Here is a 144,179-nt window from a genome sequence, read left to right as displayed (position 1 = left end):
CCTCAACAGCGACATCGACACATCCATGCAAACCTTCATCATGGAGCTCATGATGTTTACTTTGTATCATAGCTATTTCCAAGTCAACAACCAATGGTATCTTCAACTGTCCGGAATGGCTATGGGAAACTGTGCCGCCCCAACATATGCCAATATTTACATGGAGAACTTTGAGAAGCGTCACATTTATGCCAACTCCAACTTCCATGAAAAAATCAGCATGTACGTTCGATACATCGACGACCTGTTTTTTATATGGACTGACACCAAAGATTCTCTCACCAGAGCTCTAACTGAACTCAACACCAAAGACCCACGTATCAAACTCACATGGCTTATAAGCGACACTGAGATATCATTCCTTGATGTGCATATCAAAATCACTGAACATGGATTCAGTACTGATCTACATCGGAAAAGCACCGATCGTAACAACACGTTACATTTCAAAAGTTTCCATCAGGAATCACTCAAGAGACACTTGCCTTTTTCCCAAATGTTACGTCTCAGACGCATCGTGTCTGATAATCAAATTTTTCATCACAGAATCCAGGAAATGCATCAAAGGTTCCTTGACAGAGGATATCCTGACCACATCCTTATGGAAGCTCAAAATAGAGTGATGGACATCTCCAGACAAGATAGTCTCCTTAAGAAACCGACACAAACTCAAGACCGTATGGTCTTAGTGTCTAAGTATTCCACTGCCAGTTACAAGTACAAAAAAATCATTCTCAAACATTGGCCAATTTTACAAATGGAGCCCGATTTCCAGGACATCTTCCAAACTCCTCCCTTGTTTTCCTACACCCCAAGCAAGAATCTCAAAGAAATTCTCTCTAACCCAACACCTACCATTACTGTCTACAAAGGAACCCAACCTTGTCTTAATTGCAGCAATTGCAATAGTATCATCAGAGGTAACACCATCCAACATCCCATGAAAGGATATTCCATCAAGCTACAAGTCAACGCAACATGTGATTCCAAGAATTCAGTTTACGCTCTCAAATGCCCTTGTGGAAAAATCTATATCGGCAAAACAGAAAGAAAAATAAATACACGCCTGAACGAACATAAGTCAAACATCCGCACCAAACAAGAGAAATCTAATGTTGCCATACATTTTCATGAGTGTCACATACCATCGCACAACTTCGATTCACAGTACTGGAACTCATTAACATTAAGGAAGGCATTGACAATCGCAAGCTGTTGCTCAAAAGAGAACTTGAATGGATCTATCGCTTACAGACTTTAAAGCCATATGGGCTTAATGACCGCGTGGAATACAGTTGTTACCTATGACCCTTATAAGCCTATTATTCCTGCTTGGCTGTTGACTCATTGCTCTTTACTTGTATCTTTACTTGTATTTATTCTTTTTCTATTTTTTACCTATCCTACCTATCTTTTCTTATACCTCACCTTTAGTCATTTCACCATTCCAAGATGGCTCTCACACTATTTCACCTTCCTTGCATAGTCCTCTTTCTATGCCTCTCTAGCTGAACTGCATTACGCTTGGCCTATTTTCATGTTTACTTGTTCACCTTTTTAGCGTTCATATAACTCCGCGTTCACTCATACGGGTGAACCTACCCAGATGCTTTCAAACCGAATGACCGGAGCTGCGAGCGCTTTCGCTACTCCGCGGAAGTAAGTCCTGTTATATTTCAGCGTCACTCTGTTTTTATTTGGGCACCCCAACCTTAACACGATCCCTTTGAGTTTTCACCTCCTTTACCTCTCCTTTAGCTCACCCCCTTTAAACCTACCCTCCACTTCCCATGACCGAGCGCCCTGCTCTCCACACCTCACTTGCATAAATTGATTATATACTCTCATATTGATCGACACTTTAATGTTAACAGTATCATTTACGAGATTTTTTCTGATCTTCATTTTTCCTAACTCGGGCTCGTTTTCATTCTTTCAGCTCTCCTTGACAAAGGGCGCATACGCCCGAAATGCATTGGAGTTCGAAATGTATAAATTGAATACGCATATATTTAACCTTCACCATTGATATGATTTGAATATCAGTGAGAACTGTGATTCTACTACTTTTGAACAATTAAAACTTTCCGTACCTTCTCAGGAATTTTTGGAATCAATTCATTTGATCCTCTTCGGAGTGCCTTACCAGGGGATGTATCTGCATGTTTATGCATACAATACTTGCTGCACGATTAACCTCACTTCTTCTTCTCAACAGGTTGGTTGTCCAATCCTCCTCCCTCTCCTATTGTTTATCAGTGGCCCGTTGGTGCTGTTTCCCTCCTCGCTCCTCTTTCGTGAGTCTGGATGGCGTCCTTCCCTCGTATGGCCACCCACCCTCCCTCCCTATGTTTGATCTACAGCTTCTGTAAGTTTTTATTCCCTTTTTCTGTTTTCCCTTTCAATGATCTGTTATGTTCCCTTCTGTGGACCTTACTCTCTTCTTTTTCTTTCCCTCCTCTTTCCCTACCCTTTCCTCTTTGTTGCTCTATTTTTTCCCTACTTCTTCATTTTATGGCTATGTACATTTCTGCATTGCTCAAAGTTTGGTTTACAGGGATTATGTTGCATTGTATGCTTTTTTGTATTATCATAATATCTTTATCTTGTTACATTCAGAGTTGTTTCGTGGAATGTTAAGGGGTTAAACAATCCTATTAAAAGACAGTGAGTGCTATCTCATTTGGCTAGGTTAAAACAGACATTGCTATGCTGCAAGAGACTCATCTCTCTGACGCTGATGCTTCTAAGCTAACAAGATTGTGGGTTGGTAATGTTATCTTCTCTGCAGCTTCAGGGAAGAAGAATGGGGTGGCCATTTTAGTTCACAAAAAGTTCACAGTTTCTGTTCTTCCTAAGGAATCTGATTCTGATGGTCGTTGGGTGCTTCTTAAATTACTAATTGATAATGTACCTTTAGTTATTTTTAATGTTTATGCTCCGGTATCGGTTGACAATACTTTTTGGCCTTTTATTTCTGATAAATTGGTCTCCCTTGATGATTTTTGGTGGAGATTGTAATCAAGTTCACAATCCCATCCTTGACAGACGGTCCCCTGTTAAATTTGTCCATTCTAAAATGCATACTCAGTTTACCTCCACCATACGCTGTAGGGCCATAGTTGATATATGGAGACTTTGTCATCCCGACCTCCAGGAGTTTAGCTATTTCTCCCCTCCTCATAAAACGCAGACCCGCATTGACTATCTTTTCCTTAGTAAGCCCTTGGCTCAATGTGCCCTTGCCTCAGAGATAGGCTCTATCCTCATTTCTGACCACGCCCCGGTCATTGTTGGCTTCGACCTAATCCCTTTTTCCCCCTCATCTGGCAGATGGCGATTTAATAATTCCCTCCTTGCGGACCCTAAATACTCTGGCCAATTCAGTTCTTTTATTGAGGACTTTTTTGTTACAAATTCCACTCCTGATTCTTCTCCGACCATGATATGGGACACTTTTAAAGCAACTGCTAGAGGTTTTATAGTTAATTATGTTTCTCAGAAGAAGAAAAGATTCGAGAAACAATCCTCCCAATTCTTGGCCCAAATTAAGCAGTTAGAACATGCTTACTTCCATTCCTTTTCGGATGCTTCCTTGAAGGATCTTATCTCTGCCAAGGTTGCTTTTAATAAATTATCTACTGACGCTGCTGCCTCTTATCTTTTGAAAAGCAGTGCTCGTTATTATGGGGGTCAAAATAAAATGGGTAAACTCCTGGCTAATTATTTGAAAACCCGCCGTGATAGAACTCGGATTGCTTCTATAATAGATTCTGCTGGTACTTCTCATTTTAAAGATGAGGAGATTTTATAGGAATTTGTCACATTTTATAAGAATCTCTACACACCCGAGTCTTCTCCTCTTCCCTCTGAATTATCCACCTACTTTCAGTCGATTGCTTCTCCATCTTCCCCCCACATTGATTTTGCGTCGCTTGAAACGGATAGAACTCTTAAGGAAATTTCCCATGCAGTCTCAGTTTTAAGACGTGGTAAAGCCCCCGGACCCGATGGTTTTTCTATCGAATTTTATGATCATTTTTCAAAACTTCTTTTACCACACATGCTCGTCTTATTTAATTCGTTCATTGCTAATGGTTCTTCTCAAAGTACCTTCCAAGACGCTATGATTTGCCTCATCCCCAAAGATGATAAGGATCCCTCTTTTTGTAAGAATTATCGCCCTATTTCCCTTGTTAATACAGACTATAAGATATTTGCCAAATTACTTGCGTTACGTATTGATCCCATTTTACCCGAACTCACTGGCCCTGAACAGTCAGGCTTTGTTAAGGGTCGTTTGTCCTCTGATAACTCTAGAGTTTTCTTTAATGTACTTAGTACGGCTTCTTCTCTAAAACACCCGCTTGCAGCCATCACATTGGATGCCGAAAAGGAGTTTGATAGGGTCAGTTGGGACTTTATGTTCCACGCCCTCACTTGGATTGGCTTTTCTCCTAAATTAATTTCTCTTATTTCCCTTTTATATTCCGGACCCAGGGCCTTTATCTTTGCCAATGGGAAACTTTCTGATTATTTCTCCCTTTCCAGAGGTGTCCGGCAAGGATGTCCTTTATCCCCCCTACTGTTTATCGTGGCACTGGAACCATTTCTTACTAAAATATGACAGGATGCCCAAATCACTGGTTTTAACCCTGGCCCTAATCAAGTCAAATTGTCTGTCTATGCTGACGATATTCTTTTCTATTGTTCCAATCCCGAGTCCACCTTACCTGCCTTTTTACTTCAAGTCGACGCCTTCTCGCATGTTTCAGGCTACCGCTTTAATCGTGATAAATGTGAAGTTTTGCCCCTGAACGTCTTATGTCAACGTCACTACTTCGATCACACTGGCTTCTCCTGGCAGTCCACTAAGGTAAAATATTTAGGATTATGGTTTTCCCCTTCTATCTCTGACACCTTGAAAGCTAATTTTGAATATATTACAAAGAAATTAACTGACTCAATCACCAGATGGCATCCTCTGTGGGGCCGTTTGGACTCCATCAAAATGATGTTAGCTCCTATTGTCCTTTATTCACTTTCCATGATTCCTGTCCGAATACCTTGTCATTATTTTAAACGGTTAGATTCGCTCTTAATGAAATTTCTTTGGAGAAATAAACCCCCGCGGATCGCCTTGTCTTCTCTTAAGAAAGATAAAATGTTAGGAGGTCTTAAATTTCCAGGCTTTAAATCTTACCACCACTCTTTTATCCTCAAGCAAACCTCTCGATGGCTTTCCACAGAAGTTCCCACTTATCCTCCTGTTTGGTTATCTATGGAAAAATCTTTCGTTTCGCCATTTGATTTTTCGGAGACTCTTGCCTTTTCGGCTAATGCTTCTTTTTTTAAGTCTCCTGTCATTGCTTATACTCGCCATCTCTTACTTCCCTTTTTGCCCTCCTCTTGTCCCTCTCTTGCTTCTTTGTCCCACCAACCCATTTGGCATAAAAAGCTACTTCGCATTAGAAATCGTTCTTTTTACTGGAAATCCTGGAAATCCAGGGGTTTGTCTTGGATTTCCCAAATCCTGCTTAATAATGCTCCTCTATCTTTTGTTGATCTTCAAGCTCAATTTCTTCTCCCCAATTCCTTTCGAAAACAATATGACCTCTTACTACCTGCTCTTCGCCAATATCTTCAATCTCTTCCTTCTTCCTCTGAATCCCCCCCCCCTCCTCCTCTGCTATTATTCCGCTTTTGGGAGCTTCTCCTTCCGCCTCTCGCATATACAAATGTCTTATAACTCCTTCTGAACGAATCAAGACAAAGATTGAATTGGCCTGGGAACAAGATTTGTCATTATCTTGGCCTATCTCTTTATGGGATAAGCTGTGGCTTAAAATACACAAAACGTCCAGAGCTGCTAACACTACCCAAACTCTTTACTTCGTCTATCAGCGTTTATTACTGACCCCGCAAAAACTAGCATCATTTTCCCATGACCTTTTACCTAAGTGTTGGTCCTGTCCTTGCCAGACTGCAGATTTACTCCATATGTTGTTTCATTGTCCCTATATCGCTACCTTTTGGCAATTAGTTTGGTCCCGCATGCACGATATATTTGGTTTCACACTTCCTTTCTCCCCTCCCAATGTCCTTTTGGGCTCCTTATCGCCTGAGTTGTCTCATTCCCCTTCTCACTTTAAGTTGTTTGATTTATGTTTGGCTATAGCCTTTCACCTCATCACTTCTAACTGGAAAGACTCCACAAAAATCAGTTATTCGGCTTGGTGGAATGCTATTTGCTTTCATCATAGACTTGATACCAATTATGTATCCCCCGTTTCCTTAGCTGTAAAAAGGGATTTATTATGGATTCCTCTTACTACTTACCTCTCCAAGCTCTCTTCCCCAACCCTCGCTAATATTGTCACTCACCAAAATCCATTTGAAGATGTTCATAAACCGCCATAATTCTTCTCGTTTATTTTTGCTTCAATTTACTTAGTTTTATAATTATTTGATATTCGCTGTTTATTTATACTGTTTATTGCATTTTAATATTTCCATGCAATGATTTTTCTTTCTACAAATATGCCATACTTAGTTTCCTTTTTCCCCCCATTTTTCCCCCCCTTTGTTTCCCCATTTTCATGATTTAGAAATAGGTGTTTATTGATTCTGTTGTATTGTATCTTCCCAAATCATACTTTTGTCTTTTTCTTATGCCTTTTTTTATTGAATAAGTGTATTTATTTTATGTTTTGGTTTCAATAAACTTGAACTTAAAAAAAAAACCAAGTAAATGGTCTTTTAAAGACCTGTTAAGTACTCGGGTGCGGCTGCAATTAGATGCTCGCCAGTCCGCGAAGCTGTCTCCGCCCGGGCTGACACGCACGACGCTAGGGGCTGAAGCCCCCTGAACCCAATGGGTGTTGCACGCCTGGCCATCAGCTGGTTAACTGATTCATACGCTCCATTCAGTGGCCGTTCTTTGTATTTCGATTTGTGTAAACAGCATGGCGTGCTACAGAATTAAATTGCTGGCAATCTATCCATGCTAAATTTCTGTTCTACGATACGCATAGCTCTTCTGATTTTTTTTTACAATGCGCAAAAAAAAAAAAACACCCTCAAAAAAAGAGGTCATCCTGAGAAATCTATGCAAACTTTAATTTGCTATAGGTACATCTATTCCACCACTACTTTTATACGCTGGTAAATTTGCCCCAAAACTTTACAGTTATTTTTCCTCCACATAAAGTACTGAAAAGTAGTTTTATATGCGTTGCCATGGAGAACTGACAGAAACCCTGCATTTGTTTGACTTCTGCAGCCTGGGGCCCGACTATAAACTGTTGTGTCTCGTTCTCTGTTTTCACTTAATACTCGACTATCTCAGACTACTCAGCTATAGATCTCTTCTTTAAAACGCCCATATTTTAAAATGATGCTGACAGATGAACGACCAGCATCAAAACTAATTTTTGTGAAGTCAAATGAAGAAATTCATGTAAAAAACTGGCTGAAACAGAAACTTTGAAGAACTGAAACCCGATTAGTAACTGGAGCGGAAAGTAGGCATTTCTGAAAAGGAGTTTAAAAAGTGCAATTAAAAAAATGGAAGCATAAGCTATTTAGGGGTCGATTATTATATTGTAGGTTCTTCCTTCCAATCCTGGGGCCACATTAAGAGCTTTTTCATTGTTTGCGCCAGGCGCACCTTTCAAAGATGAATGCACACACCCTGCCTTGGAAAGAGAAGGAAACTGAAGTATGCAAGAAAGTGATGGTTGGGATACTTTAATTAATCTCAACAACTGCTAATTACTTGGGGGCTACATCCCAGTCAATCGTTTATTTGCACACAATGCCACCTCAGATTACACCAGTCATATACAAATCAGCCTTGATCCTGCTCCAGTAAGCACAGTCCAGCCCAAACTGCTAACCCAGGTCCTCTCTGAACCGAACATATGCAACCCAAGACCGTTCACCCATGGTTGGGGCTCGTCAGTCAGGTGCAGCTTGATTGCAGAAGCAAAGTGTGCATGAGGCCTACATCTGGGCATAACCGTTAAACTTAAGGCATCACACTGAAGTATACAAAAAAGTGATGGATAAAATGCTTGAAATAATCTCAGCCATTGTTAATTACTCAATTATATTTTTGCTCACATTGCCACCTCAGATTTTACATTCATGTGCAAATTAGGGATGGGTGAAGAATTCCATTCCGCCAGCGGAATTGCCCACTCTGCGTGGAGTTCCACAAAACTCAGCAGAGCAGAGTTTTTACTCTCGCGTGGCTAAATCGCACACTAGACCTCCTCCCGGCGAGATTTCTCAAAGCGGGCAGTTGCAGCAGGTTGCTACCACGTGCACTGAGAAATCTACCACTCGTGTTGAGGAAGCTGCAGCTCGAGTAGAATATCTACTCGAGCAGTATGGAAAGAAGCAGCGCCCTCTGGAGCAACGTGCAGTGTCATCTGCACTTATTTTTCTACATGAGACAAACGCCTGGTGCCAAAAATCAGTGTGAGCAGTGCAATGTACTGCACTCTGCTGCTTTCAGAACTCTGCATAGCGCAGCAGAATTTTTTGGTCACTTTGCGGAGCTCCACATAACAGAACTCCACGAACGTCGCACAGGCCTAGTGCAAATCAGCCTTGTTACTGGTTGACAGTTCAGGCCGGACAATTCCTATTGGAGTAGGGTCAAGAATGATTTGCATGTGGCTGGGTCCAAACTGAGGTGGAATTATGTGCAAAATAAGAATGGGATGCGGTCAGAGTAGTTACCAGTGACTGAGACAGTGGTGGCTGGTGACATTTGAAAGTGGTGCATGACTTTTATGTAGCGAGCGACACAAGCAAGATTAATGGACAAACGTGGGGTCCAGAATGGGTTCTTCTCCCAAGATTCTTTTTTAAAAGATTGGCAAATGGTGCATCTTTAAACAAATTGATTCAGTGATAAAGCATGGCTTATAAAGCAGTGGGAACGTATAATCTTGAAATATTAAACACATTAAAAAAGGACCAATATATTACTGAGTTAATGTGTTCAACAGTTACTGTAATGTGCAAATTGTACAGCGTGATAACTTCGGACCCTTTAAAGTGTGTGCTTGCCCAGTGTCTTGCACTGCCTGCAGCATCAACTTTGAAAGAAAATGCTCTAACCAGGTTTTGGGAAGCACCCACAGCTGCTGGCTGCAATCAGTCATGCAGAAATATGTGCAGACATGAAAATAGTGGAGGCTCCCTAAAAGGGAACATATAAAAGGGAACATATAAAATAAATGTTTGATTCCCATAGTGTGCCACCCAACCTGTATTTTGGTTTCTCTCTGGGATGCAATTACATCCAGATAATTAACACAACAACTGAGATGCACCTAAAACACATCAGTACAACTGGCTTTGTCAATTGTTGTTAGCTGTTTATGATAAATGAGTAATAACAATGATTTGTTATAAGTAATTAACACTGGAAAAGTTTCACTTCTGAAATTGTGAATCTGTGAATTAAATAATATTGAGGCCTGTGGATGGAGTTTTGGCCTTCAGTTATGTGCTCTTTATGTTAGATATGTATGCCCTTTTTCTCTGCACATCTTATCCATCTGCACATTTTCAACAGCCTCTCTTTCCTCTTCAGCACCCTCTTTTCACTGTTCCCAGAATGCAATTTCTTGCATCTCCCCAACATCACCATTTCCAAACATATACTGCACTCACTCACATATAAGCACTTTATTTCCTTTTGCCGTGAAAATATTTTGACATCTGTGTACCCTCTTCACAAACATTTTCATAGAATTTCAATTGCTACTGGAATACATGACCATTGTTCCAAGTGCTCTGCAGAGGGGCCAACCCACTGACAGGCACTTTGCTTTGCCTTCAGCCTCAGCGCCAGAGCTCTCAATAAAAGCCCCTCATAAACACCAGGCACGACTCAAAGTATGAACTATACAAGTGTAATAAAATGCTCAAATTAATACAGAAGCACAACATGAGGAAAAAGCTAACACTTTTGGGAATGCAAGATTAAGTAAAACGTGAAATAAGTTTTAAAGCGGGCAGTCGCAGCAGGTACATGTATTGCCTTAACGTTTTAAACATTCATGGTTTGTAAATCAATCCATGTTTTTGGCATTAATGTTAAGGGCATGGAGATAGGGTCAGTCTTATCGCCAACAAGCAAATAACTGTCTTTACTATAAGCACATATTGCTCTTGACTCAGATATTTGGATATTTCCTACACTGCCACCACACTGGTTTCATGAATAAGAATATGTGTGCACGTTCACAGACAATTCGGTCATATTTTAAATATGTAATTTTCACTTTTAACTATACGTTACATGCAGCTGATGTTGGTAAAAGGAGGGAAACGCTGCAGCCATCTTCTGCTAGTTCACTATATAATGTTAATTAACATCTGGGGTAGAATTTTGAGGCTATGGCAGTCATTCACGCTTCTTAATTTTGTGGGATATACCGACCACTGTCGCTCAGGAAGCATTCTGTGGCTGGCACATCCTTGTCTCTAAACTACTTTGGTTGTCATTTCACTGTAATACCCTACTCCTGTGCACAGGTTCAGTTCTTTAAACCAGCAGATTACTAATGGAGTGAGCGTCTAACTCACTGAGCTACCTACGTTTAAAAAAAGTCTTTAATTACACGATGCATAATCTGTCGTAAAGTTCAGCAAGCATTTACAAACTTCCTCCTACCACTGTTTAGCCAGGGTTACTTTGCAGCCCAGTAACTGGGAAAAAAAGAGCTGAGGAGAGAGGCATTTTCAACAATTATGTGCAGATAAGGACATTTGGCCATTTTTTTTTATTAGAACGTAAAATGTGTTCTGCGCAGGCCACCTTGCTATATATAGATTCAAACTGGAACTTGGTGTCTGCTGCATGGGAGGGCCTAAGGTATGGGGGCCTCATACTAACAGAGAGGGGAATGCAACTCTCAAACAATACAATAGAAGGGCAATTTCAGGGTAAACTAAATGCGCAGATAACAAGCATTCAGCAACTAAAGTGAGTGCCAACAAGATAGTTGAATCAACTTCGCAAGGGAACAAAAACTCTGCTTGACTTTTGGATGAATTTTGCAGGGGAACAAATAAAGCAGCTCCATTTCTGAAGTGGCCAGTGAATTGCAGCCAAGGCCTGTGGTGTCACAGTGGGCGAGGTTAGCAGGGTGAGGGTTCTCAGCACAATATACATAAAACAAGATTTCACATGATAACACTTACCATTACCGAGTCCAAGGCACTAAATCACACATGCTTGCATCCACTCCTACGTGTGACGAATGGGAAAGGGTGGGATCTATGCCTGTGAATGACAGACATCTGGAATCACGCAGGGATGGAGACTCCGATGCCCGAAACCATGCCGCTAAAAGCGTCACTGGCCTACAGCGGATACTGCCATAGACCACAATGGAAATGAAGGGCTTTTGAACAGTATAAGCCCTGTGCTGTGGGTCACAGTTCTTAAAGTTGATTTACTGCCTGGCTTCGGCCTCCTGATTCAGAGCGAGGTGGGGCAGGCACCTTGGGACAGACAGCCCAGGTTTAAACACATTTTTTTGTTTAGAGAGACGACTGTAGCTAAATACATCGATCTATTTAATATTTGTGTAGGTATGTGTAGGAATTTCCCTGGGGCGCAGCCCTAGAGCCCTAATGAGAAACCGCCCCTCCAGACATTCCACTCATCTCGTTTTTGTATATTTTTTCACAAAAAGCAGGAGCAGAAATTAACCAATCATTCACACAGGAAGGTTCAGAACCAGCTCCAATTAAAGAGAAGTCATCACATGAGCCAGCACCTTTGTTAACACCCATGGACTAGCTTAGGGGGTCAAAAGAAGAATTAAAAACTAATAATGGTTGGAATGTGGAAATAGTTATCTCAGATCCAGTGTCTTCCGGAAGTCTTCTAGTGTCAACAGAGGAATACATGACTGAAGGGAGACCATCTTAAAAAAAACACGACATAATAGTGGTTGACTCACTTCAAATCCAGGATTGAACAAAAGTCCCCGTTCAGCCTTGGACCAAGGAATAGGAAAGAGTAAATTCCGAGCACGCAACGAAATCGAAGAGCAAAAAAATGAAGTCTCCTCGAACAAGAAACAATTGTCTGAAGCGGGACGTTAGGACGTCTGTACGTGGGGACGCTCTACGCGGTGTGATATCTTTATGACTACCTGGGGTCTGACTTCTAGGAAGGGGCAGCTATAAAAGGAGGCGATTTTCAAAAGCGTGGATTAAAACGCTGAAAATTAATTAAAAAGAAACGGGTTAGTACGGGCTTTCGGAAATAAACAGAGACTTCCTAATTAAGCGTTCGATACATACGTTTTACCACTGAAAGAAAGTGTAAGTTACTTAGCCTACAAAATAAATCCTTTTCTCGTACAAGCGGAAAGCCTACCACATTATGTCTATCCTAACCACTCATTTCGGCAGAGCAGTGTGTTTTTCCAATCCCAATCGAGTCTGCTAGGTTATGAGTAATGTGGCCATTATGGGAAATGATGCAGATTGTCACAGGTAAACAGACGTCATCAACATTTTCCTGTCACAAACTTTGGCAATCTATAAATAATGCTGTTGCAGGTCTTGGGATTCCCCTCGGACACTGGCAGGAACCTGAAATGTTCCCATGCATGTAGAAAGTGTAGGGTACATATTTACTTTCTCACTGTCTGCCACCTCTGAAGTCTGTTTTGTTATTTTTAGATCTGAAACCCCATCAGTTGCAGATTTCCAGTCATTTCAGTCAAAGGCTCAATTGTGAACAGAGGTTCAGGTCGGATTACTGGTTTTCACAAAATAAGAGTCAACTGGATTAGCAAGCCTTTTAGCTATTCCCCTAAACCACAGACACAACATCATGTGGGACATACATAAAGAACGATCGCATATCTATTGCTACCCCCTACAACTGGGATTTCACTCTTGCAATTGATGCCCCTCTGCAGAGATGTGAGGGATGTATGACTAACACAACCTTGATCAAATCGCACACAGCACAAAAGGATGCTGGTTTCCTCATTCTCAGTTTAAACACCCCTAATCGGATTCCCCTAACTTTAAAAATCACGGCGCTGGCTTCCTGTAAAACAAAGAATTCAATGTAAATGTATGCTCTTAGTATGTGTAAAGCCCTGCAGGCGCAGGCCCAGCCCTTGGGATTATCTCACCAAACATTTACTACAAACCGTCTTATCAGAAGCCGATCTCCAGATTCCCAATAGAGTCTAATTCCACGTGAAAACTGAAATGGTTTGGAGTAAGGGCTAATCGCCAACGAGGATCCTCCCTTGGGAAAACATCGAGCCATTTTGCAGACACCTAAAGACCCGCCTCTTCTGACAAGCGTTTACATCCTAATACTCTTAAACTACAACTGACAACCATCACCCGCAATGCAGTCGCTCTGTAGTTTCTTCTGGTCGCATGGCCGCCCTCTAAAAGCAATAAATATAAATACCAGCCTTCTGAAAGCCTGGACTTTTACCACGAAGTTTGACGTTAGGCACAGTCTGTCAAGTCTCACTAATCTGTACGCAATGCAGAGTGAAGTAAATTCACCAAGAGCTGCACCTATGTGGAGAGCATGCAGTAGATCTCTTCCCTTCTATTTCACCATCACCACGCTCATTCTGACAAGAGGAAGGACACCCCCTTGAACATTCTATATCTACAATCACTCCTGTTCCAGTTAAGCTAATAACTGTCTAGGTATAGAATGCAATGCTTCCTTTCCACTTTGAATTGAGGCGTTTGTTGTGCATGTCAATAGTACACTTCGACAAACTGTGGGTTCCTTTAGGACAACTCTCCTGCAAGATCCCCATTAGACATTTACCGTGGCTTCCTCAACAAATCCTCACAATCATAGGTTACTCTACCCTGACCACCTAGTGCCATTGAAGGAAAGCCGCACGCACTCAACAGATTAAACTACATTCTTCCAGGTATATTGGATAGGAAATTTCTGCAGACCTTACCCATGGAGATTTGTATATCGATGGGGTTCCCAAAACTAGAGACCAATGTGTAACGACTTCTCTCTTTATCAGCATAATCTGTAAAGGGGGGAAACCTTGTACTGTGGGATCGAAGAGAACCTATCATCCAGGGAGGAACACGTGAAACACATCTCATGAAGGATATCATGGGGGAGGGAGAATGTACAAAATAAATTTCACATCTATACAGAGCACTGGAAACTCCTCTAGATATCTCCAAGTTTATTTATACTGCACAATGGTCGCGAAATCTGGGCATGAAAATAGAGTAGTAAGAGTGGTGTGCTATTTGGCAGAGGGCTGCCAAGACCTCCATCTGTACCCAATATAAAGAAAACCTTGCCATACAATGTCCTGCTGACCAGCGGACAAGAGACCTGTGCGGAGCGCTTCGCTGCCTTGTGTGTAGTCCTGGCGCTATTATAACAAATTACTGCGGCGCTTTTAATTGTATCCTCGTTTTGTATCTAATTTTATTTTATTTCTTTTCCCCTGTTTTTACGGGGCACTCCCCTTACCTGCACTCTAATAGGTATTTTCACCGTGCTTGGCGGGCCCCGGTTCCCTTGTGGTTGAAGTATCGGCAGCTTCGCTTTGTAGCGGCCATATTGGGTGAGGGTAGGACGTTGGCTGTGGGGTGCACGCTCTAGCGGATAAGGCGACCAACCTCCTCTTAAAGGAAGTCATGTCTACGCGCAGCGGTCACGCGCAGCAGGAACGCCGGATCACCGCCGGAGTCACGCCAGAGTCCAGCCCGTCTGCGCCCGTCAGCGTCCCGGAGGCGAGCGGAACGGCGGGTGGGGCTCTACCATCGCGTCTGTTAACCTCTGCGCCTGTCACGCTGCGCTACACATCGCTGAGGTCCTGTGGCTGTTACAGAGTTTTTCCCGGTCGTTATAGGGGGCAAGAGTCGATGCCCTGGGTGTGGATGGTCTCCCAGCTTTGCCCCGGCCTCTCGACCAAACAGAGAGATCGACTGTGTGAAGTATCTTTGTTTGCTTTTAAACACCAGATCAGCATGTAGACATGCGTTGGATATTTATGACCTTTTGGTGACGGAAAAGCCGCTCTGTCTGATGCTGATGGAGACTTGGCTGGGGGAATTCTCGAACCCTGATATAGCTATAGCTTTTCCCCCTGACTACAATATTTTTAGGCAGGATAGATCGAAGGGGAGGGGGGGCGGAGTGGCAGTGGTGGTGAATAAATGCGCCACATGCGCTATTCTGCCCATGGAGGGCATTACAGGGTCTGATTCCCTTGCCTTCTCTATTACATTGGCGCCTCATCAATCCTTTAAAGGCCTCTTAGTTTATAGGCCACCTGGACCGGCCGGTGCCTTTTTTGATGAGCTCCAGTTGGTAATCTCGGTGCTGGCCTTGAAAGCTGAACATTGGGTCCTGGCCGGGGATTTTAATTTCCATATGGATGAGCGATTGGACCCTGATACAACCAAATTGTTTGATATTACGGCCCCTCTTGGCTTTGTCTCTTATCTCCTTGGACCAACGCACGATAAGGGCCATACCCTAGATCAGGTCTTTTCTACGTCCCATTTGGAGGTGACGGCTCTTTTACCAGTGCTCTGGTCAGACCATAGACTGGCCAAATTTCAGATACGGGGCACTTTGAAACCATCTAGCTCCGCTCCTAAGCAGCAGAGACGTGCTCCTAGGGCATATCATCGGGTGACGCCAGACATGCTAGCGCAGGCTGCTCTGGACCATCCTTGCCCCCTCACGGGAGATCTGGAGAGGGACCTAGACTCCCTGCAAGCATGGTTATTGGATAGGCTAAATGATCTAGCCCCAGTGATGGCCCCTCGATTAACATCTAAGCGGGTCTCTGCTCCTTGGTTTACTGAAGCGCTGTCGGTCTCTCGACGGCAATGCAAGGTAGCTGAAAGAGCCTGGCGCTCACAGTACGACCCTGAGGCAAGGCATGCCTATAGGCTAGCGGTTAAAAGCTATCATCGGGATATCCTCCTGGAGAAAAAAGGCTATTTTGCAAGGAGGATTGAGGCCGCATCTAATTCCTGTAAAGAGATCTTTACAATTGTCAGGGAATTTACGGCCCCTCGATCTAACGCTACTCAGGCTGCTCCTTCTGAGTCCTGGGCTTCCGATCTTGCAAATTTCTTTACCAACAAGATAAAGCTGATCCAAGATTCCTTTCCTCGGTTGGGGGCGGCTGTACCAGCCAGTCGCGAAGATGGATCAGTTTTACAGGCCCCTTTGGGTCCAGTCTTGGTAGCTTTTCCATCTATTTCAGTTCCTGCTTCACTGGTATTTATGGGCAACCTTAAATCTGGGTCGCCTCTTGACCCATGCCCGGCCAAATTCCTGGCAAAAATGGCGGAAGTCATAAACCCGCTGGTGAACCCACTTCTGAATCTCTCTGAGTCAGGGTGTGGTTCCGCAGGCCTGGAAGCAGGCAATGGCCATCCCTTTGCTTAAGAAGCCTGGTCTCGATTCGGAAGTCCTGGCCAACTATAGGCCTATCTCTCTCCTCCCTGCGCTCACGAAGATTCTGGAGAAGCATGTGCATATTGTGCTTTCCAACTTTCTGGAATCTCATAATGTACTGCACTCTACTCAATCTGGCTTCCGCCCCAATCTGAGCACCGAGACGGCGCTTCTGGAGGTGTCTGAAGCCATCAAAGAGGCACTGGACTCGGGGGGTAAAGCCATGCTTGTCATGTTGGATCTGTCAGCGGCCTTTGACACCATCCCCCATGAGGGTCTCCTCGCCAGACTCCATGAGATCGGTCTGAGGGGGACGGTGTACAGCTGGTTTAGATAATTTCTGTCTGGCCGCCGACAAACGGTCTGGGCCTCACCTAGCTCGGCCGTGATGCCGCCACTGGGAGTCGGAGTTCCGCAGGGTTCTGTGTTGAGCCCGACTCTTTTTAACATCTTTATGACCCCTTTGGCGGCATTGGCTGAGTCCTTTGGGGCCCAGATCGTATCTTATGCCGATGACACCCAGCTCCTCTTTTTGTGTAGGAAAGGAGAGAGTATCCGTGAGCGCCTTGGGGCTGTTTTTAAATGGTTCCAGCTGAACAGCCTCAAGTGCAACTCAGATAAATCTGAGGTACTCTTCTTCGGCTGTCCTTCGGACCCGGATTGGCAGGCATGGTGGCCTGTAAACATGTTACCCCCCGTCTTGCTCGTCCCAGTTGGCTAAGAACTTGGGGGTCAAGATGGATAAGGGTCTGACGTTAAGATCTCAGATCCTCGGTCTAACGGGAACTTGCTTCGGTCTCCTCAAGATGCTCCGGAAGTTTCTGCCTCTACTTTCAGAGGAGCACAGGAAGATGACAGTGCAGGCCTTGATTGGTTCAAGACTGGATTATTCCAACGTCCTTTATCTGGGCCTGCCGGAATATCTTTTGCAGCGGATGCAAGTCGTCTAGAACTCGGCTGCGAGGGCGATTTATGGCCTGAACAGGCGAGCCAGTGCTGCCAGCCTTCTGCAGTCGCTCCATTGGCTGCCTATCCGGAAGCGGATAGTTTTCAAGGCCTTGACCTTGGTCTATAAGGCTCTTCATGCTGTGGGAGCACAATACCTCCAAAGGAGACTTGCCTTTTATCACCCGGCCCGATCTCTAAGATCTGAATCTTTGTTTCTTGCGGTGGTCCCGCGAGTAAAAAGGGCTCGTATTGGAGTCCGCTCCTTTAGGTTGCTAGCGCCACAGCTGTGGAATACTTTGCCTCTGGCTCTACGTGGTGCCACTAATCTGCTTACCTTTAGGAAGGGCCTTAAACCTGGCTTTTTGCCTCTTAGGCTGTCTATCCTGTTTCTTTGTTTTGTTGATCTGTTTTTATTGCGGAGTTGTGTTACCTTGATACAGGTTCTCAATAAAAGCGCCGGGACACTCTTTTTGAGTAGCCGAGCGCTATAAAAGACAATATATAACATAACATAACAAAACTCATACAAATGACTCCTGCACTGGTCTCTTATTCCGGCCCCATTATCACACATATTTGGGGGTTGGGGATGCTTGTTGGAGGGGTTGGGGATCTCGCAGAAGGTATTTCCGTATGTGGCAGGAATGTCCTGCGGTGGCCAATTTCTGGAAACAGGTGTTTTCTCCAAATATCACCAACATTTAATATTATGCTTAATCCCCACCCCCTCCAGGCTTTTATGGGAGCACCAAACAAGGAGGGCCTCTACCCGCTTAACCCACCTTCATGCCAATTAATTACACATTGCCTCCTTACTGCTAGATTAGTGACATGGACTTTAAGTGGATGTTGGAGTGCTTTATCTAATATGAGTTCAAAAAGAACAATTTATTTACTGTTCACTTACCATATTTTTCTTTGTGCCAAGGGATTACCATAGGTAACATGCATGAAGCTATGAAACGACATTTATATATATATATATATATATATATATATATATATGTATATATATATATATATATACACATACATACATACATACATACACACACACAAAGGCAAGATGTATGGTTTTGTGTAGTAGTGCATATAGAAAAACACAAAGCACACACGCGCAGACATCTGCAACGCATCTAGATCTTCAGTCACATGCAAATATACAAAAGGGCACCAATGTACACAGACAACCATAAATAGTCACAGACTCTCAAACATACTGCCATACACAGTTACCACAGAAATAAGTAGTCATGTGCATAAAACAATATCCATGCAGATATGTAAAAAGAAAGGAAAGTGTACGCAATTTAACAACAACAATTATTCACAATTAGTGGTGCTTAGCATTAGCTATCGTCTTCAAATATTATTGTTGAAGAATGGAAAAACCTATATTCGTATGGATTAATCGCTGGGGATCTATTCGTGAACCCCGTGGTCAGGAGCCAGGCACCCTGGCCGCTGCACCACACCTCTTCCTCTTAATGTTCCAGCTAGTCTTACAATGTATCGTATTTTTAACACCTGCTCTTTTATGGCCTCATTGATAAGTGCCAAAATAAAGATTTTGAAACTAAACATACTCAGCGCCATGTCAGGGACATTCTTAAGCATAGTTTGTGGCGCAAGCTTCCTCACTTTAGATTTTGACAGATTGATGTGCTGCTTGGACTAGAAGATGTAGCAGGCGGAGGCTACATTTTAATGCAGTCTGTAAACTAGCCAAGCCTCTTTACACGTTATAACATCCTGTACGAAATTAAAAGGATTGAGGGGTATCAACTTCTATCAAAAACAAGGTTATGAATAGAATGCCTGAAAGAATATCAGCCACAGTCACTTCGGGTTGCATCCCAATCCATCGTTTTCCACTAACCATGCCGTCTCAGTTTGGACTATCAGAATAAAAATCAGTCTGGACACTGCTCCAATGGGAATAGTCCAGCCCGTACTGCCAGACCAGGGACTCCGTGACCCAGAACACAAGCAACGCAGGACTGGATTCACCCTTATTAGGACTCATCAGCCAAGTACAGTTTGGTTCCAGTGATACAGTGAGCACTGGACCCATGTCTGGGCATCCTGATCACATTTAGGGTACCACAAAACTCTGTTTGGACCAAGCAATATGCAAATCAGTCTTGACCCAGCTTCAATGGTAACAGTCCAGCCGAAAATATCACGCCAGGCCCTCCGTGAACTGGAACACAAGAAAACCAGGGCCAGTTTCCCCCTTATTGCCCTGGCAGCTCAGGCTGGACAGCACCTATTGGAACAGGGTTAAGACTGATTTGCATGTGGCTGGGTCCAAACTGAGGTAACTTGGTGGATGAAAAAGGAGGGCTCGGGATGTGGCCAGAGCGATTGCTAGTGACTGAAATTAGTTCAAGCATTCCATCCATTACCAAGTTTTTCGTTATCTACTTCTGCCACTATTTGTAGGGAAACAGCCTTTACAACGAAACTTTTACAACGAACTACCATTACAACGCAACTTTTACAACGCAAACCATTACAACGCATAGCGCTGGGGGGCGCTCTAGGATAGGGAATAGGTTTAATGTACTATCCAACACCTTCCCTACTATCCACGGGGACTGGAGTTGGAATAGTAAATTAAACTATTCACTATCCAGCGCCCAAAAGCATTATGCGTTGTAATGGTATGCGTTGTAAAACTTGCGATGTAAAGGTACGTGTTGTAAAAGTATGCGTTGTAACGTCATACATCCCTATTTGTAATACCTTTAAACGAATAGCCCAGGAAGCCCATTAATTGCGCTAAGGAGCCAAAAAAAACGAGCAAGAATTTTTTCAGTTGTGCAAGAATTCTATCCGTTTTTGATATTTAAGAAGGTCAGATGGCTGATGCAGTGGATCTAATCTATGGAAACCGTTATGTCACATAAGACATGTGATCCGGTCAGCGGCAACTAACCAAATTTGGTTTATGTGGATTCATTCAGCCTTCTAAGTTATTTATTGATTGCAATTTCTGCATAATTGGTTTTTACGGATTGCGATAAATGCATCAAGAAAATGCCTAAATTAACTGCAGCAACCGTATATATTTTTTTCTAATCACCCAGGATTTATTGAACCATATAGAGTTCAGGTGAGAGTCTAGCTGACTAAAGTCTCCAGAGAAGAATAGCTCATAAAATGAATACAACACAGCAATCACCAAATTACAAATTAAAAATGTGCACCTTAAATTTGGTTACAGTTCAACTGTGGAGCAAAACCAACCCGGGGCACAGCATCTTTACCTCACGATAGCAATAGTTTTAGGTAGTCCGTTGTGTCTAATTCTGCATTTCAGAGACGAGAAAGCAATTTAATGTGTTGTACTAATCTTTCTGACTGATAACAACACATAGAACTGCAGTTTGAGCAAATTTAGAGCTGTACAGATTGCTCCATGAAATACCTGGAAGAACCTGTGGAGACAAAACCTGTGAACCGAGCAAATCATGAGCCAGATTTATATCAGACATCATCTGCAGACAGTATCCGCCCAATTTCAGATTTAACATGCCACTCAGAACTAGGTTCATATTGAAAGACAAGTGAAAAAGAACGTGTAGCTTACAGACCCAATATACCTGTACAGATGGCAATGTAATGACTTTGGACGCAAGGGGATAGAGTTCCATAAGTACCTTATTGCTTACAGCCTGGTTGATTTACCTGAGATGTTAGGCGGTGCCAACAGTACAGTTCCATCTTTTAGAAGGGGTTTGAGGGCGCACACTAATAGATTAGATGTTTGTTAGTTCTAACGTTTTGCCCTGGTTTTACAAAGGGAAAACAATAATACCCTGTGTTCCCTCACGCTTTTATCGATTAAGCGACTCACTCGTAACAGCAATTTGTTATCCATCACCCAACCCTCCTTGGATGGTTTAAGACTGGTCTGGTGCCTGAAAAAAACCACATAATCATTATCAATTCTTCTCAAATCACACTTAGGAGTATTTCTCAACTGTTTAGCTGAGTATAGGCAAGAGCCGATGGCTATGCCTTACCATAGGTTGATAGGCACACTTAGAGAGTCTATGCTCAAGCCAATCCACTCAAGCAACACGGACCCCAGCTCAAAGGCAAATCGAAAGCTCGGGAATGTCCTAAATGTACGACCCAGGGATAGTAGCAAGATCTCTCTGGCATGCAGAGAGTATAATAGGAAAAGCGAACTTTACAAACGGGAGCTGTAAGAAAAAGCAGCCCTGGGGAAGGATAACAAAACATTTTGGGATCTTGTAAAATGTATTAAATCTAGAAATTCCCCCACTAACCCATCTTTACAAAATAACATCTTAGGCTCAGATTGGGTCACTCATTTTGTTTCCATCTATTCTATTGAGGAAGATCTTAGTATGTTATCAGTACTACGCAACAGATTACAGAACTTCTTACCCTTTCTAATAACATTGCAGGAAGTAGAATTGGCCATCCAACACAGTAAGGGAGGGAAAGCACCAGGCCAAGATGGGGTACCTATGGATTTTTTTAATCCATGCCGGAGATTTGGAGCCCTCTTATTACCAACACATTTAATTCATCTTTAACAGCCGATATTCCCCCTTTCTAAGCCACTGCAACGGTTGTGCCAATATTTAACAAGCACTGGCATAGCCAATAGGTCTCGCCTTTGGGACCTTATAAGTGTTTAACCATGAAACAGTTGATGTTGTTGCTTCAAGGATATTGTGCTGCATAACGAAATACTTTTAAGGTTCCAAAAGTGAGACCTATTGGCTATGCCAATGCTTGTTATCTTTTGGGGCACTTACTGTGAGAGCCCAAGATGACAAGGGCACCCCATCTCTTGTCCAGTATGCCAGCTGGAGGCGTCTAAGCCGCAGCTGTAAGGATCTCCAGCTCACATTCTCTGGTTTCTAGGTGGGCCACGTTAGAAATTGTGCTGGGACGTGTTCTGAATTGTGGAATATTGTACTCACTCTACTAAATGCCGTCTGCGGCAGAATGTTGTACTGGTTATACGTATACAAGAATGTAATAAATATTATTCACAGGAATTACGATACAGTAGTGAAAAAAGTGTTTTCCACTGCTTCCACATAATTGTCACTTTGAATTCACTGCCATTGTACTATTTTATTTCTATTTGATACAATGCAGAGTCTGCCTTTGCTAGAATAGCAAATTTATTTGGGGCCCTCGCTGCTGCTAATCAACAAAATGAGGCAGCCGGAAGCCACTTATGTGTTCACAGGTCTGTCCCACTCTGAGTACACCAGAGCAGTGATGGGACTGTGAACCCAAGATCTCTGCATCTTCACAAACGCACTCTATTCACCCACAGCGTCGCTCCATCCCGCTGGTGACAAGTTGGTGGGAGACTGCAAGGGGTGGGAGGGAGCAGAGGAAGGCATGGAAGGGGCAGACTGAAAGTTAAAAACAATGCCTGTACATGGTAATACATTATTTAAACCACTTTAACTGAATCAATAAAGCCTGGTGAGAGGGGCGCTGTTGCTTGCATGACCTTAGTGCAGACAGCTCCGAAAATTCCTCTGAAAATTGGCGTCCTGTTATTTGGCCCAGCTTGCTCATGTCGGAAGCCAGCCTGGTTGGTATAGGACCCACATACAATATAAAAATGTGTGGATAACTGACTGAAGGAAATGTTTTCCACTTCCTAACTCTCAGTAACATTTTAGACAAGTCTGGCTTTGGTCTCATTGCCTATTTGACATCACGTAAAGCCCCTAGATGAAAATGATCCCCCGTTATTCAGTTTCGCCCTCATTATTGTATGTATTATTCTTTAGGCTGTGGTTTGCTTGCTTTGTTTTCAATCATGCCTGTGATCCGAGAGGAAAAAAATTGATTCACAAAAGCACCTAGAAGCAGATGTAAGATGAAAGTGTCCCCCCACCCAAGAATGGACCAATGGCATGAATCTGTATTTCTCAAGTCAAGGAGGCAAAGTCTTTGCGAGCCCAAATGTGGGTCATAACATTAAAATGTCCAAGAAATGCCTACACCCCCATGCTGCACACTACCCAGAGACTGGCATCACAGCCCGAGATGCCACCATAAACTGGGACTTCAGCTTGACTGAGTTAATTAACTTAAGTCGAGTAGACCCTAAGAGCCTCAGCCCTAACCCAAGCACCCCTGGAATCAGCGACACCGGATCAAAAGTAAGATTTTCGCAGGTAATACTGCATACCTATGTAACCAACACCACAAACTAAAATCTCTCATCACTTGCATTAATGCAACTCTATTACACGTTATTCTTTTTATTGTGATTGAGGGATAAAAGAATGAGTCTATCTCGGAGTACTAAAACTGGAAAATTAATCTGTGGCCATAACATTACAAACATATCTCTGCCCCGAGATCAACCAACCAAGCTATCCCACGAGCCAAGAGAAAATTTTGCAGAACACACAAATGGCAGCAAAAAAACAAAGAGGTTTCCAAAGCAAATACAATTCCAAAACCATCCTGACAAAGACTTAACACAACTCTGAAAAACAGTCCTTAAAAAGTCAAGTTTGCATGCAAGTTTCATTGTTGGAGAGCATTATTCCGTCCTGAGAATTCTTGGAAAACAGCAGTGTTTACAAGCGGTTGTCAGTGAAAAAGCGGTCCGTTTGTTGGTTATCATATTTCTGTAGCCTGTACTCCCAGCCAAAACCAGCCTAGGAACTCAAAGAGGTGAAAAACAAAGGAAGCTGACCAAGTCCGACCCAGACAAAACAAGATTGGGACTGAGGCACTGGCACACACAACAAGAACAGAGCACGCGCCCTCTGGATTTTTTTTTTTATGTATAAAAGCCAGATCCTTCTTCCCGTCTTGATTCTGTGCCAGTAAACACTTGCGCTAATTGGAATAAACAGAAATATTTTTGCCGTTTAATAATGCATGACATCTTAGTAAGACTGTGCTGCCTGCAGACGTTACTCTATGTACTTGATAGTAAGGAAGGGCTGGGGAGCACTTGTGTGCTGCTGGTGTAAACCCTTTGAGCACAACCCAAGGAAACCCAGACCCCATCAGTAAGAGTTCTATAGAGGCCAAGCCAGAAGCACTCGAGGGGGAGTGCCTGGCTCGAGCAGGCTTCGGTCAAAGGCTGTTCTTCGCGGGGGGGCCTCTCGGATTTGTTGTGGCAGAGAAACCTCTACAAGGGATTGTGGTGCAGAGTTGGGAAGCCCAATTGTATCTGATCATGAAACTAGTGAATGCTGACAAACCACTGTCTGATTTGTAAATCGACTCCTTTCCGACATCGAAGTCCCTTGTTTTCTGGAGTCTTTTTTAGAGGTGACAGGAGCCGGCAAGAAAGTGAAAGCACAAGCACTAGTGCATTTACGCCATCTGTTTCCAATTAACAAGCACAAGCGAGATAATTGGAAACAGATGACGAAGCTGCTCACTCCCGCAAGGTGGATGCCTTACATGCACGAGTACTCATTGGAAACAGTGCAGCACATGCACGCGTTTTCCAAAAAGTACAGACCGATTCCAAAAGGTCAGATCCTAAGCAGCGCTTGTGCGCCGATTAGGCTCGACCTAAAAAGGGGACACCTGTCCCAAAAGTGTTACCGCCCATTTCGCTTATTGACAGTGCGGTCAAAATCATTGGGAGAGTCATCTACTACTGTTTAGTTAATTGGGCTGCGGACAATGATAGTCTTTCCCCATTTCTATTTGGCTTAAGTCCAAATCTAGGTACCAACGTACAGTGTTTGAACCTGGATTTGATAATTTCTAAGTACACCAACAAAAACATCTTGCTGGGCTATCAAAGCAAAGAACTTCACCCACAACATATTTGGGAATTTACACCTTTTACTGCCTGCCATTGTTAGTTCAAGTGAAAATAAAATAGATTGACGAAATTCTGCTTAAGGAAAAATTGGTTACAATGCTAGTATTAGGAGAATTAGGCAAATAAAAACAAGCATCGACAAAGCCAATAGGTCTTAACTATACAAGATCTATTGGCATTGTTAGAGTTTTTTGCCATGTTGTACAGCTGTCCTCCTGCTGTGGAGCATGGCTGAAAGTGTAAATAAAAGTGCTATGACGCAGTCAATGATGGCTGCATCTTAGTATTTTTTTTTGTTTTTACTTTCAACCATGCTGCACAGCAGTCACATAGCTGAACATGGCTTAAAACATTGGAAAGTCAAATGGTAGAGCTAGCTGGATTTTTTTATGTTTTCTTTGCCATAATGCACAACTGCATGTCTGTATGGATTAAAGTAAAAAACAAAGTGCTATAAAGCTACCAGCGTCAACGCCCTTCAAAAAACATCTTTTAGCCATGCTGCACAGCATCTGTACAACAAGCCAAAAAATAAAAACATCGGCAAAGCCAAAAGATTTTGCACACATGCAACCTATTGTAATAGCAACGTATTATTTTTTTTATTAAAAGAAGAAAGCCAAAAGATTTTGCACACATGCAACCTATTGTAATAGCAATTTATTATTATTTTTATTTAAAGAAACCCGTGCTTTTTATTCCTGTCTATGGGTGGCTGGGAGAAGGCAGACTCTGGGCGTCAGCTCATCATCCTATGATCCTGGGCAAATCACTTAAGATTAAATTAATGTGAACTTGCATAATGCAACTGCTGCTCTTGGGCATATCCAATTAAATGAAAATGAATTGGATGATTGTGAACTTGTCTAACGTTACTGGTGCCGATTGGGAGCAGCAAGGTGAGCGAGTGAACAGTAGCCAGGAGAGCCCTCCCAGTCTATTGCATTGGGTGCGGCAGTGTCACTGAGCAGCCAAGAAGCCAAAATGAAAAGGAGTAGGTGAGAGGGAGAAGACGGATGTGGCGCTACAGCCAGCAGTGCCTTGCATGTTGCTCCACATTGAGTACTATACTGCAATTGAGTTACAAGTGCCAGTCCTGATGGATGAGCAATAATTGGCTTGGTGCTTAAGTGTTGTGTTCTGTTAGAGGTTTATAGCAGCGCCTATCCAAATGCAGCTCTGACACTGCATTGCAGGTAAACAGCAGTGCCTGCTATGGCGGCCCTACTGTTTCAGGTAGCCCCCGTAACTTGCCTCACTCAGGCTCCTTGTTATTTTCGTCTCTTTGCCTTATTTTGATAAGGCATCTGAAGATACTTAGGGCCTGATTACGAGTCTCTCTCGTGGGGGCACGGCGGGCTCCCAACCGCCCTATTATGATTAGGGCGGTCGGACTGCCATTGTGGTGTTGTGGAGCTCACGAGGCATCAATATGCATGGCGGGAGAGTCACAGTCCCCGCCAAGCATATTAGGAGTTTCCTCTCCGCCATGGTTTTCATGGCAGTTCCACCGCCATGAAAACCCTGGCATAGAGAAAACAAAGAGAGTCCTACAGGGCCCCCTTTTGCTTCTGTGCCATGGGGTGTATGCAGAGGGGAAGAATATGTGCCCTCCTCGGAGCATACACACCAGTTCCGCCACGGCATGGGCTTTTCAGTCCATGCCGAGCAGGAACTGTTTTTGGCGTTCACATTGCGGTGCCCATTTTCAGCCCCACCGCCAACGGAATGTAAAAAAAAAAAAGCCCACTAGACAGGAGGAAGCTCGTAATCTGGTGGGCAGCCCGTCTACGGGTTTGGCGGTGCTGCAGCGGGGAGGCCCCGGTGCCACACCGCCAAACCAGTAATCAGGCCCTTAGCTAGTATTGCCGAAGAACTTTCTCTTTTCCTTAGAAATGGAGTAAAACGGTATGCACACCCTCGCATCAACAGACATTGACAGGACGCAGGAGGCTGTTAATCCTGACATCTGGGGGGCAGTGAGAGGAGACCAGACCGTAAACTCCTAAATGAGCAAAAAGCACACTTGGTGGAAAGCATTTATGGCCATGTTTGGCTAAGCTCAGAAGTTAATTTCTGTGTATAATTGTGAATAAAAGCCACCGCGACCTCTTTATGTTGCACTGTCACAAGGAATACACTTCACAGCCAGTGCTCCCTTCTGTATCATCATCACTACATGGAATAAGAAGACAAAACATGAAAAACGGGCGCACTCAGAAGACAGCACCTGACATATGACCATGGTCTTTAAATGCCCAGGAAAAGTGACGAGATAAGAACAAGATTTGCAGGTCTGTTTATTGAAGAAAACAAGTTTGAGGAAGAAGTCTGTAAACACATCTTTGGCATCAGGAGAGGCAAACTCAAGCTGCACAGCCTAAAGATAATAAATCCAGAAAATGCGAGTTACAAACAACAAAGCCAATGGCAAGCCACGGGCGAAATGCATTTCCAGGTCAACTTTCTGAAACTCCCCAAGATGTCTTTAGCAAACCAGACACTGTCTGGTAGGCTGCGACCTAAAAAATGTAACTAAAGACACTTTTTGTGAAGGAGGTTTGAGAAGAATAAAGTTTATTTTATTACAAAATAAATTTTACATATACATAAAAAACATTACAACATAGGTGAGCAAGGGCAAGTAATCAAAGGAAGGGAACAAAAATAGGTGACACTTGAGTTAGGTATTTCTGTAAGAATCCTAGTACAGACTAGTCTTTTTCATGATTCGTAAAAACTCTTGTTCGTTGATCTCTCCATCACCATCTCGATCGGCTTCATCAATCATTTCCTGAAAAACATAATTTAAGTTATTTGGAAAGCAAAGATTAATTGCTGCAAAATGGAGAAACATGGCGACCAAAACAGTACGCAGTGAAATGAACATAGAATGGAAACTGCTGCTCAAAATTATTTTGAAGTATGGGATTTGGTAGCCAAGTGAATCAATTTCTAGCTCGCATGGATCAAACATTAAGATGTGATAACAGTTTAACTTTAACTATTTTGTTAAATTCATCTTAGATTTTGTTGAAGGCTACAGCAGTGCAACTTAATTCTTCGAATAGCGTTTTATCACTTTGCCCTATTTAATTCTAGGGCCCTTAATCATAGTTTATCACTACAGATTTAGTGGTGATACAGACACTCTAAAAGACACTTTACATCTAAAATTAGCATCCACTGTCTCCGCCCGCATGCCACGCATTTAGGTTGGCACTCCCAAAGCCATTGATATGGATGTTAAAACCTCAAACTGCTAACTGGATCAGGGCCTTGCTGACCTAAAGCAACAATGACAACTAGTCGTCACTCTGTGACACCATAGTACCCAAAACCCTGCACTTGCGCTGCACTCGCGCTGCTGACTGAACAGCTAGGCTTGTTATTAATATTTTTAACTTTATTGTGTTTGCGCTGGGCGCTAGCTGTAACTTTTCTTTTCCTCCGTTTTGCCGCTTAGTGGGAACTGAGGGAGCCACTTACCCGCATATAACGCTGCATACCCACACTTGTGGGTTAGAAGGGACTCGGGGGCACTGTTTATTCCTCGCGCCGATCGGAGAGCGCCATTTTGGATTGGGGGAAGCTCTCTCTGTGGGAGCGCCATCTTGCTGAGGGAGAGCCACTCGCCCTGCCAGGACCCACGTGACCTTTTGGTCAGGCTTCTTAACATGGTGGAGGGACTGGCGCGCAGCGGACGCGCCGGAGGTGCGCCAGAGGTAAGCCCGTTTGCGCCCGTTCGCGCAACGGACGCGCATAGGGCCGCTGCCTCTGGCAACCTGCTCCCTTCCCCTCGGGTTTACTCCCACTCAGACCTGTGTGCCTTGAGACCACCGCGTGACCCTGTAACACACGGTCCCTGCACTCGTGCGCCGCCCCAGCCACTCCTCTGTGGGTTGCTTAATGTGCGGTCACTCTGCAAACACCACACGGAGATCGCCTTCCTGGTTGAATCCTCCGGGTTGGATGTGTTGTTTATGACGGAGACCTGGACTCGGGAGGACTGCCTAGTAGAACTCGGCCTGGCCTGTCCCCCGGGCTTCAAAATTATCCATACTCCGCGCTCACTAAATCGTGGCGGCGGAATTGGTATTATTTTCCGCGAACAGCTGGATGTCTCTCAGCTTAAAATCGGCGAAGTTTCGGGTTTCGAGCTTATGGGTTTTTCATTCAGTAACCCAGAGAGAACGCTGCTATCTGGCGTGTTATGCTACAGACCGCCGGGCTCGGCCTCGTCGCTGCCGGAGTTCCTGGATCTAGTGTATGATCTTTCCAACACTCATTCTAATCTACTTGTCCTGGGAGATTTTAATCTCTGGCAGGGGGGCCCTTTACATGGAGCTTTTACCTCACTCTGCCAGGCTTTGGCCGATATCCACCTGCAACAACTGGTTGGCTCCCCGACTCACAGGGGTGGTCATACGCTCGACCTCATCTTTGCGGGCGCCCACTTGGCGGTGATCATTGACATCTTAGTCCAATATTGGACGGATCACGCGCTGGTGGTCTTCTCCCTATGCCTTGGGAACAATCCCCCGGAGGTTTCAGGGGTGGGACTCTCGCAAGTGGGTCGACCGTGGTCTAGACTGCTTAGTCTAGCGCCTCTACCCTCTTTGATACCTGCCAACTTTGGCCTGGGGAACTCAGTGGAAGACAGCTACTCCTCCTTCTGCCGGTCTATTACCGAGTCACTCGATAACATCGTGCCTCTTCGGAAAGCAAGAGCGAGGGCGAATCGGGCCTTTCCTTGGTTTACGGTGGAGCTACAACACCTGAAGCTGAGCTGTAAACGGGCAGAGAGAGCATGGAGAAGGGATTACTCCCCCTCGGCTAAAGTCCTGTTTAGACTCGCACTGAGAGGTTACAAGGAGCAGATCAAGCAGGCCAAGACGTCTTTTATACATACATCCTTATTACAGGCGCCTAATAAATCTCAAGCCTTGTTTAAGATTGTTAAAGACTTGTCCCACCCGGTCTGCGCGGCTAACTCCGTGCGAGCCTCTCAGGCTTTATGCGACTCGCTGGCGCTGGCCTTCGAGGAGAAGACCGCTAAGATTCTGGCTGGCCTAACACTTCCTGCAACTGAGGAGGCCTGCCTTGCGAGCCCTTCTGACAGGGGGCGGGGAGCCTCGGGCAGCCAACCCCAGAGGGTCATCGGGGTTCTGGATCTGGGCGCTCTGAGCGGCTCACCCAGTCGACCCCAACCGACGGCTATGGGAGCTCCGGGTGAGCAGTCCAGTCGACCCCAGACAAGCACTGCTGTCTCTGTTCTGGGAGCTCCGGCCAGCTCACCCAGTCGACCCCAACCGACGGATACGGGAGCTCCGGGCGAGCAGCCCAGTCGACCCCTGACAAGCACTGTTGTCTCTGATCTGGGAGCTCCGGGTAACTCACCCAGTCGACCCCAGCCAGTTGGCGTGGAAGCTCCGGTGGAGCAGCTCAGTCGACCCCAGAGAGGCACTAGTGTCTCTGATTTGGGAGCTCCGGCCTGCTCACCCAGTCGACCCCAGCCGGTTGGCGAGGGAGCTCCGGTGGAGCAGTCCAGTCGACCCCAATGGAGCACAAGTGTCGCCGATCTGGGAGCTCCGGGCAGCTTATCCAGTCGACCCCAGCCAGTCGGTGTGGGAGCTCCGGTGGGGCAGCCCAGTCGACCCCAGCCAGCCGGCGTGGGAGCTCCGGGCTGCTCCCCCAGTCGACCCCAGCCGGCCGCGGCGGCCTCTGGGGCGGGCGATCTGATCATCTCACCACCTCGGTTGGATTCCTTCCCTCTCCCGTCCTTTGAAGAATTTTGTAAAACGGCTTGTTCGGTGTCATCTGGATCTCCGCTCGATCCACTGCCCCCCAAATTTTGGAAAACTTTTCAGGAAGAACTGTTCCCGCCTCTGTTTTCAATCTGTCGCCAATCTCTGGAATCGGCTTCTGTCCCGGGCTGCTGGAAACTAGCAGTGGTGTCGCCTCTGCTAAAAAAGCCAACCCTGGATCCAGCTGTCCTTTCCAACTACAGGCCGATTTCCTTGCTTCCCTTTCCAATCAAGATCTTGGAGAAATGGGTAACTCGCTCTCTCTCCGGCTACCTGGAACATATTGGGTGGTTCGATGAGGCCCAGTTTGGCTTCCGACCTGGTCACGGGACGGAGACCGCACTTGTGACCGTGTTGGATAACCTGCGTTCGCGTGTCGACAGTGGTCGGGCAGCCTTTTTGGTGCTGCTCGACATGTCGGCCGCGTTCGACACGGTCTGCCACCGGACCTTGGTTCAGAGGCTGGAAGAGTGCGGGATTTGCGAGGGGGCCAGAGACTGGCTGATGTCATATCTCAAGGGCAGGCAACAGCTGGTGTCACTTCCGCCTTTCAGCTCGGAGCCAAGGAAAATCGGACAGGGGGTGCCACAGGGCTCGGCCATCAGCCCGCTATTGTTTAACCTGTACCTCCGTCCACTTGTCCAGCTAATAAAATCTTTTGGGGTCTCGGCATTTAATTATGCCGACGACACTCAGCTGGTGTTTTCCTTGGAAGGAAGCAATGCAATCTCGCTGAACACTTTCCATCGCTGCATGGCAGCTACAGCGGATTGGCTTCAAGCAAATTCTTTGCAATTTAATAGCTCGTAGACGGAGGTGCTCCACTGTTCCACTGATCGGATCCCGCGGGCTTTACCCACCGACTTCTGGCCCAGCACTTTTTCCGAACCGGTGTCGGCATCGGAGTCAGCCCGTAATTTAGGGGTCATGTTCGGCCCTAATTTACAACTTGACCTACATGTTAACAAAACCACGGGAACATGTATGATGCTGCTCCGTATGCTTCGCAGAGTCTTGCCTCTGCTTCCTGCTCGATCCAGGCCGGAGGTAGTCCGTGGGACTATTTTAAGTCGGCTGGATTACTGTAACGGCCTCCTTTTGGGGGCCCCAAAAAATCTGATTGGGAAACTGCAGAGGGTGCAGAATATGGCTGCTAAACTGGCCCTTTCACGTCCCAGATCCAGCTCCTCTACTCTGGCGCTTCGTGACTTGCACTGGCTCCCGGTAGAAATACGGGTCCAATTCAAAGTGGCCTGTCTGGTATTTAGAGCGGTTCACCTCTTAGGCCCCCTTCCACTACAAAACATGTTTGCATGGTATTCTGCCCCACGGCTTCTGCGGTCGTCATCGGCTCACCTTCTGGTGGTGCCCAGGTTTCAAAGAGTGAGGATGGGCGGCCGCTCATTTAGAGTGGCGGCAGCTAAATTGTGGAATTCTCTCCCACTCACTCTCAGGAGCTGCAAGGACTATCTTCCATTCAGGAAAGCCTTAAAAACTCATCTCTTTCCTAAGTAATGGCTGCGCGTCTGCTCTAGTCTTGTGCGATGGGTCCTCTGATCAAAGCGCCAGGATGCCCTCTGGGTGACAGGTCTGCGCTATAAAAGTATGCGAAATAAATAGTACCTGCAAACTCAAAGAACAGTATCTCTCAAGCAATTCAACATTGAAACCCTCAAAAAAGGTGTTAATCCCACACACTGTACTCAAAGGGTAAGAAAGATATAAAACATAACATTTATTTTCGTTTTGGAGAAGGAAGTTCCCATTTTACAAAAATTGGGCCCCAAGATATAATGAATAGCAACTAGGGGTTTCTACACACACTTGTAAAAGTGCATCCTAAAGAATCCAGCAAAGACTACGTTGTCGTACTCATCCATAAAGATCGGTCAGCAACCTTTGATACTAAAGTAGAAAATGTACCTAGCTGCAATGTAAAAAGTAATTTCAATAAAAGACATCTCACTCAACGGTCACTCTCCCCCCCCCCCCCCCCCCCCCAAACATCCTGATTATCCTACTAGGCAGTCAATATGGCCCGCTACATAACAAACTGCTTAAAAGAACACTTAGACTATAACCCCTCTATGCTCCTATGCTTCTGGCCAAAAAATATCAAGTTCCTGTGAGTGAATATTCACATACACCTGGTCAACCCATAAGCTTAATAAGTCTTCAAGTGAACAAAGCTTCAAAAGAAAATCAGCACAAAATACTGGATAACAGCAAACCGCCCCCAATTTACTCCTGAAGAAACTGAAATAATGATCTTCGAGCCAAAAAGCAATGCCCAGAATATAACCAAGCTCTACTGCTAGCGTTTGCCCTCCTCTTAACAATATCATCCAGACAATAATTAATGGCTGGTCTATTATCTCAGGGAAAATTAGTCATGCTGCTTTTTCATGTGCAGATATGAATTGAGTAATGCTTAGTATTTTGGTTTGATAAAACACATACCTCTTAAACTAAAAAACATAAAAGTGCTTCCTTTAGTTCTTTTGAGGACCCGCAGTCTTCTAAACTTCACTTCCATAACTTCATTGCAACTGCACTTGAAGTGCAGGTTGGCTACATCAGGCGGCCTACCCCTGCTGCTCGCAGCCAAAGGCCAAGAGCAGTGGAAATTGGCCAGAGTATGCAAACATTAATTTCTTTTAAAACTGACAAACATATTTAAAAAAATGTGTTCCAGGATCTTTATTAAGTGGAGTTAGTCTACATAACCCATAATATGACTAGTTGAATTTAATATAAAGGAGAAGAACGGACGTGTTTTCTTTGTCACTTAAAAAAAGAAAGGGCTGCGTTAATGGATAGTTTTGCCCATACTTTGCAACAAAAACTTAAACAGCCAAGTTAAAGACAGTTCATAGGTTAGCACCTCCACAAAGGGCCCGGCATTTCCAACCGCTTCTGCTGTGAGTCTCTGGGAGCTTTGGTGCAGTGAGCACATTTTGTTATATTATTTTAAAAGTGTAAAACGTACCTAAAATCATGTTAATTCACCAGGGCGCTGGTTCCCCGGAGAAACAGAGAAAACCTGGGTGTGAAGTAACCGGTTAGGAGTGACCACTGCTTTTTTTATAGCAGTTCCTTCCTCTAGTGTGAGCGATAATTCTTAAACATTGCATCCCCCTAATTAACAGATACACAGGTATTTAGAGGCTATAAAGGAGAGAATAGGGACTAAGTGGGCATTCGCATCGGGATTGTTTGCAAAGTCAGCACAAAAGGCTTCTTTGCAAACCTCTGCAAATTAGGGAAAAACACAGTACTTGACAAACTCCCACTGTCTAATTTTTTTAAGGCGATGTCCTAATAAACCCCGGATTTTTAATTTATTTTAAATCCAACATCATTTGGAGTGCAGGTTTCTTCTTACTCGCTCCCCTGTGCTACTCACAGTTTAGATCTACCCCCCTACCCTCTACATGTGGCACCCCAACTCCCCAAAGTTTATTGCTTCCTGTGCCCCTCCTATGTGTTATTAATTTCTTTATTTATTTTACACGCAGCTAAGTCAGGTCCTACCGCGCTGCTCTCCAAGATGGGTATCTAACCATCTTAAAATGGTAAATTAAATCATAGGGGACACCATGTCCTGGTGCATTTGCACATATATATACTGAAAAATAAACCCCTATGTGTCGGTCACCACGCTGGTGCCAGCCACTTTCCTAAAGTTTGCAGGTTCCACATTCTATGTATTTGCTTTTAAATGTGTATTTTCATCAAATAATAGGTAGTCCCCGTCACCTGCTACACATTGCACCTTGCATTTTAAGATTCTTTTTTTGTATTGTTATTCATTCATTCACACCCTTTACGTTAATATAGCCATAGCTTTACTGTATATTTGCTATAAAAGCTCAGATTATGATATAGTGTACACTTTTTTCCTTTAAATAATCACTCCACTGCAACAAAAACAAAATTTGCCATTTACAATGCCAATAGCTCCAACTCCAACAAATGCGAGACCTATTGCATTGCAAATGCTTGTTCTTTATGCGGGCAATATTTTGGGAATGGTGCTGTGGCAGTATAATCAGAAGCCTATTGTGGCAATTATGATCCACCCAGAATTTGCTCCTTTGTTATAGAGCAGGCTTCTCTAATGAGTAGCTCATGATCCACTGGTAGCTCTTGAACTATCTGTAAGTAGCTCTCCTGTGTGCAGCCCTGCCTATTACATTATCAGCTTTTGCTTGGTGGAATGAATATATCTATAAGGAGTATTTTATATGGGAAGGTACTGCCCATTTGAAATAATTTGCAAGTGCGAGCACCTACACTTTTCAGCTCCGCTGCAATACATTTAATGGGAGAGGACCAGCTGTTCTATATTCCAATTCAACATTTTGTGTATAAGTGAATTGAAAAGTGTGTATTGAAGACGAAAATGTGTGCATTTTCAGAACTCATAAGCTGATGTGAAATTGGTTGAATTTCCAAAATATTTAAAGATGATATTTGAGTGATAAATCATGCAGTGTTGGGGAGACCTGTATTGATATTAATAAATTGGTGCCAGGGCAGTGCAGCTGTGGCTTTTATGCATTACCCATGCAGTCATTCCACAAAGCACTTTTTACATTACTGTTGGCAGCCATGCCTTACGCACTGAGGTCATTACTGTTGGTAATCTTGTATAAAGTGGGCAATAATGTAATCTTGTCTGATGTGGTCACCTCACTAATTTTAATAATATGAGTAGCTCTGGATAATTTCCATTGAACATAAGTAGATATTATTAAAGAAAAAGCCTAGAGACCCCTGAAACAGAGCCTTTGAGAGTGGCCAAATGCCTCAGTTACATTTGGGCACATAAGAATGTTACTCCTCGGCTCTCTGTACTTTTTGATTAGTTTGTATGAAACGAAGGAAAAGATGTGATAACAGGTTGAGGGGTGGGTAAACGTATAATTTTGCTGAGAAGACCTACTATGGTAAGACATCGGAATTGTAATCCCTGGTTTCACCTCAAGGGGGTTGCGGGGACTAATGCACGTTTTACTTCTGAGATTATAGGGCCAGTAATCTATGAACAATACGTATCTGGAGTTGGTGTTGGGTGGCTTGATGCACGGAGACAGAGTTATGTCCCCGTCTTCCCCGTGGACTTAAAGAGAAAAGAAATACACTACTGGTGAACACTTGCTTAATAAATGCTAGTAGAAAACTCGATTTGCCTGAATTGAAGGTTTGGCTGCTAATCTCAGAACACACTACACCTGTTTACTTCGATTTTCAGGTAGGGGCTACTGCATAGGATTTCAAAGCAGTGCTTATGACGGTTATCAGCTTCAACAAACATGTTCACTGGAACTGCAAAATACATATACACGTGCATAAGGACTTCAAACAAAAGAACTTCAACCTCAATGCTCATATGAGTTAATTGAGCAAGTGTGGCAGCCTAGATGACACGCTTAGGCACTGGAATGTCCAATTTTGTCATCAACTATATAAAGGCTCCCAGAACCAAACACCTTCTATCCAGTCTTGTTTACTTTTGGTATAAACTCTGTCTTTCACACACTGCACCTTTGTGGACTCATTTAGAAAAATTTCAGAAATTGGTTTTTCATTGAAAAATCGCCTCTTAACCAATAATAAACTGCATTTTCAGACTGCGATCGGTTTGCAGAAAATAAGGACATGCAGTGGAATACATTTTGAGCTTCAATTATACTTTTTAGAAATCATGACAATCTCCCTCCCCTCTATCTCAATCCCAAAACCACCATTTGATATACAGTCCAAAAACTTACCATACCATTTTACCCATATTTTCTTCAGCCCTCGTGTAAGTAAAAAAATATAACCGAAAGAGGAGTCTCTTACATTATTAGATATCCACATTTTTGAGATTTATGAAACAGAACTTTAGTTTACAAAAGTAGAGAGTACCATTTGTATTTTAATGACTTACTTTCCGGTTGCATTTACCTCGCAAGTATTCCAAAATATACAAAAGTAAATATTTGCACTATACAAAACTAGTTGTTAAATACCCAAAGAAACAGGCATACGATGTCATTATTATTATTATTTTTTTTAAATACCTGGAGTTCTTCATCTGTCAGATTTTCTCCAAGCTCTTTGGCAACCCGCTTTAGATTTTTGAAGGAAATCTTTCCAGTCCCGTCATCATCAAACAACCGAAAAGCTTTCATAATTTCTTCTTTTGAATCCTTTTCACTCTGTAAAAACAACCCCATACAACTTAATGAAAATCTTTGTTACATCAGAAATAGTTTTAATAAATACTTGTTCCATTAGAACATTTATATTAATACAAGAAAAGGTAAAAGATTACCATTTTAAGGGACATCATCGACAGGAAATCCTCAAAGTCAATTGTGCCTGATCCCTCCTTGTCAATGTCTGCTATCATTTTCTTCAGTTCCTCTTTTTTGGGCTCAAACCCAAGAGCACGCATAGCAACCTGCAATAAAAAATACTCAATTTACAGAAAATGTAACAGAGCTCCAATTTGGGTAGACCGTAAATTATGTCAATCTCATAATTTGTATTGAATGGTCAGAGATCCAAAATAAAGGGGTATCGTTTTTTTTCTGCATCACGGAAGATGATCAATTCTGTTGCCCAGACACAATGACCGTGTCCAGTACATTGACTGGGAAAAGGGTTTAGTTACCAGAAAGAAACATTTCTTACATAGCTAAATGTAATTAAAACAGTCTGGAAATGACGGCCTCTTCTTTGAAATGAAAATTGTTTCATTATTAAAAAAACACAAAATATACCGAAGAAACAATTCTCAAAGGAGGAATTATGTCAAGGGGGCACTCAGTGTACAGAAAAAGCTCCAACATTTGACTTCTCTTTGTTAGGTCGGATATCTTGAATTTTGCAGTGTCTTAAAATAGATACATACATCATGCATACAAAATACAATACCGTTTTGAAAGGTTCTTTGCTAAAAGAAAGAGGTGTCTCTAAAGGCATAGAGTGTGAGCATAGAATATACCCAAACTGAAGTCCAGCTCCAAATCATAACTTGGGATTGATAGAATAAAACAAGAACAACTTTTGCAAATTTAGCTGTGCTTTATGCTGAGTGTTTTAACAATGCTGCCCTCAGAATAAAACAAACCTAAGGACCAGATGTTAAAAGCATTTCGACGTATTCAGCGTGCGCAACGGTTAAAATGCTTTTTCTTATACGCAAGTTCCATTTTAGGAATCCGTAATGTTTTTCAGACTCCTAAAATGGGATTCCGAGTGGATACGGATTCAGTATTTGGAAGGGGCATGTTGCAGGCATCCCTTACAAATATAAAATCAGTATCTAGTGTATCAATGTTTTGCGAGGGAAATCTAGTCATAAACAGATATTTTTTAATTTTTTACCAACACCTCAAAAGAAAGGTGGCAACCCATTCACAAGGGTGAATGTTAAAAAAGCAGTCACAGACATGGATTTACTTTCTCAACCAGGCTGAGAAGATCAAGGATAACATCCTGCATCTCTATATTTGCTAATTTCGTCCCTCAGCACAGCTCCTACAGTGTCCTCATTCCACATTCATTCTTGCGTTGCTGAAGTGCAGCATTCAGAAATTCCTTGGCCTCTTTCCACTTCAAGTTCTTGTGGGCAGATTTTTGTCCAGATGCGGGTTCAACCAAAAAAGGATTTCAGTGGGAGGCCAGGATTATCAAGGTTTTCTGCCTGCCATGAGAAAGTGTGAGAGACCGATTTGTATTGTGGGATTTCCCTAATGTGTTTTCCAAGGAGCAGGACAGTGCTTGGGGTTAGGAGACACATATTAGTTCATATTTGGTGGCCCTCTTGGGAAGCAGAAATCTAATGTGAAATCCACTGTAAATAACTGGGCTGTCATCAATTCCTTCTTCTCGAATGTTAACCTGCAAGCACTGTTTCTTACCAAAACCTGTTATTGGAAGACTGTTCACCTATACTCAATGACTTAGAGCCCCAAAATCTGATTTTAAAAGCTTTTATTGTGACCACCCCTCATGGCAAGGATGAGGTGTGGATAATATAGATCATGACAAGGCTTTCTAGTTTTCAGTTTATTTTTTTGTTAATTCAATGCTTTTCAGGCTTGAAAAAAAAGTAAAATTCAGTTGTTTCCTACCCCCATTTGTTAGTTCCTATTATCAATTCTTCCTTCCTGCTCCTCACTCCCCCTTTACTTAAATGTGCACTCTCAAGTAACTTTTCATTATTTCTCTCATATCCATTGCCCATCTGGTTTCCCCATATTTATACTCCAGCAGTCCACTACCACCCCATGATAAGGGTGTGCATGAACAGAGATAGGCTTGTGGTGCATTAAGATTAGAAGGGAGAGGATAAAAGCTTAACTCACTGCCAGCATCAACGGTCCACCGATGCTGGTAAGTTTCTTGCGATCCTCCCCACAGGTAGGGGGTAGGGAAGATGCTGGTCCTCAGTCGGGGATGACACATACTCGGGTCACTATGGCAGACTCCTTCGCATGATGACAGTCTCAACAAGACCATGCTCATTTCCTTGTCCTGGTATCACCCCCCCCCCCCCACCGACATAGGAGGTCATCGTCCTCAACCTGTACACAGGCTATGGACTGACAGCTATTTTAGGATTTTAGGTGGCAGTGTGTGTGTGTACACCATATATGCACTGTGCGTCTCTGCCCCAGCAAAGTACTGTTTACATTTCTAATTAAGCTATGAGGGTATATTAACAAAATAGGGGAGAGCGATCCAATTGGATCAAAGAGGGCTAGATTACCACTCAAGGGGAGTGGAAGGTCCAGTCGCTGTCCGTGCCCAGAGCAAGTATATTTCAAAGAAGATTGGACAAGGCTGTTCCTATAAAAGGTAAAGGTAGTGTGCAGGTCACAGTAAGGAGGAAGCGTGGTGGTTGGCAAGTATGAACCTACCACTGGGTATCCATTCTGTTGGAAATAATTGCCTCACACACCTTTGCAGGTGTCATGCTTCATCATAGGCAGTGCTCCTTGTTGGGTAGGCGGTGCAACACCCAACGGGCACACCTCAAAGAGGGGCTCTTTATCGGAGATCTTTTAGTCCAACTGCCTATGGGTGAAGTGCGGGTGTGGGGCCAGGAGGTTGTGGACAGTAATGTGAATTAAAATGGAGCTGAGGGTACCTGAGACTACTTTATTCTGGTGGTCCCTTGCTACAACTAAAAATGAAGTTAGTCTGGGCTTACTGGAAATTAATGTTTCCTTGCTCTAGACTAGACTGGAAAGTGTTAAAAAATCGGTTGACATGTTTCTCGCATTAGTGCATTGACAGGCGATTCTTCAGGACCTCTGTGGAATAGTCTACAAACAAGAATTCTATGTCAGAATTATAAATTCATTACCAGGTAGGGGGGTGTGTGGTGCCTCTGTTGTACTGTTCCTTGCCTGGGATGGGGAACAAAAAGAGGCTGGTTAAGAGCAGCAATAGTAGCTTATCCTCAACACTAGTGACCAAGTGTACACACAGTGACATGCTAGATTGTTGATTTAAACTAGCATGCGTGCAGCTCATGGTTGGACCAGGTGACATGCTTTTGTGTGGTCAAACGCTTGTAATTAGAGCACGCAGTGAAGAATAAAGTGAATATATAAGGAATAAAAACAACGTAGCAGCATTCTGGTAGTTATCAATGGATAGGTAGTCACACTCACCTAAAGGTCAAGAACTAAATACAACATCAATGCCCGGCGGGTCATACATCAAGGATGAGGCCTCTGTATATAAGGCTAGGCATTTGGGATGAAAAACAAACAAAACAGGGTATGTATGGTACAACCTAGTCTCCATCAATCTGTTGGATGTCCTAGTCCTCACTATGGTGTAGTGGTTGCATAGGAGAATAAGGAATCATAAATCCCGTGCGATTGGCATATAACCTGCCTTGCAGATCTATGTCCTAACCGTGGGGGTATCATTATGACCCCACAAAATGTGTAGTATATGGGTAAACGTGTAGCACATGGGAGAGGGTGGAGGCATCTGGAGCAGTGGTTCACACGTACCCATGCGGTGTAAGAATATAGTGTCCTTCTGGGTATAACCCGATTAAAAACGGGCCACTTAGCTTACTTAATGGCAGCGTTCATAGACGTGCTAATGGAAACAGACTCAAGGTTATCTTATGAATTTAAATTTAAAATTTAAAACCGCCAACCTTCCAAACCACCCGCCGCTTGAGCCCCTCGACCTATCTATGTTGCTGTGCAGGAGAAAGAGTTAATGCGAGGCAGGTCGGGAGTGTGGTGAGGAGGAGGCGCGGGTAGTCTTACCCACGGATATCGGGCACAAAGGGCGCCGTGTCTATCCACATCTGGTGGGGGTTAAACTCACCTCGTCTCTCCCGTGTAGTGGCAGTAGTCCAACCCCTCTCTGCCGGGATCGGGTAGATGCGTGTGTTCGCGCCCGGCCACCATTATGTATGGCGTAATGCGCGGCTCAATCGGGGAGGAACAGTGACATGGTTTGTCACGTGGGGTTAGGTAGGAAAACGTGGTGGCCATCTTTGTGTGGTTAGAATATTCTATCAGGTATAGGTTGTATACGACATTGAGTAATGTTATATATCCAAATGATAGACGTGGAGGGCTTATCTTAGTTAAGCTCAAATTAAATGGGAACCCTTATATTTAGTACAACGCAGTGTTAGGCAGGCATCGCCTAAACAATGATGTTGGGATTAATGTTGATATGAATGGCATGTGGAAACCCCAGGGAAATGACCCCGTCAGTATGGTGATTGTGTTCGGGGGGTATTGAAAGTTAGAGGGGTTCACCTAAACGTGGCCCAGTGCTAAGCTCATGGGGCGGTGGTGGTCAGGAAGATCACATGGTTAGAGCTGTTCTTGGGGCGGCCATTTTGTAGTGGTAGAGAACAATAGTCAAAAGGGCCCATTTATTTAATAGCAAAATCTGAGTCCCACTGTCAATAGCCCTGTTCAGCACATAGGGTTTGACACATAGGCAAAGTTTCAGGAGTGAGAGCGAGGGTGAGCGTTTAGACCATATTCAGAGTGAACTCCAGGGTATATCTTCATTCAACCCTCCTCTATCTGTGGCTAATCGGTGTATCCACCGCTGTTCCTTGAAAAACAGGTTCTGCTTGGAACAGTTTGGGCTAGCTTCCAGTATTAGCCATTTCAGTGAATCAGCAGTGTGGTTGTGCTCGATGAAGTGCCTACACATTTTGGTGTTGTTCTTTTTGCAGCGAAAGTTGCTGCGGTGTTCAGTGATGCGTGTTTTGATAGGGCGTGAAGTCATTCCAACATATTGGATTTCACATGGGCATCTTAGTAGGTATATACAATGTGAGGTGTTGCAATTGGTATGCCCCCTCAGTTCCCACATGAAGGACTCTGTTAGCTGTATTGTTTTGTACACAGACGTGAATGGGTAAGCGCTACAGGAACCGCACGGGTAGTGCCCTTTCACCGGCGGTAGGTGCCACAGGGTAGATTGGGCGTTTTTTTTTTAATGCGCTAGGTCTGGTCTTAATCAGAATGTCCTTCACATTTTTTGATCTCTTGAAGGCAAACCTCGGCACCTCAAGAGATAGGTCACCAGTGTTCAAGATTTGCCAATGGTGTTTGATGATGTTTTTTATTTTGGATGATACCGGTGTGTAGGTGGTTACACAAGTCATCGGTTCATTCGCCTCGGGGATTTTTACCCTATGATCCAGGAGGGCCTCTCTGTTATTGTTCTTGGCTCTTTTCTGGGCTTTAGCTATCTCTCTAGACGGGTAGCCTCTCTCAGCCAGATTTCTAGACAGTATAGTGGATTGGTTCTTATACTCAGAGAGGCAACTGCAATTGCGCCTTACTCTCAGGAACTGTCCAAAAGGCAGGTTTGTACGCAGAGCTTTTGGGTGATGACTGGAGAAAAGGAGTAAGCTATTGCGGTCGGTAGGTTTCCTAAACATGGAGGTACTCAATACACCCTCCGTTAATTTGATTGTCAGGTCCAGGAAGGGGATCCGAGTTTGAGAAACTGTCATGGTGAACCGCAAGTAGGGGTTGAGGGTATTCATCCAGTCAAAGAATGCTTTGTAGGAGTCACTGGTGCCTGTCCAGAACACCAGGATATCGTCGATGAACCTCTTCCACAATCTGATGTTGTTGTGGTAAGGGTTCATCTGGTTGTGTATGAATTTATCTTCGAAATCCGCCATATACAGACAGGCTACCGAAGGGGCAAAAGTACTGCCCATCGAGGTGCCCTGTGTTTGATGGTAAAATCTCCCCTTGAACTCGAAGTAATTCTCTGTTAAAGCTAGAGTAGCACATTCCATTATGAATGCAGGTGGTATGTTGGATTCCCAGATTTCGTTGTTGAGAATCTCTTCTATCACCCCTATTGTGGCCCTCTGTGGGATGTTAGTGTAGAGGGCCTTCATGTCCAGGGTGATGAGGAAGTTGATCTGTCTGCTTTCCTGGAAGATATCAAGAAGGCGTAGTACATCAGTGGTGTCCTGTATGTAAGATGGTATACGCTTGACCAATGGTTGGAAGAAGTGGTCACAAAATTGTGAGAGAGGTTCGAGTATTGAGTCAATACCCGAAACAATTGGGCGTCCGGGTACTGGGGGGGTCTCTTTGTGGATCTTAGGGAGTATGTAGAAGCAAGGGACCAGAGGGTTCCTCTTGACTAAGAACTCCGCTTCTTTTTTACTGATCCACTCCTCACATTCTGCCACCTCAATCGCGCCAGCAATGGTGCATTTGAGGCGTTCAGTGGGATCAGTTGGAATGGGGGTATAATATCGCTCATCACCCAGTTGTCTGAGGCACTCTGTGTCGTAATCTTTGGTGTTCATGAGTACAGTAGCACCTCCCTTGTCAGCCTGTTTGATCGTGATAGCAGGGTCATTGGCTAGGGACTCTAATGTCAGCATTTCAGTTTTTGATATGTTACGATGATTATGCTGATGATTCAGGGTATTAATTTCTTTGAGTACAGCCTGTTCGTAAGTGAGGATTTTGTTAGGGACCATACCACTATGGGGGGTAAAAGTGGATGGATTGTGTAGGCCAGAGTCCTCAATTGTTTCACTGGGCCTGCCTTCAAAGAAAGCCCTAAGTCTTATTTTACGGAAGAACTTCTGTAGCTCACACATCTGTTGGAAATGGTCTACCTTGGGGGTTGGGACAGATCCAAGTCCTTTCTGTAGGACTTGTTCTTCTTCTTGTGAGAGTTGACGGTCTGAAAGGTTAACTACCAAACTTATTTTTGTGCCGTCCTGCTCCTGGTGTCCAGTCCCATAGTGGTATGGTCCCTAACAAAATCCTCACTTACGAACAGGCTGTACTCAAAGAAATTAATACCCTGAATCATCAGCATAATCATCGTAACATATCAACAAGCATTGGAAATGCAATAGGTCTCGCATTAGAAAAGTTGGAGCTATTGGTCTTGTAAAGGACAAATATTTTATTTATTTGTTGGTTTTTAAAATAGCTAAATTGATAGCTTTGTCATTTACAATGCCAATAGTTATAACTTTTGCGAATGTGACACCTATAACATTTGGAATGCAACATGTTTTGTATTTATGTGACTTAGATGGCAGCTCTGGTCGTTAGGCCACATCTCTAGAGAGCATGAGTGCGCAGCAGGGGAGAGAAGCACAGCAATGCAATAGGTCTCGCATTAGGAAAGTTTGAGCTATTGGTATTGTAAAGGACACTTTTTTTATTTATGTGCTTGTTTTGAAAATAGCGAAATTAATAGCTTTGTTATTTACAATGCCAATAGTTTTATCTTTCGCAAATGTGACACCTATTGTAACACAATATGTGTTGTAGCACTGAGTGGTGTGAGGGTGAGGGGGGTGAGGGGGTGTGAGGGTGAGGGTGAGGGTGAGTGGGTGTGTGAGTGTGTGAGGGTGAGTGAGGGTGAGTGAGGGGGAGGGTGTGTGAGGGTGAGGGTGTGTGAGGGTGAGGGTGTGAGGCTGAGTGTGTGTGTGTGAGAGAGAGAATGTGCATGTGTGCATGCCTGTGTGTGAGAGAGAGAGTGTGCATGTGTGTGAGAGGGGGAGAGACAGAGAGCAGAGCCTGCATGTGTGAGTATGCGTGTGTGTGTGTGAGTGCGAGAGAGCGTGCATGTGTGCCTGTGTGTGATGGGCTCAGGCGTGCAACTGCTTATCAACGCGTCCACAGTAGTGGCACACACCTGCTTTAGTTCTTTCTATTCCTGGAGGATGCCATTTCAACAAGTTAACCCCTTCAATTTCAACTGGGTTGGGGCCCTTGAAAAAAACTTTTTTTAATGAATCGGTTGATCCCCTGGTCCATTTTTAGGTCGAGCAGACTACTCTCAATGCGTGAGCATTGAGAGTCTGCTACAGACCTAATGTGGCCCGTATTCAGGAGAGTGGACAGCTACCAGACGCGCGCTTTGACGAGGTCAGATTTCACCTCGGGAGCGAGCGTCTGGTAGCTGCGCATGCGCAAATCAAATCCCTTGCTCACACACACACACAGGCAGCCCCCACCCCTCTGCATGCACGCACACACACAGGCGCGCGCATGCACTCGCAGGCATACGACACACATACAGGCACACATACAGGCACACTATCCCCTACCTCGCATTCTCTCTCAATCACACAGTCACGCATGCGCACACACATTCCCACACGCGCGCACACTCTCCCCCTCCCCCACCCCTCCCAGGCATACACACAGGCACGCACGCACTTCACTTCAGCCCTGGGCCCCACTCACCGACTGCGCTCTTCCGGCGGGCTCCTCTCGCGCTCCGCGCCTCACGGAGCATCTCGTCTCCTCTTCACAATCGGGGCTCCCTCAGGTCCGAGGAGCCCCGCAACAGGCGCAACACTCCTCCTTCTCCCCGGCCCCCTCCTGGGGACCCGGGCTGATTCGGACAGGCAGGGCGCTCCATGCGCCGGCAGCTCGCGGACCTCGGGAGGCGGGACTTCCGGTCGGCCGCGACCGGATTGGCCGGCCGGCCAAGAGCTTCCGGGTCGCCGCGGGACTTGTATTTAATATACAGTCACCCTTCTTCCCTCATTGTCGTCCCCCTCCCCCAGCTGCATGCCTCCAGGACAACATACGCAGTAGATCTTGGATTTTGGCAGCACATTAATCATGTGCATCAGATGATGGCTTAGCGCGATAAGCTGAAAAACAGGTACGTGTGTGCTTGTTTTTATCAGCGATTGGCTCACTTGACTTACTGGTGTCGCAAAAGGATTCTTATCTTTATGAGCTCCGGCGGGATCCTCTTTTTCTTTTTTTTTTTTTCTTTTTCGAAACAAAAGAGCTGCAATAAATCATGGCCCGCCCTCCCTGTCTGCATCAGCAGCAGTCCCTGGCCCCTGCCTCTCCCCTGAGGAGAGGTCTTCCCCGCCTGACACCCCGTGTCCCACTCACAGCCACTTTAGCACTGTCTCTTGAGGTGGTGCCCTACGGGCGGGTTTCCCTTTCTCCCTCTAGCGCACGTCAGCCTCGCTCCATTGCCCCGGCTTCACCTCGTCTCCATGACAAAGTAGGATGTCCCTGCCCTCCACTACAGCTCTGCCTTGTTCGCGTTCTGGCACTAGTACAACCCCCAGCACACCCCAGGTTCAGCTGGATGTATTCCCGCACTGCTGACACGCTCTTCTTGGGGAACAGCCCTCACGCTGCGTGCCAAAGTTAAGTAAAGCAGCCTTTCCTCCCGGGACCTCCGGTAGGCATGTGTCCCACCTCCCGTAGTACACCCCTACCCAGACAGCTGAGTGTGGCGCCTGTCCCATCTCCTCTTTCGAGGAGTTCCTCTGCGTGCTGTGTGCTCAGTGCTGCGGCCAGCACTGCACTTCCTCATGAAACTGTTCCTCTACTTCCCCACTCTGTCCCGTTGCGCTTCTAAAACTCCATTCTTACCCTCAGCACTCTGTTTCTTTCACAGTTCTTGTTCGTGGTTTTCCCGTCTCTGTCTAGTCTAGCCCCGTTTCTTATTCGCTCAACCAATTTCCCTTCGCTGTTATTTCTATTTTCCATCCACTCTATTTTCTTTTTTATTATATTTATTTTGCAGTTGTATATAGCGCCAACTCGGCCCAAGGGTTTTAAAGCCTTTTACATGAGCTGTAGTTAGATTATGACCGAACACTGCCCGAGTTCCGCACCTCATGAGGAACGGAAGGGAAAACAAAGTGAACAGGCCCCACGAGTGTTTTACGGGGAGTCGGCAGCTGTGCAACACACAGCTCCAGAGGTGAAAGGGCAAACGAAGCAAGTGTCTGCTTGGAGAAGGGAAAGGAGACTGGGAGAGCGTGAGAAGCTTTACATGTGAGACGAGGTAGACTGCACAGGATACACAGAACATGCTCCGAGGACAGAGGGGTAGAGAGCAGCGGGTAGAGCGGTAGCTAGATTGGCCGGCAGCCATATGGTTGGGTTAATCTGCTGCCTGTCAGGTTAATCTGCTGCGTGTCATGCATGGGCGTGAGGTAGGCGAAGGGGAGGCATGAACCAGGTGACAGCGGCACTAGTAAGCAGCACTGTGACACCTAAACACGGGGTTAACCACTGGTTTTAATCTGCCTGTCCAAAAACCGGTTCCCTTCCCAGAAATCCCGAGGCCCACTCTCTCCCAGCAGCTTCTGAGTGAACACTGCGTCCTGGTGCCGCACCAGTTTGCTGCCATTTCTGAATCAATTTGGGACTGCAGAGATACTGAACGCTGTGTTTGGAAGCGACCACTTCTACTACGAAAGGGTGGCACAGGAAAAAGTAGGGGAAGAACTATTGCACGGTGTATTTGCACACATTTCTAGGAATGAAACTGTTAATGAAAGTAGTTGGGTGTCCGAATGCAGCATGTAACTGTGCCTGCCTCCGCCCAGCTGCCTGCAATGGATATGGGTTTCAAGTCAGTGATCCCCTTTCTGTAATGTTTCATTAAAATGCCGCCCCGTTATGTTGCATCCTCTGCGTGGTTCCCAGACGGAGTAGGAAGACGCTACCAGCAATCCAGAAGGATGCAGCTGCTGTCTAGTTTCGAAACTCTAAGAATAAGCACCGGCAGCCTGACTGTGATGCAGGCGTTTGTTTACACGCATCACTGAGGAGAGGAGCGGTCATCCCTCACTGCTCAACTCTCACAGTTTTAATTCATGCTAATAAAACCCTCCCCTCTGTCAGCCAGAGATTCTTTTGGCCAAGCAGAGAGGGTATAAAAAAGGTCTCTCATAAAGCTGTTTTATCATCATCTGTGCTTTTTGGTGACAGTGGCTAATTTTTAATTGAATATTGTAAGAAATGAGATTTGTTCCCCTGTCCTCTGTTTTGATAGTAAAAAAATACCCAATAATTAAGGTACAGAGGGCCCCTCACAGATCTCTAGGTTTCGCTGCCACTGTGCCTGCTGCACTAGTAATATCTACACTCCTTTGCTGATGGCACGCGACGCAGCTATAGAATTGCTACAAAATGTTTAAGATGCGATTGTCAGATATTCCTTTTTATGACGGGCACATGCTGGTGAGCTTTGCAAGGGACAACCGGGGGTAACAGACATTGTCATTTACAACGCCATTACTTAATTAATGCTTCAGGAAGGGGAAAAACAATAACATTTCAATGCCAATAGCTCAAAACAATGTCATTGCGAGACCTATTGCATTGTAAATGCTTGTTATTCTTGATGCTGCCGAACAAATAAGGTAGAGCCATCAGGCGTGAGAAATATTTGGCTACCTTGGATGGGTCATCTCAACTATGTTTTGATGGTAGAGTGTCAGGTTTCCATGGCAGTGTAGTAGTTCCATATAGTAAATGTATATGTTATGAATTGGAAGCTGTTGCGCTGAAAACTAAAACCATAAGTTTTTTTTAAAAACTTGTATACGCACTTCAGGTCATACATTTGTACAGAAGTCTTTATGAATCGGGCCATTAATGTGTTTCATGTGACGCTGTTAATGGTTTCTGCATGTTAGTGACAATGGTATTTTTACTGGGGATCATTGTTTAATGTTTTTTTTATCTGCGATACGTAAACCAGCTGATTGAATCAATTGCTAAATTAAGGGTTTGTTGTACTTTTTTTGCCAAAAAGGAAGGTTGCACTAACATCTGCTCGCCAAGTCTAAGCAGCGCTCTGTAACAGTCCACATCATCAACATAAGGTGCTACTAAGCAGTTTTGATGTATGAGAATGTGTAGCATAAAATATATTCACTAACATGGCTTACATCTCCATTCAGATTTCAAAGAGACACATTTACCATAAAGTTCGCAGCCACAAAATGTGTTGATAAAGTATATGTACCTCGACATGATGTGCTGTGTCAGGCTGTGCATATTATGTGGAATGTGTGCCATCTTGTTGTAACAGCTGTCCAAGGGATAGTGTTTTCAACAAGCAAGTAATGCTACATCTGTACTAACAAGGCGCTACCGGTCTGGTTATAAGTGCCCGTTAAATTGTGAACACTAGACAAGCACCTATTTGCACAGGGGTTGTAATTAGAATAGGAAGGATGATTATCGTATCGGGTAATTACCAGGCGCAGTAAAGTTTGCAACCCTGCTAACCATTAAATGTCAGTAGGTCAAACCTGCCGGACTGCATTAGGTAAAGTGATTAATCTGTCTGAAACCACGAAGAGACAAGAATGTAATTCTGGATTCTCACTTGGGGAAAGTGTGTGATCCTGGGAAAATCGCTTTCACCTTCCGCCTAAATCACCTAATCTGCTGAAACACGGGAGGCTGTGAACCTGACTAAACCGCATACGACCTATATAAACTACTCCTGTATGCTTGATTTAATTCACAGGCAACATACCACGTGCAGCGTTACCCTGCCAAAAAGCATGGTTATGGGGCAGTCACTACCCCTCTGTGTTACTACGTCTCCTGTAGGATATGCAGGTGTGAAGGGGTATTCAGAAGCCATCACCAGGGGTCTGTGGATGAGCCCGTAGGTGTGTGACTCCCTGGCGCCAGGGACGGAGGGGTAGCTTGTTGATCAAACAGCCCCCTCTTTATTGTGCAAATGGTGCTCGACTGAAGGGGACAATAGCCGCCCGGGCAGGTGGGCCAGTCGAAGGAGTGATATCAGAGCCCACTTCCCGTTAGGAGCATTTAATGTGTTCATTAACCCAAGCACTAGACACCTTCAAAGCTTCCCCGCCCCAAAGCCGGGCACCTTTCCCAGGCCGAAGCCGGCCCGCAGGATGGCATTTATAAAAGTGCAGATTTTCACATCAAAAGTGTATTTGTCCACTGGGGGCGCGAGCGGGTTAACAAAATGCAACAGCTGACTACCACACCACTTTAATTTAACGGTGACGCGTGGGGGAGGGTGTGGAAAAGAGTGTCAACATCCTAAAGAATAGCGCTACAGTCTCTTCCAAGGAAGGATAATAACAGGTCGGTTGCGATGCTGGTCTCAAATGATGTTATTATTGCTCGTTCAGACAGAACGAGACTGCTGCAGCTGGCGGAATAATGCGCGAGAGCGCCGGGGAAGCCTTGAGGAGACAGAGAGCAAAAATAAAGGCGACACGGGGGCACACTGCGGGCAGGGAGAGAAGTGCAGCGGAGGACTTGAGGAGAGAGAGAGAGCAAAACAAGCACGGCAGAAACGAGAGTCACGGCCGGCCGTCAATGTGAAAGTACGGCCGGCATAAGCAACAACACAAACAAGTTTAAAAAAAAAAAAAACTGGGAGGGGGAGGAAAAACACGAGAGACGGCCTGCGGCCGTCAAAGTGAAAGTACGGCCGGCATTGCTGTGGTGAGGGGGGAGGAGAAATGCGGGGGCCTTTGAAGTGAAGCTTCACTTGTGTGTGAGCGGTGTGGGAGGAGTGCGGCTCGGCTGAGCCAGAGCGCACGCTGAGGGAAGCTTGTGGGGCGGGGGGCGGAGCTGCTGGGGAACAGATGGCAGATGGCTGGCGATTTGATGCTGTGCACGCGCATTTTAGGTCAATGCGCTTGCGCATTGACCTAAAAGCGCACGGGCACAGCACCAAATCGCCACAGTTAGTTAAACTTTGTTTAAAGCCCTATAGTCTCGCTTCTCTCAATGCGCATGCGCATTGATAGGTCACGAGACCTAAAAACTGAAATCCTGACATTAGAGTCCCTAGCCAATGACCCTGCTATCACGATCAAACAGGCTGACAAGGGAGGTGCTACTGTACACATGAACACCAAAGATTACGATACAGAGTGCCTCAGACAACTGGGTGATGAGCGATATTATACCCCCATCCCAACTGATCCCACTGAACGCCTCAAAAGCACCATTGCTGGTGCGATTGAGGTGGCAGAATGTGAGGAGTGGATCAGTAAAAAAGAAGCGGAGTTCTTAGTCAAGAGGAACCCTCGGGTCCCTTACTTCTACATACTCCCTAAGATCCACAAAGAGACCACCCCAGTACCCGGACGTCCAATTGTTTCGGGTATTGACTCAATACTCGAACCTCTCTCACAATTTTGTGACCACTTCTTCCAACCATTGGTCAAGCGTATACCACCTTACATACAGGACACCACTGATGTACTACGCCTTCTTGATATCTTCCAGGAAAGCAGACAGATCAACTTCCTCATCACCCTGGACATGGAGGCCCTCTACACTAACATCCCACAGAGGGCCACAATAGGGGTGATAGAAGAGATTCTCAACAACGAAATCTGGGAATCCAACACACCGCCTGCATTCATAATGGAGTGTGCTACTCTAGCTTTAAGTGAGAATTACTTCGAGTTCAAGGGGAGATTTTACCATCAAACACAGGGCACCTCGATGGGCAGTACTTTTGCCCCTTCGGTAGCTTGTCTGTATATGGCGGATTTCGAAGAGAAATTCATACACAACCAGATGAACCCTTACCACAACAACATCAGATTGTGGAAGAGGTTCATCGACGATATCCTGGTGTTCTGGACAGGCACCAGTGACTCCTACAAGGCATTCTTTGACTGGATGAATACCCTCAACCCCTACTTGCGGTTCACCATGACAGTTTCTCAAACTCTGATCCCCTTCCTGGACCTGACAATCAAATTAACGGAGGGTGTATTGAGTACCTCCATGTTTAGGAAACCTACCGACCGCAATAGCTTACTCCTTTTCTCCAGTCATCACCCAAAAGCTCTGCGTACAAACCTGCCTTTTGGACAGTTCCTGAGAGTAAGGCGCAATTGCAGTAGCCTCTCTGAGTATAAGAACCAATCCACTATACTGTCTAGAAATCTGGCTGAGAGAGATAGCTAAAGCCCAGAAAAGAGCCAAGAACAATAACAGAGAGGCCCTCCTGGATCATAGGGTAAAAATCCAAAAGGCGAATGAACCGATGACTTGTGTAACCACCTACACACCGGTATCATCCAAAGTAAAAAACATCATCAAACGCCATTGGCAAATCTTGAACACTGGTGACCTATCTCTTGAGGTGCCGAGGTTTGCCTTCAAGAGATCAAAAAATGTGGAGGACATTCTGATTAAGACCAGACCTAGCGCATTAAAAAAAAACGCCCAATCTACCCTATGGCACCTACCGCCGGTGAAAGGGCACTACCCGTGCGGTTCCTGTAGCGCTTGCCCATTCACGTCTGTGTACAAAACAATACAGCTAACAGAGTCCTTCATGTGGGAACTGAGGGGGCATACCAATTGCAACACCTCACATTGTATATACCTACTAAGATGCCCATGTGAACTCCAATATGTTGGAATGACTTCACGCCCTATCAAAACACGCATCACTGAACACCGCAGCAACTTTCGCTGCAAAAAGAACAACACCAAAATGTGTAGGCACTTCATCGAGCACAACCACACTGCTGATTCACTGAAATGGCTAATACTGGAAGCTAGCCCAAACTGTTCCAAGCAGAACCTCTTTTTCACGGAACAGCGGTGGATACACCGATTAGCCACAGATAGAGGAGGGTTGAATGAAGATATACCCTGGAGTTCACTCTGAATATGGTCTAAACGCTCACCCTCGCTCTCACTCCTGGAACTTTGCCTATGTGTCAAACCCTATGTGCTGAACAGGGCTATTGACAGTGGGACTCAGATTTTGCTATTAAATAAATGGGCCCTTTTGACTATTGTTCTCTACCACTACAAAATGGCCGCCCCAAGAACAGCTCTAACCATGTGATCTTCCTGACCACCACCGCCCCCATGAGCTTAGCACTGGGCCACGTTTAGGTGAACCCCTCTAACTTTCAATACCCCCCGAACACAATCACCATACTGACGGGGTCATTTCACTGGGGTTTCCACATGCCATTCATATCAACATTAATCCCAACATCATTGTTTAGGTGATGCCTGCCTAACACTGCGTTGTACTAAATATAAGGGTTCCCATTTAATTTGAGCTTAACTAAGATAAGCCCTCCACTTCTATCATTTGGATATATAACATTACTCAATGTCGTATACAACCTATACCTGATAGAATATTCTAACCACACAAAGATGGCCACCACGTTTTGCTACCTAACCCCACGTGACAAACCATGTCACTGTTCCTCCCCGATTGGGCCGCGCATTACGCCATACATAATGGTGGCCGGGCGCGAACACACGCATCTACCCGATCCCGGCGGAGAGGGGTAGGACTACTGCCACTACACGGGAGAGACGAGGTGAGTTTAACCCCCACCAGATGTGGATAGACACGGCGCCGTTTGTGCCCGATATCCGCGGGTAAGACTACCCGCGCCTCCTCCTCACCACACTCCCGACCTGCCTCGCATTAACTCTTTCTCCTGCACGGCAACATAGATAGGTCGAGGGGCTCAAGCGGCGGGTGGTTTGGAAGGTTGGCGGTTTTAAATTTAAAATTTAAAATCACAAGATAACCTTGAGTCTGTTTCCATTAGCACGTCTATGAACAGTGCCATTAAGTAAGCTAAGTGGCCCATTTTTAATCGGGTTATACCCAGAAGGACACTATATTCTTACACCGCATGGGTTCGTGTGAACCACTGCTCCGGATGCCTCCACCCTCTCCCATGTGCTACACGTTTACCCATATACTACACATTTTGTTGGGTCATAATGATACCCCCACGGTTAGGACATAGATCTGCAAGGCAGGTTATATGCCAATCTCACGGGATTTATGATTCCTTATTCTCCTATGCAACCACTACACCATAGTGAGGACTAGGACATCCAACAGATTGATGGAGACTAGGTTGTACCATACATACCCTGTTTTGTTTGTTTTTCATCCCAAATGCCTAGCCTTATATACAGAGGCCTCATCCTTGATGTATGACCCGCCGGGCATTGATGTTGTATTTAGTTCTTGACCTTTAGGTGAGTGTGACTACCTATCCATTGATAACTACCAGAATGCTGCTACTTTGTTTTTATTCCTTATATATTCACTTTATTCTTCACTGCGTGCTCTAATTACAAGTGTTTGACCACACAAAAGCATGTCACCCGGTCCAACCATGAGCTGCACGCATGCTAGTTTAAATCAACAATCTAGCATGTCACTGTGTTTACACTTGGTCACTAGTGTTGAGGATAAGCTACTATTGCTGCTCTTAACCAGCCTCTTTTTGTTCCCCATCCCAGGCAAGGAACAGTACAACAGAGGCACCACACACCCCCCTACCTGGTAATGAATTTATAATTCTGACATAGAATTCTTGTTTGTAGACTATTCCACAGAGGTCCTGAAGAATCGCCTGTCAATGCACTAATGCGAGAAACATGTCGACCGATTTTTTAACACTTTCCAGTCTAGTCTAGAGCAAGGAAACATTAATTTCCAGTAAGCCCAGACTAACTTCGTTTTTAGTTGTAGCAAGGGACCACCAGAATAAAGTAGTCTCAGGTACCCTCAGCTCCATTTTAATTCACATTACTGTCTACAACCTCTTGGCCCCACACCCGCACTTCACCCATCGGCAGTTGGACTAAAAGATCTCCGATAAAGAGCCCCTCTTTGAGGTGTGCCCGTTGGGTGTTGCACCGCCTACCCAACGAGGAACACTGCCTATGATGAAGCATGACACCTGCAAAGGTGTGTGAGGCAATTATTTCCAACAAAATGGATACCCAGTGGTAGGTTCATACTTGCTAACCACCACGCTTCCTCCTTACTGTGACCTGCACACTACCTTTACCTTTTATAGGAACAGCCTTGTCCAATCTTCTTTGAAATATATAAGCTATGAGGGTGCCAGAAAACTGGGCCACAGGATGGCTGCCACTGCGTGAGGCTTCGCCGGACTGGAGTAAAATCCATCCATAATCGCTAACAGAGGGGTGCCATCCATACCCAGCTGCACTGTGAACTGCCTCAGCTGACATCAGGACGTAGTCAGCGGGACCAAAGAGCAGTCGCCATGCTGATCTGTGTCAGCTGTGCAGCCCTGCGGTAAGGCGCTGGGCAAGAGGCTTTGTGCCGTGGACACTGCGTATTGCCAAGAAAGAATGGAAGACTACTGGGAACTGATGCTGGTGAAAATCTCACCCCAAAGTCATTTGGAGCCCCCTCAGCTCCTATCTGACACTTCTGGCTGACAGAGAAAACATCTCTAAGACGCAATCATAAATACTGCCATACCTGCATGAGCAATCGGAATATGTTATTTCCCTCCTTGTACTAGAGTACTTGTGCATTTCTTGTAGATCACAAGATCACTGAATGTGATGGGAGACTTCTAATGTAGTCACAGAAATTTCGTAGGGTACGAAATGTTTTCTGTTGTACAGATTCACAAAACTTAACAGATTTTTTTCTCATTAGGCTAAGAAAAAAAAATCTAAATTGCTTCTGGTTCCTTGCTGGGACACAGAACTGTGCATCTGTGCCCCTGAAAAAATACAGAAGCAGATTGCTTTTTAATTAGCCAAAGAAAAAATTCAAACTGCTTTACAAGGAGCCGAAAGTTGTTTGGGTTCTTCCTCAGCCTACAAAAAAAATCCAAACACTTTGCTGGGGAACTGACACACTGCTCTTTTATTTCTGAATGCTTGTCTTGGACATAAAAAACCTTATGAACCTAAGGAGCAATGTGAAATTGAATTGGTAAGTGGGGAAGGGGATGAACAGGGACCACTCCAAATGTATTCCATTCCAATTCACACCTCCTTTCACTTCTTCTGTTGGGGTGGGAGGGTCTAGGAGGATCTGGGTTGCTCCTCCCACCAATAAAAAAAAGGATGGGCGATTGCGCACGGTTAGGGGGAGCTTGGGGAAGTAATAGCTGCCCATAGCCCTTCGTATAACCCCCTGCCACCATCTCAATTCTTGGATGGACCTGGGAGGGGCCAGAGAATCCATTTTACGCCCTATTAATAAAGTGAGCACAGGGATGCCTCATTCAAGAAGTTTGCCGCTGCATAAGAGGAATCAGACACTAGCAAACTCCTTCCCACCGCCTCCACAATAAAAATGAGTTCATTTGGCACACCTTCTGGTGGCTCTATTCTTCAGTGATGTGGCAATGAACGGCTGAAAGATGATTTTTATTTATGACGCAAGATATTTATTGTAGCGTGGCCAGTGCTTAGTTTATCTCATGATACCAATGAAGCACTAGGTTAATATGTGTATTACTGCCAGACCCAAGACAGTTTCTGATCTACCTCATCAGAGTGGGAAACCAGTTAAGGAATTAATAAATGTACTGTGGGCTCTAGGGCCTTGGGTGAGAGCAAAGTGTGCTGCTGAATAAAAAAGCAACTAAGGTAGTAAAGAAATGTCATGCCCTGTAGGAGGCGTTGGATCACTCGCCTCTGCAGTTAACACCATAAATGAAAATGGATTGGTCAGGCCAACGAGGTGAACTGGTAAATGTATTATGATCAGCAAATCAAGGTCTACCTGCCATAATGAATCTTTTTTTTTTCCTGCTTATGTTATTTAAATGATCAAGCCAGGTCTCCATCATTTCAGTTTATTTGGAAACCAGTTAAAAGACTGCTAAGCAAGGATTTCTGCCAAGCATGTGGGTCTAGATTTTACAAGAAGAGCAGGAACTGGGCTCCAGATGGACATGTGTGAGAGATGCACACTGCACTTTACCTTTCTGTTCTGACCCACTGTTGTTCCACATGCACTGTTCTTGTGTGTTTTCTGTCTTGTGGAAATTAAGTAGCACAGCTCGAAATGCTTACATTAAATGCAGCAGATTGGTTTGTACAGGTGATGTTGCCAAGTGTCAAGTTCCGCTTTTGGACCATAAGTTCGAAGCTTCATTTTGTCCTTGGAAGCAGTAGGAATGAAAGTTTATTTTAGTGGACTTAAATGCATTCTGTGCCAGTGCACACGCTCTGAGGGGGCTCATGCACTCTTTTTGATGAAAGTGGACTAACAAACACATACATCAACATGGTACATGAACGTGTTAGTAGACAACCTACAGGCACAACTTGGCAACAAAAGCAGTGGATGCCTCTTCATCTTCCTGAGCTCTGCTGTTTATATCTCATACATCAACGTGTAGATTTTGAGTTAAGGTATTCACTGTAGGAAGCACAATTACAGCAAAACCTGCGATTGGAGTTATTATGGGCTAGTCCATGGGCGCTCACGATATTCATGTGATTGACCCTGATCATTCTCTATAAGAGGCTATGGCTCCTATATGGATGCTTTTCAGATCTTCATGATGTAAAAACAAGAACAAGAGTGCTGGATGCAGCTTTTTAAGGGAGGACATCTTATGCACAGTGATCTTTGTTGCTACAATCCTGATGCCAGAGGTTTCAGAAGGCAAAGCTTCTGCCTGAAGTCAATAAAAAAGTAAACGATCATGGTGAGGCTGATTGCCCTGGACTGGGACCCACATCAGAGTTCAATTGCAAAGTTGCAACTCAGCAATGTGCAGAGAGCTTCGAGGGGATGCCAAAAAAGGTAAGCCATTCTCCCAAGAAATGGAGTTGGTCCTGCAGGCTTGCATACTTTGCAGTTGGTCACAAGGACATATTAAGTGGCTTACCAAGTGGGGAATAGAAGGAGCATCCATCACTCAAGTGCTCTGCGGTAGGGGGTGCAAACTTATGCTACTTTGGTTCGTCTAGTGTTAAAGCAGTTTAAGTGTAGCAAAAATTGGTGTTTTCCAGTTTCCACTGAAAAGCAAATACTTCCTTTGGTAATGCTTGACCAGTGCCAACAGGAGCTGGAGTTGATTGGACCCTCACTGGTAAACAGGGCGTCAATTACCAGTCAAAGTTGGATAATGAGTCCACTGTTACAGAAAAGAATGGCATGCTAAAATGTTTTTAATGCTCAAATACCCACATTTTCAAGGTTGATTAGAAAGGCCTTGAGCACAATTATTGTCTTGAAAGGGTGCCTGCAAGGGATTTTATTTCGAAGAGTAAATCTCAGATAACAGACTATCTATATCTGCTTGTATGTCTGTCTCAAGCAGATATAGATAGTCTGTTATCTGAGATTTACACTTCGAAATAAAATCCCTTGCAGGCACCCTTTCAAGACAATATTATCTGCCCAAGCCCGCAAGGGTATATTGGGTACCCCACACTTCCTATTATATCTTGAGCACAATTAGTCACTAAACAGCTTGAAATCAAGTCAGGAAATGAAGTTATGGTGGAGGACAAGAAGGCACAACCAGGGCTTAAAGTGTGTGTGGGGGGGAGAAGAGTGTGTGGGTGTCTCACTCTCTCCAGGGGGGGGTGGAAGGGTCTCTACAAGGGGTGTGGCCTAGGAAGCATAGTTAGAATATTTTCCAAGAGGCGTGGTCTATATAGTTATCAGTGTGGCCTTAAATCGCGTAAACTAAAATAATTTGCTTTCCATAGCGGTCATCTGACCAGTATTTTGGTACCCCTCTACGAGCGGTTGGTTACTGCATCTAACCATATCGCACAATAACAGACGTACACCTAAAATAAGTCAGACCTATCTGGTTTTGCCAATGCTTGTTGGCAGTATCAGCCAAATGAGCAACAACAATGATGTTGTGGGGAGCATTTAGAATTGAAAACGTTCCATTTCTGTAAAAAGGAGACAATGAAATAAAGGTTACTGAAATCTGTGGAAAGGGTATTGGCCTTTCAGAATTTCGCCATCACTCCCGAGGGCAAGAATTGGATAAGCATGTATTCTGAACACCTATATTGCCCCCACCCCAACCCCCGACAGGCAGTGTGAGACAATTGCAATAACTTGAGCCTCAACTTCAGAGTTCTGAAATGTGACCAGAAACGTCTCTGCCAGTTATGGCTGAAAAATATTCACTTGTTTTAGTGAAATTCATGGCAATTATGTAACTATTCACAGAAAACTATCACTTTAGAGTTTATAGAAAATTTTTACCGTTGGAGAATGGAGTACAATCATAATGGAAGAAAGACAGGTCTTCAGGATATTACAGTATCAGGAAAATGTACACATTAAACAGCATTATAAACACCAACTCACAATCTGACTCAGGCAGTCACCTGCAGGCGACCCAGTTCACAGTACACGTTACTAAAGACGAATATGCTGCTTGAAAAATAAAAATAAATAAAAACAACATCCTGGAAAAATCAAATACTCTTGGGAAAGAAAATGTAGTTAAACACGTGAAAAGTAAACAGGAGCTTCTTCACTGACATGGAAATCTTAATGGTTTGTACAGTCATTCAGAAATTGATCAATGTTTTTCACTGTAAAGGTAAGGGTCCAATATAGGACCACGTAGAACCAGTTTCAACATCACCTTTTAACTTCTGCTGGGTCTTTGAGCTGGAGGGACCGGCACCACTTAAAGCCCTGGTCCCAGCTCGGGCTCAGTGGAATACCAATCACGGCAGTTCATGGCCGCTCCTTCACATTTCCAGAATCAAATTGTGCTTTTGTGAAATAGACAATCTTCTAACTTACTGACTATCCCTCCACTATTTAAATCAAAGCAAAAAAATGAAAAGCCAGATTGCTAATTCAAGGTAATCAATAAAAATCCTCAGAACTATCATATAGCATTAACCACATCGACGCTGATGACGAGCTCAGCTCGTCATGAGGTACACCTCTCGTACGCTCATGACGAGCTGAGCTCGTCATGAACCGTGGGTTTTTAAAAACTTCAGCGCACAGCGGGAAAATGCGCCGCAGCGATGCGGTTAAAGAGTGAGATCATAAAAACTTGTTGCTAACCTTCAGTTCTTTCACGTCAATGTTTCCGGAACCATCAGTATCAAACAGATCAAAAGCTTCCCGGATCTCTTGCTTCTGCTCTTCAGTCAGTTCAGGTTTTGTTCCAGTTTTTTTGCGCTGAGCTGCACCCAGACCGCCAGCTTTTCGAAAGCCAGTAGCCTTCAGTGTAAAAAAAGAAAACAGTGAGAGGTAAATTTCAAGGGTAGCAAGTGCTGCTTTCATAAAATGAAAATACAAACAAGTGATGGATGGAATGCTTGAATTCATCTAAGACACTGGTAATTACTCAGGCCGCACTCCAGTCCATCTTTATTTTGCCCACCACGCCACTTCAGATTAGACCAAGCAGGTTGCAACTAAACATTGATTGTGCTTCAATCGGAACGTTCTAGCTCAAACTACCAAACCAGGTCCTCTCTGAACTGGAACACAAACAACCCACTCCCATCACTTTGTTGTTTTTGTTGTTTTTGCTGTAAATGCTGGGGATAGCGACGGGTATGCCCAGATGTTAGCCCAGTGCTGATTGACCCATAGGACTCAAGCTATACCTCACTGACGACCTAAGTTGTTCAAAACCAGTCTGGGTGGGCTTGTGTTTCCATCTGGAGGAGACCTGGCCTGACTAGACTGTTCCTTTTGGAGAAGGACCAAAGCTGATTTGCATAAGGCAGGTCTCTGTCTAAAACGGCACAAAGGGCTGGTATGCGCTGAGATGAAGTCAACTAGTCCTTCTTATTCCTTTGTTGTTTTATGCATATGCTGCATAAGGAATAGGACTTTGAAACCCTATAGCTAAATCACAACCAAGGACTTACAACACCTTTTCACAAGCAATCACACAAGATATGGATGGAAGTCATGGCTGTCTGATCACACCCTTGTAATGTATTAAGGCACTGCTTCTACCTCATCTTCTCCAGATGCAATTAAAAACAATTCCTTTGGCTTGATCACTCTGTGGTCCCAGCAATTCATAGCACCTTGGGTAATATGATCATCTAATTCCTCCCAACATTTTACTCATGGCCACAAATTCGGTAAATATATATTTTGTTTCCTGCCGACGGGGAAAAAATTGCGAATTTTAGTCGGATTTAATGTTTGGTGGAGTAGGTACTCTGTCGCAACATTAAACTCTCTGTCCGCAAGTCCAACTTAGAAGTGAAGGGACAGACTGACAATACTGTGACAACAGAGCCCACTCCAGCTCTGTCGCCAACATACTCCTCCGATGGCAAGTGAAGATAACATGGCAACGGAGCACTGGATGAGAACTGGAAATACCATTTTATTTGAGCTACTAACTCATCTACTACAGGGAAAATGGGAATATAGCTCTAGAGTGGAACTGAATATGGGTACCTCTATGGGAATGAATACCTAAGCAAAGTGAGAAAACACTGTAAAATATGGTCCGTAAGATCTCCAAGTGCTAGCTGAAGCAAGTGCTGAAGAACGTGCAGGGCCCCTGGACTATGTAGTGCAGAAGTATGTACACTTTGCTGAAGGTGTGTGCCTCTCCAAAGGTGGCCAATCATTTGAGCAAAATACAAGCACAATAGACTTCAATTCCTCAACACAATTATAGCATTAAATCAACAGGTTTATCCAATAGACAAGATGTTTAAGATTAAATGGTGGCTTAAAAGTATTGGGGGTTGTAGAGTTTAAAATAAACATGAATGCAGATATTGGAGCAAGTTAGAAGCATGACTGAGCTACAATGACAGTGATAAGAGTGAAGACCCAGTGATGAAATCTGTGAGACATGGACACAAAATGGTAATGATCTCTCTCCATGACCAGCTAACAACAGGGGAAAAGATCAAACATACATATGTGAACAGAGATCACCCGTAGAGTAGTAATAGCATATATAATTGAAATGGACTGATGTGGTCGACGTATAATTAGATAGGTTATAGATATAATGCATTAGGTAACAAAGTAAAGGACAAGGCTGTGTTCACTTCGCATTCCCTCCTTTGGTTTATCTGGAAGTGGCAGTGTATCTACAAATAAGTAAATGTTGGTCTTCAGCAAGGGTATTTTGCTGGAAAAAGTTGCCAAGATAGGTACAAGGTGGCAGCGACAAGAGCAATAAGTCTGTAAACATGTCACAGTGGCCTTGGTGGGCTTAGTTATAGGACGCAGAACAAGAGGTTTGATGTTTGCAATTTGTGGCCTGGAATGTACGTGAATAATAATGCCTATTTTCGAGGTGCACAAAGTAAAACAGCGACAAGAATCTCCAAACAAGGACATATTCGGTTTGGGCCATTTCCAAGTGTTTTGCAATCAAAATTGGTTTGTGTTTACGTCAATTGGCCAACCTACCAGGTGAGTAAAAAGATCACATTTCTAGCCACAGCCGCAGCTGAATACCCCACTACTTGTGAGTACTGGGGCACAAAGTCAACAAAATACCACCTAATTGTGCAGTCACCCTATAACCAGAACCTGCGGAAGTGGAGGCCTGTAACACAGCCGAGGGTGAAGGGCATTCGACTAAGCCCTGGGGTCATTCAGCCAGTCCCAGTACTGCATAGTCCTGGTACTTGCATTCTTGCACAACAGTAGTTTACTTTATGAAAGTCAGTGAAAAATGCAAATGTTGGGTGGTTCATATAACCACCTACCCAACTGTCCAATCTGGAAGGCGTAATTTAGTGGGCTTATCTTGTTTTTTGAAAAAAGGGTCTAATGCAGAATTGCCATTCAGAGCAAAAGAAACCAAAATGAATGCCTATTCTTACGAAAAAAATAATTGTATATTGTCCAAAAGCTATAAGCTATATAATGGGTTCATTCCAGTCCTCCCTGGAGTGAGAGTGCACTTGTTTCCTGTTACCCATCCATGGCCCCAGGAACATCTTTTCCAGAATGGTATCTGCTGAGTTCACAGCAGTTCATGGACACAATAGGACAGCACAAAAAATAGCAGACAATGCAAAATGTTCAGCTCCAAACAGTTAATCAGACTCTACATGTAACTGTGTACTTTTGCAATCATAAACAGTTTGTGAATGTAATGGTCAACTTGCAATCTTTGAAACATGCTTGACAGTTACAATTATGACATATGGTTAGATGAATACCCCCAAGGGCACAGCTGAAGGCCCTTCACAGGGCTGTGGTACAGGCCTTCACTTGTACCCATCAGGTACTGTTTGTATGGCTGCAGCATAACGTGGTGGCCTTTGGGCCGTCCAATAATGCAGTGAGGTGTTACCAGATTCCGTTGCTAATGTATGGGCAGTCTGGCACTGCTGAAGGACAGAAATGAGGGACTGAGAGGGATTAAAGAGCTCAGGACACAACCGTGGTGCAGAGGTCGCCCTTTACCATCCTGTCAACCAGACACTGCTGGATGTGTTCTGCAGGGAGATGCGTTGTTGACTTCAGCCATGTGCAGCTTCTCCAGTGCACTCAGATCATGGGCTGTTTCTTCTGGGGTCCTTCTATCACAGCCAACTGCAATCCATTACCTGGCCCTGATCCCACACCTAGGCTTGACTCATCAATAGTAAGCAACGTTTTACCTTGGGATAGACACTGTGTTCTCCTAGCAGAGGTGTGGAATTTATCAATATATCTACTTGTCCATGGAGCAGGTTTCTTCATAAATCTACATGTCCTGTAACAAAATCCACTTGTCCCTTTGGTGCCATGTAGTGCTGCCACAAATTATGGCAGCAATCTCAATATATACGAGCTCTTATATAGCCTCTCGGATTATGCCAGGGCATATCCCATAGTAGTGTTTGAATACTAGTAATCATTTTATGTTGCCACGTTTCCGCAGGTCCACATACTAGGACTGAAGATGGTGGTAAGCAGTAATTCCAGGCTTGGAATGCCCTATTGCGTCTGTGCAAACCTACTAACTTGTATGTTTTAGGGTTTTCAACAAATCTTCTCTAATCTTTCCCATACTGAGAAATGTTGGAAATATACTCCTGAGAGTGGCATACATAAACCTTCTTTCAGAGTTGGGAAAAAAGTAGTTGGAGGGAAAATGAACTTCCAAACATCCAGGTTTTCACATGAGCAAATCTACACATGCATATTTGCTCGTGCTAAAATGCAGTTCACAAATATTTTGTAGAAGTACAATTTCTTGCCCTACTAATGTAAATTCTTGTGAATTCACAAAAGTCATATACCAAAGGTGCACTTTTGAGACTTTCTTTAATAATTGGGCCGCTAATTTGGTCTGGCGTTAACCAGGACCTTCTGTGTTTATTAAAATTCTCTCTCTCTGAATCGACTGGCTTCGCTGTGAGTGACAGCATTCTGCTCTTTCACAAGGAGCATATTGGTACACAAAGTAGTTTTGTTCAGTGCCAGTAAGTAATGTGGCAGTGTGTGCTTTTTTGAGATCAAAAACAATTTTTGCGTTTGCCAATGTTTGTTATAATGGTGAGGGCCCGGCAGCTCTCACATCAATAAGGTTTTACAAAAGCCATGCCAAAACAAGTCACGCAATGCCAAAACTAAAAAGCTGACCACCAATGTTAGACCTACTGGCTTTGCCAAGGCTTGTTTATTGTTGTTTCCCATAATCTTATTGAAACTGGTTACACGATTTTTCCAATATGAATATTTTTGGGAAATACTTGCGTGCATCAACACATTTTACTAAATGATGCTGCAAAGAAATGGTACCTGAAATTTTACAGTAGTTTAGCAAAATGTTATTTCCCTACTTTCATTTTTTAGGAACATTTTATATTGAAAGCAAAGAAACATTAGTCTTGCTTTCAAGCTTCTGCAAATATTTGCATCTAATCCGAGAGCATTCATGTTGCTAAACTTTGAAACCGTGTGTACACATTTTCATACTGGAACCACTGTCAGTAGTGCAGTCAGAACTTACTTTTACTTAGAGCGCTCTCCCTAATAATAAAGGCTTTCAATTAATGAACCATAAATACAAGTTTGAACAGCATTAACACATGCACACAAATATTAATTAAACTACAGGCAGTACCCATCCCTGATCCTTAATGTGGTACTGCAAACTGGCAGCCAAAGGGTTTGTGCTGCAGGGGGTTGGGCCTACTTGTCCCAAGGACAAAATACACATTAAAACTTACATGTCCTGGGCATCGGGCTATAGGAATTCCACATCCCTGTCCTAGCCAGTCACATTAAAGATTTCAGGAATAGATACATGCTATTCGCATACCATCATGCATTTACCATATAGATGACCTAAGTCTCTACCATCCGGACTGGCTGTTAATCTGAGTGCTTAAGCTCAGTCCCTACTTTTTGTAATTCAATGTCTAGTTGCCAGACTTTCACAATGGTCATTAAAAATTCTTGCCTCCTAAAGTAAATCGACATGTACTGAGCCATATACCTTCTACATGCCTGAGGGTATTTGTTTTCATTATAGTTTTTAAGCAAGAAGGTCGACCAATCTCATGTTACTGTTTGAAGTCCACATTTTCCACGCACTATGTAAATATAAAATGTAGGGCCTGACTACGAGTTCAGCGGTCCATCAGACCTCCGAACCCGAGGTGGAGGTGCGGTGGCAGTTGGGGACCGCCGCACCAGTGGTCCAACCGCCGTGTTACCAGTACAACAGTCTGACCGTGAGTGGGCTGCCGCAGCCACTAGGGGTCCGCGATCTCTGGCGCTGGCGTGGCAGTCTTGAGACAGCACTGCCAAGCATATGACAAGTTTCCTCACTGCAACCCTAACCACGGTGGTAAGACCGCATTTCTTAGGGTGGCGATGAGGAAACAAAGGAGGCCCTACAGGGCCCCCTGTTGCCTCTGGTCACTTGAGTGCATGCAGGGGGGCACATGGTGTACCCCCCGTGTGCATGCACCCCCTTTCCTGCACGGTGTGGACCTTCACAGTCCATTTTGTGCAGGAAAGGGCTTTGGTGTTCCCATTGCAGTGCCTTTTTCAAAGGCACTGCTGTGGGAACGCCAATGGACCACTTGCCAAACGACGAAAGAACTTGTAATCTGGCAGACGACGGGCGGTTGAGTTTCCTGCAACACAAAACTCAGAATCTGGTCCTTAGTCCTTGAGGCTAGAATGATTCAACTGCTTGTCTGAAGTCACATTCAGCAGCACGGATTACTGGCTTCACTGCTACAATTCAAAATGTTGTTTACAGAGATCCAATAATAGGGTTAATTTATATATACCTATATATAAGTATATAGAACCTTAAAGGCAGCCGTAATGCCTCTGTCATTTAGGATGATAAGCTAGTCTTATAAACACAAATTTTGTTAGGCACTGCTTGAGCAAGCTTTAAGAAATGTTATCGAAAACTGCATTTCATTTCTGTGTAATTTTTTTGAAATGCTGAGCAAATTGGTCTCTAGATGCTTAAAAAGATTGTCCAAAAACATGATTTCTCCATGTAAATTTGTATAAGGAGTCTAAAAAAATGAGCTAGAGAAAAACAACTGTCTCCTGGAATTGAAGTGTGCAATTTAACAAAATATCTACTTGTCCATGGGACAGGTCAATTCATAAATCTACTTGTCCTGTATAAAAAGAAGAAAAAAAACATGTGTGTCTCTGTGGTGCCACATAGTGTGTGGACAAATTATGGCAGCAATCTCATTATATAAGAGCTCTGATAAAAAGCCTCTCTGATTATGTCAGGTCTCATACTACAGTAGGGTTTGAAAACTAGCAATTCCCTTATTTTGTCACCTCACCGCAGATCTAAATGATATGTCTGGAGGTAGCGGTAAGCAGTAGTTCCAGTGTTGGAATGCCCTTTTGAGTCAATTAAAACCTACTAACTTGTATGTTTTAGGGGTTTTCACCAGCTCTTCTCTAATCTTTTGCCCAACGGAGAAGGGTTGGAAATTTACTCCTGATAAGGGCAGAGGTACAACTTCTTCCAGGGTTGGGGAAAAAAGTGGCTAGTGGGAAAATGAACTTGTAAACGCTCAATTGATTTTCGCATGAGCAAATCTACACATGCATATTTGCTTGTGCTAAAATGCAGTTCACAAATATTTTCTAGGAATAAGATTTCCTGGCCTGTATCTCATGAAAGCCATAAACCTGCACTAATGCAAGGACATTTCAAATGGGTGCACTATTCTGACTTTTAAAATTCGGCCCCTAATTAGGTCTGGTGTTAACCAAGACCTTTTGTTGTTACTAAAATTCTCTCTTTATCTATCGGTTGGCTTCACTGTGAGTGACAGTTTCTGCTCTTTTACGAGGTGCACAAAGTAGTTTTGTTCAGTGCCAGGGACTACTGTGGTAATGTGTGCTTTTTGAGACCAAAAAATATTTTTGCTTGTTTGCAATATTTGTTATAATGGTGAAAGCCCCCGCAACAATAAAAATTTTAAATAAGCCATTTCAAAACAAGACAAGCATTGACAAAACCCAAAGGCTGACCATCAACGTCGGACCTATTAGCTTCGCCAATGCTAGTTTACTTTAATGTTTTCTATAATCTTGTTGAAACCGGTTACACTGAGTTTATGAGAACCTACTCGGGCTTCAAGATCAACTGGAGGAAATCCCTCCTCTACCCCGTGTGTGTGGACAGTGAGACAGAGCCTCCCTGATGAGCTAGTGATGGAGGATGTGGGTTTTAAATATCTTGGCCTCTATGTTACCAGGAGGCCTGATCTTTTCATCTCTGTTAATCTGTACTCCGTGCAGGAATGTCTTAAAGCAGATGTGCAGCATTAGCGGTTGTTCCTGTTGTAGCTCTTTGGGAAAGTAGCAATCTATAAAATGACAATGCCGAAACTCCTCTACATGCTACAAAATACGTTGTATCGCGATCCGTCCAAGTTTTTGAGTAGGGTCAACCAAACAGTTCAACAGCTCAAATGGGATGGCGGGATCAGTCAGCACAGCACTCACTAAACTTACAAGAGGGTGGTATGATGGTGGCACTGATGTCCCTGATGTGGAGAAATACTATTTGGCTTCGCAATTGATACTTATAAATGAGTGGGCCTTTGCCCGTCAGAAGGAGCCCTCGTTCAGGGCGGAATGTAGGACATTGGGTCCTTGGGTCTGTCTGAGTGCATTTTATTCCAGGAGGGGTTACAGGTCTCTTCCACCTTTGAAGAAGGTTTCGGTTTTCATAGGATGGGCGGCTAAGAGATTCATAGATTGGCAAGGGAGGCCCATCACTCTGGGAGAGCAATATGCTGACTGAGGTGGGGAGTCTCATGGGGTTTTCTAGATCGGACTTGATTGGAATCTCCACTTTGGGAGATGTGTGGACAGGCGAGGATCTGGCCTCCTGTGAGGCATTGTGGGAGCAGTATGAAATGGCACCCGGGGAACTCTTTCGGTACCATCATCTGCGCCATGCACTGATGGTGCATATGGAACGGGGCACACCACTGGAAGAAGCCTCGCCATTAGAGGATAGATTGTTGAAAGAACCGCTTGGCGAAAATTGTATTTACCTTGCTTACAGTAAACTGATGAACAATGCCCGAGACCACATGCTGAAGTTGAGAGAGGACTGGGTGACAGATATAAAAGGACAAGGAGGATGTGGAATGGGAAGAGGCGATTTGATCGCCCAGGGAGGTGGCCATCAGAGTGCGTTTTTGGCTAGAGCAGTTGCATCTATTGCACAGGTCTTAATACACGAGGGTGCTTATGCATAGGATGGGCTTACTCTGACACGAGCAACAAGGGATGAGGGCAGCAGGGGGGCGTTCTACTAGTCTTTGAGACTGTCCACGTCTGGATGGCTTTTGGGTGGGTGTTCTGGAGGAACTCCGGCAGGGGGCGGTCTCTGTACCGAGATCAAAGTCAAGGTGATCCTATTGAATGTGTGGGGCAGGAGAATCCCTGCAGATATCCCAGACTGCTGTCCACCCTGGGATTCATGGTGGCTAAGAGCAATGTTTTCGCTTGTTGGGGCAGCTGAACCACCAAGTGTGGAATAGTGGAAAATGGACACAGATTGGTGCAGAGCGGCAAGTTTAAGAAGGGAGAGGACGACCCCAAAGTGGCAGAAGGTCTGGCGACTGTGGGGGAGCTATCAGGGCCTCATTGATGGTCCGATGAGGATGTAGTAGTTATATTTCCAGGATTGTGGATCACGGATGACGTATTCCCGTTGTCTATGAGGGGGTGCTTAAGGGTTAGAAAGGCACTACGGGGCGCTTAACTGATATATTGTTGTGGTATCCTGTGTGATACATTGTGCTGACATGGTTGTGTTTTTTTTTATTAAAAATAACTTGTTTTTAAATAAGGAAGTATGTTTGATTTGTTTTCTTAATGATTAGAAAGCCAGGTGGTGAATAAATTAAAGACTGTTTAATTTCTTGACAGAATTTTTCATTGGGAAGCGTTTTCTTTGTGTGTTCTGACAAACACATGGAGACCAGTTTATGTCAGTTAAGATGATGAACTACTTAAAACATTCTGGAATGGATCATAAAAGAGCTTCTTTATACTAACTAAGTGGTAAAACTGCGGACGAGTGATTAGGTACTTCAGAATAAGCAGAAAGGAAAAGTCTGGATTTGAACATCAAAAGAAATGTTTGAGCATGGAGGGAGGATTTCCAACTCAAACCTTTCTTCAAGTGGGTGTTTGGGTACACGTAATGAGTGCACTTCATGTAGCTAAAGGGGACTGCTATTTATTGGTGGAAAAAGAGACTTGTTCAACTTATCAAGAATATTTAAACTCTGGATGATTAAAAAAAGTACAGCACCAGAGTTGGATTGCAGTGATATAGGGTAATCAAAGAACTTGTTGTATGGAAACAGGCATACCTTGGATGAGAGTTCTGGTAAGGGTTCATGGTGGATGGAAATTGGCAAGTATGGTGAATTCAGACACAGAGGAAGAAGAAATCAGGAGAAGTTGTGGAACAGATGAAACATTGAGTATACCTTCCACTGGGAAGGTTGAAGCTGAAAACGACTGAACTTGTGTCTGGTGAAGTTGTTAGGGTGCTACTGATTGAGGATGATCTTCTGGTTCATTATGATATTATTAAAAACAACAAGCATTGGCAAAGCCAATAGTCTGGATATAATGTGCTAACACAGGCAACGTTAGAAATGTATAATGAGAAACACAGAGGGTAGTTTTTTTTGTTTTGTTTTAGATAGTGCAAACTTGACCTGGATTGGGTATCAGAGCGCTTTACATAGCACCAGTTAAGTTACATGAGGACACACATTCCTTTTTTTTAGGCACGGGGAGATTAAGTGATTTGCCCAGATCACAGGATGTTTAGCGTCATTACCGAGACTCGCACCCGGTTCTTCCAGGTCCGAGGTCGAGCGCACTACCCCTTAGGCCAGGTGGAGGGTACACTGAGGGCTGTAGCTGTAAAGGTGTCCTTTATGCCGCTCAGTGCAAGCAATCGAGTGGCGAGGAGAAGGATACCCCAAACAGCAAATAACATTAGGTGAAAGATTAATGTTTTGACAATGTGTCAAGTGAATAGCTGAAAGAGTCTGGTTGTGGATAGCCAGCAGTTAACATCGGAAGCCCCAAAGCTCACTATATGTATATTTTAAGCAGTAGTTCTATTTCACAGTTGTGCTGTCAAACCTCACACCTACAAATAACCTTCCTAATGCTAATCAACAACAAAAGCGTGGCTAGTAGATCGGGGAGAGTTCTAAGAATCCTTATCACATTTTTAGGATTATGACTAAATAGTGATGTAAATTTGGATTATGTACATAGTTAATGTTTTCTTTCTTCAGAAAGTATTTTCAATATTTAGGTTGTCACCTGGGGGACAAGTGTGGTGTGATCCTTTGTTCTGCCCTTTCTCAGTGGATGGAGGATTTTTCTGTTCCTTTAATACTGTGAGGTCGTTGCCGTTGTTCTAGGTTCTGTCGGTTTGAGATCGGGAGTTGTGTGTAGCTGTAGAAAGTGAAGGGGCTCCTCTGGAATAGAGACAGGGCTGTGGTACACCTCTAAAGAGGTGGACAAAAATGGTTTTCACTTGAAACTTTCAGGATGCGATGTAACCAGTTCCAAAGAGATTCGAGCGCACGCGCAAAACCCCCACCGCCCTCAGTCTTTCGCAAACTCTAGCAAGCAAGGCAAAGCGGCAAACACACAACGGTGGTCTTTCGCTCTTACCATGGTGGGATCCAATCGCTCTGTGTTTCAGTTTACGTTTCAGACGCCTCTGTATAGATACAGTAGATCTTTGACTGCTTCGATTCAAGAGTCGAGATAGCAACTTAAAGATCTCTCCGGCCCCTACTGTTGCTAATAAACTGTCGCGAACCGCCCAATCACCGCATGCGCAGGTGTCACTGGCCCCACCTACATCCTTTCGGCCGGCCAACCAAAAGCCGCGCTTACCAGGGAGCCCGGAAGACAGGCGGTTTACACCGCTGCCAGGACGCCATGTTTGTCGCTTGCTCTCGGTCTCCTAGCAACGCTCCAGCTCAAGCTGGCACGCGCTGGTGTGCGCATGCGCGTCCCTATTTGGTGGAAAGATCGAACTACTATTTATTTGGTGGAAAGATCGAACAACTGTTTACACGGCGGCTGGGAAGCGAGGCGGAGAAAATACTGAAACAACAGCAATCACTAGGTCTGTACATAGCTCCCCAAGGGGTGTTCTCAGAGCATCAATCTGAAGTCAAAGCTGCTTCATTGTGCTACGTTGCGGCGCCTTTTTATGACCTCACGATTTTTATGTGTATATGCAAGAGTCATTAGCGATCCTTTTTTTGGGGTTTTATAGAGCGCGAACTAGACTCGAAGGTATTAGAATAGAGCGCTTACTTAACGTTTATCGTTTGTTTGTTGCTTTGGAAGTATGTGTAGCTCAAGTCGTGTGAATCGTGGGTGTAAGTGAAATAGATCAATCACAATGATGTGAGAGGTACCCTTATTTCCCTAGGGGATAGGGTTAGTCACAAGGCAAGAATAGTGTCCCCCACGTTTCTCCAATGTTCTTTTCCAAACCACCCAATCTTCAAGCTACTCATCCACACACACCAATTCTGAACTCTCCAACCTGTGACCATGTTAATACTGCAATTACACAGAACTATTCCAGTCCCCAAATAAAGATATTTGCAAGAGTAAATCTGTAGAGGTGTAGGTTTAACTCATAAATGACACTGCACCAGTTATAATTAAACGTGGGTTTATTATCTGACCTAACACTAAAGAGCGCCGAGCCGGTATTTTCCTTCTCGGCGTTTCGCGCTACTCCCTTGTCCCCCTGCGCGCGCAGCTTCTCATCGCCGCCGGCACGTCACGTCATCACGTGACGTGCGTACACTAGACTGCGCCACCACATATCTCCCCCTTTTTCCAATACAGAAACTGTTAACTCACAGTCCGCCGCTCATATCAAAGTCTCTGAACCAGGCTCGTTTGACCACCGCTCTCCCCCTCTGGGTCAGTCTCACTGGGGTGGTCGGGGTACCTCCTTCCTGAGATCTTTTGTCGCTCCTTCCTCTTCCTAGTGCAGCCGCACTACCTTCTCCTCTGTCCGCGTCACCTTCACTTGCCCACGCTTGGTTGGCATCCCCTGGTCTCTCTTCTTGCTGCTCTCGACTCCTCTCAATTCGATCCATCTCAGAATGTCCTTGCTCAACCGTTCCTTCCTCCGTACCTTCCAGGTCTGCTCCGCCCTGGTCCCAACATAGCACCTTGTTGCATCTTGCCATGCGGTCAAGTGACCACACGTTACCATCACTTAGCAGGGCTGCTCTGCCCAGCACTTCTTTGACCTGCATGGGTTTGCTGTATTTACTGTCTCCTTTCTTTTGCAGTGTGGCCAACTTTACTCGCACCCATTCTCCTTTTTCCAATCTCGTCTCCTTCACGTTTTTCCGGTTGTTGTAGTGTCTTGAGTAAATGGCTCGCTCCCTTTCCAAGTTGGCTCGCACCACTGCAGGGGACCATTCACTCACTATGGTCTTTTCCTTCCACACTCGATTGTCTTGAGTGAATGGTTCGCGGCCTCTTAATATCTGGAAGGGGCTGAACCCTGTCCCTGTAGGGGTGATCCTGTACACCCATACCAGGTGCCATACCTCCTTTTCCCAGTCCTTGTTGCTGGAGATGGCTGCTTGTACGGACCCCCTTGATCCACATTCTGTCCATCATTGTTGTGTTTGCAGTTACCGCTCTAAGTGTACTGGGGATGCTCAGACGTGAGTCCCAGACACTCCACACCACTGGAATCAAGCTAGCCGGGCTGATGAGAGGTGTTACCTCGAAACCGGGCCGGTCCTCGGATGCTTGTTTCCGTTTTGGGAAGGACATGGCTTTTGTAGTTCGGACTGGACTGTTCCCATGGGGCAACAGGGTCAGCGCTGATTTGCATATCGCCATTGTTTAACCCAGGGTGGTGTGGAGTGGAAAAACGATGGATTTGGGCCCAGATCTTTTGACTGGGGTGAATGTGTGACATTGATCCACATTCTGTCCATCATTGTTGTGTTTGCAGTTACCGCTCTAAGTGTACTGGGGATGCTCAGACGTGAGTCCCAGACACTCCACACCACTGGAATCAAGCTAGCCGGGCTGATGAGAGGTGTTACCTCGAAACCGGGCCGGTCCTCGGATGCTTGTTTCCGTTCTGGGAAGGACATGGCTTTTGTAGTTCGGACTGGACTGTTCCCATGGGGCAACAGGGTCAGCGCTGATTTGCATATCGCCATTGTTTAACCCAGGGTGGTGAGGAGTGGAAAAACGATGGATTTGGGCCCAGATCTTTTGACTGGGGTGAATGTGTGACATTGATCCACATTCTGTCCATCATTGTTGTGTTTGCAGTTACCGCTTGTACGGACCCCATCACCACTCTGTTAAATCTCTCCAGCAGTCCGTTTCCTGCGGGGTGGTATATTGACGTGTGCTTGACCGTTATGCCGTTTCTCTGCATGAAGTTGTTCCATTTCTCTGACCTGAATTGGGGGCCATTGTCACTTAAGATTGACTTAGGAAATCCTTCTCTTACAAACATGTCAGCCAGGAACTTGATGATGGTCTCCGCATCCATCGCCTCATCTATTTTCAGCTCCGGCCATTTGGAGTACCTATCCATAAGAACGCATACATACTTTTGGACTCCGTGTATGTCCAGTATAGGGCCCAGAATGTCCACTGCTAACTCTTCCCATGGGTTTCTTGGGGGATCGAACTTGCCCAGCGCTGGCCGTAGAGGTTTTAAAGTCTTATCAGCCCCTTGGCACTGTGAACAGTCCCTGACATGCCTCTCGGCCCTTACGTCCATCCCTGGCCACCAGTAGTTTTGCTTGGCTCTCAATTTTAATTTCCCTATTCCCAAGTGTCCTTCATGGAGCATGTCCAATAGTCTGGGAATGATTCCTGCCGGGGGGATGACTTTCTCTCCTCTGTATACAAACACTCCTAGGTCGTCCATCGACAACTCTTCTCTGATTTCGAAGTATGGGTTGAGGTCCCCACGGGTTTGTCTTCTGTCTGGCCAACCCCCTGTGATGTATGATTTTACTTCTTCTAGGATCTGGTCTTCTCCATATGCTTCCTTCCATTCCTGATGTCCTATGGATTTCTCTTGGTCCTCCGTGAGTGCCACCATTTCTTCCGCCCCTGCTTGGTCTTCTCCACTCTGATCCTTAGCCGCTGCTCTACTCAGATAGTCCGCCACCCTGTTCCTACTGCCGGGGATGTGTTCTACATCGTATCTAAATTCGAGTAGTTTTAGGGTCATTTTTGAAATCCTGGGCATTGCACTTGCGTGTCCGCTGGACGTTAGTACCTTCAGTAAGGGTTTATGATCTGTTTTCAATAGGAACCGCGTGCCCCACAAGAACTGCCTGAATCTGGTCATGGCCCATACAACCGCCAGCATCTCCTTTTCAATTACGCTGTACTTCTTTTCGGTTTCACTCAGCGTGCGGGATGCGAAGCTGAGCGTTTCCATTTTTCCTTGACCTCGATCTTGCATCAGGACAGCACCCAGCCCCTTGTCGCTGGCATCGGTGGTGAGCACTGTGTTTCCTTGGGGGTCATATCCTTGGAGTGGTACTGCTCCCGCTACTTCTCTCTTGATAACTTCGAATTCCCCTTGAGCTTCTTCTGACCAGCAAAAGTCTGTGTTGTCTCTTGTCAGCTGCCTCATGTGGTGGGTTTTGGAGGCAAAGTGCTGAACAAACTTACTATAGTACTCTGCCATTCCGAGGAACGATCGGACTTCTTCTTTGCTGGGTGACTCCTCGCACCCCAATTTCATGTCCCAGGTACGTCACCGACTCCATTCCTATCCGGCACTTGGTCCATTCGGCTGTGAGGCCCTTTCCCTCGAGGATCTTTAGTACCCTCCCGAGTTTGTTGTCATGATCCTGCCTGTCTCGTCCCATCACCAGGATGTCGTCCTGGAAATATTGGACTCCGTCTGTGTCTTTAAACAGTTGGTGCATCAGCTTTTGGAACACCGCAGCTGCTGAGGCTAGCCCAAACGGCATGCGGCGGAACTGGTAGCATCCAAATGGGGTGATGAACGAAGTGAGTTTTCGGCTTTCCGGGTGCAGTGCGATCTGGTGATAAGCGGAGGTCAAGTCTATGGTGGAATACCATTTGACCCCCCTGGTTCTAGCCAGCATTTCCTCGATCCTGGGCAAAGGGAATTTCTCCACCACGATGCTCTTGTTCAGTTCGCGAAGGTCGACACACAGCCTGACCTTCCCGTTTGGCTTCATCACTACTACCAAGGGCGCGAGCCACTCCGCACACGTGATGGGTTCGATGATCCCTTTCGTTTCCAGATCCTGTAGTTCCTCCTGCACTGCGTCTCTCACCGCCAATGGTACGTTCCTCACTTTGTGGGCAACCGGAACGGCGTCTTCCTTCACGATTATCTTGTGTGCGAATTTCTCCATCCTTCCGACTGTGCCTCCAAATACCTTGGGGTACTCTCCTTTCCATTTGTCTAGGTCAGGCCAGGTTTCCGGTTCCGTAAGTAGTATCTGTTCCTTGCCCCCTGGGTCCAGCTTGATGCCCAGGTCGCCTTGGTCGAGCCATCCTAGGACCGAGGGTCCTCTCTCCGATATGTACAGTTTGCAGAACGCGGACCGGCCTCTGAACTCAAAATTCAAGGGTCTGAATCCAGCCATGGGGATGCGGTCCCCATTGTACGTCACTGGGCGGATGTCTAGCTTCTCCAATTCTGGGCCTATGTGGGGTGCAAAACTCTTCTCCCACACCGCTCTCTGGATGATGGTGTATGGTGACCCCGTGTCGGCCACCACGTTTATCGGTATTCCTCCTATCAGCATCTCCAGGACGGGTTTCATCGTCCTCTTGCCATCGACACTCAGCACTTGACCATCCACGCCTTGTACTTTATCTTCTATATAAATGATCGTGACTACATCTTCCTCTGCGCCCTCTTCTTGTTCTTCGCTATCCTGTCCAACATATTTCACCATGCTCTTCGAGGCCTTTTTTCGACTCACCTTCTCATAGTGGCCCACTATCCCACAGTACATACATTTGGCGCGGAACGCTGGGCACTTCCTGTCGTGCGCCTCGTGGGACCAACTCCCGCATCGGTAGCATGGCTTCTTGTTGCTTCCCGCTTGTTTACCCGGAGGGCCTGGGTTGCCTTGCCATCTGTTGGGTCCCTTCGCCGCTGACCCCTTATACTTGTAGTCCCGACGAGGCTCCTCATCGTCTACTCTGTTCACCATGGCGGTGGCCGCTGTTTCCTTCCTCGTTGCTTCCGCACACCTGCGTGCCAGTTCTGCTCTCTTGACAATCACCATCACTTCCTTCAGTGTTGTGTCTCCACTGGCCCACAGATTGTCCTGCACGGCTGTGCTCGTGGTGTGCATCACCACCTGGTCCTTGATGAACTCTTCTTCCCAATTGTCGTACTTGCACGTGGACGCCAGTCTCTTCAGGGCTGCAACATATTCTTCCACTGTCTCTCCTGGACGTTGTTTCCTCTGCTGGAAATTAAATCTGTCTACTGACACACACACCGCCGGCCTGTAGTGTTCATTTAGGTCATCGATGGCATGGGCATACACATCATCGTCCGTGCTTCCTCTTTCTTTTGGCACCAGGCTCTTGTATATTCTCAGACCTTCTGGGCCTAGGTTGAGTAACAGGATACGTTTTTTCCTTTTGGGATTGAACACCTCCTCGCTCTCATCTTCCAGTACTTCTATAAAATTGTCTGTATTCTCTCCAGTCCTCCCACTTCATTAGCGGTTCTCCTGGCCTGGGTAGAAATTGTACCGGCGCCATTGCGTATCCTGCCTGCGCACTCATCTTCTCGCTTTTGATCGCGGGGAGCGTGCTCCCTTGGTTCCTAGGACTGCCTGGTGTGCTGTCTTGCTCTCCCTTACTTGTGTGAGGCTGGGGGCTGCTTGTGTCCGCCCCCTCGCTCTTCGGTGGGGGATCCAGCGCTGTCTTCCTGTCTCGCCGGTCGCTGTTTGGTTTGTCGCGCTTTTCCTAGGGCTTGCTTGGGTTGGCGCTCTCTGTTGTAGGCTCCTGGGTTGTGCCCCCCTCCTCCGGTGGATTTGTGCTGCCCTTCTAGGTGGTCCTTGGCTCTGCCACGCTCTTTAGGGTTGGTACTTGTGTGGTAGTTCTGGCTGGTCTCTTCCTGGCCTTCCAGCTCTCCTTACTCTCCAGCACTATGGCCCTGCTCATCTGCTGCGTGTCCTCTGTGCACCGGTGTGGTTGTTGGTTCTCTCGGTGACTTCAGCTGATGTGGTTCCTCGTGGTGGGCGGGTCTAACATCCCACCCTCGTCGCCATTGTAGAGGTGTAGGTTTAACTCACAAATGACACTGCACCAGTTATAATTAAACGTGGGTTTATTATCTGACCTAACACTAAAGAGCTCCGAGCCGGTATTTTCCTTCTCGGCGTTTCGCGCTACTCCCTTGTCCCCCTGCGCGCGCAGCTTCTCATCGCCGCCGTCACGTCATCACGTGACGTGCGTACACTAGACTGCGCCACCACAAAATCCAAAACAATTTATTAAGAAGTATATTGTGTAATCACACAAACAAATATTATATTAAAATGATAGGGATAGTTCAAAACACTATTGTTTTTTTAATAGACCTCTTTCAACCCAAAGCTTTGCCATTTGCTTATTATCAAACTAAGCCAAATGGTACAGGGACTTTAGCGACAGGCTACTTTACCAAGAACTGTCACTTGAGATGCCAATGGAGCAAGCAAGATGTTTGGTTTTTGCGAGTTTTTATTTCAAATTTGTGAATCAACACGTACAACACATGAGAAAAATACACCTTTTGGATCAGACTGAAAAACAGTTTGTTTACAGTTTTAACCAGGATCGGCAAAGCAAATTGATCTGGATCTAACATCCCAACACATGCACATAGTGTATTTCCATGCTTGTTGTGTTGGCACATTAAAGCATACCTGTCAAATTTTCAAGGTCCATGTGTGACTTGTTAGTCCAGTCTTTTTCTGAGAATTATGAGCCTTGTCTTTATACTGGGTTAAATAAGATTACAAGTCCCAGAATTCCTCCCCAAAACAGGACTAGTCTAATTAGTTACTTGTGGACCTTGCCAGACCCATTAGAATACACGTGTTTTCTTGCTCTGTTCCCTCTTCTGTTGCTTCCCCACACTTCCGTGCTTGGCTTTGTGTGTTCAGCACCCTCCAGGCTGCACTATTGTTCCTTGTCGCCAAGCGACGTTGTATGGCTCCCCTCCGTCCCCCAAGGGGGTGAGCAACTCTGTCTTTTTTTCTTTCATTTTTGGAGGGTCACATGCCTGCAGTTTGCAATGGGGCGCTCCTTTCTTTCTAGTGCACTTTTGCACCCTTTCATCTCTTATTTTACCCCCTAGATGAGTATAGTAGCACAGCAAAATTTAAGGCAAAAAAGAAAAGGGTTATGCAGTGTCATGACGCAACACAAACGTGTCGTGATGCTTGCATGCGCCTACATCAACGCTCTTGACCTGGCCTTTTTGCCTTTTTACATCAAGCCTACGCAGAGCATGCGCTGTCTTTTCGAGATATGCTGAATCTACTCGTTGGGCTTTCAGCACGCCCATCACTTTTCACTCGTTCCTTCATGTGCCTTTCGAAATTCCTAGCTTTTCAGCGGTGAATCGCTGGCATCTGTCCCTTCGTTTAGTGTGTTGTTCCATCCCATGGACACTGGCCCTGTTACATGTCTCATTTCACTTCTGGCCATTTATGTTACTTCCGGCGCTCTATTATTTTTAGTTGGTTTCTGGCTGTAATACAACCGCTTGGATTTTTAGTTGCTCCGTTCCTGTTTATCGTTTGTGGCCGTAACACGAGCCAGCCCACCAGAGGAGCTGACCTCAGATTAAAGCTGCTTAATGTCTAATGTATGCAGGGTCAGTTTCGTGAGGTGGAGACAGCCCAGCTATTTCCAGCCTGAGTCCCGCTGGAGCTGTACGACACTCCTGCAGACAGCTTATCTTTTTAAACACAGTTGCCTCACTGTTCAATGTCTTGCAGAGCTAGCTAAACAAACTTTATTCCGAATAATTACAGCCCGTGTGTAACAATATATCATCGGTATATACGCTGCAGTCTGTGGCATAAATGATTGTCCTTGGAGCCATGAAATTTCTCGTGGACCTTTATTTACGAACCTGGTGCATAATGGTTACTGTAGTCCTCATTCACCTCAGTTAGGCCCAAGTTCTAAACAACAATAGATTTGTATAATGTTGGTGCTGTAACATGCAGTTTCGGAACACTTTAAAGGCAAAGAAACGTAATGTTGGGGTTGAGTTCAGAGCAATCGTTTATTTCAAATGTGTAATAAGAGAAAAATGCGTGTGTGCTTTCTGTGATATCGAATATCTGTGTACGATCATAGGCAAATATTTGTAATGTATAACAATAAGGTAATACAAGAGTATTTTAACTTATGGCCATTTAGGTTACTTTCGACGTACAATATTTTTTGTTGGTTTCTGGCTGTAACACAAGCGCTCATGTTTTTAGTTGCTCCGTTCCTGTTTTTTGTTTTGTGGCCATAACACGAGCGCTTGTCAGTCAGTCAAAGAGGTCTTTATTTCGATTTGCATCATAAAAGACATACTATACAAATACAGCACAAACCCTGGTAAAATATCCTGATAAAATCCATAAATACAACATACTAAAAACAAGAATAAAACGTTATTAAATGTATATACAAAGACTCACGACTGAAGCAATCAGTAAGACATAACAAGCATTGGAAATGCAATAGGTCTCGCATTAGAGAAGTTGGAGCTATTGGTTTTGTAAATGACAATTTTTTTTATTGTGTTGGTCTTGAAAATAGCAAAATTAATAGCTTTGTCATTTACAATGCCAATTCTTAAAACTTTTTCAAATGTGACACCTGTAGCATTTGTAATACAACATGTTTTGTATGTACGTGACTTAGATGTATTCATCTAACAAATACAAACGGCTTTTCATTTTTTTAAATAATTAATACTGAAATAAAAGTTCTTGTAATTTATAATAGCAATAGCTTAAACTATTGTAAATAACTTTTGTGCCTACAATATGTGCCAGTCACACAGGTGCCCTTACATCTCTATGCCCACTCTATGCAAAGGCCTAGGTGTCCTATGAAAAATACTGTGTTAGTGCGTGTGTTAGACACACAACTTGAAATCTGCGCCGAGGATTTGTACGCAGATATTAGAAAAAAATGATATAACCTCTGCTTCTCTCAAACTCAATGCGCACAATGTTGTAGGGGGTGGACGTTTTCTCGCATTGTTTTTTTCTGATCTCGTAGTATGAAGGAGAAACCCACATAGCCACTCAACAGTCATAGTAACTCGCCTTCCAGGATAATGCTCACAGACAACACCCACCATGACAACAAGCTCTTGGCATTGCTGTGGAGAGGGGGGAAGGGGGGAGGAGAAACGAGAGACACGGCCTGGCGGCCGTGAAAGTGACAGTACGGCCAGCCGGCCGTGAATAATTAGGGGAGGAGAAATGCCTGAGGCAGAGCGCACGCTGGGGGATGCCTGTGGGAGGGAGGCAGATGGTTCTATAATCCAGGCTCCTTTAAGTAGTGAATCTTCGATTTAAGACGTGTCCCTTCAAGATTATTAGACCAGCCAGGAAGGCATTCCGCTTAAAGTGGTATTCAATCGGTAACATAGGAACTAGAAACATTTAATTTATGCTAATCACTGCGGGCTTTAACTACGACCCTTTTCAGAACTGGCACGGTGGAAGTAAAACGCGAAAACATTTACAGCTAGGGCAGACTATACTTGGCTCGTAAAACGTAAAGTTTGGCAAAATCGTTTAACTGTATGCATATATTTACTGTGCCAGAAATGCAATCCCAACAGGTCATAAGACCCGGACATAAGTCACATGTAACTGCAACACAATTCAATCGGCTAGTCATGAAGGCACACAACTGCTGCCTCGATTCACTGTGCCCACATATCTAACTAGTGAAATAAATGTTATAATAAAAGTACTTGAGAAAATACAATACTGGCAAACAAATATTTATTGTATTCGTGTATGTATAGGAGCATCTGAGCACAATCAAAACACGTACGTGTGTTTTCTAAACGCCCTAGACATTTCTTGAAATAAAAACACAAGACAGACCCAGCCTCTGGAATGTGCAAAGTAAGTCAGACACAGCAAAACAATCCATTTGGATAATTATTGGATATCAACACTGAAATTACGCCCATTTCTCTGCTCTATGGCTCACTGCAAAAATAAACAAGGGCAAGATGTGTGCTCAATAGCAGAATGGCTGCAAAGGGCACCTCATTATCCGATGCTCAATTTAACTGCCGTCGTCAGCACAGCAAGTGGAGACATTTTTTACCTCATACCGTGTTAAGAAAAGGGCCTTTTGAAATAAGAGTCAGCCATTTGTTTGGGTGTAAATGCGGTCTTTTGACCATTTGTTTGTCACTTGCATACCAAAACATTGTAGCCTCCACCAGTCTTTATGAGAAGCCAGTTTCACACTCACAGGGGCAAAGAGGTGCCACCCCCTGTAAAGCTGCAATGGCGCCAAGCCTGCCTCACATGCAGGTGATATGCTAAGGAGGACTGTTCTGAATACCAAAGGCGGGATGACCGAGCATTAACGGTTTTTATTAAACTTTTTGGTTTCCTCGTAATTTTTTAAAAGACCAAATCGCAATTACTCACAGATTTTACATTTTGCAGCAGTACTTTCCATTTTTGCAAACGTACCGATTTGCCAGACTAATATAAAAAGTAGTCGCGCCTGCATCCGGTTTCCACAGTAAACCTCTAGGCTCATTTCAAAACGCAATTTGTCTCAGTGGCATTAAATGCACTATGAACACAAGCCAATGTTTTCAGACCACATACTTTCAAGTATCTATCGTTAACCGGTCCGGTGTGACCACTGATCTAGGAAGCTAACTTGCATATGTGGGGGAATCTTTAATGCAGGTAAACATTAGCCCTTCTTGATCACTTTAATCCTATCCTCAGTTACAGTTCATAAAAGATGCCGTGCTTTTGTCATAATGGAGAAAAATACATAGTGCAACGGTATCATGTGAGAAATGAAAATTACAGCAAAAAATGTTTTTCGGGAAGCCGATCATTTGCTAACGAGATTCCAAAAGGGTGACATAGGGCTATTTATGATAATAACTTGCTTTTTAACATAGCGCTTCATACTGCACGTCGGCGCTTTCATAGCCCCGTTAATAACCAGTTTTCGGTTTATCCCGTCAAATAACAATCATCATTTGATTGGATAATGTCACGAGTTTGATGGGGTTTAAGTGACGGCAATACTTAACGAAGACATATCCATTTATTCAAGCTGCAGCCAGTGGCATTTAGTCGTATACGCAGCTTGTTTCTGTTGGTGATATTTCGGAGACAAACACCCTGGGAGCACTGCTCCGATCTTTGTTTAATGGACGGCCTTAAAGGCATTGCTGTGGGGAGGGGGGAAGGGGGGAGGAGAAACGAGAGACACGGCCTGGCGGCCGTGAATAATTAGGGGAGGAGAGCTTCAGATGCTTGTGGGAGGGAGGCTGGCCTTGAAGTGAAGCTGCTAGCGGCAGATGGCTGGCTTTCATGTGCACGCGCTTTTTATGTCAATGCGCTTGCGCATTGAGCTTGCTTTTTACGGGCACTGCATGGAATCGCCAGTTTGGTTAAGCTCTGGATAAGCCCCTATATTCTCTCAAGCTCAATGCGCAAGCGCATTGACAGGCGAGACCTAAAAAAGATTAAAAACCAAATGCATATGGAGTAGACAATCATGCTAACCCGCCAACTTCATAGTGTACGCAATATATTAAGATCTCATATTCCGAATCCGAATTGACCACGCCCAACTGACAAATTTAGATACGCATATAACAATACCTTTTGAGGTGTCAGATTGCAAAATTCTTCTAGTGGCCTGTGCGGATCTGGTGCCCAACGAGCGACATAAAGGCCTCAGCCATGCTCGTCTGGGTTGTGTGTACATTGGACAGCAAAAGAGGAAGTGGTCAACTGTTTCCACCTCCTCCACACAGTCAGTCTAATACACTTTATTCGATTTGTTAAAAATCATAAAAGGCATAAAATCACATACATGGTTAAAATAGACAATTCATAAATGTACAAAATCATTGCTAACCCCAAGTAAGCAGGTACACTACAAGTTACACGCAATAGACTCCATGTGGGACTTACCGTGATTTAATATAATGCATTTGGTGGCGCGTGTTAGTTTTAAATTCTAAATGCCGCTGCTAAAAAACTTGCCACACGATAAATAATGCGAGTGTTACTCAACATCTGGAGGTAAATTAATGCAGGCCTGACTTGGATAAAGCCGGCCTCCCTCAAGATTGGTGACAAGTATTTTTTCCTTATACCTGCATAGAACCCACAAAACATAATAAAATGCATAGTATCTTGATGGGAAAAGTTGTCACAGTTACAGGGAGGAGCCCCTTCAGGTTTGGCCCATGATTGATAGCTGCCCGCCTCCTCCACACAAAAGGGACATTTGTCAGTACTAACAGTATTCCAAGAGCAAGTTAACCATCTAAGCGGGAGGGAACCTACTCTTAGCTGATGATAAAGTTTGCGATCTAATGATTTTGTAATAATGTCCCATTATTCCTCATAATGGGGAACGTCCTTGATAACCAGGAATAAAGCAGTCATACAAGTTCCCTTAGCAGATGCCACCCTCTTTTCCCTGATCCTACTCCAATAAATTTCCTTAAGAAGCTTCTTAGAGGGGAAGACGGCAGTAACTGGATCTACCCACAAGGATCCCAACCCATATCCATCAGGCAAGCCTTTAGACCTGATAACCAGGGAATCCTGGATGCGCCCCGAAGCCCTTTTACTTCCAAAAGGGCCTCAGCGTACATGGGCAGTTCCGATGTCGTCCACAGGCGCCGCCAAAACGCCAGTGGTCTTTACCGAATCACATCTTCAACGGGGTTACATCCTAGGTCATATAATAAGGGAATACGGGGTGTTGATTGGGGTAACCCTATTGCCGATCTGAGAAATTTGTTCTGTGCGACCTTAAGTTGAGATGTGTCGCTAAACCCCCACAGTTCTGCTCCATACATAATGGCCGGTAATATTTTAAAACCATACATTTTTATCAAGGGAGCCAGAGGTTTGGTTAGGGAGTTTCTATGCTCCTTCAGCAAAGCACCACCAAGTTGGGCATGCTTAAGAGTGAGGAGGTCTAACTGCGGTTTCCAACTTAGATTTTCACTAAAAGTGACTCCCAAGTACGTGAAGACAGCTGTCTGGTCTAGGATGACCCCACCCATTTTAACCCTAGCTTTGGCTGGTCTTGGACCACGGAGGACCATAAATTTGGTCTTCCCTACATTGACTTCCAGCTCATGTTCGCGGCAGAAAAGCTCAAAGCGAGACAGTGCAAGCTGTAACCCCTGTCTCGTTTTAGAAATTAAGAGCGTGTCGTCCGCGAACATGAGCAGTGGTACTTCCTTGCCAGCAAGGGAGGGTGCATCAGTCGGGTGGTTAGAAAAATAGTTCATAACCCCGTTGATAAACAGGGAAAACAGGGTAGGTGCTAACACACACACCCTTGTCTAACCCCTTTAGAGACCTCAAACCTGTCGGTCACCTCCCCAGGCTTGCCCCATCGAACTCTAGCATGCGTGTGTTCGTGCATGTTGGTGAGGAGAACTACCAACTCTTTAAGCATACCCATCCCCAATAATACTTCCCACAGCTTGATCCTCGGGACAAGATCGAATGCGGACCTTAGGTCCACGAAGGTCGCAAAAAGCATGCCACCCCCCAGGAGAACCTCCTTCCAATATAGGAGCATAACCCTAAATGCTTGGTCTAAGGTACCAATGCGGGACCGGAACCCCGCCTGAAGGGGTGTTAGTACATCGAAATTGGCCATCCAACCCTGTATGCGACCCAAAAGAAGGCGGGCCACAATTTTTTGTACCGCATCTATAAGACTAATTGAACGATAGTTGGCCGGGGCAGAGCGATCGCCCTTCTTGTAGATAAGCAAGATCTCTGCCCCTAGCCAAGAATCGGGAACTAATGCTCCACTAGCAAGGGCATTGGCTAACATGGTCAAATATGGGACCCATAGATCTTGCTCATGTTTAAATAGATCTGCAGGGATACAATCTGGCCCAGGTGCTTTGCTGCTCGGAATGCCCTTTAGGACTGCCTTCACCTCACTTGGTACAAATACCAGGGATTCCTCACTCGTAGGGTTCTGTGTCTCAGTTTGTGGACCTACTCTTCAGTTTAAACTGGTTTTTGAAATACGAAACCCAGGCCTGTGGCTCCACATGATTTGTGGAAACCAAGTCCTGCGAGCGATTACCCCATTTGAGCAGGTACCAGAATTGAGTCAAGTTCCGGCCCTCGCAGGCCTGAAGCAACCCCCTCCAGCGGTCCTCGTCACAGTTCCTCTTAGCAGTTAGTTGGGCGAGTTTGTAAGTAGCCCTACAACTACGAATGTCCTCTGGTAGTCTAGATTTAATGGCTGTAAGCAGAGCTCTTTGTGACTGTCTACAACCTTTACGATACCAGAAGCAGGGTCTCCACTCTGTATTATTATTGTTGGGGGGTAAACTTTTAACAAAAAGGGATTTAAGTTCAGAGAATAAACCATTGTGGATTTCTGGGAATTTTCCGTTGATCTCAACCTGTGACTCGACTGTTTAATCTGTCCACCGTGCTAGTGAGCAAATTCCTTATCTTAGACAAAGAGCCCTCATTCGTAGCTATTTTAGGCCAACGTACCCTTCTCTCATCGTTAGTTAGGGTTAGGGGGTTATGGTCACTCTCTGGTCTACACGTGACCACCATATCGGCAATAACCGACCACAACTCCAAACTGGATAGTATATAGTCGATGCGAGACCCAGATCTTCCATTGTGAAAAGTAACTGCCCCTGCCCTGTCTGACTTTGTTCTGCCATTAACAGCCCGCATGCCCTTTTCGAGACACAACCCCTTCATAAACAGAGCCGCTTGCGTCCATTTTTTAATGGGCGCCAGCTCCAACTGAGGAATACCCCACATAGAATCCTCTGCCTCTGAAAGCTTCCCATCAACCATACCAAGTGGCTCAAAACAGGTGTTGAAATCCCCAGCCACTACCCTATTTCCAATATTAGAAGTGGTACAAAGTAATTCCTCTAATAAAAGGGCTGTTGGAGAGCATCTCCCGCCTGGGAGCCCCCTAATGTATATGTTAATAATAATGATGTTGAGACCCTTTGTGGAGGTAATCCTTATTGCCATAATATCCGGGCTGTCTATCGGGATCTCAACCACAGCGACGCCCTCACGTTGACGTACCCATATCGAAAGGCCTCCGACTGGTCTTCCCCTACTACCCTTAGCTGCTGGTTTTTAAAATTTTAAATAACCAATGCGAAAGAGAGGGGCTAATCCCCAGGTTTCCTGAAAAGACCAGATGTCTGACTCGTCGATTAAAGGTAGCCCAATCTGGTAAGTGTAATTTGGTTTCTAGACCCGCAATGTTCCATGAGGAGACCTTCACCAAAGGGACCTCGGAACTAGAACTCACCTACGGCCTCCTCCCCGTGTGACGAGGAACAGAACTCCCCGTGACTGCGCTGGTATTAATAAGATTGGTGGGCTGGAGAGGGAGACGATCACGAGGCGGTGATACATTGCTACTGGTAGAAACCTCTAAACTTTGAAACAGACCCCCATTAGGCGGTGACCTATGCAAGTCCTTACCATCCCCAAGTCAATCATTTTCCTCTAGGGTGGATAGGGGAGCAAATCGGTTATGTGTATAGATAGGGTGGTTGAAAGGGGTGTCCAATTGATGAGCCTGGGGAAGATGACGCTCCACCCTAAATCCAGCGATAGGATGTCTAGAGGGAGTTTCATACCAATTTCGAGAAAACAGAGGGATACCTGTAGTAGGTCGAGGATTAAAGTAACTCAGATCAAGTGTTAGGATCCCACCCTCCCCTCTTGATTCCCTCCCACCGCAGATGAACCTGACTGCTCTGGGGTCTCTGAAATTTGCAATTATACAGTCCCCTGCCAGTTCCTTACATCTGCTACCCAACCAACTCACCCTCCTTACGTGAAGAATTTCACCGTTGATATATCTTGGGAGTGGTCTATAGTTGCTGAGCCAAAAAATAACTTTATTTTTCAGTTCCCTGTGATTTTCCTGTTTATCCTGTTGTAACTCGGGTACCCCTGACATTATCACAGTGTAAGGCTCTGAGTCTGGGGGAAGGTCAATACAGGGATGCTTCCTCTTCCTATCCTCTGCAACTGTAACCTCCTTCTCTTTAGGGATTGACTCTACCACCACTTTGCCGGGTACTATCACCTGCTTACCCTCCCGCCCCTGTACTTCAACTCTCTTACTGGTGATGTGACTTGTCTTCTATGCCCCTGGAGTGCCCCTGTCATCTTGTTGACTTGGAAGCCTGGGAGGTTTGGGGTGTGTTGCAATGGGGCTAACGGCAGAGTTACCAATATGAACTGGCGGTACAACTCCTTTGAATACACTATTGGGGACCATAGAACAGCCCACACACTTCTCCAAGACAGTAGTATTAGACATTACATTTTTTTCCAGCTTCCCCAGATTTTCAAGGACTAATTTGATTCTTTCGAATAGGGGGAGCATCAGTGACTTCATCAGGTGCTCTATCTGGCCAAAGATGCTGTCAGGGGGCTGTGCTGACAACGGCAGGCGTTGAGACAGCACAGGAATATGCTCCCCTGAATTTTCGATGGTGAGCGGCATGCTATCGGTAGCAGGATGGGGCCGAGTAGCAGAGACCCCTCCAAGGATGGTGGATTTAATTACTTTGGGGCGTCTACCCTTATGAACTCCCACCCCCCCCCCCTCGTTTCCTTTTCCCACTTTTAGAAATGTTTAGGGGGCTATCCTCTGAAATTGAACTCGAGATAGTGGGGGAAACCGTGGAACAAGTATCAGATACAACGATTGCCTCCAGATCCCGACTTGTTTCCTGCGGTATAACGTCCTTGGATGAATTAGTGGATAACAGCTCCGGGGTGATGGCGTCCCTAATGATACCCAATGAGGAACGCTTAGAGAAGATAGGTTCTGATGACAATCTCTTCTCTGTTATGGCTATCTCGCGTTCAAGCGCTACAGCAGCCCTAGTTATAAACTGGTCCATTGTTCTTGTCAAGGACCCCCGTGCTGCCAGTTGCACTTTTATTCCCCTTCCCTACTTTGGGTGACATGTTCTAATGACCCCAATTGATCCTGCAAGCCCAGACAATGGGTCGACCTTGGCCTTTACGCTTATTGGCGAGAAGAAAAAAGAAAAATATAAACCCCCACTACAACCACGGCTAACAGGCGTATATAGGACGACTTAAGTAGCAACACAGGAGTTTCACTGACCCACAGTCCTTGCAGAGGTCACGGACCGTATTGAAAATGTTAGGAGGGAGGCCCGGCCAGGCCGCCTCCGATGGCCACAGACGTCCCGCCCTTTGCCCGGACTTAGCCCGCGAGAGCCCCGCGAGAGCCCCGCGACGCGGGTGTGTGCCGTGATTTAAAGCGCCTCCGGGCGCAGAGATGACCTGACGGCGTTCCTCCGCTGGGGAGCCGCTAAGGAGCCTGGACGATGTGGTCCTGAAATCCTCTCCTCGGCGGCCGCTGTGGTGGTACAATGCGGCGGCGAGAGGACCAGGAATGCGGGGGAAACAATCTCCGAGAGCCAAGTAGGGAAGAGTCTGTTATTGCCCCCAAAGAGTTTTAGCAGAAAAGTCACTTCATAAGCTGGCAGGTAGGTGACAAACACCAAGTACTTACTTTTGTAACAGCGTAGCAAAAGTTTGTGCTTTATTTGTGTTTCTTATTCTTTACACTTCGGTTGTAAAATAGGTAGCGTTACCATCCATTAAAAGAAGAAACCAACCTGCCTCTGAAATCCTCAGTTCTTTAACAGTCAGCACAAATTGAGGGGGGTGACCCCCCCCGCTGTTTCCCAAATGCCGCCAGCACCAAGCGCCAGCGCCAAGCAACCAGCACCAGCAACAAATTCTCTCACTTGCTGACCGCTCCAGCAAACTCAAGCGGCACCAACAGTTCACCACAGCCCACAAGAGCCTCTGCATAACACAAGCACGAAGCTGTCACAAGGCTCGTAAGTTTGTTACGTTTTTTTGCAGGTTTTTACCAGCAAACACGAGCCCGTAACTGTCTCAAAGCTCCGTAAGTATGTTGCAGGGTTTCAAAGACGAGTACAAGCACATAGCTAGCAGGTAGCTACCACAGAGTTAACTCGTAGCTTAGCGTCACCAGTGCCGACTTCATATCCCACCTTCCACCGTTCACGCTGTTCAAAAGCTCCGAGGCAGCACCGAGATCAGGCAGGAAAGGATTTTCCAAATTACTATTTTTCTCCTTGCCTTTGGTTAGTTGCTTTGTTTTTAACTCGATTCCTCGTTTAATTCCGTAAGTTGCTCCGCTCGATGGGGCATCTCAAATCCCAAAAATGGGAAAGGGAAGAATGCCATGGGGAAGAGGATAAATGAATGATGGCTCAGGGTGATGCCAGATAGCTAGGGAAGGCCTATCAGTTTAATCATTGGATTGAGTCCATGATCAGATGGTACCTAATGTGTTTTGGGTTGTGGAGCAGTAGAACCTATGTGCTTAAGTCACCTCCCAAAGCGTGTAGAGCAGATTTAAAAGAGGGAATGTTGAATTTCATCTGGAAAGTTTCCCAATGTGTCATCTTCTTTAGCTACATCTTCTTTGTTATAAGCCATATGTTCTGAATGACATGGCAGTAGGCTGGTACCACTGTTGGTTTCTGTCATGTGCAACACCATCAAATGTGTCTTCTGCTCACTAACAGTGTTCATATGTGCAGAAATAAAAGAGCAGGACAGTATTGTTAATTTTTTTTTTTTTTTACTTTTTATTCATGACTGTGACAGTTATTACAAGTTACATGTATACAGTTTACATTGTATCAGTCTTTTCCTTTTTCTTTAACTTAACTTAGGCGTATTATTTCCATATCCAATTTTTCATCACGTCTTACATTTTTCCAGGTATTGTTCCATCACATCATTAACCATTAGCATTTAAATTGCCGTATCGCCTGCCCATAAACTGTCCCTCAACCCCTTCCCTCCCCCACCCCTTCTCCCGGCTATTCCTTTGTACACACTCTTTAATTGGGATATATTAGCTTTTAGTTTTTCCAGAGAGTATTTCAATTGTCAGGCCATGTTAATCAATGCATCTTGTCTAAGTATCCGTATGTGCTGAAATTCCATGGTTCTGGCATACTTCAGACGGTATGTCACTGTATCATCTCTAGGTCTACATCTTCCAACTCTATCAGCATTTGGTCCCATTCCTGCGCTACAGGAAATTTTCGTAGGCCCTTCTCTTCCTCTCTACGCAGCGCTGCGGCCTCCGCTTTGCCCCATTTCAACATATCTGACCGCCATAGTTCTACATTTGGGGATCGGGGCGACTTCCACCTCATAGTGAGAACTCGAAGTGCCAACAAGAGGACTAAGTCCAGAAATTTCAGTTGCGCCTTACAGGTCTTAGTTCTCTTCCTATGGCCTATCAGGCAGGGTAGCGCCCCCTCGGGGATCTGCAGGGCTGTTACAGTGTATAGTATATTTCTGATCGTCCCCCAGTAGTTGCGTATTCTCGGGCATGTCCACAACATGTGGAGAATGTTTGCTTCGTCCTCCTGACATCTAGGGCAGTTGTGGGGGGTGGCAGGGAACATCCTGTGGAGCCTTTGAGGGGTGAGATATGCCCTATGTAAGACCATGGCTTGTATAAATTTGAATGTAACATTTCTGGACACCCTCCTATGATGACCCATGATGATCTTCCATTCCCCGTCTGTTATGTCCTCCCTTGTATCCGTAGCCCAAGTCTCCCTAAGTGCGGTGAGGGGCAGAGCTGCATGTTCCCATATGCCCATATAGAGCCACCGTACTAGGTGTCCACCCGTCCCCATATAGTGGAGGAGATGAACCAATTCGTGCTGGACTGGTTTGGTGCGTTGTGGGGCCCATGTGCGTCTCACATAGTAGGTCACCGAGGCGTGTAGGAGGTACAGTCGTTGTGGGGCACCTGTGTATTGTGCGAAAGAGGCATGATCTAGGAGAGTGTCGTCCCCAAACAGGTCTCCTACCCTGTCCACCCCGGCCGTCGTCCAGGGTTGTAATCTGCGTTGTGTCAGGTTCCCTTGTGGCGTTGGGAGTCCTAGGAGGGGGATGTTGTCTGCGTAGGGGGTGGTCCCCGCCGTGTACGACAGTGCTTTTTGCCAACATCTCAAAGCTACGTGTAGGAGGGGGTGGCAGTCTCTGGGGATTTTGGCAGCGGGCAGTAAAAGGGAGTGAAGATCTCCGCGTGCCAGTCTGTCTGCTGTGTAAGCAATCTCATGTAGGTTCCTACCCGCCACCCAGCGTGTTAGTTATTGGAGTTGGCTTGCGTAGTAGTAGCTACGTAGGTCTGGTACTCCCAGACCCCCTTGTCTGGTATTCAGTTGTAATTTCTTGAGGCTGATACGCCGTCTTCCTGACCCCATATGAGACTGATTAGTAGTGTGTTTAGCGTGGTAAAAATTTGTTGTGGGAGAGGCACTGGCAAGTTTACAAAGTAGTACAGTATCCGGGGGAGTAGGACCATCTTTGAAATCGCCACCCGGCCCATTACAGAGAGGGGTAGGGATGTCCAAAAGTTCACGCTACCCCGAAGGCCATTAATTGCCCTCCGCACATTACCCTCAATCTGGTCTTCCGGACTCCGATATACGTTAATACCAAGGTATTTGAACGTGGTTGGTGCTACCTGGATCTCATAGGTTCCAAACTGTATATGGGTAGGCCGCTGTCCTTCTTGGAAAAAGAAGCCCAGGGATTTTCTTGGGTTTATGGCCAGACCAGAGATTTTCTCAAACCGTTCAAAGATGGTCGCTAGTTGTAAATGATCACCCTGCAAATTACGGAGGAACACAATTATATCGTCGGCATATATGGAGAGCAAGTTATGGGTATCTCCAACTGGTATGCCCGTCTCCGCTGCCCTGTTTCGGAGTGCAATCGCTAGGGGCTCTAATGTGAGTACGAACAGCAATGGCGACAGCGGGCATCCCTGTCGGGTGCCCCTGTGAACGTCATAACTGTCCGAGGTGTACCTGCCAGTGCGTGCTCTAGCCGTTGGGTTTGTGTATAACAGACTAATCCATTTTATCAAACATAAAGTCCCATGTCAGGGAATCAAATGCCTGCCAGAGATCTAGGGCTATGCAGCCCGCGTGCGGCAGTTCTTGTGGGCTGGTCGTCATGAGGGCGTGGAGTTGTCGCGTATTCTGAGAGGTGCTTCTCTCTGGAAGGAAACCACAATGGTCAGTGTGGATCAGGCCAGGGAGATGAGCTTGTATTCGTAAGGCGATAGCTTTGCTAAGTATTTTATACTCCGAGGAGAGCATGGAGAGGGGTCTATAGTTGCTCACGTCAAGGGTGTCTCTGCCGGGTTTCGGAAAGGATATTACCAAGGCCTGCATAGCCGTGACCGGCAGCTGGCCGACCTCAAAAGCAGTTTTGTAAATTTGTTCCAAGATGGGTGCCAGAATTTCGGAGTAGGTTTGGTAAAACTCCCCAGGCAGTCCATCCATGCCCGGGGTCTTACCCCGGTTAAGTGTGTGGATAGCTACTTTCATCTCCTGTTGCGTTATGGGTCTGGCTAGGGCCGTCTGAATTTCGTGGGTCAGGGTCGGGATTGTCAATTCTCCCAGGAAATCTATCATGTCATCTCTAGTATCTGCAGGGGGAGGAGCATAGAGTCCCTCCAGATGGGTCTTGAACACAGTGTTGATTTCCAGTTGTGTGTTGACCTGTCTGCCTGTTCCATCCCGGATACTCGTAATTACTGGGACCTCAGGGGTATCTTGGATCAGACGAGCTAGCAGTGCACCAGATCTATCCGCCTCCGCCTGCTGTCGTCTCAGATAATCCCCATAGTCTATGACCCTTAAGGTTTCTAGGATTTCTGCATGCTCTATGTTACACAATTGTAAGTCGCCTTTGCGCTCTGGGTCAATTCCTACCTCAGTCTCGAGCTGTTTCAGGCGGTTCTCCACTTCACAGAGTTTTCCATGAATTTCTTGTCTGGCTCCCACCAATCTGCCTATCGCAGCGCCCCTTAGCACAGCCTTCATTGCGTCCCATACTAACAAGTTTGAGGACGTAGAGTCCCAGTTTTCCCTAAAGTAATTGGTCAAGGTGTCGGCAAGGTGTGCGCGGAACGGGCCGTCTTCAAGTAGGGAGGGGTTGAGCCTCCAGGTGGGGACCGGTGAGGGTATCCTACCCCAGTGTAGGTCTAGTGTTTGCAGCCTATGATCCGAAAAGGTTTTGGCGAGATAGTCTGAGGACGTACATTTTGTCATTAAGGAGTTGCAGATGAATCTATCTAGTCGGGTATGTAGGTTATGCAATGGGGAGTAGTATGAGTATTCCTTGTGTAGCGTACGCCATACATCTGTCACGCCCCATCCCTGAAGCCATGTCCTAAATGAGTCAGACAGTTTATGTACCCCTGTTGCTTGGAGGGGAGGGTGTGATCTGTCCAGGTCCACATCTAGTATTATGTTCCAGTCACCCCCAGGATCCAAGGGATATCTATCCAGTCTGCCAAGGCTCGGCCGACGGTTGTGAGAAATCTGTCCTGTTCAAAGTTCGGGGCGTAGATGCTACCCAAGACCACCATTGTACCGTCTAGTGTGCCCTTTACCAGTATGTAGCGTCCTTGTTCATCCACTCTCCTCTCCAGTTCCACGAAAGGGGTACCGTATCTCACCCATATCGTGGCCCCCCTGGAGAAGGCAGAGTACGTAGTGGAAAAGATGGTTCCCCTCCATTTTTTCCGTAACGTGTGCGCCTCGGACTGTGTTAGGTGGGATTCCTGTAGGAATACTATGTGTGCACGCTGGCGAATCAGAAAGGCATGTACTCTGTGTCGCTTCGGTACCGCCCCTAATCCTCGCACATTCCAGGTAACTAGCCTATATTTCCCTTTCTCTTCAGCCATATCCCGATACAGGTGTCACAGTGAGTATCATTTCACATTGCAATATGTACATTATCGGTGCTAGCCCGGAGACGGTTCCCTCCCCTCCCCAAACACAAACTCTGGAGGCGCAGCCTCGGAACTCTGCTGTGCCGAACATGAAACTGTAGAACATAACCAAACAATCTGTGTTGCATACGCTTCTGGGGGGTTGGCTAGGCTTGGGCCGTGTCCAAAGGGCCATACTTGTCTGGGCTGTCGGCTCAACAGTGCCGCCGGGAGAGTTAGCATACAATCGTCTATTACTGTTAGCCGCGTTTCGGGGGGGGGGGCATGTGTCCTATTTATACAGTGTTATATTCCTGTGTGGCAAAGGAGCGCGGGGTGCGCAAGGTCCTTATGGCAGAGACAGTAGTTAGAAAGCTCAGCTCGGTTACCTCAAGGGTCAACATGTCACCATAGAATCACAATCATGTACCCCGCCTGTGGGTCCCCTCCTCCCACCAAGGTTTGGCTGTGCATTCTGGTTATAATAAAGGAAAAGGATACCAATGTGACCTGAAGTTCCAGGTCCCTTCCATGTTAGAAGTCATTCCTGGGCGTTGTCCAATAGTTCATCCGCCGCTCTAGGTGTTACAGTCGGGAATAACACCATACTGTTTTCCGAGTCCGAGTGGATAGTGCTGTCTTCAGTGTCCGTATTTATAGTTCCACGGTCCTCCCTGAAGGAGCCCACCAGTGCGACAGCATCTTCCTGTCCTTGTTTTTGTTGATGGGTAGTAGGTTTGCGCCGTTTCGGTTCTGTGCCACATTCACCTGATCTGTCCTCCGCATGATCCGATCCATCCTTGGATCCGCCGACCGATGAACCCTGGGTTGGGTCCGGGTTCTCCTCAATATCCATCACTTCTAGCCACTCTTCCACGTCCGTGGGGCTTTCAAAGTAGTGTGTTTTAATGTCGTGGATCACCTTGAGGCGCGCAGGAAATAACAGGGCATAGCGGAGTTTTGCTCTCTATAGTCTCTTTTTCACCTCGTAGTATGAGGACCTCTGCTTCTGCACCAGGTTGGTATAATCCTGGTATAGTGAGATACGTTTGTTTTCGTACTCTATGATGGATTTCATCCGGGCCTGTCTAAGCAGTGTGTCCCTATCTCGGTAGTTAAGGATCTTCACAATCAGTGGCCGTGGTGTTTGTCCTGGTCTCGGTTGACCAGTGGGGATCCTGTGTGCCCTCTCCATACAGAAGAACGGTGACAGTCCCTCTGCAGCTAGATTATCTCTGAACCACTGCTCCATGAATTCCGTCGCGTGGAGACCCTCACTGCGTTCCGGAAGGCCAATGACGCATAGGTTATTGCGACGATTGCGGCCTTCTGCGTCCTCCACACGTTCCATAAGAGTTTTCACCTGGTGTTGGATTTGTTGGATGGATTCGAAGTGTTCCGCTACCGTCGGGGCAAGGTCCGTCAGCGTCGTCCCTTGGTCTTTGACTTTGTCCGCCAGTTTATCATGGTCGGCTTTAAGCAATGAGAGATTAGTGGTAAGGGTGCCCATTTGCGTCTCCATCGCGGCCCTAGAGTCTCTAATTTCCTTGAGTATTAGATCCAGTTTGTCCCCCTGTTGGTCTTCAGAGAGGGTAGAGTTCAGTGTTAGAGGTGTGGAACCACTCAGACCCGCGTACGGAGTAGGCCCCACAGATGTCCCTTCCTTGCCATCCGTGGTCTTTGCCCCTTTCCGTACCATGGTGACCGTTCAGAGGCCCTCCCAGTGGCTGGGGCCACGTCGCAGGACAGGCACCTATCACCTCCCATGTTTCTTCCACCCGGTCTCCCGACTCAGCCCCGCGGTCTCTCTAGGCTTCGGGTAATCGAGCTTTCAACAGGGTTTAAGGTAGGGCACTTTTGCTTGGGAAGCCGCAGGCCGCTCCCACCTCCGTCCACCTCAAAGGGGCGTCAGGGATCAGTTCGCTGGGTGGGCACCAGTTCCCGCCCTCTCCTTGGACCCAGGGAGGGCAACTCCGCACTCCCCATCCAGGGCAACAGCAGCGGCTTTCCCCGCTCCACCACTCGTCCCTCGGGCCTGTTCCCGCATCTCCGCTGGGCTTGGGGCCGACCGTCTGGATCCTCACCCCTCCGGGGTAGTGCAGTTCTAGGCCGACGGTTCCATTTCGTACACCACCCCTCACCTCACACAGGGTACTGCCAGTGGCTCTCTCCGCATCTCCGGCCCGACCCAGGCCGTCGGCACTCGCAGTATCCCTCCTCCGAGACTCTTCAGGATCAGCAATGGCGGCGGGGAGTGGGGGAGGGGAGGGGAGGGAGGTGGGGAGAAGCAGACGGGGCAGTGCAGCGCCTTCCACGATGCCTCCGTGTGTCCCTCACTCAGTGGTTGTTTGACTGGATTTTGGTCCCGGACGTCGGCGCGGTGCGGCTCCGGGCTCCCCGCAGGTAGGGCTCCCCTCCATGCGCCGCCCCCTCCCCTCCGAGCGGTCGCCTCCAGACCCTCCGAATCTCGCACCAGGGGTATCGGGGGGGGGGGGGGAGGGGGAAGGGGGTGGCCACAGCCCGTACCCCCTGGACTCCACTAGTAAGCGGGCAGTGCGTTCGTCGATCGCTCCAGGGCAGCCCACGGACACCTCGGCAGGTAGCGTTCCGTGTCCCGGGCACAGCCCACACTCGAGGCCCTGGCTCGCAACGTGGGGCTAGGCCGCAGATGTTTCGTCGCGGTTCGCCGGGCAGCCGCAGGTCTTGGAGTCTCCAAACCTCCGTTGAGTCGAGCGGGGCACTTCAGTGGCAGAATCCTACCGTTGGTGGCGTAGGACGGCCCCCCGTCACGGCATACAGGATGTGATTTTCTCCCGGCGGCACCGGAGCTCTAACAGCCTCCGTCCGCCATGATGGCTTGCTAGCCACGCCCCCCAGAACAGTATTGTTGATTTGGATTTTCTGCGCAATCCCCAGGGCCGTGTGGAGATTTAGGCAACACTTGAACAAATGTATGAGATAATTTGGAACATGAAAGAGCAAAGCTAAAACCGGTGGTTGGACAGAAGAGACGCATCATTTTGGTTATCCTTGGGGAAAGAGAAAGGGAAAGGAGATTATTTTAATGCCTTCAGTAAGCTCAAAATAATCCAGTCTGGCCAGTTAAGGGGATAAACAAGTTGATCATATTACACTGTCTAGGTGATCGCATCAGAGACTCCATGTCGGAGGATGTATCAAATTTAATATTTGATTCCTTATAACAAACTGATCTAGAATTTAGCTGCCAGAGGTCTAACCCATAGGATCATTAGGTATCACTTAGAAAGTACTCCAAGAAGCAAGAAATGCCATAATATAGCGGATTAAACTTATTAGTCACTGTTGAGTCTACTTGTTTGGAGAAGTGCACACCAAAATATTTGATTGCAGGCCACCTCCAGCAGAGCCATGCAAAATTTGGCGAGCCAAGATGCATGATGTCTAACATATCAAGGTTTAATTCATATCTGGAGATGGCTGATTAGGCAAGGATATTGTACGTAACCATCAGAATGGACTGTAGAGGCTAAAAAAGATTTATGTACAAGATTCTTCAATTCTGCAATCTTGCTGCCGGATCAACCAGCATGCAAAATGTAGAATGTGGCTCTGGTGAAAATATCTTTGAATGAGTATTGACCAGCTCAAGGATATGTTCAACCTTGGCTTAGGTGATCTTTTTAATTTTGACATTTCTCTGGACTTTAGTTTTGTTTTTCCGTCGGTCTGATTTGTTGATGGAAGCAAACCGTGGTAAAAAGCATAATCGGTGTGTCCTTTTGCTATTTCTCATTATTTGGGATCATCGCTACTGTGCCCTATGATAACATTAATATTATTTAGGACACAACTTACAAGGATTGGTACAGTGCCATAGGCTAGGTTTTGATGTGGCCAGGAGGACAGAGAGGAAATATAATAAGGTAGTTGCTTTGCACCAGAGTTAAGGATTCCACATTACTAAGACAGAAGTGACATAAATAAAATAAGCTAGAGCAACAAGCAGTATAAAATCCTGTCAGTAATCTCATTATGAGAGCACCTCCAGTGTGAAGATGGCTGACTGAAAAATATTAATATGTAAAGTATTCATTTTGTATTTGTAAAGTCTGCTGTACATATTTGTTTGTTGCAGAAAATATTCAATAATTTTTCATGAAAAGATGATGAATTTCCTTTTTTTATAAATTGTAGGTCAAGTTGGGAAGGTAATGAACACACGCCGCCACATTGGACTTCAGCAGCTTTCATCATTAGTGAGTTCAGGACGAACCCTTCTAGGTCCAGTAAAATCACAGAAGTTCATTGTTGATGAAAGCACTCTGGAATGTACGTTGACTTCCTCTGCCTTTCGGCTGCTGGAAAATTTGGATTTAACAAGTGCAGTTGGACAACTTCTCAATGAATCAGTTTTGATACAGAATAAGATCTATGGAACTGGAACGAGCACCCTCATGTTTCTGGTTGGTGCTTGGAGCAATGCTGCATTGGAATGCCTTTCCCAAGGTATTCCAGTATCAGTGGTGGTGTCAGTGATGTCAGAAGCGCTTACTTCTTGCATCAAAGAAGTAAAATCTCTGCAAATTGCACTTTCTGATATTTTGAAACCACCAGGACCTAAAAGCATGTATGCAGGCAGTCATACTTCAGAAACACCTCCGATGCCTCTTCCCAGAGAAAGTGGATTAGAAAGTGATAATTTCCAAAAGATAGTCGCATGTGATCCCTGTAAAAGCAAATTTATAAGCCCAACACCCACTTCAGAATGTAAAGGTTACTCTGTGCCTACAGTATTACAAGACAAACCCTTGTGTGGGATTCCTAAAAATTGTTCCTCCACGAAGACTATTGGCCAAAGAGTAAAGTTAACCCACAGCAGACACTTTCAAACAAAAGAAGAGCAGTCCTGTGTAGACTCTAAGTTGATCAATTATCAAGACTGTGCTAATGAATTTACAGACATTTCTTGTGATCGGATGGGCCTTGAGCAGCTCACTGTGGGTCTGAGCCACGGCCATACACATTGCATGAAACTTGTACGGGATGCTGCTAACCACATTTGTCAAAAAGCCGGTAACATGATTGATGCCCTCTCAGCTGATTCAGTATACACTTTTTCCAAAATCGTGTTATGCTGCTTACCTGGATTGTCTGAGGATCACTCTGGTGTCCACTCTGGCTATGTGACTTTTGTGTCAATGGAACAGGCTTCTGTGGCTGTTCATCTTCGGGATAAGCCTCTAAAGGTTCTTGTTGTTGAAGGTGACCTGACTGAAACTTATCGTCATTTGGGATTTAACTCTTCATCTTGTGTAAAAACAGTGACTGAGTACAGTTATACTTCAGGAAATGGATATGAAGATTTGTGGTCTGATCGTGCATTTAACCAAATTGCTCAATTAAATGTAAACTTAATTTTAGTGACGGGAACTGTGTCTGTAAATTTAATGCAGAACTGCACCCCTGGTAACATTTTAGTTATCAGTCATGTGCCTCAAAATGTGCTGCAAGCTTTTTGTGAGGCCACAGGAGCGGTTCCTGTGACCTATTTCACCCAGATGAGTAGGTGTTGTGCGGGGACTGGTGCCTGTGTAAGTGTCTTGAGAACAGTTAACTTACAAACTGTAGGGTTGGGCCACAGAATGCTCATCTGTATTAAAACCAATGATATTCCTCTGGTGACAGCCGTACTTAGTACACCTATAGTATCCAAAATGCAATCCATAGAAGATCAGTTCTGGACTTGCGCTCATCGATTGCACAATGCTATAGTTGACCAAAATGTTTTTTTGGGTGCTGGCGCTGTAGAACTTTTGTGTCTAAGTCACCTCCGAAAGCTTGAAGCGCAGTGTTCAAAGAGGGATGGCCAAAACTCAACTGGACAATTTCACAACTTGTCATCTTGGTTGGCTACATCGTCTTTATGTTATAAGCCATGTGTTCTCAGGGCAATGGCAGAAGGCTGGTACCAGTACTTGTCTTCTGTCATGTGCAACACCACCAAAAGTGCATCTGCGATGGAAAGCAGGACTAGTATACAGCGCCATCTTAATAATTTACCTGTCTGCAGCTCCCCATCAGCATACATATGTGCAGAGATTGTTAAAGAGCAGAACAGTATTGCTGATTTGGATTTTCTCTGCAATCCCATGGGTAGTCAACAGGTTTATGATAATGTATTAGCAAAGGAGGAAGCCTGGCGCAGAGCTCTGGATTTGGTTCTACTTGTACTTCAAACAGATAACGAAATTCTAACAGGTTCTTTTACACAAACGCAGTTCTTACATTCAAACGAATGTCAACGTCTATAATTTTTGAAGGCCCGTGTATTTATTTTATGCAGATATTGTCAGAATGTTTTCATATTGTACTTTTTAAACTGTTGTCTATGTAGTCAGTATTTTGTATAGTTGAAATTGCATAGGACATTTACATTTGTGCCCTTTAGTTATATAGCTCCCAACTCTAGGACTAGTATTCTGTCATTATTTCGTTTAAAGACTATTTGAATTATGCTATATAAAGTGCAGGCACGTCAAACATGAATATTGCATCAATTTGCTAAATATGGGTAACAATAAAGAAAATAACGTTATAGCACACTGGTAGGAGAAAAATAGTGTAGTTCAGGCTTCAGTCCTAGGACACAGTTCAGAGAAGAATTCCACGCATAACTTAAGTTGAAAAGTAAAAAGCAAAGTGACAAAAACATTATTTGACAGTCTCCTTCCTCCTTTTCTGATGTAAGGATTAGGCATGGCTGGAGTGCCGCTATGCGGAACTCCGCAAAGTGACCAAAAAACTCGGCTGCGCTACGTGGAGCTACGCAAGCGGCAGAGTGCGTTACGCCACACCGTTTGCGCTGATTGTTAGGGTTGAGTCTTTGTCCCGCACTGTAAACTCAGCGCACACGGCACCACGCGCAGCGCAAGAAGGCACAGTTTCGTTCTGCCGCTTGAATAAGTGTTCTACACAATCGGCCGCTTACTCAATGCGAACAGAAGGTTTCTCAATGCAGGCAGTAGCTACCATCTGCGACCGCCCGCATTGAGAAATCTCACCTGGAGGTGGTCTGTAGTAAGATTCTCGTTGGCAAGCGAGGAACTCCGCGCGCTACGCAGACTTTGAAAGATTCCGCAAACTCCACGAGCGGAGTGGAAATTTACATCCAGGCCTAGTTTTGATCCACAGAGGCAAATTTTAAATGGGGCATTTCTGGCTAAGGGATATGAGGACAATGAAATGCGTGATACTTCTCAGATGTAAAAGTACCCATCAGTCATCTCTCGGTTCTGCCCTTGTCATCATTTGGGACTCCTTTCACCAAGGAGGGAGCTCCTGCATTGATTGCAAGTGCTAAGTGTGTAAGTGGATGCCCCTATGTGACTGAAGATGTGGGTGGGGTAACCTTGTGATGACTGAGAAGCAGTGCGTGAAAGTGTGTGTAAAAACGTGAAAACGTGAATAATATAAAATTGGATAGTAGACAGCTAAAGAAATTTATTAGATGCCTCTCGTACTTCCAAAACTAAAAGACCAGTGTGGGATCATAGCAGTTTTAAACAAATATCTACTATATTGATTGAAAAGGTCAACATGTTTCAGCAGTTAGTGGACCCTGACAGGTGTCCGCTGCTTTCTTCAGGACCGTAACTTCGCTACTGCATTGTGGTGAGAAAACTTGACAAACTCAAAAGTGTTAAATGAACACAAAAATGTCACCTGGACGTCTTTGTTGAGTAACTGTCCTCCAAATTACTGAAGGAGATGGCGTCCATGCGGCAAAGGTAAGCGTGTCAGACAAACACAACAAACAAATAAAGAGAACAAAGACACATTGATATTTGTAGGACAACCACATTTGATAGTTGGTACATTAATAAATCCTTAGTACTTTGAGTACCCAACAATGATGTACTATGCCTAACTCTAAGGCTGTCGTCCACTTACCTAGTTGGTAGGACGTATCGACCTATCGAAATGAATGCTTGAGACAGCTACAAGATACCAATGCTTATCGGTCCCTAACAGAGGATCCAACTGAGAGACTCACGAACACCATCGGACATATCGTTGAAGAAGCACTCTCAGAGGGATGGGTCACCCAAAAGGAATCACAGTACCTACGTATTGCAAATCCAACAATGCCTTACTTATATGTGCTTCCTAAAGTACACAAGAACCAACAACCACCTCCATGCTGCCCTATCATTTCTGGTATCAGCTCTCTGCTTGAACCGCTTTCTACCTTTTGTAGATTTTTTTTTTACGACCTATGGTGAAAGAAATACCAACATATCTACAAGACACGAAAGATGTCCTTCGAATACTCCCAGAAATAGAGTTCGACGTCAACACTGACTTACTAGTGTCATTTGACGTCGAATCTTTATACACGTCAATACCTCAGGATGACACGTTGGCTGTGATAGAAAATCTACTGATGGAAAGAGATCTCGATACGATCACGCCAGTGCACCTGATAATGGATCTGGCGAGCCTGGCTATGAAGGAAAACTTTTTTCGTTTTGAAGAAACTATCTTTCTCCAAACGTCGAGGACTAGCATGGGAAGCGTCTTTACTCCAAGCTTAGCGAACTTGTATGAGCAAGACCACGTTCTGACACCAACGAATCCCTTTTTTGCGTCTTTACGCACATGGAAAAGAGATATTGATGAGATCTTGGTAATTTGGCGTGGTACGACTGAGGAACTGTTACAGTTCCACCAGTGGTTAAACACCAGGAACAACTGTTTACGATTCACAGTGGAATATCATAAGCACCAACTGGCTTTTCTAGATCTGCTCATCTCTGCAACTCCAACAGGCCTGATGTCCGAATTATACAAAAAACCCATGGCACGCAATTCTCTCTTGAGTTACGACAGCTGCCACCCGAAGGCTCTCAAAGACAATTTACCGTATGGACAGTTTTTAAGGATCCAACGCAACTGTTCCAACGCGAGAGTCCTTCCGTTAACATGCAGGCGCTCTAGAGAAACAACTACAATCAAGGAGATACCCGAAACAACTGATACGCCGTTCTTTGAAAAGAGCAGCGAATAACAATCGTGAGTCCCTCTTGGAACCATCGGTTCCCAAAGAAAAGAATCAAAGAATTACGTGCGTTAACACCTATAGCACTCAATCAAATGGGATACAAAAAATTGCCAAGAAGCATTGGACCATTTTGAATACAGGCTCTGACCATCTTCCACCGTCACTTTTTGCCTTCAAAGGGGGACCGAACCTCAGAGACAAACTCATACATACGAGACCAAAGACAAAAATTGCGAGAGCAGTAGGGACCCTTTGGGATATGCCAGCCGAAGAAGGGCACCACCCATGTGGTAATTGTGCAGCGTGCCCTCAAACATCGAAATCAACTATTCTGGACATAGGAAGTAATCGTCCTTGGCAACAAAGGCGTTTTACTAATTGCAATAGTCAAAATCTGATTTGTTTTATCACCTGTCCATGCCAACTTAAGTACGTGGGCATGACCACCAGGAAAGTAAAGGTCCGTATTTCAGAACACAAGAGCACCATTCGGTGCAAAAAATGATAATCCACATTGCAAAATGACGGGTTAGTTTCCTCAGTATGGAGCCATACGAGATGAAACAGATTCGGAGGAATAACGGGCCAGTGCTACTGGCAACGTGACTCCTCCAGATGCACAGATTATTTGAATGACGGAGATCAGGGGGCAATATATGAGAATTGTCCTTGACCATAATTTGCTTGTTTTTAATAGAGCGGTGCTCTCGCTACCTGAGCCGCAGCCAGGTGATGCGTAGCACATACGTCCTACCAACTAGGTAAGTGGACGACAGCCTTCGAGTTAGGCATAGTACATCATTGTTGGGCACTCAAAGTACTAAGGATTTATTAATGTACCAACCATCAAATGTGATGTTATCTTACAAATACCAATGTGTCTTTGTTCTCTTTGTTTGTTGTGTTTGTCTGACACGCTGACCTTTGCCACATGGATGCCATCTCCTTCAGTAATTTGGAGGACAGTTACTCAACAAAGAGGTGACATTTTTGTGTTCATTTAACACTTTTGAGTTTGTCAAGTTTTCTCACCACAATGCAGTAGCGAAGTTACGGTCCTGAAGAAAGCAGCGGACACCTGTCAGGGTCCACTAACTGCTGAAACATGTTGACCTTTTCAATCAATATAGTAGATATTTGTTTAAAACTGCTATGATCCCGCACTGGTCTTTTAGTTTTGGAGGTACGAGAAGCATCTAATAACTTTATTTAGCTCTCTACTATCCAATTTTATATTTTTCACGTTTTCACACACACTTTCACGCACTGCTTCTCAGTCATCACAAGAAGGTTACCCCACCCACATTTTCAGTCACATAGGGCATCCACTTACACACTTAGCACTTGCAATCAATGCAGGAGCTCCCTCCTTGGTGAAAGGAGTCCCAAATGATGACAAGGGCGGAACCGAGAGATGACTGATGGGTACTTTTACATCTGAGAAGTATCACGCTTTGTAGTAATTAGTTTTTGAGATTATGCTTTAGTAGGGATAAGGTTGGCTGTCAGACTCTTTCAACAACACATTTTTAGACCCACAGTCACTCTGTGTTTTTCATGTAGGAATGTGACTGTGCTCGGTCTCTAAACTTTTCTCCAGGACCCTCATCATGTCGGTTTTTCTTATATGAGGACAATGCCCATATACCAAGCAGAATTTACTTGCATGCTCTGTCCGTGTCAGGTCAAAGTAGAGGACCTATAAAGTATTAATATTTAGGGTGCAAGTCTAAGGAACATAAGAACATGAAAAAAGCAAAAATGGACATAAAGAACTACTTTGTATGTTTATATTCTTAATGTGGGGCAAAAGATAGTCCCTTTGACAATCCTTAAATCAGTTGTAAAGCAGTCAACTATGTATGAATGTCTAAAAACCTGAGACAATCCAGAGAGATCACGTGACTGTTTAACTGCATTCATAGGTAAAAACATGTAACAGTTAATTGTAGAACTTGCAGGAAAGAACTTAAATATATAAACAGTATAGCAGCTGAGAAACTATAGAAGTGACTGACATAACGTCAAGGGGTTTATATTCTAATGTAGGGCAAGAATTGCATCTAACTTTGGCAAGCTGGTGGAACAGTAACTTTATTTTATTGTAAACTCCTGCCAGAAAAGGAAAATATTAAGAAAAGCTTAAATGTGGTCACCATATGCTTGTGCTGAACAAACCGTATTCAAAAATAAACATTCATATCTAATTTTAATATAACAGTATTGGTGCTTCCTAGCAGGCAGGTGTACTTAGAAAACATTTTAAGGATTATTGCACGTCACAGGAAAATATGATTATTATTGGCAGAAAGAAAATATACTACTGGATTTGAATTACTGTAGCTAGAAATGCACAAGAATGACAAAAATAGAATTAAAAAAATGGAAATAAAACACATTGGCAAAGTAAAGTATTGGTCCACCAGCCCTGGCATAGAAGTGTATTCTTTTTCAGTGGATGTGCCCATGTGATAATTATAAATGATGTAACTGTGTAAGATTGCATATGGCTGAAGTAGGCTGACCCAATTGTCCTATGCTGTTGTGGACAGAAGCATGTAATTATGTATGCATAAATATTTTGTTCTTACTTGAGACTAACGACACAGCTAAACCTGTCTCTAGGCCAGACCTAAAAAAAAAATAACATTCGATTTCCGAGGCAAAGAACACTGCATGCTTTGTGAATACACAAGTGAAATATCTGATGGTTAGATGTAAAAGATGTAAAACAGCTATTGTCACTTCAACATTTTGTTTTTTGAAACACTGGTAGGCTTCAAACCAAACATTACTGTGGAAATCGATTTGGACTTTCAAGTGAAATAGTCTGGAAGGTCAATTAAATACAACCGTGAAAGATAGGTTAAAGTGATGTTATAGTTAGGTATGTAATATCTTACTTTGCATAAAAAAACCTCAAAGTCACTGACAAAAACAAAGGTTAAGGTGATGTTATAGTTATGCATGTAATATCTTTTTTTTTTTTTTGTAGAGTTTTATATAGCGCGAACTAGACCCGAAGATGTCTGGTATCAGAGCCCTTTACATAGCACCAGTTTCGTTACATGAAGACACATTAATTTTTGTTAGGCACAGGAAGATTAAGTGATTTGCCCAGAATCACAGGATGGTGAGCGTCGATGCCGAGACTCAAACCCAGTTCCCCAGCTGCGACGTCCACCGCTCTAGCCGTAAGGTTACATCCTCTCCCCAAGGAGAGGATGCATTACTTTGCATTAAAAAAAATACTCAGTCACTGACAAAAACAAAGGTTAAAGTGATGTTATAGTTAGGTGAAATTGTCAGTTTAAACATAACATTTTAAACAAAAAAAATCCCTGAAATTCACCAGTTATAGTTATTTAAAGTAACTATGACTCGCACCCCTGCCATTTCAGATGTCATCAGTGATATTATCAAAGATGTCATGAGTGATATTAACAATGATGTCATGAGTGATGGAGTATGTGAGGTCATAAGCAGTGCATGGCAAGGTTTAGTCATATATTCTCAAGTGTAGCCCTGTATGCTGGGAACAGCTTCTAATGGCCCAGGTGCAGCTATCTCATTGTAAGTATATCCTCAGATGCTTGTTTGTGTCACCATATGCTCAAGTATGCTACACTTGTTCGCATAGTCCCTGGTATAGCCATGATTTGCCCAACACAGCCCTCAGCTGCCCAGATGTTGCCTTCAAAGTTCCATTGCTGCAAATGCATATAATATAAGCTCTCATATGACACTCTCCTGTGACAGAAGCAACTATGTGGAAAGATGGACAAATATGCAAACTAGACATACTCCTACTTGAAGATTTATATTTTTTAGGTCCACTGACACCAGTTGTTCATCATAGAAGATCCATTATGCTTTGTATTGTTTAAGTTCTAAAGGAAATGGCTCACAACTCTGAGTCTGTAATTACCGAAATTGGTAAAAAAAGAAGACACAAAAGTGTGTTGATCGTTGAACTGCTCCATTTAATGTCTCATAAGTAGTCCCAAGTATCACTGTTTCCATGTAAATCTTTCCGGAACGGCAGAACCAGGCTAGATGAAGGTGTGTGTGCGATTCCTTTTTTCTTGGTCATTTATTTTTTCCTGATTTCGTTTTTGAATGCCGAGTATGTTTGCAGTTTGCAAACGCAGTGGGCATTGCTAGCCGATGAGGTCCGAAGCCCACCTTTCTCATGGATTTACTCATGAAAAACATTGTAAGAGTAAATCATTTAAAGAGTGCAAAAACAACTTTTGAGAATAGATGAAATGGCTTAGCACTTGTAAAAAATTTGAATTTGGCATGTACATCAAACGTGCATGCGCAGGTACTTTTGAGAATCAAGCCCAGGGTTCCTATATGCACCCTTTACCCATCATCCTGGAGAGTTTGTAAAGAGGGCTCCTACTTATCGAAACTCATCCACTTAGGATCAATCCCATTCTACTTTTGTATTTGATGCTCAATGCAATACTGAGAACCAGAGAGCTGAAATGAAATGCCTGATGCTTGAACCTAAGGGATATTTACCAGTGCCACACACTAGAACACAGCTTTCCAAACTTTTCATGTTGGTGCCACACTTTTTAGACATTCACCATTTTGCAAAACGGTAATGCGAGTGCGTGTAGCGCGCGAGGCTGATCCACCTAAGGGGGTTTGGGGGGTTCTCCCATGAGAAAATATTGAAAAAATAGTGGGCAAACGGTGCATTTTCAAGCAAATTTGAGAAAGCAGGAAGATTAATAAAGCAATTGGAAATCTGTTCTAACAAAGACAGTGACTGGCAAAACTGGGTGTAAGGTTAGGTTTGTGCCTAAAACAAGAATATAATCATGCACACATAGACACATGCCCCAGTGATTTACGGCACAAAAAGGGCGGGTGCACGCACTGCCAACCCTTTCAGCCATGCACAAAGTCTGCCTGCTGCCTTGCTGAATATGAGTTTTTCCAGTGAGCGTTAACCTGAATAGTGAGATTTTCCATAACTTTTTATCTATTTGAGTTTGGAATTTTTTTAAAAGAAAACATGCCTCTGTTTGTTGAAACTTCGCCGCAGTAGTGTTTTGCGGAAAGGCAATATGCAAAATGAGGGCCACTTTTTTAGCGTGCCCTTGCCGATTTTTAATCCTAATCCAACCCTGGGCATACGAGAGAAACGCAGACTTCCAGTCTCTCACACATTAAGAGGGAGACTCGAGTATTTGGAGTGTGTGTTCAGCTCTCAATATCGTTGAGGAACTCTGCAGCAATTTGCTTATGACTTCTCCATAGTTCACCGGGAAGATTTTTACAAGTTCTAAATGAGAGAACAATGGTGTTCAAGTCATGAGTGCAGCTGCAAACTCATCCATACTGGCTGCACATGGATATTGCAACACAAACCGATGATGGACGGAATGCTGAACATTGTCAAACATTTACCACCAGTCACAGATCTGAGTTTTTATTTAATTGTTATTTTATTTAAGTTATTGTAGATCAAACCCCATAGAAAGAAATCATGTACATTATGTCTCAATACACCACAGCACCAGTAACAGGAGTAACCTGACCTTGTCCTCAGAAGAAAAGTCTTGTTTTCCCCATCCAACAAATTTAGTCAACAGCACCCCCCCAAACCTGCAGATCATCTTCCACTATATCATCTTGTCTACATTTTACGGAGGCGTACTTCCTCCGCCACTCTACCCACAGCCACTCTACCCACACAGATCCCTCTCCCAAACGCTGACACTAGGCCCACCCTGCCCCCTCCAGGTAAATGCGACTCTCCTCTTTGCCAACAATAATAAATGCAAAAATGTTAATTCCATCCTTCTGCCGTTATGCTTTTTAATAGCACCCAACAGGCAAGCAACCGGGTCCAGCTCCATCTCCGCACCAATGACCGTAGCCACCGGCCTCACTACAGATTCCCAGGCAAGGTGCAGGAACGACGTCACCTGTGCCTGACACCGGTAACAACTTTTAGGCCTACTGGGGCAATCTGTGAGGCAGCACTGGAGTGATATATGTATGGTGCAAGAAATTAAAGCCGACCAACTTAATAAACTATGGAAGCAATCCCACCCCGGGGGCATGGGGGAGCCCTCCTTTAGGCCTCTTCATTCATGCCCTTTTGGATACGTTGTAGTGTTGCTCCACTGGTTTTAGAAACTAAGGGCCAGATGTAGGTCGGCAAATACCGGACCGGTATTTGCAAATGGAGATGTAGGGGGCATTTTATTGACAGAATCGGTATATTTACCGATTCGGTAAATTTACATAATCTGTAAAATACCGAATCGGTAAATATACCGATTCTGCAAATCAACATGTAGGTGGCACTTCAAAGAGTGCCACAGGCCCTTTTGGAGTCGGTATTTACCACCCAATCCTATTGGGTGGTAAAATATCGAATTCCAGTGTACATGCACATCTGTGCATGTACTCCTATGCCATGTGACACACAGACATGCCCTTAGGGCATGTATGTGTGCCACATGGCACACAAGCCTGCAATTGGGATGCTACAGGGTGTCAAAGTGACACCCCGTTCCCCCTGCCAAGATTCGGTATTTACCGATTCGGTAAATACCGAATCGGTATTTCCCATTGATTCCTAAGGGCTTCAAGGCCCATAGGAATCAATGGGAAATACCGATTCGTTATTTACAGAATCGGTAAATACCGAATCCTACAGAATCGGTAATTGTAAAAGAAAAATTACCTACATCTGCCTATTTCCAATTTACCTACTCTTAAATACCGAATCGGTATGATTCGGTATTTAAGAGTAGGTAATTCGGAATTACCTACATCTGGCCCTAAACGTTTACTTTATTGAAGCTTGTGTCACTTTATTTAAATGTGCTATTTTTCCCTGATTTTTTCCATGTTTATTGTCTGGCCGTTTTGCAGTCACTCCCATGATGATTTTACACTTAAGTTAAAGTTCTTTTTAGAAGTTTCCTGATTTGATGGTAATGGGCTTCTGTTCAAGTTGAAGGGTTGAGGGGTTCCAAAGTCCCGGCCCCTTGGGCCCAAAATATCTTTTCTCATACAGTGGCCTCATAAAGTAAGTTCATGGGGTTAGATGAGACAGGGAGGGTCTCTGGTTCATGGGTAGAAATAGTGGCCTGCTGGAATTTATAACCCAACGTGTTTTGTGCATTATGCACAACCGGGAGTCAGTTATGAACTGATGACCAGCCCACACGCAATGTCCAGAGGCATTATTTGAAACAGCACCAGTCACACTGGTCACTCTTACAAAAAATAGCACTTTCTATTCGTACGTTTCTCGGCGCTGTAAAGATCGGCTTTTTTCTCTTAACCAACTCAGTGGTGCTATTTTTCTTGACATTGTATGTACAACAGAGACAAGTTGTTAATCACCTGAAAATCAAACCTGTGACCTTCTGTCAACAAACTCATCACTTCAGCAGGTGTATTTTCTCACTAACGTTCACCGGTTGATACCTGGAGCCGGGGAGTGACACGACGATGCCGAATGAGTTGAATTCTTAAAGCGCACCCTCAGCCCACCTAGACTGGGAACAACATCGTATTCCAGACAGACAACATGGCTAGCAAAGGTCGTGCATCTGTGAGGAGGTAACAGCCTTGGAGGGCCTAGTGAAGGGTCCAGGATAGAACTCTCAATGCAGCCGGCTGTGTACTGCAGATTTTATGTATGTAATTAAAACGACACATCGGGCAGAAAGGCGCGCACTATGCCCTACCTCAGAACTTGAACACCCACCTGTTCACACTCCTGCCGGGAATGGCTCTGCAGGCCGAACTGCGCATGTGCAGCGCACACATGCTAGCCTAACGATCTCCTTTCTCCACGTACGTCTGGTGTAGGATTGCAGTACCAGCGTCATCCCGCGACACACCCATCATTTTCAGGCGACACAGAGTTTGGAATGCTCTGCCCTAGAAGGACCAAGAAGGGGAGGGCAGACTTTTACCACACATGATTCCATATGCGTGTAACACAATGGCCCAGTGTTATGCCATTTTCACCACTGATGAAGTGGTAGATCTCATCAATCTAACTGGGGGCTTTCCTTTCTAATGAGTCAGGCATGCTGTTAGACCTGTCAGCCTTAGGGTGGTCTTCCCCCAAACATTTTGCTTTGGACCTCCACGTTTTTGCTGTATCTTTTTGTTGGCCTTAGGACTCCGAACACTTTACCATTGCTAACCAGTGCTAAAGTGCATGTGCTTCTTCCCTAAACATGCTTGTGATTGGTGTATACCTGATTGACCTATTTGGCCCAGGGCCTGTAAGTTAAATGCTACTAGTAGGCATGCAGCATTGATTGTGCCACCCACAGATTTAGCCTTTCAAACCTGACCTGGGGCTGCCATTGCAGAACATGGGTGAGCAATTTACTGCCACTTGGACTTTGCATTTAAAACCTACTTGACAAACCTTAAACTCCCCTTTAATTACATATGTCACCCCCAAGGTAGGCCCTAGGTAGCCCTAAGGGCAGGGTGCTATGTAAGTAAAAGGAAGGACATGCACCTTTATATTTTGCATGTCCTGGTAGTGACAAACAGCCTATTTCGTTTCTCACTACTCTGAGGCCTACCCCACTCGGAGGGTAGCATTGGGAATACCTTAATAATCTTCTAAACTGTAAATGCTGACCAGAGACGAGTAGCTTTTTGATGTTTCATATGTTTGGAATGGTATTGATGAATCCTACTTATTTGTGAGGTTGGATTTAACTTTACTATTGTAAAAATGCCACTTTTAGAAAGCGGATGGTTCTCTGCACTTACTGCTCTGTGTGCCTGGCAGCCTGTCTCCAATACACATCTGGGCTGGGCTGGATGACATTTACATTTGTGCGTTCCCTCTAGAGAGCCACAATGCATGACAATCAACTGCATCTGCATTCATATACATACGGACGGGTCATCCTGGGCAGGAGGAAGGAGAGGAGGTAACAGTTGAATAGGTAGTGTCCTATCTCAACACAAAGGGCTGATTTACCCCCCATAGCTAGGCTGGCAGACAGGACTGGGTAGAAAGGGGTCCTCTGCACTTTAGAGAGGTCTTTTGAAGTCACCCTGTACATCAAAGGCACTTCTGTCCCACACAGTAAGAGGTACGTGTGGTCCCTGGAGCTGCACTGCACGCCCGAAGGTGGCAGAATTTGCCATTACTCAGTTGAGAGAGTCCGGGTGAGGACTCTCGTACCGGCGACTCCCGGGCCCTGAGTTTACCCCCGTTCAACTCCATAAACTTACCCCCAAGACTATTTGGAGCCTGGCTTCCTGCTCCAACGTTTGTACCACTTGCTTGTCAATCCCTGCTGAGGATTGTCTTATTTCCACACTTGTGCTTCCTCTCCTGAACCTAATTGACGTGTAGGTACTTCTGAGCACGATCCTTTAATGGTGCATTAAATGTGATATTTTTTGTTACATTTCTTATCTTGAAATGTGTACCTGTGATCTTTATCATTTTGGTCTCATTTTATTAATATTACAGAAAGCTAATTTTCTAAACCTGTGTGGAGTCTTTTTGTGGTGTATTCATTGTATGACTGTGTGTTTGAAAATACTTTACACTTTACCTCTTTAGGTAAGCCTGCCTGCTCTGCGCTAAGCTACCAGAGGGTGAGTGTGGTACACAAACAATGATGCGTAGTCCATGTGTAGTAGTAGATCCCTCTTTATTTATAGGTAGTTTGGTGGCAGGTTACAGGTTAGTAAGTTACAAGGAGAAAAACCCCACCAGGAGAGAGCTTCCAGCTCCTCAGCCTGAGATGACCAACTGACTCTCTAGCTAGAGTCAGGCACTTAACATTCCATGATGTGTCAGGACATTCTGATGCAGTGGTAGAGGGGAAAAGATATAGTAAGTATTTACCACACATCCTCTTCCGTTAGTGAACAACAGCAAATAATAAGTTATGACAGAATAGAAGAAACCAGAAGAGACTATAGACATTAGAGCAAGTCAGAGAGACAATTTGAAAAGCAGGAAACTCAAGCGTGAAAGCAGAGAGAAAATTAAAAGAGGCATGTAGAAAAAAATGCAAAATTACATAACATGCCCATCCACCCTCCTTAATAAAACAAGGTAGCAATCCCGGTAAATTAAGTAGGGTGTATCAACTAAATGACAAATTGTGTGCAGATGGAAGAAAGCACAATAGGATAAATTGGTAACCTACACAGAAAAAGGTATGCTTTGTAATAAAGACTAGCGCATGACATGCACTAATAACTTCCCTTCTAAGGGTACACTTAGGAGCGCAACCTTTAAACTGTGGTACTCAATAACTCCCCAGGAAAGGGTACACCAGAGGAAACTAACGCCCCTGGAACAAAATACACAGTAGCCACACACTAACAAAAGTGGCGGAACTACACCAAGAGGTAGCGCTGACAACGCACCTCGACTACCTACAAAGAGTGATGCAATTTAGACCAACACAGACAACCTCCCCTAACTAAAGGGTACACCATTGAACAATGTAGTAATTGTTCAAGATAACATCACTAAATGGGGGCGCTGACAACGCACACCACCTTCCCCAGAAAAGGGTACACAAAGATACTAATCTTTGAAACTTTCGAACAAATTAGTTACATGCAGACAACCTCCCCTAATAAAAGGGTACACCACGTGAAAGTGCGTAACGTAACTTCTCCAAAGGGTAACAACAAGACCCTAAAAAACAAAATGTAGGCACTGACTGGCACTACAACCCCACAACCTCCCTTAAGTAATGGTATACCGTAGAGTACTAACTCTTATTACTAAAAACAAAATGTAGGCACTGACTGGCACCATAACCCCACAACCTCCCCTAAGTAAGGGTACACCGTAGAGTACTAACTCTTATTACATAAATGGGGCATTAATTAAATACAAACAATTTAACTGACCAATTTGGATTAGACACAGGAAACACACCTTGTAAAACCCAGACAGCAACATCCCCTATGAATGTATAGGGTACACCAAGAGGTAACATGACTCTAGTAAGCAAAAGTTGGTACAGACTGACACCACAACCCCCTCAAAGTAAGGGTACACCATAGAGTAAACATGCTGCTTTAGAAAACAAAACAAAACTGACACCCACCACTGTTAAGGAAAATTAAATTACACATAAATATACATAATCAATGCATCCCCCACACAAAAATAAAAAAACATGAGCTCCGGTGAGCGATATCTCACCCGAGGACTTCTTGGCTGGAATTGTCCAAAAGTTCCGATGAGTGACTGCACAACAGGAAATGTGGGGTGAAAAGCAGGTAAACTCTAACCACGAGTTAGTCGTGATGGGACATCTACAGTCTCCTCCTCTTGGAAATGTCAAGATTTGAATGCAACCAGCGATGTAGAGGAAGTTTGGTAATGTAATTACAAAATTAAACTTTCACCCAAGTTCCTGTGAGAACCTCCCCTTGGAAAAGGCAAATCTCTAATGCAGACAGCAATGTAGAGGAAGTCCGAAAGCACTTTTTTCTTAGAATGCCGTACACTCCTCATTTCTCATGTTCCACTATCCACTGAAACAGATAAGGGATTAGGACTGTAAGGAAAGCTGGAGTGGACCAAGGAATAAACCGTCAATTTCTTAAAGCTGTGGCAATAACAGACGGACTCGTAAACATTGCGGGGACTTGCGCAGTAAGAAGAGCCAAAATGGAGGCAAGTCGTCACGTCGGCGCTGGATGGCTCACGTCGAAGACGTGCAGACCGGACTGGCAAGGGAGAAAGCAGTGACGGAGAGGCAGACGTCACACAGGGCAAGATGCAGGCTCCACGAGGCGGGTAAGATTGCGTGCGCGCCATGGTAGTTGGTTTGCGCATGATGTGAAGGCTCAACCGTCTCAATGTAAATCGCACTGGAAAAGTGCACAAAACGCTCCAAGAACGTTCCTCACTCACCGCAAAAATACAAACAGGCCTCTAATTCTTCACACGCTGCTTCCACACGCTGAACGGCCCGAAGTTGTGAAGGCAGAGGAAACATCACACCGTGGGAGCACACACCCAATGCAGAAAGGCTACACAGAGTCTGACAAAACAGATGATGGGTGGCTCCTGTGATGTAGAAGGTAGAGACACTACAGTGTTGTGAGAGCGAGGGTACTGCTAGCGCCGGGGCACCTCCAGAAGAACAAATACAACAAGCGCTTGTAGTAGGAGAAGTGCCCACACTGTGTGAATATACTCTGAATCCACAGCGAACTGTCAAAGAATACAAGAAAACCAGAAGGCACAACAGGGTGATCAGGCTCGCTGAGACAGTGGTTCTTGTTGCTGGAAATAGACAGACTCCAGATGACAGCGAAAAGGCAGTTCGCTCACTCACAACACAGACGCCCAGGGTGTAGGCTGTCCAAATTGAAAAGGACACTGGTGGGGTTTACTAGGCGTAACTCTGATCTTCAGGAGATAAACTTACTTAAATGTAGAACAGTCCTTGGTTTCCTTAGAGTTGAGTTGTAGTATTCCTTCTTTGCAGCATAGGTTAGTCCAAGAAACGTCGCCAAATTGTGGTACACAAACAATGATGCGTAGTCCATGTGTAGTAGTAGATCCCTCTTTATTTATAGGTAGTTTGGTGGCAGGTTACAGGTTAGTAAGTTACAAGGAGAAAAACCCCACCAGGAGAGAGCTTCCAGCTCCTCAGCCTGAGATGACCAACTGACTCTCTAGCTAGAGTCAGGCACTTAACATTCCATGATGTCACAGGACATTCTGATGCAGTGGTAGAGGGGAAAAGATATAGTAAGTATTTACCACAGTGAGCACAGGTTGTGTATCTAGCTTACCCTGACTAGAGTGGCGATTTTTTCTGCCTGGATTGGGTGTCTCCCTTAGCCAATCAGAAACCCTATTTCTAAAACATGCCATCCAAGGGCATTGTCCTCAAGGAGATCAGATAAGAACTTTAAATCTGAGCAATCACAAAGTGTTTGAAATTTGCAGTCATCACAGCATTTGGGACAAATGAGGACCCTGCATCCACATACGACTACAATTAATTCACTGCCAAACAATATGTAAATATGTGGTTTTGTTATAGAGCCAACTAAGTAAAAGGCAGTGGGGTGCTGTCTAGGGTTAAAGGCAATGATACATCAAGGTTTTTCATCAGTAGCTAGTTTGTAGACTGTCAATGCATCATAATGTAGGTTTCTTTAAAGGAGTGCGTCTTCAACTCTTTGCTAAATTGGGGCATGGATGGAGTGGTCCTGATGGATACGATGATCTTGTTCCATTTCTAGGGTGCACAGATACAAAAGGCCTGCTGCCTTTTTCTTTTTTACACTTCTTTGTCTCTAGTTTGATGGTGTACTGGCCACGGTGTGCCGAGATCTACCAGAGATAGTGACGTTATCCGCTTTATAGCAATGGGGCTTGTTATTGTGACTTTGTAAATTATTCCGCTGGTTTTGAAGATGGAGCAGGTCGACAAGGGGAGCCAGCAGAGTTCACATATTTCTTCAGTCCCTGGATGAGACATGCTGTGGCATGTAGGATGCCTTTAATGGGGCCAGTGTGGAGTCTGCAAGGTCGTGGTGCAGGCTGTTTCACCATCCAGATGTGGGCGTATGAGTGCTTAAACAGAAGTTTTGAAGCTGCTTTCTTGGATTAATTGTTTCACTTTCTTAAGACCATGTTGGTGTAAGGCCATGTTTGTTTTCTTGGCAATGTGTTCCTTGAGAGTGAGGTTGGTGATGAGGGTGAAGCAAACGGACTTCACTTTCGATGAAAGTTGGAATCTGAAACCGCCAAGGTTCATGACATTGAACAGTTTTGTACTATTTGTTGGCTGTTGTTCTTGGTAAATAACAGGAATTCTGCCTTGGTGGGTGTTAGACCCCATTCATGAGGCCACATGGCAGGCAGGGGATGCTGGGCACCAACTGTGGCAGATGAGGTCATTTGCCCCTGGAATTCTGTGACCCATCCTACTATGGCTTTGCAAAATGGACCAAGTACAATCCTTTCTGTTCTTGACTACCACGTTAGTGAGGGCGAGCAGTCACAGGCATCTCAAGGGGGTAGTGTAGGGGACAAGAGTTCAGAATTCAACAGTCAAACAACAGACACAAAAATATGCTGTCCAGCTCAGTGCTTATCTTTCACAGCAAAACAAAATACTACCTAATTCAATCAATTCAGTATATTGGGCTGCCAAAACTGCTGCCAAACGAGAGGCTCTACAGTTCCCCTCTTCCCCTGTAGTTCCCTCTCCGAGGTTGGGGATCCCACTATTACTGTTCTGTATACTAGGGAGTAGGTATGGATTAGGTTCAGGGGCAGATTATTCAAAGTTCACTTGCATTTGTAGCAACTCAGTTCAAAGTCTCAAGATGGTATTTAAGTTCTCACAGACTCGGCAAGCACAGTAGATTCAACTACATGTGTATCTTTTTCACTCATCTCCAGGTGCAACTGGTCCCCACAGTTTCCTGTCTTTGCTCTGCAGCTATCTTGACTGTGCATTGGACAGGGAGTGTTCACACCCAGATGGTGTGGACTCCTCCAGAGCTTATTTTCTGTAGCAATAGCTCATGCTCTTGCAGTGGCCATCCGTGGTCGCTGTGAATTGGTGTTTCAGCTGCAGGGGTGTTCTCCAGCAGGCTGAGCTCTCTTCGGGTGACAAGTCAGTTGTAGCCTCTAGGTTTGTTTGGGGATTCTCTCTTTGGTGGTGCTTTGTTGCCCCAGTGAGCGGTGGCTGCCCCATTCACATCGTCCCTATGAGATTCACATTGGCAAGCTAATGGTACAGGTGTAAACACAATTTCACCAATTCTGCACCAAGAGAACAGGGGTCTCCCTCTTAGCACAGGTCCCTCCTGGGGGCTTTTTTTTATCGAATAGGACATCGGTGGATTGCCATATTAGTTACACACCCAGAAGGGTGTTATTTTCTGCAATTTGGAGTGAGTAGCATACTTGAAGGTTGTGCACATGGGTGTCTTCATAGGTGGTGGCCTTTTCCCCTATTATTTTACACGTTTATATCTACATATCAGAGTTGGTTCTCCACTGCATATGTACAATTTACACAATGTGTTGATTTCTCAACTGAACAGCTTTGTGTCATGACATTATATAACTACAGCTGGTTCTTTGACATATATACACCATCTTCTTAAATACGTTGTTTATTGAGCTAATTTTGAGTTTGACATTGTCTGATTTAGTAAGATCATACTTATGGATCTTTAAAATGTTCTGATTTATTTGTTTGTTATTATGTTTCGATTTATAGTTCGCCCTGACGAAGGGACAATGACAAAGTCCCGAAATGCATTGGGCCATCAACATCTATATTGTCTGAAGAAATTCACTGTATTTCGGCTTTTTGTTTAAACCATATTTTGCATTTATGATTGATTTATGTTTTCTCAATGAAAAAAACATTATTTGGAAATTGAATATCAAATAAGATAATTCTTTCTTTGAAGAATAAATTGAATAGAATGGTATCTGTGTTTTAAACTTTGTTTAACTTCTATTGAACAGTTTGTAAACCAATTATAGTAGTGCGTACCTAAGTCTAGCAGGCAGTTTGGCAGGCTAGCCCCCACGTTAGTTACTCCTCCAAGGTGAGGCATACTCCTTTTCTCTCTTAGCAGGAAGGCAGGCTTCTATGCTTTTTTTGTCAATTCTTCCTTTAGAAGGTAGTGGTTTGAGTTGATGTCTCCTCGTCTCCAGGAGACTGGCAGGCAGGCAGACACCATCCAGAGATTAGCAGCTCTTCAAATACTTCGTGGAACATTCCCTTCCTTGGACAAGAAGAACTTGGGATTGGAACAAAGGTTGGTGATTTGGATCCCACCTTTATGCACATTTTTTAGGCAGGGGATGTGGAGCCACTGTCACAAACTTTAGAACCGATTTGTTGTATCTATATTTCCATCTTCCTTCTCAAGTTGCTGTCCAGACACAGCTTTTGTATAAAGTGATGTTTTTCCCAACTATAGCAGTGGGATTTTCCACGCAGGAGGAACCACAACATGGGTTCAATGAAGCGCGAGTTTTCTGCCCTTGGCTGTAATCAGCCTTACTGAAGCAGTAAAAAGGGGCAGGCCTCTCCTAGAAACCTCCGACCCTTAATCCATCTATCAAGTGGCAATGCTCGGGAAGGACTAATCAGCAGGTCCTTCTTACAAAGCCTTCACAGAATTTCCAAAGGTTGCCCTTTCTTCATCCTCCTCACTACAGTGTCCCCACCCTCTAGCCACAACAATGCAGGCAATATGGGGAAAGCTGCCCTATTTAAGATGATGGCCCTCCCCGCTTTTTGCACTCACTTCAGAAAACACCTTACCTAGTTCCATAGCCCTACTTTCAAGCCATAGATAGAACACTTCTCCATACACTTCCTGGGATGACCCCCCCACCCCGAATACCGCTCCAGAAACCAACATGGGGCTGGTATGGTGGGGATAGCTCTCCATTATCTGCAAAAGTACTGTTGGGCGTCAAAACTTATTGTCATTAATCATTGGGTTCATCAACCTGAAGACGATCCTGCCTATAGGACGGACAGGAGTAACATGCGGCTTGGGGGCCATGCATTGCACCTCTCCCCAGGCCCACAGCGGTCACACCCTATGGCATACGGCACTGAAGGCTATGGGCTAGCAGGGAAAAATCATGCATGCCACCATGGGAATTCGCGTGCCTGGGCTTCTTGGCCTTGCTGAGGGTCTACGATAAGTTGGATTTCTTTGGCCTGTCCAAGGTGGCAAACATGTGGAAACAAGGTGAGGTATTAACATTTGAAGAGATGCAAAGAGAATACCGAATGGCACTTAATGAGGCCTACCGCTATTTACAAATCTGTCACAGCCTACAAAAAGTATTGCCAAGGGATAAGGAACTTCCACAATCCTCCCTGCTTGAAGATCCGTTGTTAGATTATTATATACCGAAAAAGACGACTTCGCTTACACACAAAAAATGGTTGAATAACTCCCCTGACCCATCTGTGTGAGAACTGGGAGCGTTATTTAGGGACCCTGGCTGATGATACGTGTCTAAGGCTTCAGCATCCCCCTGGGAGGTGGCTATTAGATTGAGATTTCACCTAGTTCAGCTAAACATTCTCCACAGGTGTTACTATGCTTGCACCACATTGGTTAATATGGGGAAAAATGATATGGCATTGTGCCCCAAGAAATGTGGTCATATGGGAATTTTTTTTTACACGATATGGAGCTGCCCGAGGCTCCAAAGATACCAATGGAGTATGTGGCAGAAATATGGTATCGTCACCCAAATGTGCCTCTTGAATATCTGGGACAAAATGGATATCACCCATATGGACTGCCTCTGGCTCACACTGGGGTTTATGGTAGCTAAACATAATGTGGAGCGACAATGGGGGCTGAATTGGCACTGTGCCTAAGCGATTGGAGGAGGGACATGGATTGGTGTAAGCAGGCGGAGAGAGTGGTCTACAAGGGCAGGGGCTGTCCTAATAAATGGACTAAAATATGGGGGAAATGGAATGCATACCTGAAAGCGCTGTGTGCTCCAATTTCTGAGGCCACTAGGGATGCCAGGGATCAAAGACATCTCGATTTTGCCACTGCTTCGTGATCTTTTTGGGGAGGGGGGTTGACTGGGTGTGTGGGGGCCACAGAGTCATGGGGGGAAATTTGTCACCATATGTCTGTTTTTCCAATGTGCTTCATGCTGCTGAATCTCAGCACATTTCTGCTTGTTACATGTGCAATAAAAATATCTTTAAAAAAAAAGAATGCAGGCAATGTATTTCCACTCTCTGTTGAAGCTTTCCTCACCCCTCATGTTGTTCTATGCTAAGCCAGGAGCATCCAAAATGGACCCAACTGGCTTCAGTATTCACACTCATACCCAGAGTCCTACTACCATATATTGATAACAAAAGTACTGCACATGCACTCCAGATCCGCACAAGATATCAGTTCAAGTGGTTGGGTCTCAGATTGCAGTGGAATGTTACACCAGAGGTGTCAGCAAGCAGATAAAAAGGTCTTGTCACACTATGGAGTATCAAAACCAGTACACTGCCACCACTGCTTTAGGCGATAAGACAAAAACAGGGGTTCACAAGTCCACTGTTCACTATGAGGGCACGCTTTTGTGCTCCCTCAGGTCACAGGACAGGTCCTGGATCTCACATCATAAACAACAATTCTGGTTAGCATGCCTCCAGGGCCACATTAAAAGTGAGGAAAGTATGCATTCTGGCACTTGGAGCAGGGGAACACATCTGTATACTATTCTGGTAACATTCCCATCCCTACAGATGCCCCTCCCGGATCTGACTATTTGGATCCTTACTCCTCTGTTAAAGCCTGGTCGGATTGGGAAAACTGTCAGTAAAGGCCATCTGCTTTCCCATGATTCATTCATTGTGCTCTACTTTGAAATCTAGATCCTATAATGAGATAGACCATCCCAGGAAGTTGGAATGTTTACATCAACTATTGTGATCCCTCTAGACCCTAAACGTGGTACCAAACAGGTGAGGCCAGAACATCTTTAAAACCCACATTATTACAATTTATTCTTTTTTAATGGCTGTTCAGTTTTCTTCCATACAAAGCAGTCTGCAGCTGATTAAGACCTCTAAACGCTTTCTACCCTTATCATCATCTTGAACCAGTTCTGCTCTAACTCCTATATTGTATTGTAATTGCATTTATATAGTGCCTACTACCCCTGACTAGGTGTTGAAGCGCTTTTTCGGCGAGTAGCACGCTACTCCGGAACCCATAAAGGATTAGTGGTGAATTAGTATAGTGAAAATATGAAAGTAATTTGAGTGGTGGATATGTTAGTCAGTTATTTGGATTGAGAAGGGTAGCGAAGGGCTAGAAGAGGGAAAAAGGTTTGCATTTATATAGCGCTTGCTATCCCTGATGAGGTGTTGAAGTGCTTTTTCGGCAAATAGCACGCTACTACGGAAACCCATAAAGGATTAGTGGTAAATTAGTATGGTGAAATATGAAATTAATTTGAGTGGTGGATAGGTTAGTCAGTTATTTGGATTCAGAAAATAGTGGTCTGCGGCATCAGTTTGTACAATGAAGGGCTGATCATAGTCATGCCTGCAATACAGCTGCATTACATAGAAATGAAATGAAAATTTAATGAAATATCAGTATTTGTAAAGCGCACAGCTACCTCTGAAGTGGTGTCCCGGTGCTGGGGGCCCTCTGGAAGATTAAGCGAGCTATTGCCCAAAGTCACATGGTGCTGGGCTAACCTGCCGCCAGCGCCCGGGATCGAACTGTGAACCCCGTGGTCCGGAGTCAGACACCCTGGCCGCTGTGCCACACCTCAAATGTCTTCATGTCCTCAAAGGCCTTCGGACACTACGCAGTCCAAATCATTTTCTTAGGCTGATCTTCTGGTCAAAGGCACAACTATAGTCCCATAGTTATCCACAGAGTTTATGTAGTATCCGGTGAGTACTAAGAAGGCCCTCACCTAACTCTGAGTGATTGGAACCTCACACTCAGACAAACACTGGATCTTGACATCCAACAGGTGGATCCTTTCCTTTCCAATCTGATGCCCAAGATGGGCTACAGATGACTGCCCTACATGGCACTTGGTAGCCTTGATGGCCTGTTTTGCTCCCTGTAAACTGACTAAGACCTGTTCTAGATGCCTCTGGTGGTCTTCGTACAAATTGTTAAAAATGACAGTCTCATCAAGGGAGATCACGCAGAACTCATCAGTCCTGAAAGAACATGGTTCACGTGTGCTAAAAAGTGGCAGGAAAATTTGTAAGCTCAAAAGCATCACCCTAAACTGGCATAGAGAACACAATCTTCTGTGTGGAACTAGGTGCTAATGCAGTCTTTCAATAACCATTGATCGGATCAAAGGTTATCCGCTAGCTGCACCCTTCTGGTCCACTAGCACATCAGGTTTGTGAATCAAGAGTTTATCAGTCTTGGACACTTCGTTGAGGACCCAGTAGCCCTTACAAAGCGCACATTCTTGTTTGGGTTACAAGGCTACTGCTCTGGCCCAAGGAATGTGAGATTGCTCAATCACCTCCAAATGCAGTATTGTGGCAACTTCTGCCTTGATGCATTCCTGTACTCGGGCAGATATCCTGAATAACCTGCTCTTCATTGGCAAGCTATCCCCTGTATCTCTTTCATGTACACAGACAGCAGCAAGGGATGGGGAAATCATCCCAGCACATGTCTACACGCTCTTTGCTGCTCAGGCTTTAGCTCAGGGTCAAGTTTGTACCACAACCACACAACTATCCTTCACATCACCATGCAGAAGGTCAAGAGTGGCTCACTTTCTTCCTAAACCTTGTGTGTCATTCCCTTGATGCTTACTGTGAAATCTCTCCAGATGGATAGATTTAGCCAGTTCACATGGAGCAGCTTTAGGCCTCCTTGTAGCATCTGTGCCCACCAAGTAGTTTGCCTCAGACACCTTCTGTACTACATTGTAAGCCTAAACCACGTATCCTCTAAAGTTCTTGGACAAATGGGCTTCAGCACCAACACCTGACCTATCAGCCAGTGTCGATTTCTGGTCACACCCTTTCTGAAGGCTTTTCTTTGCCTGACTCCTGTATTGTGCCATCAACGTCATAAGGCCAGTCACGTACTCCACCACATCCTTCTGGTGTGACTCAAGTTTCTTTTCACCCTTCTATGACTAAGGTTAATGGGGCACACATTGGGTGTCCAAACAAAAGTTCAAATGGGCTCAGCCAAACAAATTTCTCTGTAGGCAGGAGAAGAAGATTTTACAGCTCCCCGGGTCATTCTTTGGCAGAGATCCCAGCCTTCTCTTAAGGGGCTTGTTAACCTTTCCACTAACCTTTTACTTTGCGGGTGGTATGCAGTGGAGAAGTAGTAGGCTACACCTGCTTGGTCTCACATCTCTCATGTATGTACAGAAAAATGTGTCCCTGGTCAAAGCTCATCATATTTGGAATCCAACGCTAAAAAAATTTCCTTGGAGTGCCCTACCTACCATCTTTGTAGGCATTCTTCTCAGAGGTACCAGCTTCAGGTATGTGGTGGCACAACCAAAATGTACTGGTTACCAGATGCGCGGGGGGGCATGTCCAAATAGACCATCAATGCCAATTCCCACCTACTCAAACAGTCCATCTACTGATGGCAGTGACACTAACTGTGCCTTGGTCTTACCTCCTGACTTACCACTCAGTTAGCAAATAGAACAGGTCCTACAGTACCTTGCAGTGACTCTGTCTTTGCTAATATAATAAAGAGGCTAGCCCATCCCCCAAGCCGGTATAATGCCTTCCAACATCCCCCTTGCTAACCTGGTTTTGGATTTTCTTCACAAGTTCCACAAGTGTAGGGCACACAACGTGTGCCTGTTGGAATTCCTCCTGGGTAGCAGCTACCAAATCCTGTAGCCCTGGCAGCAACCCAGACTTCAACACCTGATATGTGTGGTCTCATTCTCATCTCGCTCTGGAGCAGGGGCCATGGATGACATGGTCTTCACCTGCTCCGATCTGTCCACTACCGGTCTCTAGTCCTTGCCGATCTGGGATAGTTACTTTCCCTTCTTAAGTCTTAACATGCCACCTGTGCTCTGCTCAACTCAGCTAATGTGGTATACGCCATGTAGGCATCTGGTCCTGGTGCTAAACCATAGGCAAACAAATGATTGCTCAAGAGACATGCAGTACCAGGCCTCTTGCTCACCCCGGCATCAACCGTGACTAACTGAGTTCAAATAGAAATTGATGACAAGTTAATCAGTTACTCCATGTTGTCCCAACTCGCTACCAACCATGTGCCCTTGGCACCAAGGAGAATCTCCTTGGGTTTGAGATACTTCCTTTCAACCATATTACTATAATTACATCTATCCATCAAGGCATGAACCTGTCTCCCATTGATACTAACTTCCAACACAAACCAATGGTATTTGGATGGTTGTTATCCGAAATGTCCATTGCTACTAAGTTGAGTGCAGCAGGGCCCCTTTGGGCCTCCTCGACCCATAGTCAATACACTTCCCGTGGATGTAGCTGTTACAGGGTCTTTCACCTGACCCCTTGTGACACCTATAACAAGTAATTATCTGGAGCTTGAAGCCCCTTCCTATCCTGCCTTCTTGTGTTCCTGACTTGGAACCCAATTTTAATTTTGCTTATGTCCTCGCTTGGGCTTTAACCAGCCCTTACCCTCCAGTTTGGAACCAGTCTGTTGAGGGGTCCGTTCTCCCTTCAGTATAGAGCTATGCTGCTACAGCTATTTGTTAAACCTGTTAGCTAACCTCATGTCAGTCAATACTGCAAACTTCTCTATTAAGTCTGACAGGTATTGCCTACCTGGGGTAGAGCACTCCTTGAGTCGCTCTGTCACCTTTTACTGGTTAAGAGCATAAGAATCCTTGGCCTCCATCCCTCGCACTCTCTCATTCCAGTCACTCAACACACCCCAATTCAAAGTTTCAAATGGAATACTACCCTCTCTATTTCTTTTTCGAATTTTGTTTTAACGTCTTCGGCCGGAACCCTCTGATCAGAGGTTCCTTCATTCGCTTATAGCTCATTCCTTCAGCCACAGGCATTCTAATAACTGGGGTTCCATGTATGAGCAAGCCACTCATTGAAGTGGCTGCCCTAGGCACTTTGTTCAAAGCCTGAACCCTATAATCGATCTCACAGCCTGAACCCTATAATCGATCTCACAACTCTCAAGCTCTTCCAAAATATCATAACCTTCCACATACACGCAAACAAGCTCTTTTGATACCTTTGCAGATACACCTGCATTGCTGGAAATGGTTTCACCTTTACCAGTTGTAGCTCTCTGCTGGCGTCATGAGATTTTCCTTCATGAAGAGTATTCTCTCTCCATATCTTACCCCCCAATCAGCAGTTTCTTACTAACAAAGTATTCATGCAATTCTAAAAGGCTGCCCCGTCTTCATCATCCTCACTTCAGCTGTCAGGGACAGGCTTACCTCTGCACACGCACTGTATCACTGTGACTCCAGGGCCAAAATAAAATTAGGATACCAGATTTACAAACAATTGGACACTCAAAGCAGAGCAATACGCCCATACACCATGCAGGGGATTTTCCTGTCTTATAATTGGGGTTGAGCTTCAGGTAGGTATTGGACATCCAGGAGTGAGTGAGGTGCGGGCAGTGTTTGAGGCATTGGATGCATGAAACGGATGAGACTTTCAAGTAGTCGAGTTGTGTATTGTCAGCATATCAGTGACTTTTGATGCTGTAGTCAGTGAGTGGTGCCCCTGGGGTTCTATGTAATGTAGTGAGAGGGTTGATGTGGGGATCAGATGTGTTATAACTGTGCATGAATATTTTTGTATGGAATACATCATTTATGTTTGTCTAGCTATAGTTCCAAGCCAGTTATTCATTAGATGTGAACAGTTTCCATACCATTAATGTTTTATTAGATGATCGAACATACCACCAGATCGAATCAGGAATACCCACATGCATCCAGTGAACATTGAGTTATGCAAATTCAATATGGAAATAAAATAACAACGAATAGACCTGTTTGTTTTCTACTACAAGTGTGGCTCCAGCACTCATTACTTTATTTCATGTCCTAACCCTGTCTGTCTGTAGCATGTGGATAGCATGGATATGTTATAAAAAATACTGTGAAAAAAATACGTTTGGGACAATAAGAAAGGTTAAGGGGTTTGGGACACAAGTGGGCATGTAGAAATGAGAGTTGTATGGTGACATCAGGGGAAGAGCCTTGGAGGAAGTGAGGGAAAAAGAAGGGGTATTTGGAGGAGGGGAGCCATAAAAAAATAAAAAGGGGTAGTGGATTAAATGATATCACCAATTAAAATAAGAACAATGTGGGCTAAGTCTAGTAAAGTACAAGAGTGGAGGCAAAGTACATAGGTGATATACAGGCAACTTTATTTTTGAAACGATAGGTAGTAGTGAAAGGGTGAGGTCAAGGGTGTCGAGGTGTTGACAAATGTCCCCTGCCAAATGTAGCTGGCACCTCCATGGCCCAGTGGACCTGCGTCATAAATTTTAGCCATTCGCAACTAAGGTAAGAACCTTCTTTTAAACCCCGTCTCCAATAGGCACAGGGCAGAGGGAAATCCCATTCTACTAGAGCAACAGGACATTTAGCTTTAAGAGAAACTCACTCGGGTAGAAATTGACAGCCTGGGCAAACCCAGTCATATCTTGAGCTGTCATACAAACCAGTTGATAGCATAATGTGGTCACTATACACCTGCTTCTTTGTACCTTTTCTGTATCTGCTTTGCAAGTGGTCTCCTCGAAGACATTTTGGTGTGGTTGCCATTCTTATGCCCCAGCATCCCTGCTGCAAGTCCATTTGGACTTCAATATTGCCTTTTTTGGTAATGTGCTTTGAGAACCATGGTGCTGCCCCAGACCACCATCCTTATCTGGTTACTGTGAGCGCCGGTCTCATAATCCTGTGCAGTATTTTAATAAACATGGAACAGCACCCCACAGTCAGTACCATCTTCTCATTCTAAAAGACACATATTTTGGTTTAGGAGTTTGCCTTTGAGTAGGGGTGTTGAAGGCACTGTGCATTGGAGTTCTCAGGCCTGGCCCAACTGTTGTACTGTTGTTTAAAGCAGAAGGGTGTATGTTCCTCGTCTACCTAACACCTTTTTTTGTTCTGGGTACAGGGAATCAACCTGTGTTTGTTAGAGGCAGTGGCGGCCGGTTCAGGTAAGTGCAGTGGGGCGGGGCAGGGCGCGAAACCAACAGATGATAGAATAGGTATGATTAATTAAATAAATAATACCTATTCCGTCAGCTTCCCCCCCTGTCACGCCCTGCTCCGCCTCACCGTGCTTACCTGAGCTGGCCGCCACTGGTTAGAGGGTGGGTGAGTTTCATTGTGAGAAAGGAAAGCTGTCTAAAACAAAGAGTATGAGCTGGCGGCCTCGTCCACCCACCATGTACACCAGCTTTTGGGGAGGGTCTCCAAAGAGAGTGTACTTTCAGGCTGAAGGTGGAATGTCGTAAATGGACATTACTAGCCAAGCACAGAGACCAATATCTAATGCCACATGAGCACATGGACTCCAATGGTTTTGAGTACACAACAGTCCTTATACACATAGACAATCAATACGCTAACAACACAGATGTGGCAGGCATCGTTCTTGCGTGTCCCAGGCAGTGGCGGCTGATGGAAATATAAAAGTGGTGGGGTTGAATTGCATGAAGTGATCGAACCCAATAGGTCCAAGAGAGATCCTGGTGCCCGCCCCCCAAAACCTTTATGAAAAATAAAGAACAAAATAATGCTAACTAATGTCAAAAGGGGGCGGGGTAATGTCTCGCCCCAAGCTGAATGGCGCTGATAGGAGAAAACAGGTCCCACAGCTCGCGAGTGGTGAACCAGACCAAGCAGCAGAGATGGAAGAGTGGGGAGTCTGGAGGAGACCAGAGACTGGTTGAGACCATCGACAGGCCGCCTGTAGCTTTAGCTATGGTAATAAAGATAATAGGTTTACCTCCATGGCATTCAAATGGGTCTCATGAACACATATAGGCCCAAAGAATAGGACTCACTCGACACCCCAAACATCAACAGCACCCTGAGCACTCCCTAGGACTCTACGCAGTTTGTAATGTCATGTGCTGCCTCACCTTCCTCTCCCCCCCCCCCTTCACTTCCTCGGTGTATGTTACCACCACTAGTAGAACCTCTCAGTGCAACAGTCTGTGACTTATATGTAGGATCTCTGGTCAAAGTTTAATAAAATATACACTATGTAAGGCATTAGCCATGGAACTTTACACTGCTTTCATGAAGAGCCAGGGGTGGTCGTGAGATAACATTGACTGTAGCTGTCCCAATGACAATACTACTGAAGTAAACTAATATTTTCAATGTATGTGTATCAGGCCATGCACTGAATCTCCAAAGTAGTATCGTTATTATTATTTACAGAATGAAACTAGGGTTACATTTTGTATCTTGTTACACCTCTTGTGTTTTAGACACCCTGTGATAGGCTATGAATACCCGTTGAAGAACCCAGTGTATCTGGGTGAGGTCTCTCTGATTGCATCTACCTACTATTGAGGGGACATAAAAGCCTGCACAATACTGCATAGTGTTAGCACTCCAAGCTCTCAGTGAAAATGGCTCGTGTCAGAATTCTGAAAACTATATTATGGCCCATTATTGTTTATAAAATGAGCTGGTAAAAAAGAGCACAAGTTGATTCCATTATTTGGAGTTGCAGTCTGTCTGTCAGCATGTGAAGAACTTTCGAGCCATGTAACAGAAATAAACGAAATTGTAGGTGATCTTTATTTTATACGCGACGTCATTTGTATTTCAGCCACGCGGTGGCAGTGCTCCCTTAGAGTTCTGAATTAAGCCGACATTTCCACAAAACGGAAATCAACCTGATAAATGTAAGTTAGTAGTAACATGGAGTAACATTTTATTTCAAATTTTAGCGCAGTCCCTTTCTTGCAACTCCGGACGACAGAGAACCCGTATGAGCAGCTGACAACAAAGGTCGTGGTTGGCAGGATGGTTGGCAGTGCATGCTTGCTGTTGATGAGGCGGCAGCTTGACACCACTGCAGAAGCGTAGTCGCGTCTGTCCTGGTCCGTTAGCACTACAGAGAGGTGCTCCAAACATCTCAATCAGGTTAAAACGTATTTACAAGGAAGGAAGCGAACTAGTCTGTCACACGCTAGATGGCTTCCCTTCTCACAATCAGGCGTGGCAGTAGTTTCCAAGTGCTCGAGGGACCTTGTGAAATAACGATCGGATGAATAGTGAATGTGTAATGTTGCTTTCCTACAGCCTATGTGCCTGGTGTAGAGGGCGTGTTGGGAGGGGGTGGGGTGGGGTGGGGTGGGGGTTGCAGAGGTGGTAACCAGGCCTAACTATATTAGGGGAAAATAACTGAGGCAACCACTCTGTAGCTTCTTAAACCACAAAACATTTCTGGCTATCCTTCTCTCTCCTCTTCGGGCAGTCACCAGGGTTCCGATTCAAACGACGTTCTAAATTTCCACCCCGGGTGTCTGTCCTTTACAATCACCTTGTCACCTCTTCTGAGTTAGGCATTCCTCACTCTTCTCCTTTTACTGGCCTGATCGTTGGTGGCTGTTCTCTTGGCCTGGACTGCCGCCCGTCCATTGCCCCGGGCTCCCATTCATCACTCACTGGTACCACATCCCTTACGGCTCACTTCATGATGAGATCACTTGGAGCACACCCGGTGGTGCTGTGAGGCGTTTGCTGATAAGCTCTCAGAAACCGATGCAAGCACGCCTCAAGCTCCTCTCATTGATCCACCCCAATTTTGAGAGCTTTATTGATCGTCCGCATAAGGCACTCCACAACGCCGTTGGCTTGAGGCCACTGGGGAGTTATCTTCATGTGATGGATATTGTCGAGCTCCAAGTACTCCTTGAACTCTTGCCTATGGAATGGACGCCCATTGTCTGTTCTTATCTCATCGGGCGTTCCCATCAGTGCAAATGTTTTCTCCAGCACCGGCTTGATGTTTTCAAATGCTATCGACCTCACAATTTTCACGACAGGAAATTTGGAATAGCTATCCAGCATCACCAATGTTAGTCTCCCGTCCGGGAAACTTCCGAAGTCCATGCCAACGGTGGCCCGGGGTTTCGTGGATGGCTGCTCCGTGTTGACTGCTGGAGCGGGTGCGTCACTCCCAGTAATCTGGCATTCATGACCGCTTCTCACTTTCTCCTCCACCATCTGGTCCATCCCCGGGAACTCCACCTTGGTGCGCAGGCGAGACTTGGTCTTTTCAATTCCCTGATGCCCTTGGTGGGCCAGGTCAATCGTTCTCCTCCACAGTCGTGTGGGCACCACAATTCTCGTTCCGCAGAGTACGATTCTTTCGCTGCTCTCACTTAGTTCTTCTCAGCACCTCCATACTCCCATCCGTGCTTCTCTTTCCTCCTCGGCCCGCCTGTCCAAGCCACCCAAAAAATGCTTCCATGTGTGATTTCTTAATGTGTCTTTTACTGCCGCTAGGCATTCATCTTCCTCGGTCGCTGTCCGGATCTCCTCTATGGACAAGGCTTGGGGACACATCTCCCCCGTGATGTGCTTGATGAACGATTCTGCTCCCTCGTCCAACTCCTTTGGCTGGTCTGGGTCAAGAGCCACAGGATGTTGCAATAGATAGTCCGCCAGATTGTAAGCTCCAGGGCGATAAACTACTTAAAAGTTGTAGTGCTGGATCTACACTGCCCATCTCTCAATCCGGGGTGGCCCATTTCTCACAGTCCCAGTGAATAGTGGAACCAACGGCTTGTGGCTTGTCACAACTTTAAATTTGTGACCACACAGATAAATGTCGAAGTGCTGACACGCCCACCTTATCGCCAGTGCCTCCCTCTCAATCTGCGCATAGCGAATCTCCACCGCCATCAATGCCCTGCTGGCGTATGCAATCGGCATCCCCTCATCCGCCTCGTCTTGCTGCATGAGTATTGCCCCCAGACGACTTTACTAGCGTCAACCACCAGTTCCGTGGGATGTCCGGGTTTGAAATAGGCTACGGTTGTTCCCTGTAGTAGTGCTCTTTTGATGTCCCGGAACGCCTTTGCTGCTTCACTTGTCCACTGCCACTTTACATCCTATTTCGTGAACGCTCTCAGCGGCTCCGACAAGGTTGCCAGATGGGGAATGAAACAGCTGCAGTAGTTTGCCATCCCTAGAAAACGTCTTACTTCTGTTTGGTTCTGAGGGGTTGTAGCTGCCCGAATTGCTTCCACTTTTGCCGGGTCCACCTGTAGCCCGTCCTTCGAGAACCGGTACCCAAAAAATTCCACTTTGTTCGCGTAGAACTGACATTTTTCTCTATGCAGCACAGACCTTGCTCGACAAGCCGCTGGAGTGTGGCTCTCGGGCGCTCATGGTGTTCCTCGAGTGACTTGGAAAGAATCAGCACATCATCGGTCACGTTTAACATCCCCATGAGTCCCGATAGTGCTCCCCTGATTGTGTCCTGAAACACCTTGGCCTCCGACGATACTCCGAAACTGAGTCTTTTAAATCTTCTCAAACCTACATGGGTGGAAAAAGTAGTTATGTAACGGCTCGACTCATCCAGCAGCAACTGGTGATATCCAGAATTGAGGTCCACTTTGAAGAACCATTGCGGCCCGTTGATGTCGGCCATTATCTCATCTATTGTAGGGGTGATGTGCCTCTCTCTTTTGATGCCTACATTTGGAAGGCGCATGTCCACACACAATCTTATTGCTCCCGATTGTTTTAGTTTCAGAGCAATCACCCACGGGGACACCCACGGTGTTGGCCCCAACACCTTCTCGATTACTCCTGCCTTCTCCAACCTCTCTAACTCCGCCTCTACCAACGGCTGCAAGTGGAATGGCACCCTCCGGTGCCTCAGCGATGCAGGTTTGTTAGTCTCATCGATGTGCAGCTTTATTTTCACACCTTTGAGACACCCCAACCTTTCAAAGAGTCTCAGAAACTCCTCCATGATCCTGTCTGCATGAGATTGATGTATCTGCCTAGCAAAAATCACCAGACCCAGGTCTTCCGCTGAGTGGTAGCCCAGTAACGTCCCCGCACTGTCCTTGGTCACATGAAACATGGTTGTCGCTGACCTGCTACCATGAGTGACCTCCACTTCAATCATGCCCTGCAATGGCATAGGGGTATCTCCCCCATAGGTAAAAATCCTCGCCATTGGGGATTGCAGTGGTGGTTTGGGATTGAGTTGTTCATATTGCTCGGCGTCTAGGATATTTACTGACGCCCCAGTGTCTATCAGTGTCATGACATTGTTGTGTCCTCTGCATATCTGGCACATGGGCGGTTGTCTTTTCTGGGAATTCATCCTCCCTGTGTAGGATATGACAAACACGTCATCTTACTCATCGTCTTCCGTTATCCTCATGTTCCGGAACCGACTTTCACCTTCCTCTGCGACCTCCACCATGCATACCACTTGCCGGAATGGTCCAAATTTCTTCCCCTGGTTGCCTGGACCCTGCATTCTCATCGCACCCATACACACCTTTGTAAAATGTCAGAATTTTCAACATTTCAGACACATCTGTTCTTGAGCGGACATCCTCGAGGGGGGTGATTCTCCAGTCCGCACCTTCCACATCCTCGACCACTCGTGCGTCCTGCCATACCTCCTCTTCCTCTGATGGGCCCTTTCCTGATAGCGTCCACTTTTTCCTCCTTGACTACTGCTGTGAGTCCTTGCATGCTTCCTTCCGATCTTCTCGCCAGCGCCGACTCCATCTATCCCACTCGTGCATCGGCCAGCTCATGAGACCTTCCCAAGTTTAGAATGTCATCTATTGATTTGCCCGGCTGTTGTAGAATCAGTTTTCTCAAATCTGACGATTTGCAGCCTTGGATGAGTTGAGCCCTGATTTCTAGCTGTTTATCAATGCCTGTGCACGAGCTGGCCAGCTTGCGCAGCCGCGCATGGAACATATCAACCGACTCCTCTTCTCTTTGTTTAGCCTGGTGCAGTTTAAAAATGTTCGAAGTCCGGGTTGACTTGCGGGTCAAAGTAGTGGTCCAGTGCTCTTACTGCTCTATCGTAGTCATTCCTGTCATGGTGTCAGGTAGGTCAAGGAACAGTTCGTATAGTTCATCCCCGCCCATGTGTAGCATGGTAGACCTCTTGACGGCATTATTAGTCTCTCTCACCGCTATGAAATAGTTTTCCAATTGACCCATCCACTTGTGCCACCCCAGCGCCACTGTGGCTGGATCCGCCAACTGGCTGAATGGCAGTAGCACCATCAAAGTGTTGCACCGGCTTTGTTCAGCAGCCTCTTGACCCCCTGCCTCTGCCTACTGTGACATCTTACCATGCGCCCTTTTGACCTCTGCAGTAGTGTTCCTGCACGTCCGTGTGCTTTGTGTTACAGGGTATGGGTATGGCCAGCGATGTCTCCTCACTCTATGGTGCCCACTTTCTTCCTGCCACCTCTCTTATGGGGTCCACACTCCTCCTGTCCTGTAGTCCTGCACCCCCTCACGTGGCGTATCTTCACTCCTACAGAGCTCCTGATGTCCCAACTTGCAGCTCTCCTGTAGGGTGTGCCCGAGTGCCACCCACACGCGCTGTGCCCAGCGTGTTCCTCACTTTTGCCGGGCCTGCCTTCTCGTGTGCCAATTTGTCTTTTCTTGTTGTCTTTGTGCGTATTGTCCCGCAGTTGTGGCTTGCCTGGCATTACACATATGGAGCGGGGGCGTCGGGCACTCCTCTTCTGCCACCCCGCCGTCAGCGCACTCACTCAATGCCTCTCTCCCCGATGCTTCTTACCGCTGGCTCCATCGCGCACTTGCCCTCTGCACTCGGGCACGATCCGCCACTCCTCAGCGACGTCCCAGCACTCAGACCTGCTGCCCCTCGCTGTCACACGTGAAAGCGTCTCTTCGCCTTCCTCGCGATGTGCCCTCGATCTCCTGCGAGCTGGACGGCTCCAGCACCCTGCTCTGGTATTTCACACTCCAGAGGTGCAGTGTGCCTTGGTACTCACTCAGTGGCGGTCGTACCGCCTCATCGCCAATGTAGAGGGGCTGGGGGGGTAACCAGGCTTAACTATATTAGGGGAAAATAATGGAGGCAACCACTCGGTAGCTCAGTCCGTGGCATTAACCACTAGATCTGATGTCCCCTTTTCATTTATACCTCCGGGTCCACGCCAGGCCCAGGAGGGTGAAAGTGCAACATTGTATATGCATGGCCGGATGGCTCACTACATCTGGGAAGTTTTTGATCGTACAGTGTCTCTTTTGTGCCCTGTCTTGCATCCTGTGGAGAGGCCAAGTTCGCATTATTCGATATGTTCAGTTACTTGTTAAGTGTACAGGAGTGTGTTTATGGGTCTTGCTGGTCATTAAGAAAGGTTTGTTAGTTTGTATTGCGTTCCACTGGGATTTGTTGTTTATGACCCTCTGCGCGGGAATACAGATCATTTGTTCTAGGGTTTCAGGAAACATTTGCAGTTTGTGTAACACATATGCAGGGTTTGCATTTTCATCGTGTATGATGGAAGATTAGAAGTTTGCAGATGCTGTGACATTTCCCTTCTTATTCTACCGGACATCCCTTGGGTCACGCCTGAATAGAACCGCCCTGTTGAGGGTGGTGTATATGTTGTGTCGTGGTCAGATTGCTGTTGGCTCTTGGTCTGATTGCTGTTGTGTATGGAGGGAGGTGTGTTGTAGCTTGATCTGTATATGATCAGAAGGAGGGAGATTGTTGTATTCTCGATAAAGGCCTGACTGCGTGTCTTTCTGCTGACATTTGAAATGGAGTGGGACCTGCATGTGCCCTCTATGTTGTGTTTACCGAGTCAGAACAAACAAGCAGAGCGATCACTTTTCATTTGATGTTAGAACAAAAAGTGAGGCAGTCTTGGGTGCCTGCTCCTCGAATAGTAGCAGTGACATTCACAGCATTTAATTAGGAGCAGGCTGTAAAAAAGACTCAAAACATAGATAACCAAGGGGCCAAAGTCTCCCCACGTCTAGCTTTAGATTTTGGCAAAAAGATTTAACAAGCACTGGCAAAGCCAATAGGTTTCGCCTATGCAAGTGGTATTGGCTTTGCCAATGTGTTTTAGCCATGTTGTACACTAGTGTGTCTGCTGTTCAGCATAGTTAAAAGTTACTGGCATAGAGGAGAGTGGCGTGGAGTGTTGTAGAGTGGAGTAGAGTGGAGTGGCAGAGAGTTCGGTGTATCGGAGTGGCATAGTATGGCATACATTGGAGTGGCATAGAGTAGAGTGGACTAGTGTAGAGTGCATTGGCGTAGACTATTGCAGTGCATAGTGGCATAGAGTGCAGTGGCATCAAGTACAATGGCATTGAATTCTGTGGCATAAAATGCAGCATCGTAGAATGCAGTGGCGTAGGTAAGAGTGGTGCATCGTAGAGTTCAGTGGTGCAGAGTGGAGTCATGCAGAGTGGAATGGCGCAGAGTAGAGTGCAGTGGCATAGAGTAGAGTGGCGTAGAGTGGTACAGAGTGGAGTGGAGTAGAGTTGAGTGATGTAGATGGCATTGGCGCAGAGTAGAGTCGAGTGGCATAGAATGCAGTGGCATAGAATGCAGTGGCATAGAGTGCAGAGTAGAGTCGAATGGCATAGAGTAGAGTAGCATAGAGTGGTCTATAGTAGAGCATAGTGCCATGGAGTAAAGTGGCTGAGAGTGCAGTGGTGTAGAGTGGAGTAGCGTAGAGTGGAGTAGTACAGAGTAGAGTGGCATAGAATTCAGTAGTGGAGAGTGCAGTGTTGCAGAGTAGAGTCTCAGAGTGCAGTGGTGTACAGTGGAGCAGAGTGGCGTAGAGAGCAGTTGTGTAGAGTACAGTGCTGCTGAGGAGATTGTAGTGGCGTAGAGTGCAGTCGTGTAGAGTGCATTGGTTAAGAGTAGAGTGGCGTACATTGGAATGGCTCAGAATGGAGTAGTGCGGCATAGAGTGCAGTGGTGTAGAGTAGATTGTTTCAGAGTAGAGTGTGGTGGCGGAGAGTGGTGCAGGGTAGAGTGCAGTTGTGAAGTGGTGTAGAGTGCAGTGGCATAGAGTGCAGTGGTGCAGAGTATATTAGTGTGGTGTACAGGGGATTTGCATATAGTGCAGGGGCAAAGAGTTGAGTGCTACGGAGTCAAGTGCATTGGCTTACAGTGTATTGGCACAGAGTGCAGTGGCATAGAGTACAGTGTTGCAAAGTGGGGTAGAGTACATTGGCATAGAGTGGAACTGTGCAGAGTAAATTGGTGTGACATAGACTGGAGTGGTGTAGAGTGCAGTGGAGAAGAGTGATGTGGTTTAGAGTAGAGTGTCGAAGAGTGCATTGTCATAGAGTTGAGTTGATCAGGGCAGAGTAGAGAGGTGTGGAGTGGAGTAGGGGAGAGTGCAGTGGGGTACAGTTCAGTGGAGCAGAGTGCAGTGGCATACAATGGAGTGGATCAGAGTGCAGTGGCGTGGAGTGCTGCAGAGTAGAGGGGTACAGAGTGGAGTGGCGTAGAGTGGAGTATGCATGGTGTGGTAGCACACTGCCATTACAGACAACACATTTTCAATTCAAATGACCATTACGTTTGCACAGACATACAGTTTTACTAATAATACTATACAATGCACAGACGTAAATATGTGGAAATTACATCACCTAGCGCAATGATTTGTTTTAATCATATTAAAGTATTTGCTTCCAGCACACTTCAGAAATAGCAAAAATGTGCTTCATTTGTGTTCCTAATTCTGATATATTCTGAAATACTTACACAGTTCATTTGAATGTAGTCGTGTGCTAGAAAAAAACTGTTTCCTACCCCAGTGTCCAGCAAGATTGTTACATACCTACTTTCACTTTGAAGTCAGAGAAAGAAAAGTAAACAAGCGCCCTCGGAAGACAGCGCTTGACATTTGACCTCAGTCTTTGAATGCACAGCAAATGTGATGACATAAGAACTAGATTTACAGGTCTGTTTACAGAAAGGGAGCACTTGGAAGGATACTGTAAATAGGTTGTGGGCAAGGGAAGGTACGAACTCAAGCTGTTCAGCCTAAAACAAGTAAAGCCAGCAAATGGAAAGCAAGAAAAAGTAATTTATAAACCACAAAGTCAAAGGCAAGCAATGGGCAAAATGCATTCTTAGGTCAACTTTTCCGAATGCCCCAAGATGTCTTTAGCAAACTGGGCAGCTATGCTGTCTGGTAGGCTCCGACCTAAAAAATCACTGATGTCTATACCTGCCAACTCACATGGTGCCACTGTGTGTCACACAATATTGTCTCCCTTCACACAGTGACCTGGTGATGAGCCGATATCCTATGGTGGCAGAAAAATGAGTAGGGAACCACAGCAGCAAGTGAATTTCCAGCTCTTCTTTGGAGGCTTTGGACAGCCTATATCCATTAAGGGTCGTGAAAACACCCAGGACATCAGCACCAGCCTCAACAAGCTTTTCTTTTTTGTAAGGGTGGAAGGGTTTTGTATGAGATGAGACAGAAATGCCTCTTAGGTTGTTCTCAAAACGAGGCCCTGCTCCTTCCATGGCCTGCCCCCTCCTCGCATGGTGAAAAGTTTTTTGAAGTTGGCAGGTCTGGATGCTTCCTAAACTAGATACATTGGGTCTATGTTGAGGTTGTTGCTGTGTTGGTAGTAATCTTATTGAAAGATTATGTTATCTGCAGGAGATGAACAAAGAGTCTTGTGTCCTCGCTGAATAAGTACACGTGGGTTCTCCTGAAATCTACCTTTATCTCCGCTCCTCCAATCTCCAGTCTCTCAAGCCACATGTGCGATGTTCCTCCTATCTCTTTTTATGGAGGTTCATCAGCTCTTTTAATTTCATGTCTCTTATGTCTGTGTTTTCCTGTGTCATCCTTCCTGTTCATAAAGAGAAGAGGAGAAAACTGAGAAAATGTAGGGGAGGAGACAGCACAGCTTGGGTATTTCAGACAGAGGTTTTCCTGCTTCCGGCCTGACTGGACCTTGGGGATGTGGTAGAAACTGAGAGTAATCTTCTGTCACTAGGATGGGCACAATATCTTTAGGAGGCAGCGGCAATCAGGCATAGGGCCACCCATCCATGATTTCCACAGACAGTCCGTTATTTTGGGCTCCTGTCCGTTATCCGTCTTTACATTTTTAACAGATACCGTTTAGCCGTAATTTTGATGATAATGGGCGATAGCCAAAGATGCGGATGTATTTCACCCTGCAGTGGCCACCAAAGACTCTATGCAGAGAGCATAAGGCTACCTAGGATTGGCTTGTACGGCATCAGCAGGGCCGGACTGGGAGCCACAACCGGCCCTGGCAAAGTGCTCTGCCGCCCTACCCACTGGGGGGGTTGAGGTGCTGCCGAGCTTTTTGCCGGGGCCGGTTTTCGGCCGATTTTGGTACAGGGCCGATTTTGCAGCTGCAAAAACGGCCCCGTAAGAAAAATGGCCCCCAGGGGCCCAAAACGGGTCCCGACCCGTGCGGCGCACCGGGGGATTGCCCGGTGCCTGCTATGGCTAGTCCGGCCCTGGGCATCAGGCAATGCTAGTGCTCACTGCTCCACTGTAGGGCCCCGATGCTTCAGCTTTAAGGTGTTCAGAGCATGCCTTCACTCTTTTGCTTCCTGGTTTGCAGTGTCCACTTGTGAAGGAGCAATGTTATGCGAGCAGGCTTTGCGCCTGTCTCACTCCCTGGACCAGATGCGGGAGTGGCCTGCACAGCACCTTCCCCAGCCACAACAGCGAATCTTCATCAAACCGGATTAGGGCCCTTCGCACTGTCCACCGCCTCCATTAGCCCCTGCAATCAACTTCTCCAAGGGTACATTAAAATAAGTGAAGCTGGGTAATTGCTGACTGTAACTCTAATCAATCAAAGAGGTTTCTACTTTTTTATTTTTAAATGTACATTTATTCCACTTTATTAAAGTCTGTGTTTCTTCTCCCATTCTCCCTGGTATTCGCACTCCATATCACTTGGTGCATTCGTTCCTTCTCTCTCTCTATCTCTCCCTCGCCCTCTCTCTCTCTCGCACCCTCGCTCTCTCTCTCTCTCTCAATCACTCTAACTCTCTCCTGGTTGCCCACTCTCATGACCCTCCAGGTCACCGGCACATAATTGTCAACACCGGTACTTATTACATTCTACTAAACACAAAAAAGGTCCCAGGGGTATGTTTTCAGACCCTGACTGCTAAACCCCCTGATTAGAATTGACACCAACCTTAATTAACAGTGAGTCCACACAAATAATGTACCCGAATATAGAACAAAACAACAGGGAAAGGTTTAACAAAAACGAGTTCCCATCAGTCCACCATCGAGACCGCCCTTCATCATCTGGGATCTCTTGTATATATGTATATCTCACATTCAGGGGTAAAACACCTGTCCTGGCAGATGATATGCCATGCGCAGGAGTAATCCACAACAATTGTACAGATGTGAAGAAGTGGCGTGCCTAGTGGGGAACTGAATAGCAGTGCATGGAAAGATGTGTATTGTGAAAAAAGAAAAGAGAAGAAGGCTCTAAAATTAGGTCGTGATCGGGAAAAAACAATTTTAATATACACCCTCACACTCCTAAATCAGTAAAAACAGTGCAAATTAGTAGTATAACAAATGACCACTAAAAAAAGATGTAAGGTCGACATGTTTCTGCAGTCAGTCCCCATGATAGAGCTTAGAGGGACGACCGGTGTACCGACGGAGAGTGCGGTGCATCCACTACCTGAGCTCGTGCCAGGTGAGGTGGGGCTATTCCTTCCCATCAAGTGGGACGGGAAGACGATTACACATACACTACTCAGGTGATATGGTTTATATTTATTTTTAATTGAGCAGTAGCATTAATGGTCCTGAAGAAGCAGCAGGAGATCTCGAGACTCCATCTGACTGCAGAAACATGTCGACCTTACATCTTTTGTTGTGGATTACTCCTGCGCATGGCATATCATCTGCCAGGACAGGTGTTTTACCCCTGAATGTGAGATATACATATATACAAGAGATCCCAGATGATGAAGGGCGGTCTCGATGGTGGACTGATGGGAACTCGTTTTTGTTAAACCTTTCCCTGTTGTTTTGTTCTATATTCGGGTACATTATTTGTGTGGACTCACTGTTAATTAAGGTTGGTGTCACTTATTACATTCTGCCACATGGTGGCGCTATTTGTCTAATTTAAACATGAGCAAAACAGCAGCTGTTTAGTAATTCAATTCACTTCGCAAATGACTAATACCTGCCGCCAAAGTCATTCTCATAGCTTTGGGGACTTGAAATAGTCTGAATTGTCACTGTTCATTGTCATTGGCAGCGCTGGCAGGGACAATGAGTGCTGCAAGCTGCAGTGGCCTTCTGACGAGGGCCAGACACTTATGTTTTTACAAATTAAGCAGTGCAAACTGTGCCTCACTTTCCTTGCACATTCGTTTCATGTTTACAAACACTGCAGCTTCTGTTTTTTATTTGAAATGGGAAATTGGGAAAATGTTGCTGCCTTTGAAACCCGGGGCCAGGGTCTTAAGTGCAGCACTAGCAGTAGCAAGGGACAAGCTGCCCCACTCTGGCTGTTTGTTTGACTGCATGTACACAGCCGCTTGAAGAGGAGAGCACTTCAGTGCAAAGGCTGGTGGACCAATCCTGTATTTTATTTACATGTTTTACAAATTATCTGCTTTAAATTGCAGCTGCCTGATTTGATAGCACATTCTCTACTTACTATTCTTGGCAAACATATCCACACCACCATTTAGATAGCACGTCTTGCATATGTTTGCAAATGAAAATAAACCGCTGCATGCTTGCTAGGCCAGACTTAGGGCCCTACTGGCGCTTTTGCACCGCCAGAACGTCACTTTTTGATGTTCCGGTGGCGCAATGTGCCACGCAATATTTATAAATCCACGTAAAGCCACTTTACATGGCTTTTCATGGCCTTATAAATATGTGCCCCTTTCACACAGAAAACTGCATGAAAGGGACGCTCCTTGTGTGTTGCTGTGGGTGTTCCAATGCAACACCCATGGAACCGGACACATTCCCAGATTTATGAGAAAACTTAAACCTGGGAATGCATCAGAACCTAGCGCTTGGGGTGGCGTTATGGAGGCGCAACGAGGGGAAATGTTTGAATTTCTCCTTGTGCTTTCCTTTTTCTATGTGTGCTGCATTCTGAAGCACACATAGAAAAAGGAAATTGCCTGAATTGATTGATTTTGTGCAGGAAGGTATCCCTTCCTGCACAAAATCAATCAGCTCCACAACGCAGGCACCCTTGCAGCATGTGTTGGTGCACGGCAGCCAATTGTGCGCTTGCACTGGGGAAAAGGACAGGAATGTGTCCTATCACATAGATGCATTCCTTCCCTTTAGTTTTGACGTAGGGCAGCGCGTCAAGATTCCTTGCGATGCTGCTCTATGTCAAAACCTCATAAATGAGGCCCCTAGTGTATTTCGTTGGCATTATTAACTTCCCAATGGATGGGATGGTGCAGCACACACCTAACTAAACCTGCCCCTTCCTCAGAGGCAAGTGCCTGTTAGCTTTTGTTAACAAGGACTAACTTTCTGAAAAGGGCAGAGTCTTTTTTTAAAGTGTTCATGGGTGGATGAAAAATGCAGACCACATCAGGGAACTTAGAGGTAGGGACTAGCTCTTGACTCCTGTGGCACTCATGGGTACAATAGATATCACTGATGTGATGTATTTTAGGAGTAGATGCCACAAGAGGTCTGCGTAACACTAGGGTTGCCACTCATATCAGTCATTTAATCATAATTTAAGCTTCTTGATAGGCCCGGACACTATTTAAATAGAACTTTATATGAAATAGCCTGCATTGATTTTTGACATGACCTTTCTGTCTTTGTTTACTTTAATTATCAGGAAAGGACCATTGGGCAGCTCTCGAACACGTTGAAGTGCTTTCTTTGCTGTTTAAAGTATGTAGTGATAAGGGGGAAAATACCGGCTTTAGGTGCTTTTCCTAAGTTTTGCACCGGCCAGGACTTTTAAATGCCAGTAAAAATATATCCAGGTGGTAACCCAGTCTGCTGCACAATCAAGAGAAGAGGTGTGGTTGCTACTGCAATCTCGAGCTTCAAGGTGCTTGGTCAAATTGTGTGATCTGAGGTAAATATTTAAATTCACATAGCCGCCTTCTTTGTTGCTTATGAGAGCATCTTCCAATATGTATGCTCAAAAAGTGCTGTGTTCAGTGACCTCCTGCTTGATTTACAAGACTATAGTCTTGCTCCACCTGAAAGAATCTAGGGAGCGTATAGGATGAAATGACAAACTGACTGGTTCACAGGAATATTTCAAAGTTCATGTTTAAAATCTGTCAACTTGAAAACACACCTATCAATTCAGTCTAGATAGACCATGATCTTCTATCTTTTATAGTGTTGCTTCTAAGATTCATCTGAAAGGATAAGGACGCATACTTGAATTTTATCATTCCATGTCTTCAAAGGGTATTGGAGGCTGTGGATGGGGTCCATCTTGGATAGGTAAAGTAGCAGTGGCGTAACATTAGCCGCCCGCAGCCCCTGAAGTGTGGTGGAGCATGGACCACCCTCCGGCACTGTGCACGGTCAGAGCTCCTGACTGGGTCCCAGGAGGCAGCAGGGCGCCTCCATGCTCCGTGTACTTTGCAGGAGGCCCCCTCAAGTTTTGTTGCGCCACTGTAAAGTAGCAAGCGTTTTTTTTCTTGCTGTTTCCCTTCCCTATGGGGCATATTAGCAAGAACCTCTTTAAAATTATCACAGTTTTAGCGGCAGGAAACTGCTGCTAAAACGACGATAATGGGCTTGCTAATA

The 144,179-nt window shown here is 45.2% G+C and overlaps 2 protein-coding genes across 2 annotated transcripts; one reads left to right on the top strand and one right to left on the bottom strand.

Annotated features, from left to right (window-relative positions):
• Window positions 1-27,530: 27,530 nt before the first annotated feature.
• Window positions 27,531-71,452, bottom strand: LOC144818933 (uncharacterized). The gene is made up of 5 exons (XM_078676819.1): window positions 71,297-71,452; window positions 60,197-60,355; window positions 37,380-37,508; window positions 37,126-37,263; window positions 27,531-28,041 (listed from the first exon to the last, which is right to left on the bottom strand). The coding sequence occupies exons 1-5, from the start codon at window positions 71,297-71,299 to the stop codon at window positions 27,952-27,954; spliced, it is 519 nt and encodes a 172-aa protein (XP_078532945.1). The 5' UTR covers window positions 71,300-71,452; the 3' UTR covers window positions 27,531-27,951.
• Window positions 71,453-71,557: 105 nt separating this feature from the next.
• On the top strand, window positions 71,558-101,474 carry BBS12 (Bardet-Biedl syndrome 12). Its single transcript, XM_078676818.1, has 2 exons — window positions 71,558-71,759; window positions 98,960-101,474. Exons 1-2 carry the CDS (start codon window positions 71,570-71,572, stop codon window positions 101,074-101,076), a joined length of 2,307 nt encoding a protein of 768 aa, XP_078532944.1. The 5' UTR covers window positions 71,558-71,569; the 3' UTR covers window positions 101,077-101,474.
• Window positions 101,475-144,179: the final 42,705 nt, after the last annotated feature.

The sequence above is a fragment of the Lissotriton helveticus genome, chromosome 2_1, assembly GCF_964261635.1.
Source record: "Lissotriton helveticus chromosome 2_1, aLisHel1.1, whole genome shotgun sequence".
Lineage (NCBI taxonomy): Eukaryota > Metazoa > Chordata > Amphibia > Caudata > Salamandridae > Lissotriton > Lissotriton helveticus.
This window is presented reverse-complemented; position numbering and strand designations above follow the sequence as displayed.

What these genes read in the sequence shown, in the direction of transcription:
- BBS12 (XM_078676818.1), top strand. Translation starts at nt 71,570, where the DNA reads ATGTTTGTCGCTTGCTCTCGGTCTCCTAGCAACGCTCCAGCTCAAGCT. An exon ending in GAAACAACAGCAATCACTAG is followed by an intron (nt 71,760 to 98,959) that starts GTCTGTACATAG and finishes TATAAATTGTAG; the next exon opens with GTCAAGTTGGGAAGGTAATG.
- LOC144818933 (XM_078676819.1), bottom strand. An exon ending in TTGACGTGAAAGAACTGAAG is followed by an intron (nt 37,509 to 60,196) that starts GTTAGCAACAAG and finishes TTTTTATTGCAG; the next exon opens with GTTGCTATGCGTGCTCTTGG. An exon ending in CGATGATGTCCCTTAAAATG is followed by an intron (nt 37,264 to 37,379) that starts GTAATCTTTTAC and finishes TTGTTTTTACAG; the next exon opens with AGTGAAAAGGATTCAAAAGA.